The following is a 144179-nucleotide window of genomic DNA, read 5'->3' on the forward strand; positions in this document are numbered from 1 at the left end:
GGATGGAAGTCATTAAAGCAAAGACCTTTTTCGTCACGGCGAGATCTATTTTCGAAATTTCAGTCACCAAATTTCTCTTCCGGATGCGAAAATATTTTGTTGAGCCCAACCTACATAGGTAGGAATGATCATCAAAATAAAATAAGAGAAATCAGAGCTCGAACAGAAAGGTTTAGGTGTTCGTTTTTCCCGCGCGCTGTTCGGGAGTGGAATGGTAGAGAGATAGTATGATTGCAGTTCGATGAACCCTCTGCCAAGCACTTAAGTGTGAATTGCAGTGTAATCATGTAGATGTCGATGTAGAAGGAATGACAGAAAGAAATGAAATGTTCAAGAGTGGGTATAAAAGTAAGGGTGAAGGGATATCAGTGACAATGTTTGTTGGTAACATTACTACCTTCAGTGAAAGTGAAGAATTACAGGATCTGCTAAATGTCTAATGTGCATAGAATATGGATTGACAGAAAATGAAGAAAGTGGAACGTAATGAGAGGTAGCAGAAATGAGAACATGAAGTAGATGAAGTAAAGGAATTCTTCCATCTTGGAACCAAAATGTCACATGATGGACGAAGGAAGGAGGACACAAAAAGCAGACATTCCTGCGGGGATCAAACATTGGCCCTAATTTGAGGAAGAAATTTCTGAGGATGTACGTTTGGAGCACAGCATTGTATGGTAGTTAAATACGGTCAGTGCAAAAACTGGAGCAGGAGAGAATCGAAGCCTTTGATATAAGGCGCTTTAGAAGAATATTGAAAACTAGGTGGACCGATTCGATAAGGAATGAGGTGGTTCTCCGACGAATCGGAGAACAGGGGACAGGATGTTAGGACCGGTTAAGACATCAGGGAATAACTTCCATGGTAATAGGGGGAACCACAGAGGGTAAAAAAGGTAGGGGAAGGCAGATTTTGGGATAAATCCAACAAATAACTCATGGCGTAGGATGAAAGTGCTACCTGAGATGAGGAGGTTGGGAGCAGGCACTATCGGTGCGAATGCCCTGAATGCTGGCCCAGTTACACGTGCTGGAAGGTCGAAGGTCGGCACGTGTACACAGCTCGTTCCGCTCCACTCGACACCGCAACGAGCGTGTGCAACGGGATGCCTCTGTAAACAAGGGCAGATATACAGAGAGCGTTGCCTCCTTGATTACGGTGGCTAACACGGCTTGACTTTCGTCCTGGGTAGACTGTTACTTCTTCGAATAAAAATCTATTCAGTGAGGTGTTGTATCTAATTTTACTCTTCCAAAGAAACAAAACCCGTAAATCGTTGCAACTGACGAAAATGGTATACGTGAATGCGAGCTGACGCTTTGAAACTGAGGAGCCACTCGTCTCTGCAATTCCGCAATTAGAATCATGCCTGGATTATTAGACTGCTGATCCTCAGACAATCGCCTCGAAATACACGTGATTAGAAATCGGCAAGACTGCAGATGCGAGAACTAAGTAGTCTGTCTTCCAAGGATTCCCATTCCAATTCCCTGAGCATGGGCAATACCTGCCTGTTTCGATCCCAGCTGCGTTTCTCTGAATCCGTTCGCTGTTAGTTATCACTTCTAGTTTATAAGGACATCAAACAATGGAACAATATAACTGAACGGGCTACCGCTTTGTATGTAATTTACTTTACAGATGCACTCCATTTTTCCATAACCTTTCCAACAAATCTAAGTCATACATTTGCCTTCCCAAATAAAGGCTTCACGTGATCGTCCCACTTTATATCGCTTCTTCGTGTTACTCCCAGACACTTTAAGATTTGGCGTTTCAACATGTTCACTACTAATCCTGTTATCAGAGACCGTCGGGTTCTTTCTCTTTCTTGTGGGGTTCATGTTACGGTCATCATCATTTAAAAAGCGTTGTCATTCATTACTGCGTCCAAGTCTTTTTGAAATTCCTTACCATTGTCCATCGACGATACTTAAACTGCATCATCAGCTAACAAAAGTATAGTCCTTCCGATCCTGTCTGATAAATTGTTCATGTACGACGTGGTTGTAACTAAACTTCCGCTACTTCAGCCATTGTAGAGGATAACTATTTACCGTATTGGTGCGCGACCTTGTAGGAATGATATTCAGACTGTGCGCTGCAGGATTTGCGGTTTTAGCAGTGTTACTGTCATGACTTGCCGGTACTGGTACGGCGACGTAGGGTTGAAACACAAGCATCAGCAAGCACTACAGTTGCAGACAGTCAATATGGGTCTGGACAAGGTGAGCAGTGCATTACTCGTAAAGTTGTTGCACCAAAACAACAGCAATACAGCTGATCCTATTCTCGAGTTATGACGGGTTAAAGGGGTACGGAGACATCCTACTTTCGCACAGGGGCGGACATTCGAATTAACTGGCGATTTGGGAAGTGGCTCCTGGGAGAGGTCGACAGCCAGTTGCGCTACATATTATCGCAGAAGTTAATGTTGCCATAGCTGAGAATGCTGGACGTAGTGTGCAATCTTCAAGCAGTGCACGAGGCATCTCACGACACCTGAATATTCCACGATCCACAGTTCGAAAAGTGATGCGAATAGTTGTGGAATGGTATCTCAGGTCTCAAGTGCGGTTCCAACTTGTCGTGGATGCAGATGGTCGTCGCATCGAGCGACGTTTGTAACCTTAAAGTAAACATGGTGCGCAATTAGTAAAAGTCATTTAAAATGTATATCTTTCTGTGTTTTATTCGCTATTTCTCTTTCCCCTGACCTTGCAAGTGATTCCGCGAATTTTCACCGTCTTACGATCATTCATTTTTCGAGAGGGTCTGCTCAAGTAGCGATTGTTTAATCGTAGCCACTCTGTATACTGAAAATATTAGATGTCCTATTACGCTTCCCTATGGCGCACCCGTTGTTAATTACGTTTCTGTGCAACAGTCACCATCAAGTATAATTTACTGGGTTCTATTAGTAAAATATTCCTCGTATCAGTAATATTTATGTTACTCAAACGATTTCCCGGAACACGCAAGGCCGGCCGGTGTGGCCGAGTGGTTCTAGGCGCTTCAGTCTGGAACCGCGCGACCAGTACGGTCGCAGGTTCGAATCCTGCCTCGGGCATGGATGTGTGTGATGTCCTTGGGTTAGGTAGGTTTAAGTAGTTTCAAGTTCTAGGGGACTGATGGCCTCAGATGTTAAGTCCCATAGTGCTCAGGGCCATGTGAACCATTTGGAACACGCAACAACGTTGCAGCGTAGGGTCAGCAAAAATGCGATTTTCTATATCTTGCGTAGTTATTAACCAAAATTAAAAATTTAAAAATTTTTCATAATTTACTCATTTAGAGGTGTAATCTTACATTAAAAGTTTAGCACAATAAGATAAGCATCACAGTTAGTAGATGTATGAATTTTGGTCTTGAGGCAGCACTACTGTCGGTGCGCAAATACACTGACTTAACTCATCCAGTATTTCAGAATGAGAGCACCCTGTGACATCCAACAACTTTACACATAATTTAAAACCCTTATGAAACTAACACACGCTCCATAAAATGATGAAAGGAAAAATGTTTATCGCTTAGAACGTTTTCGCTGTTCATGGAGACAAACCTCAGCATCAGGCACGACGATTTAATTTATTACGGCTTTGCTACTGATTCAATTCGCAACACAGCTTGCAGACAGTTTTCACATACACTGCCGAATGTGTCGGCAAAATTTTATCATTGTACGACATATCGTGCAGGAGATATGATGTCATAAACACTGAGAAGCGTGAAAAACTAGCTTTTTCTTAAAGCAGAATTCCTGTTATACAGTTTATATTCATCCAGTATTTCATAAGCACTTAGTGACTTTCGGCAAGGTTTAAGTATAATTTAAAACACTTCTAAACATTTCCTCTCTTACATGCTTAAAGGCAAATACTTACCACATTAACTCATTGATAAAGTAAGAAAACTTTGAAGCTCTTTTATGCGTGAAACTTAGATCCTTTAAAGAATCGGGGTTTACTGGTATTTGCTAAGTAGCTCCAAATGTTCGTTAGTAGCCGACGATGTGGTATAACGGCGTACGCCTTTTGGAAATCTAAGAAAGTGGAAGTTTGAGATCAATCAGGAAGAACCATTGCACAAAGAAGTGGGATACAGAAATACATTAAGGTGACAAAATGTCATAAGATAGCGATATGCACTTATACAAATGGCGATAGTACCGCGTACACAAGGTATAAAAGGGCAGTGCATTGGCAGAGCTGTATATTGTACTCAGATGATTCACGTGGAAATGTTTACGACGTATTAGGCCATACGTCGGAAATTAACAAACTTTTCACGCCGAATGGTAGTTGGAGCACTGCGCATGGCACATTCCATTTCGGAAATCGTTAGGGAATTCAATATTTCGAAATCCACAGTGTAAAGTGTGTGCCGAGAACGCCAAATTTCAGGAATTCCCTCTCACCAGGGACAATACAGCGACCGACAGACTTCACATAACAACCGAGAGCAGCAACTTTTGCGGAGAGTTGTCAGTGTTAACAGACAATCAGTACTGCGTGAAATAAACGCAAAAATGAATTCTGCAAGTCTGTAAACGTAGGACAGAACGGAGAAATATGGTGTTAGTGGGATATTGCAGTAGACGACCTATGTGTTTTTGCTAACAGCACGACATCGCCTGCAGCGGATCTCCTGGGCTCGTGACAATATCGGTTGAACCCTGTTGTTGTTGTTGTTGTGGTCTTCAGTCCTGAGACTGGTTTGATGCAGCTCTCCATGCTACTCTATCCCGTGCAAGCCTCTTCATCTCCCAGTACCTACTGCAGCCTACATCCTTCTGAATCTGCTTAGTGTATTCATCCCTTGGTATCCCTCTACGATTTTTACCCTCCACGCTGCCCTCCAGTACTAAATTGGTAATCCCTTGATGCCTCAGAACATGTCCTACCAACCGATCCCTTCTTCTAGTCAAGTTGTGCCACAAACTCCTCCCCAATTCTATTCAATACCTCCTCATTAGTTATGTGATCTACCCATCTAATCTTCAGCATTCTTCTGTAGCACCACATTTCGAAAGCTTCTATTCTCTTCTTGTCTAAACTATTTATTGTCCATGTTTCACTTCCATACATGGCTACACTCCATACAAATAATTTCAAAAACGACTTCCTGACACTTAAATCAATATTCGATGTTAAACAATTTCTCTTCTTCAGAAACGCTTTCCTTGCCATTGCCAGTCTACATTTTATATCCTCTCTACTTTGACCACCATCAGTTATTTTGCTCCCTAAATAGCAAAACTCCTTTACTACTTTGAGTGTCTCATTTCCTAATCTAATTCCCTCAGCATCACCCTACTTAATTCGACTACATTCCATTATCTTCGTTTTGCTTTTGTTGATGTTCATCTTATATCCTCCTTTGAAGACACTGTCCATTCCGTTCAACTGCTCTTTTGCAAGTCCTTTGCTGTCTCAGACAGAATTACGATGTCATCGGCGAACCTCAAAGTTTCCTTTACTGCTTGCTCAATATACAGATTGAATAGCATCCGGGTGAGGCTACAACCCTGTCTCAATCCCTTCCCAACCACTGCTTCCCTTTCATGTCCCTCGACTCTTATAACTGCCATCTGCTTTCTGTACAAATTGTAAATAGCCTTTCGCTCCCTGTATTTTACCCCTGCCACCTTCAGAATTTGAAAGAGAGTATTCCAATCAACATTGTCAAAAGCTTTCTCTAAGTCTACAAATGCTTGAAACGTCGGTTTGCCTTTCCTTAATCTTTCTTCTAAGATAAGTCGTAGGGTCAGTATTGCGTCACGTGTTCCAACATTTCTACGAAATCCAATCTGATCTTCCCCGAGGTCGGCCTCTACCAGTTTTTCCATTCGTCTGTAAAGTATTCACGTTAGTATTTTGCAGCTGTGACTCATTAAACTGATAGTTCGGTAATTTTCACATCTGTCAACACCTGCTTTCTTTGGGATTGGAATTATTATATTCTTCTTGAAGTCTGAGGAAATTTCGTCTGTCTCATACAGATGGTGGAGTTTTGTCAGGACTGGCTCTCCCAAGGCTGTCAGTAGATCTAATGGAATGTTGTCTACTCCCGGGGCCTTCATTCGACTTAGATCTTTCAGTGCTCTGTCAAACTCATATCTCCCATTTCATCTTCATCTACCTCCTCTTCCATTTCCCTAATATTGTCCTCAAGAACGTCGCCCCTGTGTAGACCCTCTATATACTCCTTCCACCTTTCTGCTTTCCCTTCTTTGCTTAGGGTTTCCATCTGAGCTCTTGATATTCATGCAAGAGGTTCTCTTTTCTCCAAAGGTCTCCTTAATTTTCCTGTAGGCAGTATCTATCTTACCCCTCATGAGATAAGCCTCTACATCCTTACATTTGTCCTCTAGCCTTCCCTGCTTAGCCATTTTGCACTTCCTGTCAATCTCATTTTTGAGACGTTTGTATTCCTTTTTGCCTGCTTCACTTGCTGCATTTTTGTATTTTCTCCTTTCATCAATTAAATTCAATATTTCTTCTGTTACCCAAGGATTTCTACTAGCCCTCGTCTTTTTACCTACTTAATTCTCTGCAGCCCACACTGTTTCATTCCTCAAAGCTACCCATTCTTCTTCTACTGTATTTCTTTCCCCAATTCCTGTCAATTCTTTCCTTATGCTCTCCCTGAAACTCTGTACAACCTCCGGTTTAGTCAGCTTATCCAGGTCCCATATCCTTAAATTCCCACCTTTTTGCAGTTTCTTCAGTTTTAATCTACACTTCATAACAAATAGATTGTGGTCAGAGTTCACATCTGCCCCTGGAAATGTCTTACAATTTAAAATCTGGTTCCTAAATCTCTGTCGTACCATTATATAATCTATCTGATACCTTTTAGTATCTCCGGGATTCTTCCATGTACACAACCTTCTTTTATGATTCTTGAACCAAATGTTAGCTATGATTAAGTTATGCTCTGTGCAAAATTCTACCACGCGCCTTCCTCTTTCATTTCTTACCCCCAATCCATATTCACCTACTACGTTTCCTTCTCTTCCTTTTCCTACTGTCGAATTCCAGTCACCCATGACTATTAAATTTTCATCTCCCTTCACTACCTGAATAATTTCTTTTATCTCATCATAGATTTCATCAATTTCTTCATCATCTGCAGAGCTAGTTGGCATATAAGCTTGTACTACTGTGGTAGGCGTGGGCTTCGTGTCTATCTTGGCCACAATAATGCGTTCACTATTCTGTTTGTAGTAGCTTACCCGCACTCCTATTTTTTATTCATTATTAAACCTACTCCTGCATTGCCCCTATTTTTGTATTTATAACCCTGTATTAACCTGATGAAAAGTCTTGTTCCTCTTGCCACCGAACTTCACTAATTTCCACTATATCTAACTTTAACCTATCCATTTCCCTTTTTAAATTTTCTAACCTACCTGCCCGATTAAGGGATCTGACATTCCACGCTCCGATCCGCAGAACGCCAGTTTTCTTTCTCCTGATAACGATGTCCTCTTGAGTAGTCCCCGTCCGGAGATCCGAATGGGGGACTATTTTACCTCCGGAATATTTTACCCAAGAGGACGCCATCATCATTTAATCATACAGTAAAGCTGCATGCCGTCGGGAAAAATTACGGCTGTAGTTTCCCCTTGCTTTCAGCCGTTCGCAGTACCAAAACAGCAAGGCCGTCTTGGTTAGTGTTACAGGGCCAGATCAGCCAATCATCCAGACTGTTGCCCCTGCAACTACTGAAAAGGCTGTTGCCCCTCTTCAGGAACCACACGTTTGTCTGGCCTCTCAACAGATACCCCTCCGTTGTGGTTGCACCTACGGTATGGCTATCTGTATCGTTGAGGCACGCAAGCCTCCTCACCAACGGCAAGGTCCATGGTTCATGGGGGGGGGAGGGGGGGGGGACCCTACACAACTAGAAAAGCGTGGCCTGGTCAGATAGGTCCCGATTTCATTTGGCAAGAGCTGATGGTGACTGTTTGCAGCCATTCATGGACTTCATGTTCCCAAACGACGATGGAATTTTTGTGGATGACAATGAGCCATGTCACTGGGACACCATTATTCGCGATTGGTCTGAAGAACATTCTGGAAAGTTCGAGAGAATGATTTGTACACTCATCGAAGATTTATCGGATATAATTTAGAGGTAAGTTCCTGCACAAAATCCTGACCCGGCAACACTTTCGCAGTTATGGCCGGCTATAGCGGCAGCATGGCTCAGTATTGCTGCAGCGGACTTCCAACGACTTGTTGAGTCCATGACAAGTGGAGTAGCTACACTATGTCGGGCAAAACGAGGTCCGACACGATATGAGGAAGTTTCCCATGAGGTTTGTCATATCAGTGTACTAAGGAATGAAGAGATATGCTTGAAGTTCCCTGAGGCTGTAGAAACTACGATAATGAATAGCTTAACAGGCAGTTCAGTAGAAGAGAAATGGAAATATCTAAAAAGCACAGTCACAGGAGTTGTAAGCAGAAACGTAATTACAAGTAAGTAACAGAAAAAAATATTTCAGTTCCACGACGAAAGAAGGGGGTCCTAAAATGTTCATGGGAATTCAGGAATACAGAAATACTCTATGCGATCAAAAATATCCGGACACCTGGCTGAAAATGTGGCGTCCTCCATCGGTAATGCTGGAATTCAATATGGTGTTGGTCCATCCTTAGTCTTGATGACAGCTTCCACTCTCGCAAGCACACATTCAATCAGGTGCTGGAAGGTTTCTTGGGAATGGCAGTCCATTCTTCACGGTGTGCTGCACTGAGGAGAGGTATCGATGTCGGTCGGTGAGCCCCAGCACGCAGTCGGCTTTCCAAAATATCCCAAAGGTGTTCTATACAATTTAGGTCAGGACTCTGTGCAGGCCAGTCCATTACAGGGATGTTACTGTCGTGTAACCACTCCGCCACAGGCCGTGCATTATGAACAGGTGCTCGATTGTGTTGAAAGGTGCAGTCGCCATCCCCTAATTGCTCTTCAACAGCGGGAAGCAAGAAGGTGCTTAAAACATCAATGTAGGCCTGTGCTGTGACAGTGCCACGCAAAACAACAAGGGGTGCAAGCCCCCTCCATGAAAAATACGACCACACCATAAAACCACCGCCTCCGAATTTTACTGTTGGCACTACACACGCTAGCAGATGACATTCACCGGACGTACGCCATACCCACAACCTGCCATCGGATCGTACATTGTATAGCGTGCTTCGTCACTCCACACAACTTTTTTCCACTGTCCAATCGTCCAATGTTAACGCTCCTGACACCAAACGAGGCGTCGTTTGGCATTTAGCGCCGTGAAGCGTGGCTTATGAGCAGCCGCTCGACCATGAACTCTAAGTTTTCTCACCTACCGTCTAACTGTCATTGTACTTGCAGTGGGTCCTGATGCAGTTTGGAATTCCTGTTCGATGGTCTGGATAGATGTTTGTCTATTACACATTACGACCCTCTTCAACAGTCGGCAGTCTCGTATATCAGTCAACAGACGAGGTTGGCCTTTACGCTTTTGTGATTTACGTGTTCCTTCACGTTTCCATTTCGCTATCACATCGGAAATAGTGGACCTAGTGACGTTTATGAGTGTGGAAGCCGGCCGCGGTGGTCTCGCGGTTCTAGGCGCGCAGTCCGGAACCGTGCGACTGCTACGGTCGCAGGTTCGAATCCTGCCTCGTGCATGGATGTGTGTGATGTCCTTAGGTTAGTTAGGTTTAAGTAGTTCTAAGTTCTAGGGGACTGATGACCACAGCAGTTGAGTCCCATAGTGCTCAGAGCCATTTGAGTGTGGAAATCTGGCTTACAGATTTATGACACAAGTGACACCCAAGCACCTGATAATTTTTGAAGACCGTGAGTTCCGTGGAGCCCCTGATTCTGGTCTCTCACAATGTCTAATGACTACTGAGTTTGCTGATATGGAGTACCTGGCAGTAGTTGCCAGCACAAAGCACGTAATATGAAAAACGTATGTTTTTGGGGGTGTTCGGATACTTTTGACCACATAGTGTACAAGTCACATTGACGTGAAATGAACGGGAAGTGCAGGGAAGATAAGACGAAACAGCAGATGAAAAATGTAAAGAAACGGTTGTCGGAAGGACTGCCTCTGCACGCAGAAAAGTCGAAACGACCTTCGGTGAAATTAAAAGAAAGGGTGGTAACATTAAGAGTGGAATTTGAATTCCCACTGTTAAATGCAGAGAGAGAGAGTACTCTCTGTGGGAGATGACTTGTCTTACGAAGTGACAGCAGAAGAAACAGGAATTGATTAGGAAGAGACGGGGGATGCAGCATTAGATTCAGTATTTGAAACGGCTTTGGAAGTCTTCAGATCAGGTAAGGCAGAAGGGATACGTGATATTCCATTGGAATATCTGAAACCATTGGGGGAGTGACAACAAAACGACTGTTCACGTTGGTGTGCAGAATGTATGAGACTGGCGATATACCTCAGACTTTCGGAAAAACATCGTTCACACAAGTCCGAAGATTGCAATGGCCGTCAACTGCTAGAATTATCGCACAATCAGCTTAACAGCTCATACATCCAAGTCGCTAAAAACAATTGAAAAATGGAAAAGAAAATTGATAGTATGATAGATTACGATCAGTTTGGCTTTAGGAAAGGTAAAGGCACCGGAGAGTCAATTCTGACGTTGCGGTTCATAATGGAAGCACGACTAAACAAAAGTCAAGAAACTTTCATAGCATTTGTCGACCTGGAAAAAGGGTTCGACAGTGTAAAAATGGTGCAAGATGTTCGAAATTGTACGAAAAATAGTGGTAAGGTACAAGGAAAGACGGGTAATATACAATATTTACACGAACCAAGAGGGAACAATAAGACTGGACGACCAAGAGCGGCGTTCAATCTGTACATAGAAGAAGAAATGACGGAAATAAAAGCCGGCCGCGGTGGTCTCGCGGTTCCAGGCGCTCAGTCCGGAGCCGCGCGACTGCTACGGTCGCAGGTTCGAATCCTGCCTCGGGCATGGATGTGTGTGATGTCCTTAGGTTAGTTAGGTTTAAGTAGTTCTAAGTTCTAGGGGACTGATGACCACAGATGTTAAGTCCCATAGTGCTCAGAGCTATTTGAATCATTTTGAACGGAAATAAAATAAATGTTCAAGAATGGGGATTGAAATTCAGGATGAAAGGATATCCATGATAAGATTTGCTGGCGTCATTGCTATCCTCAGTGAAAGTGAAGAATAATTACAGGATGTGTTGAATGGAAAAATTAGTTTAACGAGTACAGAATATGGCTTGAGAATAAATCGAAGAAAACAGAAAGTAAGGAGAAGTAGCAGAAATGAGAACTGTCATAAATGATGATCACGAAGTAAATGAAGTGATGTTAAGGAATTCTGCAACCTAGGCAGCAAAATAACCCAAGATGGACGGAGCAAGGACAACGTAAAAAGGAGACCAGCAGTGGCACCGAAGGACATTCCTGGCCAAGAGCTGTTTACTAGTATCGGCCATAGGCTTTAATTTGAGCTATTTATGATAATGTATTTCTTTAGCGCAACACTGCATGGTAGTGAAACATGGACTGTGGGAAGACCGGAACAAAAGAGAGACGAAGAATTTGAGATGTTATGTTACAGAAGAATGTTGAAAATTGGATTGACTGATAAGGTAAGGAATGAGGAGGTTCTGCGCAGAATTGAAGAGGAAAGGAATACACTCCTGGAAATGGAAAAAAGAACACATTGACACCGGTGTGTCAGACCCACCATACTTGCTCCGGACACTGCGAGAGGGCTGTACAAGCAATGATCACACGCACGGCACAGCGGACACACCAGGAACCGCGGTGTTGGCCGTCGAATGGCGCTAGCTGCGCAGCATTTGTGCACCGCCGCCGTCAGTGTCAGCCAGTTTGCCGTGGCATACGGAGCTCCATCGCAGTCTTTAACACTGGTAGCATGCCGCGACAGCGTGGACGTGAACCGTATGTGCAGTTGACGGACTTTGAGCGAGGGCGTATAGTGGGCATGCGGGAGGCCGGGTGGACGTACCGCCGAATTGCTCAACACGTGGGGCGTGAGGTCTCCACAGTACATCGATGTTGTCGCCAATGGTCGGCGGAAGGTGCACGTGCCCGTCGACCTGGGACCGGACCGCAGCGACGCACGGATGCACGCCAAGACCGTAGGATCCTACGCAGTGCCGTAGGGGACCGCACCGCCACTTCCCAGCAAATTAGGGACACTGTTGCCCCTGGGGTATCGGCGAGGACCATTCGCAACCGTCTCCATGAAGCTGGGCTACGGTCCCGCACACCGTTAGGCCGTCTTCCGCTCACGCCCCAACATCGTGCAGCCCGCCTCCAGTGGTGTCGCGACAGGCGTGAATGGAGGGACGAATGGAGACGTGTCGTCTTCAACGATGAGAGTCGCTTCTGCCTTGGTGCCAATGATGGTCGTATGCGTGTTTGGCGCCGTGCAGGTGAGCGCCACAATCAGGACTGCATACGACCGAGGCACACAGGGCCAACACCCGGCATCATGGTGTGGGGAGCGATCTCCTACACTGGCCGTACACCACTGGTGATCGTCGAGGGGACACTGAATAGTGCACGGTACATCCAAACCGTCATCGAACCCATCGTTCTACCATTCCTAGACCGGCAAGGGAAGTTGCTGTTCCAACAGGACAATGCACGTCCGCATGTATCCCGTGCCACCCAACGTGCTCTAGAAGGTGTAAGTCAACTACCCTGGCCAGCAAGATCTCCGGATCTGTCCCCCATTGAGCATGTTTGGGACTGGATGAAGCGTCGTCTCACGCGGTCTGCACGTCCAGCACGAACGCTGGTCCAACTGAGGCGCCAGGTGGAAATGGCATGGCAAGCCGTTCCACAGGACTACATCCAGCATCTCTACGATCGTCTCCATGGGAGAATAGCAGCCTGCATTGCTGCGAAAGGTGGATATACACTGTACTAGTGCCGACATTGTGCATGCTCTGTTGCCTGTGTCTATGCGCCTGTGGTTCTGTCAGTGTGATCATGTGATGTATCTGACCCCAGGAATGTGTCAATAAAGTTTCCCCTTCCTGGGACAATGAATTCACGGTGTTCTTATTTCAATTTCCAGGAGTGTATATAGAAAACATTGACAAGAAGAGGGGATAGTATAAAAGGACCTGTGTTAAGACGTGAGGGAATAACTTCCATGGAGCTAGAAGAAACTGAAGAGGGAACAAGCTGTAGAGGAAGACAGAGATTGGAATACATCAGCAAATAATTGAAGTCACAGGTAGCAATTTCTAGTCCTTGATGATAAGGTTGGGTCAGGAACGGATTTCGTAGTGGATCGCATTATACCAGTCAGAGACTGAAGACTAAGAAAGAAGGGAAGGCGGAAATCTATCTCGAGGTCGTGTACAAATTAAACAAGCTGTGTCTCGCACGACTGATTTCTCCTTAATCCGTTCTTATTCTTTGAGACAGGATTATTTGCCTTCACGAACGTCATAATATTTGAGCTGAGAACGCGCTCTAGGATCCTGCAACAGACCGACTGCGCCTGCCGATCTTGTACCCCTTTTTGTAAGGAGGCGTAACGCGTGCTCTTTTGTAGTCAAACGGAACTGTCCGATGCGCAAGAGATTTTCGGTTAATGTGAGTTTAGAAAGCAGATGATTCTGCTGCTAATTTAACGTAAAACATAACGAGGATTCCTTCTCGGCTTGCAGTAGTCTTAATTGATCTCAATACCGATTTAACTAATATCGATGTCCCTTATTTGAAAATCTGTGCACCGTCAATAATTGGGTACGATCGTGAATTTTAACGTAATGCATTTTTAAATGTGTAATTTAAAATTACTACTTCGTGTCAGCTATCCTGAGTTTCACCGCCAGACGCATCCACGAGATATTGATGGGGAGGTCGGACCCGTTCATAAACTTTACCTATGACTAGGATTTTCTAGGGTGTTCTGACAGTTGATTAGCCAGTATTTGTGGAAAATGCTCTTGGCTTCAAACAAGGCGTTTGAGGCGTCATGTCGCGGATTGCACGGTCCCTCCCGCTGGAGGTTCGAGTTCTCCCTCGGGCATGGGAATGTGTGTTGTTCTTAAGATAGGTTAGTTTAAGTTAGTTTAAGTAGTGTGTAAGTCCAGGGACTGATGACCTAAGCAGTTTGGTCCCTTAAGAGCTCACACACATTTGAACATTTTTCAAACAAGGCCGTTCTTACTGGCGCACATTTTCTTATTGACTTTTCGCTATCACTTTACCTGTAATCTCTTTATGCTGTTCTGACCACCCTTTGTATCGTCTTTCAATGTTATTCACAACTGTTCTGTATTTGCCAGATCTGAAATAAATGTTCTCATTTTGTCTGCTATTTTTGTCAGTTTGACCAAATACAAATACTCCCCTATCTTTCTTGATGAATATTTTGCCTTTGGTAACATTGTTCCAGTAATAGCATCGTAATTCCTAATCCCTCTCTCAACGATGGCATTCTCGGAATGACTGGGTTTGTTTGTAAAAAAATGGTTCAAATGGCTCTGAGCACTATGGGACTGAACATCTATGGTCATCAGTCCCCTAGAACTTAGAACGACTTAAACCTAGCTAACCTAAGGACAACACACAACACCCAGCCATCACGATGCAGAGAAAATCCGTGACCCCGCCGGGAATCGAACCCGGGAACCCGGGCGTGGGAAGCGAGAACGCTACCGCACAACCACGAGATGCGGGCGGTTGTTTGTAACTTGGAGGTCTAAAATATCTATTCTGCATGTTGACTGTCTGACTGGTTGTTCGAGGAAGTTCAAAGCTTTTAGTATTACTTCTCAAGACCATTTGTCCTTACCGCCGATAACATAGTATACTTAATTTTCCCAGTCGTTACTCGGTAAATTACAGCCATTATCTACTGCTACAGTACGTACAGGGCATTTATGTGCTATAAAATTCGTATTCGTTTTGGACATAATGGCCTTGCTTTTTACGTAAAGAGTCTACCTTTCCAATGCATGTACCACGTGTTGTTGAAAACTTCCCTACTCTCTTCCTCGGGTTCCAACCAGTTCTCAGTTTCTAGTATGATGTGGCGACGACTGCTTTCATGGAGGGACATGAACTCTGCGATCTTACAAAGGCAGTTAACAACAAATTATATGGCAGCCCCATCTCCCGAACTTGCTATCTTGTCTGTAGAACATTTCCTTTACCTGATACTAGGGATCTATCTGGTGTCTCGGAATTCCTTAAAGAAAAGTGCGTTCCACACATATCATGCCACACAACTCGGCTAGTCTTTCTTGACTTATTCAGGACGACGTTTCAAGTATCCACCGCGTAACTTAACCGATTTCGCCACAGAACGACCGTCTACTCGGCTCCAGACCATGGGCTCCTCTCACTTCTCGGAACGATGCTGCAAACCGGCAGCTGCATAGAGACCTCACGACTGAGGCTCGCTGCCTTCACCACTTCCACCTGTCTCCGGTAAGAGGTGAGAATGATAGATGTCATTGGTGTCGACGTTTATCATCTTAGACGTCTTTGAGTGGATCTGCAATCATGTTGACACTGATTATCATACATTTCTCATGCTCGCAAAATTTTGTTTTCCTTTATTTTCAACCTCGCATGACGCGTGTCAGGCTATCCTGTCACCAGATCTTGAACTTCGATACACAGTATCTTGTCACTTAAAATCTGTCCATTACAACATCAGTACCCACCCACTGTTACTCTATTGAAACGATTGTAAGTGACAATATAATGTGTATCGATCCATTATTCCAGAATTATTATAAGTGACAAGATACTGTGTATCAGCCCATCAATACATGAGTTATTGAAGTGAAACAGCCAGGTACGTGGTTGGGGAGTGGAGTGGTGGGTTGTTTGGGACTGTGCGTGGTTTGGCTAACGTACATCTTTTCCATAGGTTATTTAATTTTTCCAACTTAAATTTCACTAAGATCAATATCTTCAGATTCGACGCCAAGTTGCAACACCTGATCTTTGGAGAGAGGTAGACGCCAGGTGTGAGAACCCGCCCATCTCGATCAGCGCAGCGCCGGTAGCAATGGCGGCACGCACCCCTCAGCTGCTGAGAGTACAGCGTGAACGGGAAACGGAAGCACTCTTTCACCGATATCAATAAGCAACTTTATATCATCTCAAGTAGCAACACCTTAAATGTCCAAACCTGAGACAGTTTCAGCAGATTCTAAGGGATAACACATAGGGGCCCCATTTCATATCACCCCATGCAAATGCAATGAGCCGTGGTCGGCTCGCGATAATGCCGTTTTTCTTTTTTCGCATTTCGTCACTATCGACTGGCGTCTTATTCTTCCCTCAGTTACTACCTGAACGAGTTGTTCCCTTGCAGCAGCAGCGTTTATCGATATTAGCCATGGAGGTAAGAATAAGGGGAGATGGCGCTACGTATCCCAGTCGTACTACGTTTTGAAGCCATGGGGGCGTGGCTCGCTGCCGTGACACTCTGACCAAAACATTGCCAGTGTGCTATAGCGCTGCGTGTATTACAGTCGCTAATTGCACCATATACGCATGTAACGTCATCAGATTGGTTGTTTCAAAGTTTTTGTTTAAAATAAAATCTCGCAAAGGCGAAATTCCGCGTTTCTTCTGATTAAAAATAGTTTTTAATATAATATTACGAATAGCTAGCCTTCAATGTAAACGATACAATTTTGTTAATTCAGTAATAAACGTGTATCACAAACTAAATAATAGAAACTGAAAACTAAGTTAGCTATACCCTCCCTCCAAAGCCCCATAAATACATCTTGTTTGGAATACGTACTGGGACATTTCAGTTACGTTACACTACTGGGAAACACTGTTCATTACCACCAATATTTACTGAAATACGGTACACAGAATGGCAAATCTACACAGTGTCCTGTTTAGGCCTATACTTTACGCCAGTTAATGTAGTGTTAGCTTTTAATTTGGTACATGATGAAGACAAAGTGAGTTACTCAACACTTCGATTATCGGCGATACGTACGTATTATACTGAAACGTGAACTTGAAAACTAAGAATCTAATTCTTTGAATCAACATACCTTTTTCAAATATTTTGGGTGTGTAGGGAAAACTGATGCTACAGCATTTTCTCGGAGCCTTACTGTTGAAAGGGAAGTTCGGTCTATGTCCTCTTCTCGGAAGTGCTGAGAACATACAGAGCTCCATTTAGACGCACGCCAATTCTTCCTCCTCACGGTATTCTCCCACAGAGCTTTCCGACTTTCATTTTTAGGAAATTTAAAATCATACAGGAGAAAAACACGCTATAGTACAAGTACCGCTGTAGCACACGTTCATTCACAATGAAGTTGTAAAATCACACTTAACGAGACAACTTACACATGAAATGTTACTCCCTTCGATTTCGCATCACAATCAGAACGATTCGTACATCCGAACACCACACAAGTCACCGTAATAGCGCAAGATCCTTCCAAAAACGAGCGACAAGCCTATGCACACAAGCTTACAGCAGCAATGTTTTGGTCGGATTGAGGTGGCTACCCTCGGCTTCACATAGCTTCACAGCTGTGACGTCACGGCGTCTCCTTCTATTCTTACCTCAATGATACTAGCACTGCTGTACCTTCTTTGGTGTGGTCCGCTATATTTCCGTGTCGTGGTGTGTGTGAGGCAGTTGGTCGGCTGCGACAGAGTACCGAGGAAGTCTCCCTGGCACGAGGTCAGGCCGGGACCGCTGGCGACGTGCGCTCACGATCGGAGTTGTGTGGCACTAGCTGCGAGAGCTGCAATGTTTGTCGCCCACCGAACCTGCACACTCTAGTTGAGTGAAGCTGTTAAGAAATCTCAACTGCTGTTACATCTCTTCGTTGATTGCTGGTTGTTGCTTCCTGGGCTGTTCCCGCAAGCAGCAATGTGATGGTGTGTTGGGGTTGGCAAAATTTTGCAGCCATCTTCCTGTATTGTCTTTAACTTTTGAAATGGTTGTAATTTATTTGTCAAATGCACCAGCCGTATCTTCTGCCTTGTGGCCGTTAACGTTCCGATTACCTGCCCTGGTCGGTAGTGTAGTTTTCGGGCAGCGTGTTTTTCTTGCCATGTTGCTGTCAGGCACGGCGCGTAGTTCGACAGCTTGATGTTGCTCTCCCTTTTTCTTTGAGTGGTTATTGTGCCTTGATTGTGTTCATACACCAATTATTAAGACATAGTCCTGCAGCGATCCTCGTCCTCACTGATATTTTTGGTTGTCATCTCATTGGTCAGGTGGAAGGGAATTGATTAGGTTGTTGGATGGCTCAAAATATTTAAAATATTTAGGAAACCAACTACAACTGATGTGTTGATACAAAATAATTCCTGCCGTCCTAATAGCCAGAAACTTTTTGCTTTTAGATCTTTGATAGATAGTGCCTTTAGAGTCCCCATGAATGAAGAAGACAGAATGACTGAGTTGAACATCGTGAAACAACTAGCCAGAGCTAACGGATATCACCAAAACGTTGTCAATAAATTAAAACGACAGAAACAGCGCGCGAATGCAAGGAAAAATACCGCAAATAATATTACGAGAGTCACAATACCATACTTCGGTAATATTTCGCAAAAAGTGGCTAACATTTTCAAACCTTTTAAAGTTGATACCGCTTTTCAGACCAATAATACGCTGCGATTTAAACTAGGAAATAACTTACAGCAGGAAAGCGATAAATATGAGAGAGCTGGGGTCTATAAAATTCAGTGTAGCACGTGCAAGGCAAGCTATGTAGGCCAAATTGGTAGGTCCTTTAAAGTACGTTACAAAGAACATAGCGATGCTTTCCGGCTTAATAATTTCGAAAAGTCAGCTGTAGCCACGCATATTTGGGAAACGGTACACCCCATGTTGGGAATAGATCAGGATCTCGTTATTTTACATAGACAGGACAAAGGCAAAAAGCTGGATCTACTAGAACAGCTGGAAATTTCGATAGATAGCGTGGATAATCAGAACATCCTGAATGAACAGCTAACTGGTGATACAAATAGCTTTTTCGAACATTTCACCTGTTTCTTTTAGTAACTACGTTATTAGCAATTGGCAGGATACCATCATTTCATGAGGTCCTTGGAACATGTATACGTTATCTGTATGTATGTACATCTCTGCGACTTCTGTGTTTACTTGCGCGTGAGCTCACTCGAATTTCAGTGTCGTGTTTGGCTACGTGGTGTGTGGTATCAACGAAGACGCACGGGCGGTCTACGACGACAGAGGAGAGAGCCATGTGGTTAGATGTTGAACACCACAGGCGACACCATTTTAGAGTTTTTTATATTTTGACGACTGTGTGGAGATGCACCTTGGAAGACACGGCTGCAACAAGGGAAGTAGCCACGTTTTTTTTAATTTTATTATCAATTTTATTGTGCCTGGTGCATGTACCAATTTGGCGACTTTTAACAGGTTCTTTTACTTTTTATTATTCTGATGATGGAAGCTTGACTTTCGAAACGCGTCAATCTTAGTGTTTTACACTATAAACAAGTGGTTGAGCCGATATATTTTTTAACATTGGCATTCACAACCACGACCTCTGATCCAGTATGGATAAAATCAAAGCTGAGACTTTTAGTCCGTTTATGTTAAAAACATTTCAGTTTCTTGGATTCACGCGCAATATGTAATTTAGGAGTATTATCTGGGATGACTTTGGGAGGCAGAGTTCAATTCATTGCTGTTAATTGATGTCATCTGTGCTTATATTTTATCGTTGCCCATTCATTTTGTAGTGTCATTTAATAGTAAGTCATTGCCTGCTCTAAGATGACAACTAAATGTTTAAATGTCCATTTGTGCTAGTTTATTTCAATGCAACATTTCCTAAAGGAAATATTTTTCTTTCTGGTTTTGCTCATACTGTGCTTCTTAAACTACGCTGAAACAGAACCACCGGAGAGAGATGGATAAGTTTGTTATCTTCAATTAAATTGTTCAGTCACTAATCCTAAAATTGTATTGCTCACTTGTATGCTTGTGATGAATCTCAATAGTATGCTATCTTTAATTAAATTGTACAATGCTTACTTCTAAAACTGTGCTGTTCGTTGGTTCGTATTTACTGAAGTTTCTCAGATTTACTAAAAATGCTGTAAAGTATTACAAAAATATTTGCAATATCATTTTTATAAATAAATTGTCTTTTCTGGTCCGCCCGTTACGTTTTAGAACCTGGTACCTAATCACTCCGAGCACCTCGGTAGCTACAATGCTTCAACGATGTTCAAATGTATGTGAATTCCTACAGGACCAAACTGCTGAAGTCATCGCTCCCTAGACTTACAAACTACTAGTACTGACATATGATAAGAACAGCACACACACACACACACACACACACACACACACACACACACACACACGCACACACCCACACACACACCCACACACACACTCACAGACACACACACACACACATGCCCGAGGGAGGACGGGAACCTCCGACGGGAAGAACCACGCAATCTGTGACACGGCGCCTCTAACCGCGCGGCCATTCCGCGTGGCATTTCAACTATGCTGTTAGCCGTTGCCGCTGAACTGGTTCTTAGTTTGTCAGAGTTTTCCTGCCCAATGATAGGCTGAGCAATTAACTTGAGCGTTTCTTGATGCAACAGTTTTCCTATCCATGGGGTGGATGTTGCCGATATTATACTCTGTTTCTTCTAATTAGACAGTGTATGCTACGCTATACGTCATCTTGTAGAAGTTAGTCTGGCACGTAATGTTATCGAATAATAAATATGTGTGCCATCATCTGTTGTACAGCTAACTTTTGGTCCTTGTTCCGCTATTGTCGAATCCTTATGCATTTTTTGTTTAGTTACTTCCATTTCCACTGCCAAGCTTTTGACTGTACCTTCACCTACTTCTTCCTCACTGAGTGTTTTCTTAGTCGTGGTGGTCTCAGCACTCTGGAAATGGTAGGTAATCTCGGCAGGTTCTGCGCCTCCACGGATCGTGCTGACAGCTTCAGTTACTGCCTCTGCAACAGCTGACCGCCATGCTACCCAGGTTTGTCGCTCTACTTAGCTCAGCAGTAAGTTGCTTCCTTTGCTGAACTGGCCATGTTTGCTCTCGGTGGCTGTTGAGATATGGTTCAAATGCCTCTAAGCAGTATGGGACTTAACATCTGAGGTCATCAGCCCCCTAGACTTAAAGCTACGAGGGTAATCCCAAAAGTAAAGTCTCCTATTTTTTTTATAAGTACATAGACCTATTTTTTTCTACAATGGTTTACATCAGTTTACAGCTTGAACATTTAGCTATTTTTCGACATAATCACCATTTCAGCCGATGCATTTTTGTAGACGCTGTGGCAGTTTTTATGTTCCCGTGTCAACCAGCTCACCGCCATGCTGTTCAGAAAGTTATGAAGCTCCTCTTTCACCTCGTCGTCGGAGCTGAATCGCTGGGACCACAATTAACGCCTACAGGTACTGTGAAACTCTGACAAAACTCAAACGGTTAATTCAGAACCGGAGAAGAGGAATGTTGAGCAAAGGCGTACACACTCTCCATGACAACGCTCGGCCACACATCGCTCGGCAAACCGTTGCTCTCCTGTAACAGTTTCAGTGGAACATAGTCACCCACCCATACTATAGTCCTGACTTGGCGCCAAGTAATTATCACCTGTTCCCTAGGTTAAAAGAACATTTGGTCAGAAAGCGATTCAGCTCCGACGACGAGATGAAAGAAGAGGTTCATAACTTTCTGAACATCATGGCGGCGAGCTGGTATGGCATGGGCATACAAAAACTGCTACAGCGTCTACAAAAATACATCGACAGAAATGGTAATTATGTCGAAAAATAGCTTACTTTTGGGATTACCCCTGTACTTAAACCTAACTAACCTAAGGACATCAAACACATGCATGCCTGAGGCAGGATTCAAACCTGCGACCGTAGTAGCGGCGCGATTCCAGACTGAAGCGTCTAGAACCGCTCGGCCAAGGGTTGAGATGTTTTAACTCAAGTACTACTTTAGGTGCTATGCATCACAACTACCCACTAATACTAAAAATAACCAACGGAGAAACGCCAAGCGAATGTTCGCTTCTGGAAAGCATTTCGTAGCACGTTCGCTCTGTCGAAGAGCCGGAAGCTGCAGAGTTGGAAAAAAGTTTAAGCTGCATCAAAATATTTTACGTTACACTGAACAGTCTCTTGTCTGCACGTCCACTATACAGAGTCAAACTGAAACAAGTGATAGTGGGTCCACAACCTAATATATTGAGACAGAAAACCAATGATCGGAAGTGAGTATTTATTGTGTTACTTACATACACAGCGCACGGCGCATAGCAACAACGTGGGTCATAGTAACTGTTCAGAGCGTCGACAGCCAGTCTCAATGCAAGTATTGCAACGGCGCAGGCAGTTCTGCTGTACCCTCGTGAAGATCCTGGCTGTCTGCCGTACACTGGAACAGGTAGCAGGTGATAAACAGAGTACAGCCCTGACCACCAAACATACCAACTATACACATACATGAATGCGTCATGTCTGTTCTTCCGGACATGTCCGAAAGAATAGACACCACACCGAATCCGCAGCTGCAATACATATTATGTAAATTGAAGGTGGGGGAGAAAGAAGGGAAAAAAAGGGAAGGAACCGATGATATCAACTGCATCGTGACTTCGCTTACTAGGCAGTTGTGTTAACTACCGCGCCACACGGGCATGTCCGAAAAAACAGACACCACGCATTCATAAAACTGGTTCCCCTCAATTGGTAATAAATCAGTCACCTTCAGTGTGGATGCACATTTACGTCCGACCCCCTGCGGGAATCTGGGAAGTAGCTAACATGGAGGGCAAGGACTGCGGACAGGTGGCGCTGGGTATGAGTGTGGTTTGGCTGAGAGGCGTGGCAAGATAATCCTCGCAGTGGCAATAACTACTGAGACCACGTGGCGAGGTGGTTAGCACATCTGCCTCGTATGTGAGAGATTCTGCTTTCGAGTCCCAGTCCCACAAATATTTTTACTAGCCGCCGACTTCACATGAAGTCCTTTCTCCCCCCTCCACTTTCAATTTACATAATACTGTACATAACATAACTCATAGCACCTGTGTTACGTGAATAGAACGTTCTCGGTTTTAAAGCCTCGTCAATTCGAATAAAATCCTCGATCTTTCGATGACCATCTCCGCCTCGTCGTCAGGAGTTCACTGACTGCTGGGGCTGCCACAGAACAAGAAAAAAGGGAAACGCAACTCCCGTGTTAAAAGTGAGAAACACAGACCGACAGCAGCGCCTCAAGTGGTATGGAGATGAACTAAAATATGAAAACATTGCGGGTTGCATCCCCCCCTAATTTACTTATGTTGTAGGTTTTTATTTTTATTTTAATTCTATTACCTTATTTTTCTGGAAGTTCAATGTAATTATTTTGGCTGGAATCATAATAAAATAATTGAAACACAGTTATAGCACACTGTACTACAGCAGAGAGAAACCTATTCAGTAATATTTTCAGTCTATTTTTGACGTTTGCGTCTGACAGAGAAGAAAACGCGATAGGAGCAGCGACTGTCAGGCGCAAATGTCAAAAATAGACTTCCAATTGACATGCTTATATTGTTGTCTATCAACATGTAAAAGCTCCAGCATGTTTTATGGCTCATAAGAACTAGATGCAACACTTGAAACTGAGAGTAAGACGAAACAAGCTTGTTGTGTAAATAATCGAAGCAAAAGAAAAATAACATTTTAGAAGCTAAACTGGACTACAAATATTCCTGAATAATGTAATAATTTTTATGTCATACAAGCTGCTGGATCATTGGAGAAAAAAAGCCTATTATTAAGAGAATAAGCAGCAGTTAAAGAGATTCAATTAAGAAATATTTATCACAATATTAATTAATGAAGAATTCTAAAACTTGTTACAACTATGTTTCAGGACTATAAGTTCTGAGTAACTGCCCAGAAAACTTGCACTACTGACCATTAATTTCTGAAAAAGGTTCCTACATCTTGCTACGGTAAATGCTTCAACACAAAAAAGAAAACATCAATACCAAGTACCAAAAGCAGGAAAGGTGGATAAAAACAGTGAAATAAGACAAAACTTACTTTTTATTTCTTAAGCACACAAGAAAAATTTTGTTTTAACTGTTATAAAGCTTTAAACCGTTTACTGAATTTGTCTTTAACAATATCAAGTTTTTTATTACTGATGGTGTGTTTCCAATCTTTCACATACCTGTAAATCAATAGAGGTACACATTGTCTTAAAATATACTGTTAAGAAAAATGGGCCTTGCAAAATGTTATTTCCTCTGGAAACTTAAACAGTGAATAGAATGTATTCTCCAATTGTTCCTGGTGTCCACATTTATCTAAGAATGCATACAACTGACTATAACATTTGCTACAAAGGACATTAAGCTGTCACTAGCATACAATAATTTTAGGTTTAAAGCATCATATTCTTTGAAACTTGTAAATAAATGATGCTCTGTGGGCGTTGGTGAGAATAGAATTGTTTTACAGTCACTACAGTTGGTTTCAGGTGTTACACCCATCTTTCGTAGAATGTAACCAGCCACATATGCTAGAGCTTGTCTGTCATTTGTTACATCAGCCCCACCACTACCAGCAACAGGTTCATTATCAGCAAGGGCACAATATAAAGCACTTTGATCCATATTGCAATGGTCTGTTGTGGAGTCAAGAAAGTTGTCATCACTAGCTCCCAAAAATTGCCTTAAATTGCTTAATGGCATGCATCTATCATCCTCACAATTACCTAGTGATTTTGTAGGTAAGGATATATTACTGACTACAACTGTTTTCAATGCTGCTTTGAACTGAAAGCAAGTTGGGTTGGTGTTTGCAACACCATGCCACCTCACACAACAAAATACATTCTCCACTAGGTCTTGATTGAAAGCCCTTGTGCTTAAAAAATTAAAGCCATTTTTTAAAATCTGTTCCAAATGAACATCAGTGATCTTATTGTAGTTTGCCACCCACTTATGAAACTGAACATATTTGTCTTATCTCTCCCTGTGCCTAGCTCCAACACTTTCCAATTTTCCATTTTCTTTAACAGGCTGTACCATTTTTTAATATGTGGGGACTCTGCAGAGAGGGCACACTTATAAGACTTGCCATCTTGTGGATAACAATAGGAACTGTTCAGTGAATAAAATAAACAATCCATCTTTTCATTAAATTCTGCAGTGTATATTGCCTCAGCAGGTAAGATATTAAATGCAAAATAAGTTTCACTAACTGCTGCAACTGTGTGACTAAGTTGGGCTGCAGCTACGTTGACTTTCATTTTAGTGAAAGAATCTTTAAATTCAAAATGATTCCTATGTAGCTTTGGCAATGTCTTAAACATATTTTGCTGATCCAGAAGAAAAGCCCTGTGAATATATTCAAAACTGGCCTCTTTTTTAAACCGAAACTGTATTTTATTTCCTAGCAGAGCATTTCTAGTATTTTTAATAGATATGGGACATCATAAATGACTGCAATAGGTTCATCTCTGACTACAAAATGAAATGGACTGGACTCAGCAGATTTCTCACAGCAGAGTTCCTTCAGTGCTCTCTGGTCGGTTGCACCCCGGTCACAAACTGTACAAACTACCTTTAGCCATATTTCTTGCAATTTCCTTATGACATAGGTAATAAGACTTTTTAAAGTGATACTTGAAACTGAGTTGTGAGTGAAATAATAAGCAACAACCTGCTTCCAGCTTTTATGTATGCCTCTAACCATGAAAACTAATTCACGATTTGCATGAACATTTGCTCTCCCTAAATGCCCTAAATCTTGAAACCCTGAAATTTCTTGTTTGCTTGCATTATAATACAACCCTCTTTCTAAAGACATTTCATCAGACAACAAACAACAATATTTGTCACTGTTGTCATTACTTCAACTTCTGCTTTCATTACATTCATGACCGAAGAATTCAATCCTGGTTCAAAAGGTACAGAAGACAACTGACATTTCAGATACCTCACAGAAGGAAGATAAAAATGAACTGACAAATATTTTCTAACATTTTGCGTGGTGTCTGTTCTATATCGTGTCTCCCTACCACTTTCGCGCAACGACGCTCTGAGCGTGTTTTTTAGGGAATTGACTAGTTTGAACTTGGGACCTGTTGCTGGTAAGGCGACGCCAGACCACACATGCCATGTAGAATTCAGAAGAGTTCAGTGAGACTAGCGATGATATAACCAAATGCTTAATGATTTCAGCGTCAGCTCCACTCCACTCCCTGTAAAAGAATCTTAATACTAACTAAATTTAGTGGAAGGGGTTAAAGGCTTTCCTATTTTTAGTTAGCTGGTAAAATAACGTCGAAGAAGCAGTTAAGTTTACCATTGGAAATTTTATTCTACTCACAAAACATCGTTTATAAATTGCACTATTGATAAAAGGAAATGTTTTAATACAGGATGGTAAAAACCAACTGCGTTCAACAAAAATGTGAACGAATATTCCCTGAATGGGTTTGCAAGTTCTACAATGAGTCGAATGATGACCTATGCCATATCACATCTATAATCTAGGTTTAAATTAAGTTTCACAAAAGAGAAAACTATCAAAATGGTCTACAGTGACCCTCAATTATCCTTAATTACTTATCTAACTTGTCATAAATTACAGTGGCTGATGTGGCTTCTCAATAACTATATAACAGAAAAATCATCGCGTTTCAGATTTTTACTTCAAGTGGCAAATGTGAACACCATGAGCTGTAATTGACGATCGACACTAGTATTACGCAACAAGGGGGTGTAACAGATGAGACTTCTGCAGGTCTGAGTGAAGCTTTATGCGCTGTTATGCGGCATCGCGTGCGTTCATTACCTTGTCGTTATTCTTCAGGCGGGCAGCACAGCTCCGCTCACCTCGCCGTCTCCGAAGCAACCTTTTCTAACTTCTCCTTACTACAATTTACCGAAGTTGGTTAAAAAAAAAACTATCTGGCTGTGTTTTCATGTGACCAATCAGGGTCTCAATGTTAACCTTAAGCTCCGCCTACAAAAATTCTGTCTATCCAATGAGAAACGTTATACTTTTCATGGTGGGGCAATGTTTTTAAAGTTTGCAACGTAACAGACACGCGAAAAAGTCTCACGCTAAAACTTGCAGCTGGTGTGGTCCTTTAGTGTTATCGTAAGATCTATACTGTTCTTCTGTAGGGCTCTATCTTTTAACACGGGCTGGGGGGTGGTCCTAATGTAACAGAGACGCGAAAAAGTCTCACACTAAAACTTGCGGGTGGTGTGGCCCTTTTTTGTGTTATCGTAAGATCTATACTGTTCTTCTGGAGGGCTCTAGCTTTTAACATGGGCTGGGGGGTGGTCCTAACGGTTAGCTGGCAATGTGGGTGTTCGTCCCTTATCGTAGGGTCTTCTAACTTAACACGGTTCTGCTCTCGGCTTCTGTTCTCGTTTCTCCCTTCGGAACTGCGTCTGTCTCTCGGTGGGAAGGTATGACATGCATTTAGGCATTCTTGTGTTAGTCTGTGGCGTTCCATTTGCTCACTCGTTACTCATATTACTTTAGTTAATTTAAGATCACGATTTATTCGGAGCTATGTGACATACTACTGGATTTGCTTATCATGGAAGGGTTTTCATGGAAGGTGTTGGATTTGCCTGACACCTTACAATTTGAATTGGCGGTGACTTCGTTTGTATAAGGATAAAGCAAATACTTTGTCCTCGGTTGTCCATCGCCTTGCATTTGCTGATCGATGAGCATTTCGTAATTGGCTGATTATGAAATCTTTGGCAACAGAGTTTAGATTAGATTCTATGACAGAAAATATTGCTGTCATATAAATCTTTAAGTGCTTTCAGTTCTGATTTTTCATGATGTAGCTTTGTTTTCAGTTTTAATAGTCTTGTTAGAATATTCCTATGAATCTTGTAAATTTTTGATTTTGTTGGAGTTAAGTCTGCTTTTGAAACCCCTGTACCTAAGACCCCACTTACCTAATAAAATGTTTCAGATAAGAATGTGTACTCACTATCTGCAGATTCATTTTGAGAGGAGATAAAAAATTTAAGAGGTACATCACTCAATGAATTACTCTGCTCAGCACAACTAGTGCTAGGTAATTCTCTAACATCAGTTTAACCTCTGGTATTGGCACCTGTATAATAAAGATATTCCATGGTACCACTAGTGCTTGGTAAGTCTAATTCACTATGAACAACAGTTTCACGTGATCCACTTCTGGTACAAACACCTACATGAGAACTACTTGCCACACCACAAATAAGGCTTTGTAGTTCATTAACACCAATTTCACTGCTGGTATTAGCAGCTGTATAATGAACAGTTGCCATAGCACCACTAGTGCTTGGTAGGCCCAGTTCACTATTAACAACAGTGTCACCTGATTCACTACCGATTTTGGGAATTTCACAAGGAACACCTGTCACATGTTTTGGAAACGCACCCCTGTTTAGCCTATGCCTACTTTCATTCATAAAATCTTCTTCGGAAAAATGATCGTCACAAACAAAATAAGAAACACAGCTCACATCTGGTGACAGTTTAGAAACACTCTTCCACTCTAGAAGCAACTCTTGAGGTTGTTTTGGTAACCTGTAGAAATGCTTGTTGCAAATTTTCTTCGTTGAACCCACGTAATAGCCAGATGAACAGCCGGGGAACTTGCAGGAATATTTCAACGTCAATCTTTTGTGTTGAATATTCTGAAAAAAACATAAACGTCTTCATTAAATAAAACTACTACAGACATATCAGAGTTATTTAAATAAACAAACGGAAACCACACTGCTTAATTCACGATAGAAGAGAATACATTGCATTTTTAAGCTACGAGATTATTTAATGAAAAATTAAATGTCTTACCTTACAACTAATTGTAGAAATTTTTCAGCAGGAAATTTCTTCAATTCCACGGTGAGCTTTGTGAATTTAAAGTAAAAAATCTGTTTATTATGAAAATGAGTAGTATGTAAATATGAAACAAATACAAAGACGACTGTAACCGAGGACCACAGACTTAAGTGCAGAGCAAGACGATAGAATATTTCAAAACAACCACCATTGGAGTTTAGACAGCTCTCATTGGTCAATTCCAGCTGCGTTTGAACCCTAGTGCCTCTAGTGGTCTGGAATGGAACTACGTGGCTTTTTGCCTCTTCGCCCATATAGCTCTCACCCCCGTGGGGGCTACTACGGTTTCTCACTTATATAGGAACTATGACATCATCAGCAGCCAATCAGATAGACCCAACGCGGCTCGCGCGCGTAAGTTGACCCGGGCAGCTAGCGGAGCTATTGCCCGTCGCAGCGCCGGTGACGTCAGGTGGCGCCAGGGGCAGGCGCCACGTTTGAAACTGCCAGTCCTGCGTCGCGCATCAGTCTTTGCTTCATTTCGATATCCAACGCCCGCCCCTCATGCCCTACTGAGTGTGTACCCCTGGTCTCTGTTGAAATTGTTGTTGTTCAAACGAATCTCGGCCGCTTCCTTTATAACGGAGTCCCAATATGTAGACGCATGAGCCAACACTTTTGTATTTTAGAACTGTATTTTATGTCCGTTTTCTAGACAATGCTCGGCTATGGCCGACTTGTCAAGCTCCCTTTGTTTTATATGGTGCTTGTGCTCAGTACGACGCTCCACAACCGTGCGAATTGTTTGTCCGATATACATGCTGCCACATTCACAGGGTACACCATACACGCCGGACATACGAAGAGCAATGTCGTCTTTAACAGGGCGCAACATATCTCGTATCTTGGGGGCGGGACGGATCACTGGTCTTAGCCCATGTTTCTGCAGCAGACGTCCTAACATGCTGCTAGTCGCTCCACAGTATGGCAGGAATGCAGTCCGTTTGGCCTCTTCTAATGATTCACCAAGTGTCTTTCGTCGGCGGCCCTTGAAAGCGTTTGCGATGTCTCTTCTGCTGTATCCATTTTTCCCGAAAACACGTTTGAAGTTCTGCAATTCAGACTGTAGGTGCTCGTCGTCAGAGATAATCTTGGCTCTATGAACCAACGTGTTCAAGACCGCTTTCTTGTGTACAGGGTGGTGGAAACTATTGGCGTTCAAGTACCGATCAGTGTGTGTTGGTTTCCGGTACACTGAATGACCAAGCTGGCCTCCTGCCGTCCGCTCAACCAAAGCAGTTCGTCGATCACATGAATGGTGTCCATCTCAACATTAAATTTACTGTCGAGATGAAGAAGCACGGCAGGCTACCGTTCTTGGATGTTTTGCTGATGATGTCATCATTCCTATACAAGCGAGAAACCGTAGCAGCCCCGGCAGTCACTGAACTCCTAACGATGCTGGCGGAGATGGTCATCGAAAGCTCGAGGATTTTATTCGAATTGAAGCGGCTTGAAAACCGAGAACGTTTTTTTCATGTATGCCGTCGCGAAAGACTCCGAGGGCACGTGTGGTATGTGACAACTGCACTGCTTATACCGTATACACATCACTATCCCTGGTGTTAGTTGCCCATTGCATCAAACAGTGTGAGATGTGTCCACGGTGAGATATGTTTCTGTGTACAGTGCATGATGAGAAGATGGAATGTTACTGATGAAGAGAGATAGAGACACGCATTTGAAGTAGCGTACTCCAAGATGTAGTGGTCTGTCAAGCAGCGCAACTGTGCAGTGAACGCTATCAAAGCAGGTGTCTTCCTAAATGTAAGAATTTTATCTCAATGGCTACTAGCTTACGAGAGACAAGGTCACCCGCCACAGAGAGCTGGCCAAGGTTCCCCCCAAAAACATGTCAGAACTCCATACCTTTAGGACATGGGCTTCCTACCACCAAGCAATAAGAACCTTTCAACTTGCCTGTGAAACGTACACTTTGAAGGATACAATGTGGAGAGTACTGGTGGTACAGGTTGCGAGGTGCCGGGTTGGAGAAGAGTTTGTACCTCTTTAATTCAGACGAATTTTGCATGAGAACGAGACATGCAGTCGACCCCCTCCTTATCTACCAGCTAATTAATTATGAGCAGAACGGTAACGGAAGGAAATGATGGTGGACCCTGCTAGTTGGCAAAATAAGGAGCGCCCACTCACAATAATTTAATAAAAATTGTAATCTACTCAAAAAAAGAGAACTTTATCATAATAAACAACAGGAAATGGGATTCTGCCTGTATCTAGGAAATGATATGCGGGTTACATACTACAAAGAGATTTATTATACATCAGGACATAAATGTACATGATTGCCGACACACACAATAAGTTAAAGGATAGGGTATAGTGAAATATTATGAGAATAAGAGTTGGCTAGAGAACAAGGGGCTCCTACTCTTTGTACTGTGTCCAGAATAAGCGCCTTCAACTCTCGCTTCCCGCGAAGCAGACCGGTACAGCGGGTCCCGGACCTAGTAGGGGTCAGCCTGGCCGGTCGTTCCGGAAACACAGATGCTTCCCAGAGACCATCAGGAGCCGTCCACGGCGCCGCAAGAGGTCGCTACAGCCGCGAACCTCTTTCCTTCCGCTCGACACGGACTGCAAATAGAGCCAGCCATATCCATGAGCGAAGGAGCCTGGAGAGATCCCCCCTTATGAGTCCTCTCCCTCCTTTGCCCCCCCCCTTTTCGTTTTTTCCTCTCCTCCCTCCTTGTTTTCCCCCTCATCTGTCCAGGTCCCCCCCCCCCCCCCCCCCATCTGCCCTTGGCTAGGGAGTGTCATCTCTGTGCCGACATTTTCGTGCATTGTTTTACAGTGAGTGTTCGGTGTTGTGTGTCTTTTGGGAAGTGTTGCGAACGGACATCATACTATCGCTGGGTGTGATTTTTTTATTTCTTACGAACAGAAACCAGACTGTCGCCATGATTTTTTAGCTTGTGTGTCTACTATGTTACTTGCTCTGATTCCTGTGTATTTTATTAGCCTTGTCAACCCCTTTGCTTTATGTTTTAACTTTCCACAATTTCCGCCGTTTTACAATTTAAGTCGCCGTTTTATTGCCTGCTTTTATTGTTCCTTTTCTTTTTGCGTTTTTACAAAGTCTGTAGGCTGTAGAGCAGCGTACTAAGCTGCTGCCAGCCCACGACCTTCGGGGGGAATCGAAATACAATAAAGAAAAAAAAACCTGGAGAGGCAGTTCACGCCGAGCAAGCCCACTGGTGTCATCGTAACCGCCGCGTCGTCGTCCACCGCCGCCAGCGTACCGGAGCCATCCTCGCAGGGCCTCTACTCGTCCCCGGACTCAGGTGACGGCAACGTGGACTCCGCGCCGCTCTTCACGAGATTCACCCGGGGCTTGGTTTTGTGAAGTTGTATGGTTACTACAGACAGTTTATGTTTGGAAGAATCTCTGATTTAGTTGTTGATAGGCTTCGAGGATCAGTCCTACCTCACGAATATTGTTTTGTAAATTTTGAAGAAAGACTTTAGTTTAAATAAAAACGCTATAACTCACACTCTGAGATTTTCCTATCCGCGGACGGCGGATATATTACTTTCCAATGCAATAGATTGACGACAATGACTGGAGGTCCTAATGAATTAAATATTAATCTCCCAACTATATAGCAGTATCGCAATTACTATTGAAAGCTCATATGGGATCACATGGAGAAACAAGCAAGTTGGACTTGTAGCAAAGCGAGCGCGCGTGCTACTGAGGGTTTGGGTTGTTTGGGGGAAGAGTCCAAACAGCGAGGTCATCTGTCTCATCGGATTAGGGAAGGACGGGGAAGGAAGTCGGCCGTGCCCTTTCAGAGGAACCATCCCGGCATTTGCCTGGAGCGGTTTAGGGAAATCACGGAAAACCTAAATCAGGGGCCGGACGCGGGGTTGAACCGTCGTCCTCCCGAATGCGAGTCCAGTGTGCTAGGCCGGCCGCTGTGGCCGAGCGGTTCTAGGCGCTTCAGTCTGGAACCGCGCGACCGCTACGGTCGCAGGTTCGAATCCTGCCTCGGGTATAGATCAAAATTTACAAAACAATATTTGTGAGGTAGGACTGATCCTCGAAGCCTATCAATAACTAAATCAGAGATTCTTCCAAACATAAACTGTCTGTAGTGATGTCCTTAGGTTAGTTAGGTTTAAGTAGTTCTAAGTTCTAGGGGAGTTAAGTCCCATAGTGCTCAGAGCCATTTTGAACCAGTGTGCTAACCACTGCGCCACCTCGCTCGGTGCTATTGAGGGATTCAGTATAAAATTGATAAGGTACTACAATGCCGGAGCCGCAAAATACTGTACCAGTACTGAAATCTGCAGCACGTCGTCGGTAGGCAGCGTCCTTATGACGTAGGCGCCGACTTCTCCCGTGCAGTAACTCTGTGTTAACCCCTGGCGGCGAAGACTGTCCGAGAATTCTAAGTTCTTCCGAAAACGAGCGACCGAGTCACAAGACCTTTCGACTCCGAGGAATTCCCTGCCCGCGCAACGCAAGAGCGAAGCCAACATTGCTCTACTCCCCACTCTCCTCGAAAAACAGCGAATCAGCATTCAGTTATGATTCCAAAATTCCCCCACACTGTCTCAGAACATCATTCACGCCAATAGCGACCCTTCTCTCCAATTTCGAACAGGGCTTTATGACGTCAACTAGCCTCAGTTTAAGTTGACCAGTCATGCCTCTGCTGTTCAGCTGAGGGCACTGAACTTGTCACTTGACCGGATACGAAAACAACCTGCCTAGACCACCGGCCATACGGTGCCAGACAGTTGCACTCAGCAGGGCACAGTCCACAAGTTTTCTCCGAATCAAGAGAACAATGCAGTCAGTCGGTGCCACGACTCTTCGTTCCGGACGCGCCGGAACGGTAAACACATAAACTGCGGCGACACTCAGACGTCTCACGGGTCATTTCGCCCTGCATAGAATAGGCTAAACTCGACCGACGGCAGTTGTTCCGCCAGGCGCTTAAACCTATTGTACGAACCCGTCAGAAATCAGGGAATTGCAGTCCCCAACCGGAAACGCAGTGTGCCACGCCGTCCGATGCTCGCCTCGCACAAGCCACCCAGGGAAGTAAAACAGCATGTTTAGGAATAGAGTGAAAAGCAGTTTTTGAGCTCTCAGTACAAATATTCTCATTACAATAACCTTATTCGGTCTGTTACTACGGTGCAATGAGATAGAACATTAATAAAATTGAGGAAAATGGGAGGCGACATGCAAAAGAGGGCACGGAACCTCTCAAGGTATTACCGCCATATCACAAAGAATGTGTGCAAACACTGGGACGAACGGATTTTGAGCCCCGATTTCATTTCTGTCAATGGGTTATCCACTGCAGTGTTGTAGTGCTGGACTTCGTACAGTTTGTATTTTTCACGGATGAGACTTCACGGATGAGATTTCATGGATGAGGCTTCATTCGGCCACAGCAGCCGTGTCTGGAGTGAGGTCAGTCCCCACGCCACCCATATCGGTGCTCACCAGCAGCGATTCTTTGTCAATGTATTGGCGGGCATGGTCAAGGGTCATCTTTTCGGAGCTTATTTACTGCCTCCACGTTTGACTGGTCCACGATACCTAGTGTTCTGCGAGATTTGCTACCACAGTTTTTGGAGACCGTACCACTTGTTGTCCGCGAAAGGATGTCGTTTCAACATGACGGTGCACCAGAAAACCTCGATGATAATGTGCGCGAGCACCTGAACAAACGGACACTCAGCTTCTACTGGTATGAAATAAAATTTTGGTCATACCGGTCTACTTAAACTTTATTTTCATCGTCAGACTTCCTCCTTTATAGCTAACTCAGTCATGACTATACTACAAGTTTTCAATATAAGAATTTCTTTGGGATAATGAAACAGTCGCAGGAAGAGTACCAGTAAAGTATTAGGATTTAATTATAGGCGATCGGTTTAGGCAACACTTTAATCATTACAAGCACTATTTCGAAAGAATCAGTTAGGAATAATCTGACCATTCTCAAAGTCAGTGTTGTACCTTCCTTGTAAAAATAGGGTTTTGAGGTGCTTTTATGAGTATTTATATGATGATAACTTCTTAAACGATGATGTTGCTATAATTATAAGCTGCATCTGTCCAGACTTTTAATCGTTTGCGTTACTACTGTGCTATACTGTTACGACCGTTGCGCATTTTCTGGTTTTATGATCAAAGGATTGCCTGACCGATGGAGTTCGTTTTTGGAAACTAAGATGTCTGCAGAAGCTGTTCTGTTGTGGGATCTGCTCCTGCAATCAAACCTTCCCGGCCGCTGGGAAAAATCCGCTTCTCCCGATCTATACACGCCCACGCGGCAGAGCTTGAAAGAGCTTCATCTCTGGCGTCTTCCACTTCCGTCCATGCTCACACACAAAAGACATTCTATTCTATGATACCAAATTTGAATACGCTACTAGTTTGTGAATAGCCATTATAACGTCTGCTACACAAAGAGCCCTCCAGTATTATAAAAAGCTAAAGTGAATATCATTCTCGAATAAATTCAACGTCAATATATAAAAATTTTTATGTTCGGTGAGTTCGTAATTTGCCAATATCTTCGTCCTCCGTTCTATCTACGTTATCATGTATGTGAGGGTGGATTAATAAATATGGTAAATTTGAGAACTTTTAGCATTGCAGCGCGTCAGAAATCGTGAATAATTTAATGATTATAAAGAATCCACCTCGACTGCAAATAGAAACCTGGTGTTGACCTAGGTTTCGGCGCGGATATTCACGCCTTCTTTGGAACACACGAAAACTACAAACTGCCTAAAGAGGCATGGTCCAACATTAATACAAAACGCCCAAAATGTAAAATAAACGGTACGTGGGTACCATGCCAATAGCTGTACTTAGCTCAAACGTCAGAAGAGTGCTTCCTCACCCCAGCCAACGTTCGGTGTGCCGCGGGCTGTCAGGTAAATTGAGGTGACGCCGGCAGCTGGGCTGTGAGAATGTCGGAAAGGAACGCTCATGCGCAAATTGAGGATTCGTCTTCTTCCATGTGATTGGCATAAAATGTGTTACGAAAGTGATCAGATGACCGGGTCAAAGGCGCAGGAACTTAATGCGTGTGTATGTTGGGTTGGGTTGTTTTGGGAGAGGAGACCAGCGAGGTCGTCGTTCTCATCGGATTAAGGAAGGACGGGGAGGGAAGTCGGCCGTGCCCTTTCGTAGGAACCACCCCGTGTGTATGCATAATGTCCTAGCTAGAACCGAGCGAGGTGGCGCAGTGGTTAGCACACTGGACTCGCATTCGGGAGGACGACGGTTCAATCCCGTCTCCGGCCATCCTGATTTAGGTTTTCCGTGATTTCCCTAAATCGTTTCGGGCAAATGCCGGGATGGTTCCTTTGAAAGGGCACGGCCGATTTCCTTCCCAATCCTTCCCTAACCCGAGCTTGCGCTCCGTCTCTAATGACCTCGTTGTCGACGGGACGTTAAACACTAACCATCACCACCACCTAGCTAGAGGTCGATTTTATAGAATTATAAGACGTGGCTGGGTTGAAACTATTTATGTGGGATCGCAAATAGCGCTTAGAACACTATTTTGGTACATATCCGATAGCACTATTCAAAATGACCTCTGTCGGTCATTAGATATTAAGGCCGATGAGGGCGACGTTGTACGTCCTTTCACGCAATTACATTAAGCCTGTCATACTAATTTGACCTTTTTTGGTCAATAGCGCTTACAATTTAAATATAGTAACTTTACACCCTTATCCAAGCGTAGTCATCAAATACTATCACCGACCCCAAGTAACTGAAAAATGAGTTATTCATCCCCCATATTTTTAGCATGCTTCTAGCTGATGGTATTTAGTCTGTCCTGGGTGCATGCATTTTGACCATCCGTGGAATTTGTGATCCCACGTATATACAGTAGTTTCAGCCTACCTGCGTTCTATAATTCTATAAAATCGTCGTTGAGCTAGGACATTATACATACACACGCATTAAGTTCCTGTGCCTTTGCCCCGGTCATCTGATCACTTTCGTAACACATTTTATGCCAATCACATGGAAGAAGACGATTTCTCAATTTGCGCATGTGCGTTCCTTTCCGACATTCTCACAGCCTAGCTGCCGGCGCCACCTCAGTTTACCTGAGAGCCCGCGGCACACCGAACGTTGGCTGGGGTGAGGAAGCACGCTTCTGACGTTTGAGCTAAGTACACGTGACATGGTACACACGTACCGTTTATTTTGCATTTTATGCGAGTCTTTTGCACTTCTGGGCGTTCCGTATTAATGTTGGACTATGCCTCTTTAGGCAGTTTGTTGTTTTAGTGTTCTCCGAAGAAAGCGTGGTTATCCGCACCGAAACATAGGTCAACATCCGGTTTCTATTTGCAATCGAGGGGGATTCTTTGTAATCATTATGGTAGATATCTATGAAGTAACACGAAATGTTCTTTTCTTGAATATTGGCAAGTGAGGTTATTGCAGCACACGATTGTTCGACTGCGGATTAGTTTTAAGAGATCGGTGTCAACGCATTTCACACGAACATACAAATTTGAGTGTCGTACAGCGTCAATTTTTGTAATTTAAATATCTACGACCCAGATCAAAAATGAATTGGAGGAACATATGCACAACTCGCAAGGCTTCTTATTGCTAGATAAATGAATTTGCACCAGACCACTCAAGCTCTTCAAATTTGATACACTGCACCCAAACAAGTCATCTTCCTGGTCAAGAACTGGAGGTATCATAATGGAAATTTGAGACTGTGGAGATTTAAGATCTTGTGACGTACAGGTACGTAATATCCTTAATAAAGTTCTCTACTTGAGAGAGCTGCACACCACACCTGTTTTCACACCACTCCAATTTTCTTCAGTCTTTACGAACGTTGTCTCTACTACAAATGTTGACATACGTTACCGAATCAGAAGTGTCCCGACAGACTATTTAATGCGGAATTGACCATCATACGTCACGTAAGGCGGGTCCGTCGGTATAAAGAGCAGGCGGGGAGTTGAAACAGCAACAGCAGAATGAGTCAGTCAGCAGAGCTCAGTGACTTGGAATGTGGACTGGTTTTTGAATGTCAGCAGAGTAACAAGACCATCAGGGGTATTTTAACACTTCTAAAGCGGCCAATGCCGACTGCTGGTGGTTTTCTTCTGAAGCGCAAACGCGAAGGGACAGCCACAACTAGACCAATATCAGACAGGCCTCGCACAACGATGGACAGAGTCCGTTCGAAACATTGCACAGGACGGTTAAAAAATCACATGCAGCCAGCGGAAGGAATCACTAGTGAATTTCGAAGTGTTATCAGCAATCAAATTACCAAAATCATTATGAATAGGGAGGTAAAAAAATGGTGTAAAATGGTCGAGCAGCTCCTCGTAAGCCACACATTTCTGAGCACAGTGCCGAGCAGTGCTTGAGGTGGAGTAAAGAGCGATGCCAGTGGACAGAGGACGATTGAAAATTAGTTGACTGAAGTGGTCAATCACGTTATACCCTGTGGAAATACGGCGGTAGGTTTTGGGTTAGGCCAGTGCCTGGGGAAAGTTTGCCTGCCATCATGTGGAGTGCCAAATATAAAGAACGGAGATGGTCGTGCTACGGTATGGGAATGGTTCAAATGGCTCTGAGCACTATGGGACTTAACATCTGAGCTCATCAGTTCCCTAGAACTTATAATTACTTAAACCTAACTAACCTAAGGACATCACACACATCCATGCCCGAGGCAGGATTCGAACCTGCGACCGTAGTGGTCGCGCGGTTCCAGACTGAAGCGCCTAGAACCACTCGGCGACTACGGCCGGCGGTATGGGGATGATTTACGTCGTTAGCGTATTGTGTCACTTACGCCAAATCTCGACCCACATTGTATTATATGTCATCACACAGTGTAGAGAGGCTTACGTTGCTGTACGTCAACAAGCAGTTAAGATCGACAGCAATCCCCATCATATAAAACGACAAATAGCCACGGAACATGAGAACCGAGAGGTATCTATATTAGGAAAAATGGTTGTAAAAATGTAAATATCACGAGAAACCACAGCTCGTCTGGTATGTTTGCCACTTGACGTATCTTTTAATGTAACTATAAAGAGAAATATTATTTTGTTCGGAATGTTTGCTACTACGAGCGTCTTTGGGTGCCTGAACACATTAGGACATATGCTTTGACTACGAGAGGTCCCAGAATTATTGAATAGAGCAGTCGAAAGCAGTTGGCCAGAGTGCGAGAGAGACTGTTGTGTCTCGGAAAGTGAGAACTATGGATGGCGGATGTGCCGCATAAAGAGTGAATTTGTTATTTGAGACGATATAATTGAGACCTGTGGATTCAGGATGAATTGATATGGTTGTGTAGATAGATGTCTCATTTAAAAAAGATAATTTGCATTGAATTTATTTTGCTGCAAGCGGTAGTTCAGTAATAACTGAAGTGTAAAGATTTCGTTGTGTTTAACAGTATCTACGTGTGGTATCCACGGGGAATTATCAATTATGTGATCTAATTAGTTTCATCTCCAAGATAAGGAAACTGAAAGAGCAAATATTCCGCGTTTTAAAAACGTGTATGTTAAAAGTATTCAGTATGGTGTGTGACAATTCTGAGGAAGATAACGTTGGGATAGAGTAATAGAGATCAGTTCGAGTTTTCTCTTTGTTTTCAATCTAATTGCAAAGATTCAGTCAAATTGCAAGTTATCATCTTACTAAGTTACGAAACAATTCACTGAAGTTTATCGCCATTGTTTAAATGAAAAACGCGTTTGGCAAGTATTGCACTGTCACGCCTTGCACTACTGCGTGAACAGTTGTTAGCATTTATGAATGAAGACCAAGAAAGGTCGTTTACGAAAACAGCATAAAATAAAATAAGAAGCCAAACTGCCGCACAGCGATTTCTTTCGGCTCATCGTGTTTGCAATGCAGACAGAGCAGAACCGACTTATCCGTTGAAGAAGAAGAATCTGTCGCAGAGTCTAAATGAACGTTTTGAGAGAGTGTTAGGAACATTTTAATTTAGAAAATCTCATATATATTCAGTGGATTCATTTTATAACAGGGAGTACTTTATGTTTCATAACAGTTAGCCACTGTTTGTGTTTGTTCACGATAAAGTCATTCTGAATATTATTGACAACTGTTTTATACTTTAATTCAGAAACAGTCAGATGCTGATTAATTTAATTAGTATCACACACATCAAAAATAATATGTACAGTTATGATGGTATTTAAAACTTGGACGATTCTAAATCTGACACTGTAATCAGAATTTTAAAAGTACCTACTTTCACAGGGCTAGTGAGAGGTTTTAGCACCACACAATTTCCAATCACTAAGTCAAAAGCAAAGTTAGTTTCAGAGTGTGCAGAGCCTTGGGAAATTCACACTGCACGGCTTGGCGCTAAACGAATAACTTTGTTTATCAAAATCAACTGTTGCAACGTTTACAAACGCCTTCAACTAGACTGTAGACATCATCCACACTGACAGCTGCCTAAACATGATTTCAGTAACTTCAAAATCATGCGCACATTGAAATTAGAATTTGATGTGGTATTAACAATTATTGGCTGAACACACCGACCATTCAGAAACGCGCCATGTTGAAGCAGATACTGGAGTTGGCTCAGTATGCAGTCTTTGGCTAGTATTCAGGCCGACAACATGTACTTATTGCATATGGATATTTTATGTTCTTCTACAACTTAATTGAAAGCGTTATTCAGCATCGGTAAACGCTTACACGCGATCTCGCATGTGAGAGATCTCGTGTGGTCATTAGTCATATGTACATTTTTGTGAGCATGCAATTGTGCTCGATAAGTCAAGGTTAGACACTGTGAACTTAAATTCAACTATTACCTTTACAGTGTCTCTAAGGACTGTAATTTTTTCGTATTTTTTATTAAAAACAAGATGGTATCTTGTCATTTCTAAACTTTCACTGACTTATTTTATGGTTGTCTATTACCGATGTGTGGTAACGGTTGTTATGTTTATACAGTAATAACTGATAGCATTCACCTATAATATTTGACCTATTCACAACTCAAAAACGCATTTCGAGATACAAGGCAAGCCAACATCTTAACAGTGAATTAGGGGGACTTTCAACAGAGCTAGACCTTCTTTTTACGAGTTGACCAAGTCAGCCTTCCCACAATTCTCGAGGAATAACTTTCACTGTTAGCATGTCCGATGCAGTAATGTATCACAGCAGAATATGCCACATTTCGTCCCAATTAAGTAATTTGTTAGGCAGCGGGCTGTAAATTTAAATGGAGCCGCTACATCCGGCACCCCTTGTGTGGTGAAAATGCCCTTAAGCAGAGGTGAATATTAAAAAGAATGTGCCACAGTGTTGTCCCCAAATTGCGTTTAAGGAAAGGCTACGTAGAGAAGCACGTGAAGAAGTTTTTCAGCTTTGCTTACTGCATACAGTGGAGGACCGGTTTGGAGACGATTATTTTTTGTATGAACATGACAGTACATCCTGTCATAAAGCAGCATCTGTGAGGCAATGGACTGTGGACAATAACAGTCCAGGAATAGACTGGCCTCTCTAGAGTCCTGACCTGAGCCTCGTGGAATAGCTTTCGATGAGTTACAACATCGACTTCGCTCCAGATGCCTGTGTCCAGTGTCACTACCGGAACGACTGCCTCGTTTTTCAGCGCCCCTCCTAACTCGTCACGTCGCTTAAAACCGATAGGTTCGTACCAAAAACAGAGGAACGGGCCAAGGAATGTGGAGCGGTTGGAACCAGCCCCCACCCCCAGTACTGGTTCCCTCACAACGCTTCATAGACTGCTCGCATACTGTGCGAAACACCCTGCTGACCCCCACCTCATCTGTTTCCTAAATTTGAATTTTCATGTTTTTATGTTACATTTATCCAAGAAAATTACACTACTGGCCATTAAAATTGCTACACCACGAAGATGACGTGCTGCAGACGCAAAATTTAACCGACAGGAAGAAGAAGCTGTGATATGCAAATGATTAGGTTTTCAGAGCATTCACACATGGTTGGCGCCGGTGGCGACACCTACAACGTGCTGACATGAGGAAAGTTTCCAAACGATTTCTCGTACACAAACAGCAGTTGACCAGCGTTGCCTGGTGAAACGTTGTTGTGATGCCTCGTGGAAGGAGGAGAAATGCGTACCATTACGTTTCCGACTTTGATAAAGGTCGCATTGTAGCCTATCGCGATTGCGGTTTATCGTATCGCGACATTGCTGATCGCGTTGGTCGAGATCCAATGACTGTTAGCAGAATTTGGAATCGGTGGGTTCAGGAGGGTAATACGGATCGCCAGGCTGGATCCCAACGGCCACGTATCACTAGCAGTCGAAATGACAGGCATCTTATCCGAATGGCTGTAACGGATCGTGCAGCCACGTCTCGATCCCTGAGTCAACAGATGGGGACTTTTGCAAGACAACAACCATCAGCACGAACGGTTCGACGACGTTTGCAGCAGCATGGACTATCAGCCGGAGACCATGGCTGCGGTTACCTTGACGCTGAATCACAGACAGGAGTGCCTGCGATGGTGTACTCAGCGACGAACCTGGGTGCACGAATGGCAAAATGTCTTTTTTTCGGATGAATTCAGGTTCTGTCTACAGCATCATGATGGTCGCATCCGTGTTTGGCGACATCGCGGAGAACGCACATTGGAAGCGTGTGTTCGTCATCGCCATACTGGCGTATCACCCGGCGTGATGGTATGGGGTGCCATTGGTTACACGTCACGGTCACCTCTTGTTCGCATTGACGGCACTTTGAACAGTGGACGTTACATTTCAGATGTGTTACGACACGTGGCTCTACCCTTCATTCGATCCCTGCGAAACTCTACATTTCAGCAGCATAATGCATGACCTCATGTTGCAGGTCCCGTACGGGCCATTCTGAATAAAGAAAATGTTCGACTGCTGCCCTGGCCAGCACATTCTCCAGATCTCGAGCAACTGTCTCGTCACAATACGCCAGTCACTACTCTTGATGAACTGTGGTATCGTGTTGAAGCTGTATGGGCAGCTGTACCTGTACACGCCATCCAAGCTCTGTTTGACTCAATGCCCAGGCGTATCAAGGCCGTTATTACGGCCAGAGGTGGTTGTTCTGGGAACTGATTTCTCAGGATCTATGCACCCAAATTGCGTGAAAATATAATCACATGTCAGTTCTAGTATGACATATAGTATAATATATTTGTCCAATGAATACCTGTTTATCGTCTGCATTTCTTCTTGGGATAGCAATTTTAATGGCCAGTAGTGTACGTTGAAAGGCCTCTCATTTGGTGCGAACGCAGTTCTTCAGACTATTTGCACGATAGTCTCAAAGATATACAGTTAGTCGTGGTGAAGGGGTAGCATTTTTTTTACCAAACTCCCTGGGTCCCGTGTTCGAATCCCCGCCAGTGGTTAAGTTTTGGATAAATTACATCAGCAATGGCATAAGAAGTCATAGTCGTGTTACTCTAGCCAAGTTATAGCGGACAGTATCGTTTATAGTCGCCGGATTATGACACAGTGTTTGTTTTTTTCTAATGGAACTGTATACTTATCTCTGCGGCAACGAAGGAACCGTTTAAGAGAATTTGAACGACATAACATGCACAGGACTTGATCAAACAATATAGTGATAACAGAGCCGCAAACCACTGTCCCGCCGTCGGGGGAAGAGGTTTCACAAACACCTGTCCTTTCATACCAAATGTAAACAAACAAGTAACTTGTTTTAACAATCAGTGACTTGCTTGTAAAGCTATTGAGACATCCACAAAGTATATGACAATCGAAAAAGTGACTTCGTTTATGGCGTACATCGCCAAACTATTTACATCAGCCGTGCGGTTGTATGCTGAAGGATATCCAGATCGAACTAAGCATTCACGATTTGTCTTCGCAAACATAAAGATTCTCCGAACTGGAAATGTAGAGAATAAAATATGCCAAGAAAAAAGAAGAGCAATTTACGAAAGAAAAACTAACATTTTAGCAGCAGTAACACACAGTGCAGATGTCACTAAGAGGCATCTCGGAAGTACTGGCATATAAAATTAATTTCCTTCGTCTCTTAGAGTTTCATATCACAGCTTGATGTGAAGTGTCTATTTTTTCGTTGTGGGTCATAGTTACTGTGCTGCTTAATTTTCAAGTGCTCTGTAGCACAAGATTTGAAGGGTTTTAGTGAAAAATGTGGTCGCTAGCTACTCTACTTTTGATTCATTTTACGTGCACGTTGCTGTATACTAAAAGTAGCTAACATATTGCAGCTGTTTTTGAAGTTGGAAGCAAAGCCAATCTCACTCAGTATGGAGACAACAGAAGCTAAAGTGTTTTATTCGAGTGCATTGCCTGAGTGCGCCACGCACAAATAGCCTGTAGCTCGAAAGATGGCTGCGCTTTATTCGTCATCACCGATTTCGTCCAAATTTATGGCGTATGCAGTGCTTGGACAGGAATTAAATGGACAGAACTGGGAGCTCCAGGGGCCCAGGTGTTTAAAATAAAATAGAATTTTTGGTGCGGCTCGGGTGGCGAATGTGCCATTTATGGTTTTACATCTTGTGAGCAGTGCATGGTATAGCAGAATGTGGAACGGCAAGCCATCGATCGTGGGTCCGAGCTCGTAAGTTTTACGAAACTTACACAGCAAAATAAACAGAAATAATTTTTAATATGTTGTATTTATTAATGCATTCATAAAAAGGCATGAAAAGGAAAGGCAAACAAAAATTTGGAGTGAAGTTTACTTATTGGTACATAGTCCCAGAAAAGAAAAAAATCAAAGAGTAAAATAAAATTACTGCAGGAATGCACCAATATTTACAAAACAGAGTAGCTTCATTGTCATCTGAAGCTAGAAGCGGTTGGAGTTCACAGCTTGTACATGTGAACAGTAATAAATGTAAAAGGTCATATGGTAAGTTTTTAACTAAAGAATTATCACACCATGTATCACTAGCGTTTCCTTCCGTAAAAGTTTGCATTTAGTCGGTTAGTAAGAATGCCCACTTCGAGCCGTAGTTGCAAGCAGTTATCGCTTCGCGTTAGTCGGTTTCAATATTGCGTCGAGCGCAACGCTTGGCTTCATACGAATCAAGGGAGCCTCCCTCAACTTTCCTTTCTGTATACTCTATTCTGTGTCCCCAGACTACACAGTATCGCCTGCCTCCGTTGAAGGACTTTTTCTACCGGTTCACATACCAGCGGGGAGGCAATCGGTCAGTGACTATCGGCCACTTACAATGCTGGACGCCGACTGCAAGATCTTCGCCAGGCATTTGGCAGGTTGCATAAAGAAGACTTTGCCAGTGATTCTCAGACCAGAACGGACGTCGCAAGGGGGAGATGCCAACATACAAATGACCACCGGCGACTGCAGGGACTTCATACCAATTGCCTCGGTGTGTCGACGACCTGCTACTGCTGGTTCGTTCCGCCCATGAAGTCCGCAGCTTACTAAACTGGATCGAACGATACTGACAAGCTTCGGGCAGTCTTCTGGATATCGGGCGTGGTCTCAGGTCGGGCACTGTCGCCCCCCTCCCCCCAGCAACTGAGCTGTGGTATTTCGTTGCCACGTTGACTATGGATGTACGCGGAACGGCCGCGGAAAACTATAGAGATTATAAGCGTGAAGGTGCGTCAGAACCTACTGCGGAGCTTGAAGCAGCTGCAATGTGTGGAAAGCCTGAACCTCTAGGTGGCGTTAAAACTCAGTCACTTATCACAGGTCTTTCCGCTACGTCGCAGACTTAAGGCGGCCTTCAATTATCTCCTCTCCAGAGTCTTAGGTGGAGATTTCAATTTACCAGATATAGACTGGGACACTCAGATGTTTAGGACGGGTGGTAGGGACAGAGCATCGAGTGACATTATACTGAGTGCACTATCCGAAAATTACCTCGAGCAATTAAACAGAGAACCGACTCGTGGAGATAACATATTGGACCTACTGATAACAAACAGACCCGAACTTTTCGAATCTGTATGTACAGAACAGGGAATCAGTGATCATAAGGCCGTTGCAGCATCCCTGAATATGGAAGTTAATAGGAATATAAAAAAAGGGAGGAAGGTTTATCTGTTTAGCAAGAGTAATAGAAGGCAGATTTCAGACTACCTAACAGATCAAAACGAAAATTTCTGTTCCGACACTGACAATGTTGAGTGTTTATGGAAAAAGTTCAAGGCAATCGTAAAATGCGTTTTAGACAGGTACGTGCCGAGTAAAACTGTGAGGGACGGGAAAAACCCACCGTGGTACAACAACAAAGTTAGGAAACTACTGCGAAAGCAAAGAGAGCTCCACTCCAAGTTTAAACGCAGCCAAAACCTCTCAGACAAACAGAAGCTAAACGATGTCAAAGTTAGCGTAAGGAGGGCTATGCGTGAAGCGTTCATTGAATTTGAAAGTAAAATTCTATGTACCGACTTGACAGAAAATCCTAGGAAGTTCTGGTCTTACGTTAAATCAGTAAGTGGCTCGAAACAGCATATCCAGACACTACGGGATGATGATGGCATTGAGACAGAGGATGACATGCGTAAAGCTGAAATACTAAACACCTTTTTCCAAAGCTGTTTCACAGAGGAAGACCGCACTGCAGTTCCTTCTCTAAATCCTCGCACAAACGAAAAAATGGCTGACATCGAAATAAGTGTCCAAGGAATAGAAAAGCAACTGGAATCACTCAATAGAGGAAAGTCCACTGGACCTGACGGGATACCAATTCGATTCTACACAGAGTACGCGAAAGAACTTGCCCCCCTTCTAACAGCCGTGTACCGCAAGTCTCTAGAGGAACGGAGGGTTCCAAATGATTGGAAAAGAGCACAGATAGTCCCAGTCTTCAAGAAGGGTCGTCGAGCAGATGCGCAAAACTATAGACCTATATCTCTTACGTCGATCTCTTGTAGAATTTTAGAACATGTTTTTTGCTCGCATATCATGTCATTTCTGGAAACCCAGAATCTACTATGTAGGAATCAACATGGATTCCGGAAACAGCGATCGTGTGAGACCCAACTCGCCTTATTTGTTCATGAGACCCAGAAAATATTAGATACAGGCTCCCAGGTAGATGCTATTTTTCTTGACTTCCGGAAGGCGTTCGATACAGTTCCGCACTGTCGCCTGATAAACAAAGTAAGAGCCTACGGAATATCAGACCAGCTGTGTGGCTGGATTGAAGAGTTTTTAGCAAACAGAACACAGCACGTTGTTATCAATGGAGAGACGTCTACAGACGTTAAAGTAACCTCTGGCGTGCCACAGGGGAGTGTTATGGGACCATTGCTTTTCACAATATATATAAATGACTTAGTAGATAGTGTCGGAAGTTCCATGCGGCTTTTCGCAGATGATGCTGTAGTATACAGAGAAGTTGCAGCGTTAGAAAATTGTAGCGAAATACAGGAAGATCTGCAGCGGATAGGCACTTGGTGCAGGGAGTGGCAATTGACCCTTAACATAGACAAATGTAATGTATTGCGAATACATAGAAAGAAGGATCCTTTATTGTATGATTATATGATAGCGGAACAAACACTGGTAGCAGTTACTTCTGTAAAATATCTGGGAGTATGCGTACGGAACGATTTGAAGTGGAATGATCATATAAAATTAATTGTTGGTAAGGCGGGTACCAGGTTGAGATTCATTGGGAGAGTGCTTAGAAAATGTAGTCCATCAACAAAGGAGGTGGCTTACAAAACACTCGTTCGACCTATACTTGAGTATTGCTCATCAGTGTGGGATCCGTACCAGGTCGGGTTGACGGAGGAGATAGAGAAGATCCAAAGAAGAGCGGCGCGTTTTGTCACTGGGTTATTTGGTAACCGTGATAGCGTTACGGAGATGTTTAATAAACTCAAGTGGCAGACTCTGCAAGAGAGGCGCTCTGCATCGCGGTGTAGCTTGCTCGCCAGGTTTCGAGAGGGTGCGTTTCTGGATGAGGTATCGAATATATTGCTTCCCCCTACTTATACTTCCCGAGGAGATCACGAATGTAAAATTAGAGAGATTAGAGCGCGCACGGAGGGTTTCAGACAGTCGTTCTTCCCGCGAACCATACGCGACTGGAACAGGAAAGGGAGGTAATGACAGTGGCACGTAAAGTGCCCTCCGCCACACACCGTTGGGTGGCTTGCGGAGTATCAATGTAGATGTAGATGTAGACGTTATGGCACCCTAGCTCTCCTCTTACACTATGGGGGGCTGAGACTGTTTAACATCTGAGCACGGCCAGCTGCCATTTATATGAGCAATATGACGAAACGATGGATCAGTCAACACGCCTTCCGCCCCTCCCCCCCCCCCCCTCCCCCTGGGTCTTCTCTTGGAGGTCCTGAAGCCTGTCTCTCAAGTTCCCCGGTATCGGTAGCCCACGTCGCAACACATCTATCCCACGTATCGACATTCATTCTGGAATACAACTTTGTGACCTCGGATCTCCCCCAGCGCGCCGACCGCAGGTGAAAGATTTTTACGCCACCATTCTCCGAGCAGTTCCCCGTAACGTACCCAATCGTCAGCTGTCCACGAGTGTGGAAAACAAGTCTCTTACTGCCAACCACCGTGCGCACGACGTGGTATCGAGTCACCGGCTCTACAATATCGTATTAAAGTACTCCCCACTTTTCCCCAACTGACGCCTCCTGGACACTAATAAACATTGCTTCAGGTGCGTGTCGTCGTCAGGTGTTTTGCGACTGACGCAAAAGGTCACATAATGCGACGGAACCTCCGATGCTTCTGTACCCGGACGACTATTGCTTTCCCCTGACAAAATATCATGCTCTTACATGGTTCAAGTGAATGATCATCGACTGTATCTTCGGCGAAGGGAAGAAACTGGAACTTGACGACTGGTCGTACCTGCAAAACACTCACAACGCTCTTGAACACACACCGAGGCACACACCGAGGTACTGTACGCTCTTTGAAAATTAAGAATGTACGCAATGTCTTCGTGGATTCCCCCTCTTGTCGGGGAGTGCTGGGATCAGTGTGACGTTGAGCGCGTCATCACATCGAACGCAGAATGACCTGATTTGTAAACAGTGAAGAAGGAAAGAGACTGGCTGGTTCACGGAAAGTCAAAAGCCGCATTCATTGAGGCATTAGCAGTGCAGCATGAGTCTGTTGTTGATATTTTAGACGGTATTGTTGGCGACAGAAAACGCCAGTGGCAGTGGACAAGAAAACTATAGCTGCACCATTTCTTGCAGAAAGGTTCTTTTAGCTGAAGTAGTGCAAGTAGTAAACAAAGTTATTATAGTTCGTGCTTCGAATCACGTTATTTGTAACATTCTGTTTTATAGAATTTGGATTTGTTAACTTTCTCACTGAAGGACGGGATGGAAAGATCTTGCTTAGACAGTGTTTTTCCAGTCTGCCAAATTATTGGAAAACACATAGAATATGATTAGCCCACATACATAACCTTTATTATGAAAGAGCTTTTGACAAAGTTAACACTTACATTATGTGAAATTTTAGAAAAGAGTGATATACCCCAGCATCCAATAAGTGTAATTCAAATTAAAAAGTACAAAAGGGAGTCCGTTTGCGAGAAACATCTGTCAAGGAGCGAGATAAGGGTGACTTTTATCACCAACATTATTTAATACATACATGGACGACGTCATAAAGACATGGCAGAATATAGTAGTGCACCGTTACAAGCTTAGTAATAAAACTATAAATGCACTACTGTTCCCAGATGATCAAATAATCTCAGCTGTCGCAGAAGATAAATTACAGAGATCAATTTGGTTCTTACACAAAGTGGAAAAGATTATAATCTGGCAATATCTAAAGGTGAAACTAATATAATGGCATTCCACTGTAAGGAGCATTTAAGAGCAAAAATAATAATCGATGATAAACAGCTAGGACAAATAAATACTTTTAAATAATTGGGATGTGAGGTCTCATATATCACACACAATGATCAAGAATAGAAGCTGCAAAATTCCAGTTGCTAGTGGGTACTGCAAATAGCTCTCTCCTCAAAAAAAGTTATAAAAGAGACAGTACTAAAATTTTAAAATATGATGGCAGAGCCAATTCTAATGTATGGGTGAGACTTGGACGCTAATCGCCAGTCAAAGGAGGAGGATTGAGGCAGCAAAGATGAGACGCCTAACACCTCTAGCTGGTTACAAACTCATAGATCGGATAAAAAAGGTTGTGAAATAAGGAATCATATTTTTATACAATCATTTGGTTCAAATGTAATTTTTTTGTTCTTAGCAATGTGCCGCGCCATTTGCATCATCGTATTGGCTCCTTTATTTGCTCTTGTTTTCCTTCATACCATTCTTTTTTCATGTGGAATCTGCTTGTGAAAAAAAAAGAAAATAGAGAGAGAGAGAGAGAGAGAGAGAAGAAAAGCAGTGAAATTTGTGGTTGGAAACCAAAAGCATGTAGGATAGAATCCCAGCTGAGTCTTTTTTCATTCACTCTGCGTTTTAACCTATCTTTCACCTTTCAATGATGATGTGCAGATAGGTATTTCGAAATATGACGACAACTTCAGACTGACACTTTCCGCCTCCCTTAGATTAACAAACGCAGTTCTCACTCTTAATTAACTGCAAGCAGTGAGTTATTCAACCTTGAAATATCGTGATAAGTATGATCAATAACGAAACGGTAACCACCGCATGTGTGTGATGCGAAACTTATCAAATATTTTAACTAATATTTCCAAATTGTGTAGTTTTTTATTTTTTATGCTACAAGTAAAACTGTTTTCGATAAATTATTTCAGTACGTTTAGCAGCTTTTCATCGTTTACACACAGTACATTCTTGCAGCAGCTCAGCAGGTGAGACAACTTTCAACTTTCTGCCTTTCTTGAATCGAACCTAGATGGCGACACAATTCTTGGGTGGTACGGCGAAAAGTCCTCCACAAAGAACCCGCGGCAAAAAATTGCAGCCCTCAGTCTCAACAATGTATCACAGTGTGCACTAAGCTTCACAAGAGTAGTGCTGTAACACAAGCTGAACATGTACATCATGCGTGCTTTTTCTTGTTTTTTCTCTGTTTGTGCTGTTTGTGCTTCCCATGCTTATTGAATCACTTACACATACGTAAATCAATGATGTGCGTACGATATTTAAACTATTTGTAAACAACTTACATCACACTGTGCTCCCTTCAGTGCCATGAGATGTCACACCAAATCCCAATTGATTATGTTGTACATAACTTCCATGCCTCCAGACAACTTTCCTGCAGTGCGCTGCTTACGTCACTCGAGTTATATGAAAGTGACGATATTCAGTAAATTAACTTCGTTTTCTGAAGTTCATTCGTATCTCTTCATAGTGGCTCGCCATCAAAATACGGACCGCCACACAAGTAGACTGTCCGTAGATACCTAATGGTACCCGTGCGAAACGGTGACAGGTCCCTAGTATATAGGAAAGAAATGAAATGAAAACTGAGCATGCTTTATATGACGATCGGTTTAACTTCAGGGAAGGTGATGACACCATAGAAAAGCTTCCGGCGTTGCGCTTGATAACAGAAGCCAGACGAGAAAATTGAAGAATCTTTCATAGCATCCGCCTTCGTACAGTAAGTGTTCGGTAACGTAAAAAAGGGCAAAAGGAAGAAAGGCCCTATGCATTTACAAACATTTGAAATGCAGTTTTTCAGATCGCTAAAAGGTTGCAATATAGTGCTTTTCATTCCAATAATGTTATAAAACCTACAATAACTAAAACACAAATGACTGAAATAAGGAAATTTAATATGAATCAAAGTAAAGCATAAAATATTAATACTATTAGTAGAAAAATCTACATAAAAGAAATCACAAACGACACTATGTGTGCTGTCAACTAAAAAAAGTGCTGAACAAAATCACATGCAAAGAGGGTCTTACGCACATGCACGAGACAAGGACTTGGAAGCAAATTCTGCATTGTAAATCTCAAGAGAATATATTTAACATATGAAGCAGTGATTTATTTCAGGTTGTAGGGAACGGCCTTGCCTCGTTGAATACACCAGTTCTCTTCGGATTAACAAAGTAAGCAACGTTGTCTGTGGCCAGTGCTTGATAGTCACTATTTCATGTTCGTTATTGTTTGCTTTATTACATTACCCCTGATGTCATTCCGTTTAGAATTTAAAGCAGGACTGTGCTGCCCATGTAACGGTCTTTTCTCTTGTCGAAGTCAAATTGCTGAGCTCTTTTAAAAGCACAGTTTCTTTAAACCATTTGCTTAATAAAGCTCAACACTTACAAATTTATTTTTGACAGTAAGATCATTTTCATGCAGGCTGTTTGTAAATTACATTTTTCTGTTGATACCTGAAGATGATCAGACGATCGAACCAGTTGTTAACAAAAGTCTAAAAATCAGTTGTAAGAAAATAATTTTATCAAATGTCTACGAGCTATGGGATATTACTTCCACAAAATGCAATAACAAAGTAACGTAATCGGCGTCAATAAGGGCACACTATATAGGAAACCCTTGTTCGACCAAATATTGAAAACTGTTCACCACAGAAAAGAATGGAGAGCCGCTGTAAGTGGTCATGGCTGGAGGATGCTTGCAATATTAATTAGAAATATTGAAGTGGTCCTGTTTATCTGACATATCAAATTGTTGCCCTCTAAAATAATTATCAAAAAATTCGTTATCTACGAAACTGAACAACAATTATCATTAACTCAGTTTACTGCATTAAAATGCATGATAAGTAGTTTGACAAATGTCAACAACAATAGTCTTATGACTTAGCAAGCCTGGACAAGGTACAGTGTGTGATCAAAAGTATCTTGAGACCCCTAAAAACATTTGTTTTTCATATTAGGTGGATTTTGCTGCCACCTCCTGCCAGGTACTCCATATCGGAGACCTCAGTAGCCATTAGACATCGTGTGAAAGCAGAATGGGGCGCTCAACAGAACTCACGGACTTCGAACGTGGTCAGGCGATTGGATGTCATTGTGTCATACGTCTGTAAGCGAGATTTCCACACTCCTAAACATCCCTAGGTCCACTGTTTCGGATGTGATAGTGAAGTGGACACGTGAAGGAACACATACAGCACAAAAGCGTACAAGCCGACCTTGTCTGTTGACTGACCGAGACCGCCGACAGTTGAAGTGGTTAGTAACGTGTAATAGGCAGTCATCTATCCAGACCTTCACAAAGGAATTATAAACTTTATCAGGAAGCACTGAAAGTACTAAGAAAGTTAGGCTGGAGGTGAGAAAACTTGGATTTCATGGTCGAGCGGCTGCTCATAAGCCACACATCACGCCAGTGAATACCAAACGACGCCTCGCTTGATGTAAGGAACGTAAACATTGTACGATTGGACAGTGGAAAAACGTAGTGTGGAGTGACGAATCAGGGTTCATGATTTGGTGATCCGATGGCAGAGTGTGCGTATGGCGAACGCCAAGAGAACGTCATCTGCCAGCGTGTGTAGTGCTAACAGTAGAATTGGGCGATGGTGTTATGGTGTGGTCGTGGTTCTCATGGAGGGGGCTTGCACCCCTTATTGTTTTGCGTGGCACTATCACAGGATAAGTTTCATCACATAGTGTATCTGGAATATGATTCAAACGAACGGAAGTCAGAATAAAACACTAGAACTACAGAAAGAGTACGAGTTCGCACTTATGAGCAGAGCCGAAAACATATTGAACCTTATTTGCTAGAAAGCCTTCGGAATGAAGACTGAAATTACTGAATCTCGGTGAAAATGACTCGGTTTCCCCTACAGTTCGTATCGCTGCAGGGTCTGGTTCTCATCACATTAATCTGCACATGGTGGCCCAAGTGGCTTTCCAAATAAGTCATTGCTTTCATACCAACAACATGCATCTGAGTCTAACAAGTTCAAATCAGCCAAAAAAGTGCCTAAGTCACGTGTTCATCAAGTCTGCTCAAAAGGGCATCTGATCGGGGATACGTTCGTCCGAAGAGATCGTCGCATGATGTCTCCTCGCTACAGAGACGCTTGGCTGCAGAGTAATTTTGAGCCGTCTGCTCCATACAAAGAGGACTCTGTGCTTTTCTGTCGTCACATAACTTTGACTGCCTGAACGATAAATATTCCGAGCTCCTACCAGTCAAAAGTTGTCTTAAAAGACGCTGGCCTCCTTTCCTTACTATTTCAGGCACTTAACCAGTAACGAGCTTCGTAACACTTGGTGGTGAAAAACTGTGTCGTACTCCTTCTTTCTCTGTCTGCGTCCAATGAAGATGGACAACTGCAGGCACTGCAGCGTCTCTCTCTCTCTCTCTCTCTCCAACTTCCACATAATAGCGATGTTGCATTGCGTATTGTCTTGCAGGGCATCGAGCGAGGTGGCGCAATGGTTAGCACACTGGATTCGCATTCTGGACGACGCCGGTCCAGTCCAGCATCCGGCCATTCTTAGGTTTTCCGTGTTTTCCCTAAATCGCTTCAGATATACGCCAGGATGGTTCCTTTGATAGGGAGCGGCCGACTTCCTTCCCCATCCTTCCCTAATTCGACGAGACAAATGACTTGGCTGTTTGGTCTCTTCCCCCAAACCAACCCATCCTCGTTGCAGGGCCTGAGCTCACTGGCAATGTCGCAAAATCTTCAAAGGCGTCAAACCGTGTTGTTATCCATTCCACTCTCAGACGTTATCTATAGCGGTCTGTGCATTTCGAAGAATTTGTTGCTATCTAACGTTCTGTCCACAATGGCGTTCTTCCAGATTTCTGCCAAAAGTGAGACTTATGACCCTTCTATATACACCACATTAAAAACAGGCTCCACTGATCCGGCAGAACCTGTGCAATTTGTATTGTGACTTTTATTGTCCGGCTGCCAGGACGACTGCTCAAAGCGCGGCTAGTCTGACCACACAGGGAAGAGCCTCACCGGTGAGCTTGTGGGCTTTGTGATCGTACCGCCCATATGGGGACGTTCGGTCGCGCTATAACAAGGTGTGTACCAGTATGTGTATCAATACATTTAAATTGGGATGGCTAAAAGGTTTGTATTCTAGAAGCCAATAAAAGAAAAGAAAAAAAAGGGATACGTGCCGACTGAGACGGACAGGTTAACATGCCAGCGGAACACAGTGACATGGCTGTTGGTGAGTTGGGAAATTTCGGCCATTACAACTCGGTAATGGAGGTAACTCGTGGACCCAGTGCACGTCCGCTGCAGTGTAGAATAACACCAGAATGATTAATAAAAACAGAACAGAGGCGCCAGTAGACTCATTTTAAAATGAAAATTGTGGCGATGGTGAATGTCGAGAGGAGCCACCATTATCATACTTTTAAATAACAGAATAATTATTATACTGTACAGACTTGAGACAATTGTGTCTCAGCAACACATTATGCGAGTGCAACAAATAGTATTTCAGTAGAAATGTCTCATCGAGCTCAGGTTACCATAACAAAACTATGATTATAACGCCCAATTTTTTAATTACAGAAAAAACCGTGTTTTTGGAGCTAAAAGCTTTATTATTTTTAAATAAACGTGAACGTGGTTCACAGTAGGCTGTAACGTGATTTTTACATAATAGGGTGATCAGCTAATTTCGACTGCTTGTCGTTGTCAAGCACTTGGAAAACCAACAAAACAAACAAGTGCTTGAAAATGACAAATAGTCGAAACTGGCTAATCGCATGATTATGCAACGGGCCATTTTTACCTGGAAGCATTCCCACAAATACAATATTTCCAAACATTTATCTTTTACTAAGATAAGTAAGGAGCATTGGAAGGTTGAAACGTATTTATTTATATTCATTTAAAATGAGAAAGCTAGAAAAATGAGTAATCGTCTACGTAAAAAATATGAACTATAAGTAAAACATTGAAGATAGAAAAAAATGATATTCATAAATGGAAAGTTAAGAAAACATCTGAATAATATGTGGACATTATGTTTTTGTATTTAACGGCAGGACTTAAAATATGATTCGCGTCGACTAGCACTCGCGAACTTGGAATTATTTGGAGCCACACCGCCAGTACGGTGAACTCTTAGAACTTTGCTTCGTTTACTTCAAGATTTAGGTTATTTTAGAGATCGTTTCGACTTGGAACATTTTTCGTGTCGTCCTACTCTCATGGACTTGACTGTTTCTGTCGATGTACTCAGACAGTGAGATGAACTTGTAAAAATTTTGCCGATATCCGTCAGGTAAACTTTGAATATTATCGTGGTGAGAAGAAGTTGAATTAGTCACGTGTTGAACCACACTCGTGGACTTTGATTTTATATCGTGGTGCTGGAGATAGTGAGGCGGCTGGACATGTAATTTATTGATAAGTAAAGCAATGGGGATTTGTGTTTCGTTCGTCTCACTAGTTTCATGGTATTGTCCTTCCTATTCCGATCTTTTCGGAACATTAACTGTACATCCACAATTGCTAGCACAAATGTTAAGCCCTTCGTGTCGAAGTCTTAGTTTGTTGGTACAATACCATTTCGTGTGAAAGATAAAAAGAAATTTATTTATTCGCGGAAACATTTCTTATGAGTGTCTTCTTTAGTCAGCAAACCCTGCGTGCACTCCATGAAACTAGCGAGTTCCAATACAACACTCGTGGCTGCCGCATCGATGTCGCGAAGTGGGGCCGAGGCAGTTTAGATACGTTTTTACAGTCTGACGATAATTTATGGATTTGTAGTTTTAGCTTGACGATGTCCACTACGGACAAACGGTAGTTAATGATATTCTGAAGAAGCTTGGGTTCTCCCGACTGAAACCTAGGTAAATTCTCCGTAAACGGTGCAACTGAGGCTTTTGGTCATTAAAATTAAAATTAATATATATACAGTTGCTGACAGGGCCGCGAAATGTTGAAAATGTTTATATTAGAAGAATGTTTGTGCTGGCTCCCGTAAGCGATATTGAAGCCAGATTTGCTGACGTCCAGCCATAGACTGGGGAAGCCATCTGTTTAGTGTGACGAGTGTAACAGTTGCTTCATATCTTTCTTTACTGTTTTGTGATCTGGACATTATTCGTGCGGAGTGCACGTGAGGGATCACGGACAAATTACATACTACACAGACTGAGTAAACAGTGCACAAAAGACAATTTGCGATCTCTAATTCTTTCTGCTGCGTTATCATAACCCGTCTTTAAGACTGTAATTTAGGACTATTTTACGCCGCCCAGTCGCAGCTTTCTGCAAATACCGTCGGGGGTCTTATACCCAGCCATGCGAACCCGTTCCTAACTAAGGACAGTTTGCTAGCACAGAAGCTTCTTATTAGGTGAACATGCAATTCAGTATGAAAATGTAACCTACGTTAGTTAAGTACAGGCAGTCGCCGGCACTCATACACGTTTCATTTATCATGGGAATTAATTATTCCGATTTGATGTATCTTTTTAGTGATGGTTTTACTTAAGCTTCGGGACAGTTTGGAAAAAACAATCACGTAACGACACACCCTTAATCACGAATTTATTAGTCAGCGAGAGCCTCACTACAAGCCAGTAGGAATAATTACACGAATAGGTACGACGCACTGTGAGTCCCCTATATAACATATAATTGACCATTATATCGCACAAAAGGTGGATCCATTGGTGTAAGAGTTGGTGGGAAGTATTGTCTTATCAGAAGAGAAGCAACCAAAGTTGACTGATTTGAACGTAGACTAGTCATGGGGTGTCATATGTGTGCCATGTACATCAACAACATTTGAACCATTCTAAAGCAGCCCAAATCGACTGCTGGGTGGCGTCACTGTGACGGGGAAACGCGAAGGAACAGCAATAGCTAAACCAATGGTTCAAATGGCTCTGAGCACTATGGGACTTAACATCTATGGTGATCAGTCCCCTAGAACTTAGAACTACTTAAACCTAACTAACCTAAGGACAGCACACAACACCCAGCCATCACGAGGTAGAGAAAATCCCTGACCCGGAGGTAAACCAAGACCAGACAGATCACAAGTCACTGACGGACAGGAACTGTCGAACTGTGGAGGATGGAAGTAAAAAATCTCAAGAAATCAGTGGAAAGAATCAATCGTGATTTCCGAAGTGCTACCAGCAGTCCAGTTAGCACAGTGGTTGTGAACAGAGAGTTAAAAGGAATGGGGTATAATGGTCGAACAGCTCGTCCTATGCCACACATTTGTGTGGTCAGTGCTAAGCGACGCTTGCCGTTGTGTCAACAGCTGACGCCACTGGACAGTGGACGACTGGAAACGAGTGATTTGGAGTGATGAATCACGCTTTACCTTGTTTCAATTCGATGGAAAAATCTGACTTTGGCGAGTGCCTGGAGGTCGTACGTACAGTCATGTGCACTGTTTTATAAAGTAGCATCTGCGAAGGAATGGTTTGTGGACAATAACACACAATAAATAGAATGGCCTGCACAGAGTCCCGACCTGAACGCAGAGGAACACATTTGGGGTGAATTAGAACGTTGACTTTCCTCCAGATCGCAACGTCTGCCGCGTGGGGTAGCCGCGCAGTCTAGGGCGTCTTGTCTCGGCCCGCGCCACTCCCCCCGTCCGAGGTTCGAGTCCTCCCTCGGGCGTGGGTGTGTGTGTGTTTCCCTTAGCATAAGTTGGTTTAAGTTAGATTACGTAGTGCCTAAGCTTAGGGATCGATGACCTCATAAGTGTGGTCCCATAAGACCTTACCACAAATTTCCAATTCGCACCGTCCAACATCACTACCACTGCCTGTTGAGAATGAATGGGCTGCCATTTCTCTACAGACATCCAGACACCTCACTGAAATCGTCCCCAGCAGAGTTCAAACCGGTGCAAAGGTAACAGTGGGCACACGCCATATCAATGCCCTCTAATAGCTGTCGGGATACTTTTGATAAGATAGTGTATTAGCATGAAAACATTCTATGCATGGAGTTACGCCATGATGTACAAAGTACTGTTACTAGGTGAATATAAGCGACGTTTGAAGATATTTTGTTAACTCCTTCCTCTCGGTCTGCAAATTTACATCAGGAAACGTATTACTTCCTACTGTTGTAACTGCGACCGGGACGGTCGCGGGGTTGACATGACGGGAAGCGCGGCGGGACCCACGGAGAGGCCCGCGAACAACAACACAACGGGAGTGGACGGACACGACCAACGAAGGACAGAACGAACAACAACAAGATCGAACAATGGATTCACAAGGAAACCTAACAAACACGTCCACTCGTGCACAGAACAAGAAAGTAAGTAAGCTGTCTAACGCGAGGCGATGTATCCACAGACGTACGCAAGATTGGACTGGCTGGCTGAGCTTTTTTTTTTTTTTCTTTATTGTGATTTCATTCCCCTGCCCCGCCGCTCTTCAGCCGAGTGACATGACAACTAAAACAAGAAAAAAATGATACATACATAAGGCGATAAAAAAGGGGAACATAAAACAGAGGAAGGGGAGAAAATGGAGGTAAAAATACACCGATATGGAAACGTTCGTGGGGGACAGTTAAAAAAAAGTCACTAGAAGGTTAAAAAACACAAGTGGCGAGATGGGGAGTCCAGGTGAGGTGGCGTTCGAGTGTGAGACCAAGGTATTTGAGGATAGGAGTGAGGTGGGTGGGACGGCCATAAATGGTGAGGTAGAAATCATGGAGGCGGAAGGAGTGGGTGGTGCGGCCTATGATGATCGCCTGGGTCTTGGAGGGATTGATATGGAGGAACCACTGGTTGCATCAAGCGCTGAATTGGTCAAGGTGGTTTTGGAGGGTACGTTGGGACCGTCGAAGGGTAGGATAAAGGGCTAGGAAGGCGGTGTCATCAGCAACTGGCTGAGCGAGAGGCAGGCGCTTAGTGCTCGTCTAACATGATCTAGTAGTAAATAACCAGCTACATAGAGGAGGAACATCATGTCTGTTGAGTCTTACCGTACATGATCTGATGTTAGGGCCTACCGTTCGCTACTATATGGCAGCATAGGAAGGCTATTACTTTGTAAAGTTTAATTATACTTTTGTTATCTTTAAGTTAAGATATAATGCAAGTTGTATGGTTCCACAGAAAAATCTGAATATGGCCAATTTTAGCTCTACATAATCTGACATGAGAAATACAAAATCGTGCCCTAGACATTTAAAGTCTCTTACTTGTTCAATTATTTGTTCATCTATAACAATTTTGGTCCTTATGGGTTCCAGTCCCCGAAACGCCATCACTTTTCTTTTATCTGACGCTATAATATTCTGTTTTTAGAGCAATTTGATTCAAATTATGTACTGCAATTAGAACATTTACTTCATATTTTCCTGTTATAAGCTTATCACCGCAGCATCATGAAATTAAAATTATAACATCTTCCTGTTTCGTTTGATGCGATCAGCGTACACTGAGGTCACAAAAGCCGTGGGATACATCCTAACATCGTGTCCGACTGCCTTCTTCCCGGCGCAGTACAGCAACTCGACGTGGTCTGGACTCAACAAGACATTGGAAGATCCCTGCAGAAATACTGAGCAATGCTGCCTCTATAGCCGTCCATAGTTGCGAAAGTGTTGCCGGTGCAGGATTTTGCCCACAAAATGACCTCTCGATTATGCCCCATAAATTTTCGTTGGGATTCATCTCGAGTGATCCCGGTGGCCAGACCATTCACAAGAATTGTCCAGAATGTTCTTCAAACCAAGCGTGAACAATTGTGGGCTGGTAACACGGGGTATTGTCATCCTAATAATTCCATCGTTGTTTGGGAACATGAAGTCCATAAACGGCGGCAAATAGTCTCCTAGGTGCCCAACATAACCATTTGCAGTCAACGATTAATTCAGCTGGACCAGAGGACCCATCCATTCCATGCAAACACAGCCCTCTCCGTTATGGACCCACCACAAGCTTGTACAGCGCCTTGTTGACAACTTGTATCCATGGCCACACTCGAACTCTACCTTAAATTCTGACCGACTGAAATCGGGACTCATTTGACCAAGCCACGGTTTCCCAGTCGTCTAGGGTCCAACCGATGTGGCTACGGGCCCAGCGGAGATGCCGCGGGCGATGTAGTGCTGTTGGCAAAGGCACTTGCGTCGGTCGTCTGCTCCCATAGACAATTATCGCCAAATTTCGGGCACTTTCCTAACGGATACGTTCGTCATCCGCCCCACATTGATTCCTGCAGTTATATCACGCAGTGTTGATTGTCTGTTAGCACTGACAACTCCACGCAAACGCCACTGCTCTCGGTTGTTAAGTGGAGGCCGTCGGCCACTGCGTTGTCCATGGTGAGAGGTAAGGAACGAAATTTGATGTTCTTGGCGCACTCTTGACGCTATGGATCTCGGAATATTGAATTCCTGAACGATTTCCGAAACTGAATGTCCCAGGCGTATAGCTCCAACTACCATTCAGCGTTCAAAGTTTGTTAATTCCCGTCGTGGAGCCATAATCACGTCGGAAACCTTTTCATATAAATCACCTGAGTACAAATGTCAGCTACGCCAATGCACTGCCATTTTACGCCTTCTGTATGTCATACTACCGCCATATGTATACGTGCAGATCGCTAACCGATGACTGTTGTCACCTCAGTGCACAACCAAGTATGAATTATAACGTCATCAGAAACTCTGAGAAGTGTGAACATTCGCTGTTATATTTCCTTCCTTTCCGTCTTTGTTCAACTGTACTCAGCTAGTACTAAAGAAATTTAACTGAAGTTGGACAAGAGGACATTAGTACAGCAAGACCAGTGAACGTCAGTGTCTGTAGTGAGATCTCAGCATATCCGTTGCGATTAGCACTGGGCACTGTTGCATCATTCTGTTGCCTTGGAGCTGAACGGTCCGTAATTTACTGCACTGTATACAAAATTACGATCGCCCTCAAACCAATGCAAGGTGGTACTAGCGCCTCACATGGACAGAATGCTCAGCCAACGCTCTGTTCTCTTCCCTAGTCAAAAAGTGCTGTTGCAGCAGCGTTCCGAGGAAAACCGTAGTGAAGAAGTATGTCGTGAACTGAGTGTTACAGAAAAATATAAAGTGTAGTAAAGACAAATTTAGCAAACAGAGGTATCCTAAGTATATTATTAGTTAAGGTGTGAAACCAAAAATGCAATGAAAAATGTAACAAAACCAGAAAACTTATCCAAAACAAAACAAAAAATCGAAAGAGAAAATGAATACCCACCTGCAACATACACTCTGAACTCACGACCGAATTAAGGTCAGCAACTATCGTTTCGTCATGCGTATTTCATTGCAGGTCTACATTTGAGCTAACAGTGCAACTACCATCAGTGCGTTATACACTATGTGATCAAAAGCATCCGGACACCTGGCTGAGAATAACTTACAAGTTCGTGGCGCCCCCCCCCCCATCCCCCCAACGGTAATGCTGAAATTCAATATGGTGTTGGCCCACCCTTAGCCTTGATGACAGCTTACATTCCCGCAGGCATACGTTCAATCTGGTGCTGAATGTTTCTTGGGGAATGGCAGCCCATTCGACACAGAGTGCTGCACTGAGTAGAGGTATCGATGTCGGTCGATGAGGCCTGGCACGAAGTCGGCGTTCCAAAATATCCCGAAGGTGTTCTATACGATTTAGATAGGACTCTGTCCAAAACATCCCAAAGGTGTCCTATAGGATTCAGGTTATGACTCTGTGCAGGCCAAGCCATTACAGGGATGTTACTGTCGCGTAACCACTCCTCCACAGGCCGTGCATTATGAACAGGTCCTCGATCGTATTGAATCGTACAATCGCCATCTCCGAACTGCTCTCCAACCGTGGGTAGCAAGAAGGTGCTTACAGCATCAATGTAAGCCTGTGATGTGGTAGCGCCGCGCAAAACAATAAGGGGATCAAACCCCCTCCATGAAAACACGACCTCACCACAACACCATAGCCTCGGATTTTGACTGTTGGCACTACACACGCTGGTAGGTGACGTTCACCGGCCATTCGCTATACCCACACCGTGCCACTGGATCGCCAAATTGTGTACCGTGATTTCCACTGTTCACTGTTGACGAAAATTTTGGAAATTTGTGGTAAGGTCTTATGGAAACACACTACTTAGGTCATCGGTTCCTAAGGCTACACACTTCTTAATCTAGCTTAAAATAACTTACGCTGTGGACAATACACACACACCCATACCCGAGGGAGGACTCGAGCCTCAGACGCTCCTTACACCAAGCGAGGTGTCGTTTGGCATTTAATGGCGTGATGGTTGGCTTATGAGCAGCCGCTCGACCGTGAAATCCTTCTCACCTCCCGCCTAACTGCCACAATACTTCCAATGGATCCTGATGCAATTTGGAATTCCTGTGTGATGTTCTGGATAGATGTCTGTCTATTACATATTACAACCCTTTTTCAACTGTCGGCGGTCCCTGTCAGTTCAAAAATGGTTCAAATGGCTCTGAGCACTATGGGACTCAACTGCTGAGGTCATTAGTCCCCTAGAACTTAGAACTACTTAAACCTAACTAACCTAAGGACATCACAAACATCCATGCCCGAGGCAGGATTCGAACCTGCGACCGTAGCGGTCTTGCGGTTCCAGACTGCAGCGCCTTTAACCGCACGGCCACTTCGGCCGGCGGTCCCTGTCAGTCAACAGACGAAGTCAGCCTGTACGCTTTTGTACTGTACGTTTCCCTTCACGTTTCCACTTCACTATCACATCGCAAACAATGGACCTAGGAATGTTTAGGAGTGTGGAAATGTCGCGTACAGACGTATGACCCAAGTGACACCCAAAAACATGACGATGTTCGAAGCCCGTGAGTTCCTCGGAGTACCCCATTCTGCTCTCTCACGATGTCTAATGACTACTGAGGTCGCTGATATGGAGTACCTGGCAGTAGGTGGCAGCACAATGCATCTAATACGAAAAACGTATGTTCTTGGGGTCTCCGGATACTTTTGATCACATGGTGTAGGTAGTCATTTAGGCTGAGCATAGTTATAACGACACTTATTCCAATATAATTTTGGTGTGTACGAGCAACCGATACTGGTAGATGCCAAAGTTATGGTGTAATATGTGTCACTGTAACTATACACATTGTGGGTGTAAGTAGCTAACTATTACGCGCTGATGATAGCTGCGCTGTTAGTTCAAATCTAGATTTGGAATAAAACACAAATGACATTACGACCGATGCTGACCTTCTTTCCGTTCCGGATTACATCACGGTCTTGGGGCACAATTACTCATATGGAATCAAATATGATGATATGCTGGAAAGCAACATTACGTACCCTGTATTAATGTCGATCCTATTTCCGAGATAGATTCAGACTGGGTGATCTCGTTGGGCAATTTACGTATTAGGTGTGAGAAATTCGTGAATCAGAGCAGCTGAAGGCTACTGGCAGTATGGTCTACGAAGTTTGCGCCAACTGATCTCCGAAATGTTTCACATGTGGCTGATGTGCCTTACTTGTGTAACTCACAGAGGAAACACTAGTATTCAAACTACCAAAGAAAATTTGGAGCCCTATATTCCCATCCATATGACATCTCTCCACAAACTACGATAATTCTAATCGCGAAACCACTGAGTAGAACATGCTTCACTACAAAGTCAACCAGAGAAAACTAAATTTGCTGTGTGTGAGATGTAATGTGGGGCAAAGATTAGTCTTATCAGTCAATCCTTCCATAGAGCTTTCACATGGCCAGTGAGACTAGAACACCCTGGATAAATGATACAACAAAGCGTCTGACATGAAAAAACTTCAGAGATACAGTATGGGGTACCGCATGGGAGGTTTGAAGAGAATGGTGCACTTTGTGCTTTGTGCACTTGACTTATACTCGGCTAATGACTTTCGTTCTGCCGCAACGCCAGGAGACTGTTTTCAGACAGATCTAAAGAGAAGGAATGCTGTCTCGAAATTGTCGATGTAAAACAAAAAAATAAAAAATATATAAAAAAATAAATAAAAAGAAGTAGAAGGAAAAAGATGATACGGTGGTGTTTAAGCAGTCAGTTATGCCAGAAGCAGTTGCAGAGGGTGGCCAGATGCCCTTCCTGACACCACCCCAAACGCTCTGGGACGGAATTAGTTTACTCCAGCTGTCTGCGTCTAGTGCATGCCATGGAATAGTGCGAACTTGTGTCAAATGTCTGCGAGTCGTGTAACTGAGGCGGAACGCGGGGACCAGCCCAGTATTCGCCTAGCAGAATGTGGAAAACAACCTGAAAACATATCCAGGCTGGCCAGCATACTGGCCCTCGGCGTTAAGAAAATGTTCTTTAGCCGTCAGGGGGACATCAATCAGCATGATTGCCTTCGTTGTAGCTTTGTGTTTTACAAAGATATGAACAGTAGTATAACATTTTTAAATAGCACACTGTATTTTTTATACGGTAATTCATTTCCTCTCCTAAAGACCTATTCAAAAATGTATCACAGTGTACGAATCACGGAAACACAACGTAATTATTTACATCATTTACTTTGAGGCTGGGATCACTAACTCGTCCACTTGCTGGAGTTGATAGAAAACAAATGAAAACGAAGTAAAGACATAACACAAAATTGACTTTGACTCTCCTGTACTAATGCCAAGGAGTAGAGCATTAAAAGGTGCTCAAAGTGATGACCCTCGACACCGTTACACTGGTGCACTATTTGAATGAAAGAATTATTTACTGCTTCTAGTGTTGCCGGCTGAAGAGAATTACAAGCAAGGACCGTACGTTCCTGCATGTTCTCTGGAGTTGTTGGAATATCGAGATAGACGTCTTTAACGCATCCCCAAAGAAAAAAGCAGACGATTTAAACAGGAGACCTTTCGGGCCAAGTATCTGTCCCTCCTCGACCAATCCATCTGGCAAGACACCTTCGGTTCAGAACACGACGTGCACGCAATGCAATATGTGCTGGACATCCATCGTGTTGATACCACATAAGCATTCTGGTTCTTAGCAGTGCTACAACGTGTTATTCCAGTGCCTGTGTTGTTCTGAAGACGATGCACTGCCGCAGCGCATCGTCTTCGTAATAACACTGGCACTGCAATATCGTGTTTGGCTGCCCGTACCAGGCATCCGACTTTGAGGCACAACGTTTGATCTTAACGGGAATACACATAATGGATGTGCTAGTACAGATCGTAGGCCTGCCCGGCTAGCCACGCGGTCCAAAGCGCTACTTCCCGAGTGGGAACGCGTGCCAGTCCCAGGCACGAATCTGCCCGGCGGATTAGTGTCGAGGTCAGCCTGTGCATGGTTTTTACGGCGGTTTTCCATCTACCTCGGCGAATGCGGGCTGGTTCCCCTTATTCCGCCTCAGTTACACTATATCGACTACTCACCGGAGGATGGCTGGACGTCTCCGCGCCGAAATATCGTGGCAGAATGTTGATGGGATCCGACTGCAAACCCGAAAATTACTGGAAGAAGAAATTCCCCAGGAAAATTTCAGAAGTCACGTTCGTGTGAGTCTTTCTTTCTTCTGGAATTATAATCATGAATGTAACTGTTGTTTTTAAACTGGTCCATGTCGGTGAGAACAAATTTCATTACTTGACCACTTGGGATGACCCCTGTGTCTGGATGGCTCAGAAATCGAAGCATCTGCCTGGTAAGCATTGTACGTGTTTTCGAATCCCAGTCGGAGACAAATTTTCAAATTTCCTCATTGATGTAAATCACTGCCCATTAGAGGCTACGTGTCGTAATTCCATTGTCTCTTGAAAAAAATTTTAACAAATTTTACCACTAGATGGCGCTGTAATCGGCTGCGGTAGTTTATGCAAAATAAAAGCCGCTTGGTATAAAGCTCTTTCTGTGTTTTCCTCTGAGACTCTCTGCGTGACCTTCTCAATACAGTTTCCCGTGCTACTGTCAAAGTTATTTTAAAAGAAAGGTGACTTTGTGCCAGTAGCTATGCAAACGTTCCGGACAGTCATCGGTATGAAAAAAGGCATGGGTGCGATGTCTGCCAAGAGTCTGGAGAAGTGAAAGGTGGCAGAGGGAGGAAACCAGTTGATCTGACGTTTGTCGAAGATGTGGCCACAGCAATGGAGGTGGAGTCGAGCAGTCGTGTGCAAACATGCAATGCACTAAGTAATGCCCGAACTTTGCACACGGCTGTGGGTACGGTGTATAAAATTCTACGAAAAATCCTACATTGCTATCTATAGAAAATTACCCACGTTCAGCAGTCGGTTTATAGTGACCTGCCAGCAAGACAAACGTTTGCTCATCCTGCTCACATGGATGTGGACAATGAATGGCCGCGGAACATTCTGTGGACTGATGCAGCTCATTTACACCTTCAAGGATATGTCAATACACATAATTGCAGAACACGGGAAATAGAAATCCAATCGCGCATTAATCGCTACCGCGTCATTCTGCGAAGGTAACTGTGTGGTGCAGTTTGAAGGCATCGTTTATCGTATGGCCTTGGGGTTCTGTGAGTCTTGTTGAATGGACCTTCACTGGTAAACGTTACGAGAATATTGTGCGCACCAACGTGGGTGTGTGAGTAGGATCATTTTTATTCAAGATGGCGCTTCTCCTCACTTTGCACAGCTGCTGCAGAGGCGCTACGAAAATGCTAATCAGCCGTCGTTTCGTTACAGTATCGCCGTATACCTGATCTTTATCATCGTGGCTTCTGGCTGAGGGGTTATCTGAAAGGTGCTTTTTTCAGTGCACCGTTTGTATATGTAGCTTTTCGTTAAATTTTTTGTTTCCGTAACGTTTCCCCTTTTTCGATAATATTCCGTTCAAATTTGACCTCATTCTGAGAATTGGTTCTTTTTTTTACAGCGTTTTGATGCTGGAACTTTAATTATAATAACCCTGTACACTAGAACATTCACAGAAGTTTGCCTGAGTTACGTGACCATCAGCACTCCAGTGTGTCACGCTTAGCAGTGTAATCAAACTGCGGATGTCGCAGCGGCTGAGTTAGACGGCGCAGCAGGTACAAGACGGCGCGACCGCTTATTGGCTGGAAGGTGACAGGCTGCCACACCTGGCGACCCCGCATATCCATCTCCCTCCCTGCTACGTCAGAGGGCTCTGCATAGCGGCCGGGATTCCCTGCCGGTGGGGTAGATGATTTTTATCGGGCCGGGCGAACCGTGGCGCCTCTTTTGACTTGCCGATGAGCGCGAATCTGGCAGCCGAGGCTCATAGCGGCTGCGTGCGAGCGCAACGGGCAGGGCAGGGCCCATCCTGCCACGGGCTAGAACAACCTCGGCGTCGGTCTGACGGACAGCAGCTTGCCTAACTGCCTGGTGGTATGCAGGTTTGCATACCACGGAGTACACGTTTCATCAAGGATGATATAATGTAATTTGCTTGTCTCGAGACAAACTCAGGAAAAGAAGTTCGCTTTTGAACATTAAAGTTGCAAAAACTGGAGGAATAGCTGATAACGGAATTTTGCTTTTTGAGCCTATAAAATATAAGGCTTTCCGTCTGAGGGCATTAGTGCAGCGTATATGCAACGTAGTACGACTCGGATGCGGGCATACAAGCATAGACGCGTAGGCAAGGGATTAGCGTGGCATTCGCGTTTTTCAACATTCGTGCGGTAAACATGGAAACGTGAACTATGGAGATGTTATTAGCAAATGCCTCCAAACAGCACCAACATGTTGTTATTCTTTTCTTGGCTACCGAAGGACAAACGCCATTAGACATCCATCGGAAAATGAAAAACATGTCTGTCGAAAACTGCACATTGTGGAATGGTGCGCCGGCCACTGTGACCGAGCGGTTCTAGGCGCTTCAGTCCAGAATCGCGCTGCTGCTACGGTCGCAGGTTCGAATCCTGCCTTGGGCGTGTATATGTGTGATGTCCTTAGGTTAGTTAGGTTTAAGTAGTTCTAAGTCTAGGGGACTGATGACCTCAATGTTAAGAACCATAGTGCTTAGAGCCATTTGATTTTGGAATGGTGCACCAAATTCTGTGTGGTTCGACAGCCGACCTGGGAGGTCGGCTGTCCATTATGGATAAGTGGGAGACACTCGAAAAAAAAAAAAGTTCAAATGTGTGTGAAATCTTATGGGACTTAACTGCTAAGGTCATCGGTCCCTAAGCTTACACACTACTTAACCTAAATTATCCTAAGGACAAACACACACACCCATCCCCGAGGGAGGAGTCGAACCTCCGCTGGGACCAGGTGCACAGGAGACACTCGAGCAGCCGCCCTGTAGTACTGATCTCTCCCCATGCGGTTGACACACCTTTGGTCCCATCGAAAAGGCCAGGATGGGTCGCCTGCTCCTCTCGGTCAAGGTGGAATAGCAGGCATTTACGGGCTCCTTCACGCCACAGGACAGGGTGTTTTGGTTAGTTTGTTGATATGGGGGAGGGACCAAATAGCATGGTCATCGGTCCCATCAGATTAGGGAAAGATAGGGAAGGAAGTCGGCCATACCCTTTCAAAGGAACCATCCAGGCATTTGCCTGAAACGATTTGGGGAAATCTCGGGAAACCGAAATTGTTTTAACTGTCGCCTTCCCGAACGCGAGTCCAGTGCGCTAACCACTGCACCACCTCGCTCGATGACAGGATGTTTCACCAAACGGATATATCCAACCTGGTGCGTCGGTGGGATGACTGCGTCAATGCTCAGGACGATTTTGCGTGTCTAGCATACCTGTTCCTGTCTGTAAGCCTTTGAAAGGAAACGTTTTTATCGTACATTTTACGTTAGGTACAAAAAATAATTTAATTTGTAGGTGATTTAACTACGTGCAGGGTGTGAAATACAGTTGCCACCTTTGACGGCAACAACGGCGCTAACCCTGCTGGGCATTGTGTCGAGGGTACCTTGGATGACCCATGAAGATACATCATTCCATACTCCTTCAATCCTATGCCTGATTTCATCGATCGTAGTGGCTGGCAAATGCTGGCGTGCCAGTCTCACGGAAAACCAGGCCGGATTTTTTCAGTGAGCGAGAGATTTGGAGAACCAGTTGAACAGCTCAGCGGTCGGACACATGAGAGGGGCAGGGAAGAAGAGCACGTGCAACGTACAGTCTAGTGTTATCGTGCTGGAAGGTAACTTCTAAATCTACATATACTCTCCGCAAGCCACCGTGCTGTGCGTGGTGGAGGCCACCCTGTACCACTACTAGTCATTTCCTTTCCTCTTCGACTCTCAAATAGAGCGAAGGAAGAGCGACTGCCTATATGCCTCCGTACGTGTCCTAATGTCCTTTATCTTGTTTTTGAGGTTCTTACGCAAAACTTACGTTGTCGGCAGTAGAATCATGTCGGAGTCAGATTCAAGTGCCTGTTCTTTAATTTTCCTCAGTTGCGTTTCTCGAAATGAGAAACTTCGCTTCAGCGATTCCCATTTGTGTTCCCAAAGTATCTCCGTAATGCTTGTGTGTTATTCGAACCTTCCGGTAACAAATCTAGCAGCCCGCCTCTGAATTGCTTCGATGTCTTCCTTCAGTCTGACGTGGTGGAGATCCCAAAAACTGGAGCAGCTCCCAAGAATGGGTCGCAGTAGCGTTGCATATGAGGTCTCCTTTACAGATGAATCACAATTTCCCACTAAATCTAAGCCGACCATTCGTCTTCACTACTACCATCCTCACGTGCGCAATAGTATCTCCTTGCAACGTTAGATCTAGATATTTAATCGACCTGACAGTGTCAAGCTTCACCCTACAAATGCTGTATTCGAACATTAAGGGTTCGTTTTTCCTACTCATCCGCTTAATTTACATTTTTGTACATTTAGATCCACCGGTAATCATTCACAAAAATTAGAAATCCTGTCTAAGTCACCTCGTATGCTCTTACATTTAACGACGATGCCTTCCCGTGCATCACAGTATCATCAGCAAACAGCCGGAGATTGCTGCTCTCCCTGCCCGTCACATCATGTATGTATATACACAATCCAGCGGTCCTGTCACACTTCCATGGGGCGCACCTGACGATACCCTTGTCTTCGATGAACATTCGCCATCGAGGACAACGTACTGGCTTTATTACTTAAGAACTCTTCGAGCCTTTCACCTATCTGAGAATCTAAACCGTATGCTCGGACCTTCGTTAGCAGTCTGCCATGGGCACCGTATCAAATTCTTTACGGAAACCTGCGACTATTGAATCCGCCTGTTGCTCATCATCCGTTGTTCGCAGGATATTATGTAAGAAAAGAGTAAGTTGAGTTTCGCACGAGTGACGTGTTCGAAAGCCGTGCTGATTCATGCAAGGAAGCATCACGGATTTGTTGAAGACAGCGCACAGCTACCGCCATTAACATATCACAAAGCTAACAGTTGCTGTTGAAATTTGTGGAAATGCGAAACAGTGGTTGTGTACCAAATGGCATCTCATTCCAGCTGATGGACCCATATGACGATGACAGCATAGGTACTTCGTACGAAATCGGTGGCGACGAGTGAATATGTGTGTCGGTTCGGGATTCGAAAACGGGATCTCTTGCTTACAAGGCAGTTACGTTAACTACTGTGCAACCCGAAAATTAAAAAAAAAAAACTACATAAAAAGAAAATGGCCGTGTTTTTAATAGTAGAGGATGTAGATATTTTTAGAGTTAAAAAGAAACTGCAGTGTACACTTGATTAAGCAATCAGAATTAAAGCAACATGGCATTCTGGCTAACTTCGATTGATTATACGATTAAGCATAAGTACGTAATAAAATTCAGTACTAAACTGGCTTGTAAAGGGAGTGACACAGCGCTCATAATAATGACGTCACACTGTCCACGAGATACTTTCCTTTCCGCCAACTTGTTAGTACGTCTTAGTCGCTCGTGCAGGCCGTTTCTGTTCTTAGCACCGGGTTGCCCTACAGTCACACCGGTAAGAAAATGTTACTTTATACCACCCCATACAGTAATTTGCTGTGCGCCCCGACAAATCATCTTCATAGTGACTATTTTACAGCCAATCCGGCTTTTAAAAAGAAATTTGCTTAGTGTCCTCTCAATATAAAATATTTTGTCTTTTTTTAATTTAGAAATATCTTGAAACAAGTGCCTGTCTACATGATCCAGCCACCAGCAGTTTGAAGGAAATTGGTGGGTCACGTCTTGGTCACCCTTCAGTCACCAATGTGAAGTAGATAAAATTTACTGAATAGGAGCGATGGGTACTCCTATGAAATTTTAACATTGTGAGTATATTTAAAATATTACCATCTTTTTTGGTCATCAGTCTACTGACTGGTTTGATGCGGCCCGCCACGAATTCCTTTCCTGTGCTAACCTCTTCATCTCAGAGTAGCACTTGCAACCTACGTCCTCAATTATTTGGTTGACGTATTCCAATCTCTGTCTTCCTCTACAGTTTTTGCCCTCTACAGCTCCCTCTAGTACCATGAAAGTCATTCCCTCATGTCTTAGCAGATGTCCTATCATCCTGTCCCTCCTCCTTATCAGTGTTTTCCACATATTCCTTTCCTCTCCGATTCTGCGTAGAACCTCCTCATTCCTTACCTTATCAGTCCACCTAATTTTCAACATTCGTCTATAGCATCACATCTCAGTTCCTTCGATTCTCTTCTGTTCCGGTTTTCCCACAGTCCATGTTTCACTACCATACAATGCTGTACTCCAGACGTACATCTTCAGAAATTTCTTCCTCAAATTAAGGCCGATATTTGATATTAGTAGACTTCTCTTGGCCAGAAATGCCTTTTTTGCCATAGCGAGTCTGCTTTTGATGTCCTCCTTGCTCCGTGCGTCATTGGTTATTTTACTGCCTAGGTAGCAGAATTCCTTAACTTCATTGACTTCATGACCATCAATCCTGATGTTAAGTTCCCCGCTGTTCTCATTTCTACTACTTCTCATTACCTTCGTCTATCTCCGATTTACTCTCAAACCATACTGTGTACTCATTAGACTGTTCATTCCGTTCAGCAGATCATTTAATTCTTTTTCACTTTCACTCGGGACAGCAATGTCATCAGCGAATCGTATCATTGATATCCTATTTTAGTCGGCCGGAGTGGCCGAGCGGTTCTTGGCGCTACAGTCTGGAACCGCGCGACCGCTACGGTCGCAGGTTCGAATCCTGCCTCGGGCATGGATGTGTGTGATGTCCTTAGGTTAGTTAGGTTTAAGTAGTTCTAAGTTCCAGGGGACTGATGACCGCAAAAGTTAAGTCCCATAGTGCTCAGAGCCATTTGAACCTTTTTTGTATTTTAATTGCACTCATGAACCTTTCTTTTATTTCCATCATTGCTTCCTCGATGTACAGATTGAAGAGTAGGGGCGAAAGGCTACAGCCCTTCTTAATACGAGCACTTCGTTCTTGATCATCCACTCTTATTATTCCCTCTTGGTTGTTGTACATATTGTATATCACCCGTCTCTCCCTATAGCTTACTCCTACTTTTTTCAGAATCTCGAACAGCTTGCACCATTTAATATTGCCGAACGCTTTTTCCAGGTCGACAAATCCTATGAAAGTGTCTTGATTTTTCTTTAGCCTTGCTTCCATTATTAGCTGTAACGTCAGAATTGCCTCTCTCGTCCCTTTACTTTTCCTAAAGCCAAACTGATCGTCACCTAGCGCATTCTCAATTTTCTTTTTCATTCTTCTGTATATTATTCTTGTAAGCAGCTTCGATGCATGAGCTGTTAAGCTGATTGTGGGTTAATTCCCGCACTTGTCAGCTCTTGCCGTCTTCGGAATTGTGTGGATGATGCTTTTCCGAAAGTCAGATGGTATATCGCCAGACATATTTTCTACACACCAACGTGAATAGTCGTTTTGTTGCCACTTCCCCCCATGATTTTAGAAATTCTCATGGAATGTTATCTATCCCTTCTGCCTTATTTGACCGTAAGTCCTCCAAAGCTCTTTTAAATTCCGATTCTAATACTGGATCCCCTAACTCTTCTAAATCGACTCCTTTTTCTTCTTCTATCACATCAGACAAATCTTCACCCTCATAGAGGCTTTAAATGTATTCTTTCCACCTATCTGCTCTCTCCTCTGCATTTAACAGTGGAATTCCCGTTGCACTCTTAATGTTACCACCGTTGCTTTTAATGTCACCAAAGGCTGTTTTGACTTTCCTGTATGCTGAGTCTGTCCTTCCGACAATCATATCTTTTTCGATGTCTTCACTTTTTTACTGCAGCCATTTCGTCTTAGCTTACCTGCACTTCCTATTTATTTCATTTCTCAGCGACTTGTATTTCTGTATTCCTGATTTTCCCGGAACATGTTTGTACTTCCTCCTTTCATCAATCAATTGAAGTATTTCTTCTATTACCCATGGTTTCTTCGCAGCTACCTTCTTTGTACCTATGTTTTCCTTCCCAACTTCTTTGATGGCCCTTTTGAGAGATGTACATTCATCTTCAACTGTACTGCCTACTGCGCTATTCCTTATTGCTGTATCTATAGCGTTAGAGAACTTCAAACATATCTCGTCATTCGTTAGTACTTCCGTATCCCACTTCTTTGCGTATTGATTCTTCCTGACTAATGTCTTGAACTTCAGCCTACTCTTCATCACTACTATATTGCGATCTGAGTCTATATCTGCTCCTGGCTACGGCTTACAATCCAGTATCTGATTTCGGAATCTCTGTCTGACCATGATGTAATCTAATTGAAATCTTCCCGTATCTCCCGGCCTTTTCCAAGTATACCTCCTCCTCTTGTGATTCTTGAACAGGGTATTCGCTATTACTAGCTGAAACTTGTTACAGAAATTAGTCTTTCTCCTCTTTCATTCCTTGTCTCAAGCCCATATTCTCCTGTAACCTTTTCTTCTACTCCTTCCCCTATAATTGCATTCCAGTCGCCCATGACTATCAAATTTTCGTCCCCCTTTACATACTGCACTACCCTTTCAATATCCTCACACACTTTCTCTCTCTGTTCATCTTCAGCTTGCGACGTCGGCATGTATACCTGAACTATCGTTGTCGGTGTTGGTCTGCTGTCGATTCTGATTAGAACAACCCGGTTACTGAACTGTTCACAGTAACACACCCTCTGCCCTACCTTCCCATACATAACGAATCCTACACCTGTTATACCATTTTCTGCTGCTGTTGATATTAGCCGATACTCATCTGACCAGAAATCCTTGTCTTCCTTCCACTTCACTTCACTGACCCCTACTATATCTAGATTGAGCTTTTGCATTTCCCTTTTCAGATTTTCTAGTTTCCCTACCACGTTCAAGCTTCTGACATTCCACGCCCCGACTCGTAGAACGTTATCCTTTCGTTGTTTATTCAATCTTTTTCTCATGGTAACCTCCCCCTTGGCGGTCCCCTCCCGGAGATCCGAATGGGGGACTATTCTGGAATCTTTTGTCAATGGAGAGATCATCATGACACTTCTTCAAATACAGGCCACATGTCCTGTGGATACACGTTACGTGTCTTTAATGCAGTGGTTTCCATTGCCTTCTGCATCCTCGTGTCGTTGATCATTGCTGATTCTTCCGCCTTTAGGGGCAATTTCCCACCCCTAGGACAAGAGAGTGCCCTAAACCTCTATCCGCTCCTCCGGCCTCTTTGACAAGGCCGTTGGCAGAATGAGGCTGACTTCTTATGCCGGAAGTCTTCGGCCGCCAATGCTGATTATTTATCAAAATTTAGGCAGTGGAGGGGATCGAACTCGGGACCGAAGACGTTTTGATTATAAATCAAAGACGCTACCACTAGACCACGGCTACAAAGTATATTAACTTTATTAATTTTAATAATCCACAAAATTCAGACATTGTATATTCCTCTTTACCATGTGTGTTACACCTGATGATGTGTCTTTAGGCCACGAAACGGGTTGTGCATCAATAAAACAACATTTTGGCAGGTGTCAGCAGAATCCTCCTTAACATTACAATACCGTATTTAAAAATCTTTTAACTGTTAACAACTACGTGTTCACCATCACTTATTTATATTTCTTAGTTTCTGGGTTTATGTTATTCAGTAAGAATAGGGACGAGAACGTTTAAAGATAGCTTGTTGGAAATTTTGTATTAAAGTTGTTGATTACCATACTGCTTAGACAACCAGCAGTTATCTATAGTAGAGTGCTAACCTAAATAAACTGGATCTCTGGATTGTGCGCTGCCATTCGGAGATAACAATAACATATTCCACTTTTTGTCTTCGTAGTAAGTGAAAATGAAGTATTTTACTTTCACCTTCCGTTAGTAAATTAACTGTTCTTGAAAACACATATTTCTCAGTCAAAATAGCTATTGTCGATCTCTTACCAAACCGTTGATAACGTTATTTTGGTCACTCCTCCTGATATAAATATTCAGTGGGTCAAACTTCAATGAGAAACATCTCGAAGTAACTTTCATCATGTAAGGAGAAATTTAGAGATTGCTTCTTATCTTATCTTATCTCAGGTGAACTTGATTTATTAAACAGCAACGATTACATCACAAGGTCACGCTTTAAAAAAATTAAGTAAATATCCAACGTATATGAGAATTGTATCGTGGTCATAATGATTACAACACCGATATTAATACACATCATGTAATGATATTATGGCACCCATACATATTAATTTATTTGTAATGATATTATGGCACTCATACATATCAATTTATTCAATATTTATTCCCAGCAGGACAATTTGCTTAGCCACGAACGTCTTCTTGTCGAAGACGGAGGGTGACCCGGTGAAGCTTTAATCCCATGACGTGAAATTCCCGCATCACGCGAATAGCAGTCCTCAGCTTTCGCCCGATCTCTGCGTCGCTCATGCAACAAATTAAACACAAAACAAACACTTCGTAGATAAATTCGTTTTTGTCGTTGTTGTGGTCTTCAGTCCAGAGACTGGTTTGATGCAGCTCTCCATGCTACCCTATCCTGTGCAAGCTTCTTCATCTCCCAGTAACTACTGCAACGTGCACCCTCCTGAATCTGCTTAGTGTATTCATCTCTTGGTCTCCCTCTATAGTTTTTACTCTCCACTCTTCCTTCCAACACTAAATTGGTGATCCCTTGATGCCTCAGAACATGTCCTACCAACCGATCCCTTCTTCTAGTCAAGTTGTGCCACAAATTCCTCTTTTTCCCAATTCTATTCAGTACCTCCACATTAGTTATGTGATCTACCCATCTAATCTTTAGCATTCTTCTGTAGCACCATATTTCGAAAGCTTCTGTCCTCTTATTGTTTAAACTAGTTATCGCCCATGTTTCACTTCCATACATGGCTATACTCCATACAAACACCTTCAGAAAAGGACTTCTGCCACTTAAATCTATACTCGATGTTAACAAATTTCTCTTCTTCAGAAACGATTTCCTTCCCATTGACATTCTACATCTTATATCCTCTCTACTTCGACTATCATCAGTTATTTTGTTCCCAAAATAGAAAAACGCATCTGCTACTTTAAGTGTCTCATTTACTAATCGAAGTCCCTCAGCCTCAGCTGAATTAATTCGACTACATTCCATTATGCTCGTCTTGCTTTTGTTGATGTTCAACCCATATCCTCCTTTCAAGACACTGTCCATTCCGATCAACTGCTCTTCCAGGTCCTTTAAATCTGACAGAATTACAATGTCATCGGCAAAGCTCAAAGTTTTTATTTCTTCTCCATGTATTTTAATTCCTATTCCAAATTTATCTTTTGTTTCCTTAACTGCTTGCTCAATGTACGGACTGAATAACGTCAGGGATAGGCTGCAACCCTGTCTCACTCCCCCGACTCTTATAACTGCCATCTGGTTTCTGTACCAATTGTAAATAGCCTTTCGCTCCCTGTATTTGACTCCTGCCACCTTCACAATTTGAAAGAAAGTATTCCAGTCAACATTGTCAAAAGTCTTCTCTTTGTCTACAAATGCTAGAAACGTATGTTTGCCTTTCCTTAATCTATCTTCTAAGATAAGTCGTAGGGTCAGTATTGTCTCACATGTTCCAACATTTCTACGGAATCTAGATAGGCTTCTACCAGTTTTTCCATTCGTCTGTAAACAGTTCGGTTATTTTCAAACCTGTCTACACCTGCTTTCTTTGGGATTGGAATTATTATATTCTTCGTGAAGTCTGAGGGTAATTCGCCTGTCGCATGCATTTTGCTCACCAGATGGTAGAGATACGTCAGGACTGCTCCTCCCAAGGCTGTTAGTAGTTCTAATGGAATGTTGTCTACTCCCGGGGCCTTGTTTCGACTTAGGTCTTTCAGTGCTCTATCAAATTCTTCTCGGAGTATCATATCTTCCATTTCATCTTCATCTACATCCTCTTCCATTTCCATAATATCACCCTCAAGTACATCGCATTTGTATAGATATACCCTCTATATACTCCTTCCATCTTTCTGCTTTCTCTTCTTTGCTTAGAACTGGTTTTCCATATGAGCTCTTGATATTCATACAAGTGGTTCTCTTTTCTCCAAAGGTCTCTTTAATTTTCCTGTAGTCAGTACCTATCTTACCCCTAGTGATATATGCCTCTATATCCTTACATTTGTCCTCTAGCCATCCCTGCCTACCCATTTTGCACTTCCTGTCGATCTCATTTTTGAGACGTTTGTATTCCTTTTAGCCTGCTTCGTTTACTACATTTTTATATTTTCTCCTTTCATCAATTAAATTAAGTACAGGGTTATTACAAATGATTGAAGCGATTTCACAGCTCTACAATAACTGTATTATTTGAGATATTTTCACAATGCTTTGCACACACATACAAAAACTCAAAAAGTTTTTTTAGGCATTCACAAATGTTCGATATGTGCCCCTTTAGCGGTTCGGCAGACATCAAGCCGATAATCAAGTTCCTCCCACACTCGCGCAGCATGTCCCCATCAATGAGTTCGAAAGCATCGTTGATGCGAGCTCGCAGTTCTGGCACGTTCCTTGGTAGAGGAGGTTTAAACACTGAATCTTTCACATAACTCCACAGAAAGAAATCGCATGGGGTTAAGTCAGGAGAGCGTGGAGGCCATGACATGAATTGCTGATCATTATCTCCACCACGACCGATCCGTCGGTTTTCCAATCTGCTGTTTAAGAAATGCCGAACATCATGATGGGAGTGCGGTGGAGCACCATCCTTTGAAACATGAAGTCGGCGCTGTCGGTCTCCAGTTGTGGCATGAGCCAATTTTCCAGCATGTCCAGATGCACATGTCCTGTAACGTTTTTTTTGCAGAAGAAAAAGGGGCCGTAAACTTTAAACCGTGAGATTGCACAAAACACGTTAACTTTTGGTGAATTGCGAATTTTCTGCACGAATGCGTGAGGATTCTCTACCGCCCAGATTCGCACATTGCGTCTGTTCACTTCACCATTAAGAAAAAATTTTGCTTCATCACTGAAAACAAGTTTCACACTGAACGCATCCTCTTCCATGAGCTGTTGCAACCGCGCCGAAAATTCAAAGCGTTTGACTTTGTCATCGGGTGTCAGGGCTTGTAGCAATTGTAAACGGTAACCGTCGGCTGTGGTACGTTTAGCTCCCTGCTTGCTTTATTCGTCGACTTCCGGGGGCTACGCGTGAAACTTGCCCGCACGCGTTCAACCGTTTCTTGGCTCACTGCAGGCCCACCCGTTGATTTCCCCTTACAGAGGCATCCAGAAGCTTTAAACTGCGCATACCATCGCCGAATGGAGTTAGCAGTTGGTGGATCTTTGTTGAACTTCGTCCTGAAGTGTCGTTGCACTGTTATGACTGACTGATATGAGTGCATTTCAAGCACGACATACGCTTTCTCGGCTCCTGTCGCCATTTTGTCTCACTGCGCTCTCGAGCGCTCTGGCGGCAGAAACCTGAAGTGCGGCTTCAGCCGAACAAAACTTTATGAGTTTTTCTACGTATCTGTAGTGTGTCGTGACCATATGTCAATGAATGGAGCTACAGTGAATTTATGAAATCGCTTCAGTCATTTGTAATAGCCCTGTATATCTTCTGTTACCCAAGGATTTCTACTAGCCCTCGTCTTTTTACTTACTTGATCCTCTGCTGCCTTCACTATTTCGTCTCTCAATGCTGCCCATTCTTCTTTTACTGTATTTCTTTCCCTCTTCTTGTCAAACGTTTCATAATGCTCTCTCTGAAACTCTCTTTCATTTTATCCAGATCCCATCTTCTTCAGTCCCCACCTTTTCGCAGTTCGCTCAGTTTTAATCTACAGTTCACAACCAATAGATTGTGGTCAGAGCCCACATTTGCCCCTGGAAATGTCTTACAATTTAAAACCTGGTTGCTAAATCTCTGTCTTACCACTATATAATCTATCTGAAACCTTCCAGTGTCTTCAGGCCTCTTCCAAGTGTACAACCTTCTTTCATGATTCTTAAACCAAGTGTTAGCTATTATTAAGTTATGCTCTGTGCAAAATTCTGCCAGGCGGCTTCCTCTTTCACTCATTACCCGCATTTCATATTCACCTATAACTTTCCCTTCTCTTCCTTTTACTACTATCGAATTCCAGGCCCACATGACTATTAAATGCCGCGCGGTGTGACCGCGTGGTTTGAGGCGCCCAGTCACGTATTGCGCGGTCCGTCCCGCCAGAGGTTCGAGTCCTCCATCGAGCATGGGTGTGTATGTTGCTCCTAGCATAAGTTAGTTTAAGTAGTGTGTAAGTCTGGTGACCGTTGACCTCAGCAGTTTGGTGCCTTACGAGGTCCCACACGTCTGAACATTTTTCACTATTACATTGTTGTCTCCCTTCACTGTCTGAATAATTTCTTTTATCTCATTATACATTTCGTCAATCTCTTCGTCGTCCGCAAAACTAGTTGTCATAAAAAACTTGTACTACTGTGGTAGGCGTAGGCTTCGTGTCTATCTCAGCTACAATAATGCGTTCACTATGCTGTTCGTAGTAGTTTACCCGCGCTCCTATTTTTTATTCATTATTAAACCTATTCCTGCATTACCCCTATTTGATTTTGTATTTATAACACTGTATTCACCTGACCAGAAGTCGTGTTCCTCCTACCACCGAACTAACTAATTCCCACCTCATCTACCTTTAACCTATCCATTTCTCTTTTCAAATTTTCTAACCTACCTACTCGATTAAGGGATTTGACATTCCACGCTTCGGTCCGTAGAACGCCAGTTTTCTGTCTCCTGATAACGACGTTCTCTTGGGTTGTCCCCGCCCGGAGATCAGAATAGGGGACTATTTTACCTCCGGAATATTTCACCCAAGAGGACGCCATCATCATTTATCCATATAGTTAAGCTGCATGCCCTCGGGAAAAATTACGGCTGTAGTTTCCCCTTGCTTTCAGCCGTTCGCAGTGGCAGCACAGCAAGGCTGTTTTGGTTAGTGTTACAAGGCCAGATCAGTCAATCATCCAGATTGTTGACCCTGCTACTACTGAAAAGGCTGTTGCCCATCTCCTGGAGCCACATGTTTGTCTGGCCTCTCAACAGATACCTCTCCGTTGCGGTTGCACCTACGGTACGGCTATGTGTATTGCTGCGGCACGCAAGCCTACCCACCAGCGGTAAGGTCATTGGTTCATGGGAAGGGGCGGGGGGATAAAGTCATTAACATTCGTATATGACACATTATATGTCTTATTTTACTGATGAGGAGGCCAAATCCGCAGTAGCAGAGCCCAACTTCTGTATCACTACACATACGAGACTTTCTCCCTACCGGTACCTGTAACTAACTCCCTACATTTACTCGTCCACCCTGAAAGCCGCATTTTAATAAACAGTTCATAGTGAAAAGGCCCTATGAAGTAGTGCAAAAGGTTGTCCTCAAGACGTTCGTGCGGCAAGTATTTACGTTTGACAATATTGCTTCTTATGAATTCCAGACTTATTTTTTATTTTAACACTACGACTTTTAAAGATGATCTTGCCCCTTACTATGTACGGCATGCTTCACAATGTTTTGAGGATTTCAGGTCTGAGTAACGCAGACTATAAACAAGACACAGTGACGCTGCCGCCGTCTATCAGTAGTGGGGAGTGTCAAGTTTCATCGCATATACAGGTCGCTAATCTTGTCGTCTTGGTCGCAGCAACATCGTGCGTTCACGGAGGAGTGCTGTTTTCACTACGGTGAACCTCTCGTACCCCTGCAACATGTCTTTCGTAAACATTTAAAGATTCAATCCGACATCCAGTTGTTGCTCGTGGAACAATACTGAGTCGGGTTATAAACTTCCGTGCAACTAGCAGCGCGTCGAATCGAAAGTCAACTGTTCCTCGGAAAATTGTTCGAACACCCGAGAACATCGAACATGTGCTTGGCAGTTTACAGCAAAGTCCTCGACGTCCGTTATCAAAACGTTCCAAAAAGCCAGCGCGACATGCCAGACATCCAAGAAGACCTTACAAATTCCCGTGAAGCGTCTGGTAACCACTTCGTTTCCAAACGCGCTTGTGTCGAATGGCCGCCTCGCTCGCTTGATTTAACCATACCATACCTCTACTCCGTACTTGTGGGGCTATTTGAAGGCGAGAGTGTATTCCGACCGGCCGAGAAGCTTGCAATAATTAAAAGATCGAATTGACGCTGAAATTTCCAGAACTACTCCAGCAGTTACAAAAGATGTGTACTGAACGAAACACGTCTAGTATTGTTTACCCGTGAAAGGTCGTCATTTGTCCTATGTAGTGTTCCATCAGTAAACGTGAATAAATATTGGACGTTATATAAAATGCTCATCTTCAAATGGTTCAAATGGCTCTGAGCACTACGGGACTTACCATCTGAGGTCATCGGTCCCCTAGAACTTAGAACTACTTAAACCTAACTAACCTAAGGACATCACACACATCCATCCCCAAGGCAGGATTCGAACCTGCGACCGTAGCGGTTGCAGGTTCGTTCTAGTTCCTTGGCCAGCTCCAAACTTGTAAATAAATTATCTGTTACGATATTTCTACCACTCCCGGATAAATGTTCTGCAAATTCTAACACTATTCCTTTTCCCTGATTTATTTCTCTAGGTCGGCCTTCCCGCTTTCCTGTGTACACCTGCAGGTGTGTGTCATAGTAATTGGTGCTGCCACATGCAGCTCATATCTTTATACCATACTTTCCAGGTTTCGAGCTGATGTACAGGCGAAATGGACACCTACCCCAAAGAGTACATCGTGATATTTCTGTAGAGCGGCTCCTAGCCATAGAACTACTGAAAATAGGTCACACAAGCTCGTCATTCCATAAATTCATTGTACCCTTATTGTGACCTTTGTATACTCCCGCTAGAGTAAGCAGGCCAAGGTAGTATTCCAATTCTTCTCTATCAAGATCTGTCCATATGTTACCGTAAGTAATGTTACCTTCTTAGTTGGTCCACTTCAAAATAATCTGGAGAATGCTGGGCTTCATAAGTAGTTCAAATGCTGACTGTACTGTATTTATGTTCCTTACAGTATGCCCCGTGGGACCTGGAGACGACTTCAATATATTTCTTTCTGGCTGTCTCCCTTGTAAGCTAACAGGATTTTTTCCCCATATTTCATTTCCGTTTCTTGACCTGAAAGAAATGGGACTACTATTTTACATATGTACTTACAACTTATTATTACTAATACTATCATTAAAATTTCTGTAAACATATCGTAGATTATATATACTTACTTGAAAACATTCTTTCCAAATATCCAACATCTTCATCAGAATCTTTAGTTGATTCACTACCTCCAGAAATAATAGCATCAGTCTCTTCATCGTCATCAGACGGTATACCTCCTAATTCCTCTTCTTCATTCAAAGTTGCATGTATTTAAGCACTATTCAAACGTTTTTCAGCACTATTCAAACGTTTTCTAATCATAATGCAGTTCTTGCACACGCTGAGGCAAAACACCAGCAGCAACTGAGGCAGTACACAACAACGGCTGAGGCAAGAATCGGCAACAATGGGTATGAATAATATGTGGGAAATGTTAGTTTAATTGTTGCAGGTGTTTCTTATAGTATCTGTTCAACGTAACATTCGTTATTCTGTTATCATAATGTTACATTCCAGAAACCAAACTAAAATTAAGATTGGGGTCATGCTGATGCCTGTGGTACTGAGTATATAGACTATGAATACATTTTAATATATTGAAAATGTAAAACTGAACAATATGTCATTGCATACAAGTAACTTAGAGAGACAAAGTCGAAAATTTTGAAAATAATCATTTTGAAAACAAGGGAGGTATATATTTCACATGTGCTTATGGGGTCATATTGACCCCAGCGCTGCTAGGAGGGTAGTATCACCTTTTTTAAGGATGGAGAAATGAAACGGTTTAATGTTGTATGTGTGTGTTTATTTTTGTTTGTAACGTAAGTGGTGTAAGGGGAGTATTTTATGTTTTAAACTACATACGTCTCATCAGACTTCAAGACAACCACTAAGGACCGCGTTGTGTGCCGAAACTATTGTCATCATCGTCCATACAGAGTACGTGCATTATACACTCGTCTTTCGAAAATTTCTCTGAAAACACTTATTCTCTAGTCGCCATGGTGCCTTACACCATATTGCTTAACCATAAAACATGGTATTTTGAAGTATAAAATATCCAAGCAAACATATTCTAAAACGTTTTGTCATTACGAAATCCACAAAGCCTAATTCCAATCATCTCATTCGCTATCCTCACATACTGACCACGTAGCTGGAGATTTCCCACGAACATATTTCCAAGCCACGATGTTTAGTTACATCCTAAATTGTACTATCACACTCAATTCATAGCGACCATGTTCAGTTCTTTAACCGTAATCATTTGCGCATGGTCGTAGATCACATCAGTAAATAAATGTCTTTCCAGTGACGTGCGCTCTTCCTGGTGTCGCAAATTTCACAAACGTTTCTGCTGTTAATGTAATTTGTGGAGTATACGGTCTATATTATCTACATCGCTGCTCTGCAGTTCACCTCAGTGTGCTTGGCAGAGGGTTCACAGAACTACATTCAGACTATTTCTTTATCGTTCCAATCTCGAATAGCACGTTGAAAAAACGAACACCTAAATCTTTCCGTACGAGCTCTTATACCAACTGAATTTGTTTCGGTTATGTTTAGTTACGTTGCCCACAATAAACGTATTCTAAAAGAACACTAAAGCAACACGAAGTAAACCACAATCTGTCCACCAACACATAGAAACCACTACCAGCGTCTAGTGCATTTGCTATGCACGTACCACTAATCTCAGCAAATCCACTGCGACTGATATTGAACACTGTTCAGTTAATCTGTCGAGGCCGAGAGCATCACTCCCGTGATCAATAGTACTGCATGCTATATTAAGGGCATTATCAATGCGCACATGCCAGTACCGATGCTTCGCCGGTGTCTGTAGCAGTCAGATGTTCAGTACCATACAAAACATGGGAAAATCACCTGTAGTGAATGTATTTACTGAGTATTATACGGCGTGCTTGCTGCATGTTGTCTATCATTTCTTTCGCGCTCAGTACAATCTACCTGGTCTCTGTCTTTTGTACACATGATGGATGTCACGCTTGATGTAGACCGCGATCTCATTACTGTCGTATACCAAAGCCTTCAGTGGGCCTTAAAACTAAAAGACAAGTCAGCTGAGGTGTGGGTACCTTTGAGACCATAACAATTATCTTTGTCGTCTACAAAGTAGTTGTGAAACAGACTGTTCTCTCAGTCATGTTTCTTAATGTGGAAGTTTATATCGGAAGTGTCATCTGATGATTATAGCGAAAGTGTAATTGTACCATACTGAATCTCCACGAAAGACTTATCTGTTCATGTATTAAAATGAAACCAGTGAAATTTTTTCCACATTGAGTATGAATACTCATTTTCCCACGTTTTAAAACCTTCGTACGTGACAAACTGTCCATGATCCGACTGCTTTACGAATACTGAATCGATGAGTTTAGGAGGATAATACACGACTCTATGCAGGGTCTCAATGGCTCCACACGACTAGCGCCACATATGACAAACATATTGCTAGTTCGGCCGTACAAGATCGTAGGGCCATTCACGGCTATCATGAACACGGAATGAGCTTGTCTGAGGCAAGACAAACACACGGCCAAGGCATCGGTACGATCACGACGGACTGTCAGCACTGCGGCAGCCACAGCACGAGACCGCGGTCGTTCAACTTCCCCATTTCGCAATCTTCCTACATGACAAATTGTCTATGATCGGACACATCAAGTTGTGAGAGGTTTGTCATCTCTTTCGTGAAACACTGATATTAACGCCGATCATAATCATCATCTTACAATTACTGCATCCCCAAAAGCATAGTTGCCCACCAAAATGCTCTTCACATAGGCGTGGACCCAAGATTCCATCTAAGGAGGGGGGCGGGCGGGGGGGGGGGGGGGGTTGAAGTTAGGGTCATTGGTTGTTACTGTCCGTTCCTTTTCTTCCCCCTCCCCAAATACAACCACACCTTTAATGTGTGACAGATGTTTTCGATTCTGATAACAATAAATAAGCATACCAATAAAAATATAAGAATAAAACGTAACAATAATACCTACATTGTCTCTATATGGAACCGTTGCGCACAGCAATTGTTTATTATTATAAGAAAGGTTCAGTCGCTATCAAATGTTGTAATGTCTGTGAATTCCTAAGGAACCAAACTGCTGAGGTCATCGATCCCTAGACTTACACACTACTTAAACTAACTGATGCTAAGAACAACACACACACCCATGCCCGAGGGAGGACTCGAACCTCCAGCGGGAGGGTCCGCACAGTCCGTGGAATGGCGCCTCAAACCACGCGGCAGTCGCTATCCTACTGGTTTTTTATTACTTTCACATCCAGATTTCAGCTATATATAGGCAACTTCAGTGCTAAAATACAAGGAAATTACAGAATCAGAACTGATTTACACAAAATAAGAAGTAAAATACCATTTCATCCAATAGAAATGATCAGCTTTAGTCAACATACCATTTAATTGAGTTATAATCCAAGAAACTTCCAGCGTACACGGCACCATACGATTCTATTGGTGTGCAGGCAGAAAGAAACTGAAGTTGTTGTTTTACAAGCACAGCAGCCTCAATTTGCGTCACGTAGTGTAACTAACGCCTTCTATATTCCGAAAATTAACTAGTACCTCAGTTCTTTTCCGATATAGTAGCTTAAAACCCAATTTTACTACATACAACCAGAAAGTATTTTTGTACATCACCTTTAAAATACACAAGAATCTGGATATGAAAGCGTAATAAAAAACCAGCGGGACAACGACTGCCACGCAGCAGTTTGAGGCGCCATTTCACGGATTCCGCGAACCCACCCGCCGGAGGTTCGAGTCCCCCCTCGGACATGGGCGTGTGTGTTGTTCTTAGCAATCTGTTTGTTCATATGGTAGTGAGGAAGCGATCCAACAAATGTTATGCAAGAGATCAGTAATTGGTTCATACAACTGTCCCCTAAAGAATTGTTACACCACATTCGAAATAAAACTTAAAAAAACTTTTGAGGATCGCCTTGATAAAATATAGTTGCATATCAACTAGATGAAATGGACGTACTGGAAAATTCGCACATCATCGCTGCCTCATAGATGCTGTGTTCCATTGCTCGTGCGCTGACTATAACACCACGTTCAAACTCACTTAAATCTTGATAGCCTGCCATTTTAGCAGCAGTAACCGATTTAACAATTCTGTCAGACTTTTGTTGTCTTATATAGGTGTTGCCGACTGCAGCACCGTATTCTGTCTGATTGCATATCTCTGCATTTGAACATGCATGCCCATACCAGTTTCTTTGACGCTACACTATAGTTTTTTTGAAAATCTGTTAACATCACAGTAAAATACTGAAGCTCATCATAACAAAGCTATTTTACGTAGGCACAATTAATAAAAACATACTAACGCCCTCTACTGATGTAAACTTCTTATGTAACGTATCGTACAGCTCTAACTGTGAGGCGCTACTTGCAAAGAACAGTACGACATGTTCCTATATACTTAGGCCCTAAGGCTACTAGCTGCATACTTTGTACTTGTTTGGTGGTGAAACTGATGTAGCCGGGGTAGTACCAACAAAATTGAACACACACACTACGAGAGGAAGAGTGACTACACGCGCGTTCGTATTGCACATTGCTCTGCAGTTGCTATAGAATCCAAAGTTGTGTATAGTGAGCGGTTATTTCTAGGCTCTAGACAGCTCTATGCACTTCGCATACAGCGCTGCGGTAGCAATTATGAACGCCTGCCGTTATGGTGAACAGTTGTATGTCTGTTGATGGCGGCCAAACAGTTCAGTTTCAGCGTTGTCTGACAACGTGGAAACGACAGCAGATTGTTTTCGTGTAGTGAACAAGAATGTTTATTCACCTACAAGTTTAATATCAGGCAGCTACAGTTAGCGGGAACTAAACGCTGACAGTGTGAGACATAATATACACTGATGAGCCAAAACATAATGACTACCTGTTTAACAGCTTGTTTGTCTGTCTCTGGATCGAAATAAATCACTGATTTTGTGTATTAGGAATCGGACAGTTTGTTGGTAGGTGTGTGGAGGTATGTGGCATTAGAAATCTACGCACAGGTCATGTAATTCGCGTAAATAACGAGTCGTTGATTTGCGTACGTGGTGACGGCGCCCGATAGTGATCCAGATGGGTTCCATAGAATTTATATCAGGAGAATTTGGTCGCCGGAACATCAACGTGAGTTCACTATAATGCTCCTCAAACGACTATAGCAGTTCTGGCTTCGAGTTACAAACTGCTGGAAGATGACTCGCCGTCGCGGACGACTTGAAGCATGAAGAGATGCAGGTTATCCGTAGCAGTCAGCGTGTCTTCGATTACTACCACAGGTCCCATTCAAGCGTAGAAAAAAGTGTCCCACAGCGGAACTATGCTCCCACCAGCCTGCGTCCGTTGCGCGCTGCGCTTTTCGAGCCACCGTTCTGGAGACGACCATCCTAGTGTAGCATAAATGTCATCAAGCCGAAGATCCGACACGTTTCCATTGATCGATGGTCGATACCCAGTGGTCCCGTGGCCACTGCAGTCGTAATTGAAGGAGTCGTTGGGTCAACATATGAACCCGTGAGGGTGGTTGCTCCGGGGCTCCATGTTCAACAATGTACGATGAACGGTGTGCTCCGATGTTGAGAAATACTTGTGCGTGCACCAGAATTGTGCTCTTTTGACAGAGATGCCACAGATCACCGTCCATTCTATCTTACAGAGCAGAAAAGCCTCTGAACACCACGTTCTGTGAAGCGCCGTGGACGTCCAACCATTTAGCGCCTGGTGTTAGTTTCATTACCTTTCTACCTCTTTCAGTAGATGCTCACGACAGTAGCACGTGAAAATTCGACCACCTTCACAGTTTTCGAGACACTCGTTCGCAGCATTTGCGTAAAACTGATCTGCCCTTTTTGAGAGTCGCTTATCTCAGTGGATTTCCCCATTTTGCTGGAGTGATATCCCTCCGTTTCTGCTCCGCTTACATGCTTTTGTTACCATGTCACGTTGCCGCAACGCCACCAGGCGGCATCCAACGTCGCGATGAACAATGGTCATAATGTTTTGGCTGATCAGTGTAGAACTATTGGTAATGTCTAGTCGTGTGCATACACCGATGCCGAATTAGAAGCGTCGAAGTAGACTTCTGGCCCTTAAAATTGATGAAAGTGAAGGGGGCTTTCAACTGAAGTTAACTTGACAAAGTACGTAGGATTAACACTCCTTACATTCTGTATGTAAGAAAAGATTACACGATGTATTTACCAATGACATATCACATGTTTCTGGAGAGATCATGTTACACCTCCCGTATAAATGAGAAATGTCTACCATCACGTTGTGGTAGTTCTTATTAAATATTGTATTGCTGGTATTTTATATGGTATGAAAAGTTGGAGTTATTATTATTCTGCCTGCTTCACAACTGGAAAATTATTTAGGCCATTGACTTTGTTATGGTACTTCACGCAGTTAGTTTGCCCGACAGGCTGATTTCATAGTAAAACACACCACCAATACACAATCTTCCAGATATACAGCTAAATAATTTGAAACTTCCTGGCAGATTAAAACTGTGTGCCAGACCGAGACTCGAACTCGGGACCTTTGCCTTTCGCAGGCAAGTGCTATACCAACTTTTTTTTTTTTTAATCTCATTTTGTTCGTGTTTGTTCGTTGTATCTGCTCGGGGCAGACGTCGCAAGACACCCGTTTAAGTTCGTTGTTGATCGATTAACTCAGTTTTTTTTATTACAGAGGGCTCTAACCCTCTGACCGAACACGCTGAGGTACCATGCCGGCTAAACTGAGCTACCCAAGCACGACTCACGCCCCGTCCTCACAGCTTTACTTCTGCCAGTACCTCGTCTCCTACCTTCCAAACTTAACAGAAGCTCTCCTGCGAACCTTGCAGAACTAGCACTCCTGAAAGAAAGGACACTGCGGAGACATGGCTTAGCCACAGCCTGGGGGATGTTTCCAGAATGAGATTTTCGCTCTTCAGCGGAGTGTGTGCTGATATGAAACAACTGTGTGCTGGACCGAGACTCGAACTCGGGACCTCGCAGGAGAGCTTCTGTTAAGTTTGGACGGTAGGAGACGAGGTACTGGCAGAAGTGAAGCTGTGAGAAGAGGGCATGAGTCGTAATTGGGTAGCTCAGTTGGTAGAGCACTTACCTGCGAAAGGCAAAGATCCCGAGTTCGAGTCTCGGTCCGGCACACAGTTTTAATCTGCAAGGAGGTTTCATATCAGCGCACACTCCGCTGCAGAGTGAAAATCTCATTCTAGCTAAATAATTTGTTTTATTTTTGTAAATTTGCGTGCTGAGGAGATCCTCGCGATTTCCGGTAAAACGATCAAACAAAAGTTATTGAAATAACGTTGTATGAATATGGTTCAATATTAGAAAAACTGACTACTATTACTGCTTCAAACGAACAACCGCTAATCAAGAGAAATCTCCCACATTTACATTTATTTTTATTATTTGTCCAAATCAGCAAATATTAAAATATTTATTACGGCTACGCGGCGTTATCATTTAGAACAATGGCGCTGACCTCTGCACCAATGTTGCCCTATAAAATTTCCATAAATTATTTAAGTCACTCAATTCATGAGTATAGGATCAGTTACAGTAAAACATTAGCGACGCCTTTAAGTAATATTTGATTATATTTAGACTAAATATTACATTAAACTTACACGGTTTCGTGCCTCGTCACAAAATGGCTTCTTACACAACCAAAAAACAAATGGGAAGTGTGTTGGTTCCTTTATCAAAAGGAACGGAGATTACAATAACAATCACAGATCATATTCGTTGATTCCATAGTCTTTTCGATTTTTCTGCGATAATATTTATTTCGTTACGACGTCAGTTTTGCGAAAGTTATGCAAAATTATTTTTTCCACGTTATGTGGCGTACCGCCACGTGTTGGAATTCAGGTGTTGTAGGATCATGAGTTATAAAGATTACGGTTTATCCTCCCGCAATGTTGCTGTTCGCGTTGGTTGAAATACCACAACTGTTTTGCTGTTATGTAATCCACTGCTTCCCAACCTTACTTAGATCACTACCCCTGAGGCAATCACACATTAGACAGTACCTCCCCTCCACCCCCTCCCTATTCTGCCGTATGTACCCAACCTCCTCCCCGCCCCGCTCCACTATCACCAAATTTAGCATCTAACTAAAACTGTAGACTGAAAGGCTTTCATGGAATATTTTTATTTTTGAAATGATGAATGATGTTTAGTGCGTGCGCGGGCACGTGTGTGTGTGTGTGTGTGTGTGTGTGTGTGTGTGTGTGTGTGTGTGTGTGTGTTAGAATGAAAGATGAAGCAGTTCGTGGTGCTACTCACAAATGCTTCTCAGATAAGAAAGCTAACTATCTACAGTGAGTGTAGGCACGTGTTACAGAACCTACTTCCCCTGCGTTCCTCCTCACCAACACGGCACTTGCTTAAAGTGCACGCTGCAACCCCACTTAAAATCAAACAAGTTCTTATGTGTGCACTACGCTTACTGTTTGTAAGTCACTTGATTGCTGGCCTCCTAACTTATGAACTGGCAGAAGTTGGATCACTTTGGATTGCTAATGCTTTGTGTCTGACCACTCAAATAATAATAATACGTACGGTGATATAGTATCCCTGCTGTAGTTCCTGCTTTCGCGTGTTGTCAATTAATTCGTTTGTTTCGAAGCAATTACTAAAGCAATATCTGGACTACTGTAGATATTATCTACAACTTGGAGAAACATTTTCTTGATGTTTTAGCATTTGTTACGTAGAGAAGACATTTTCTTGAGGTATTTAGCAATTTTTACGTGTTTGTCTCATCTTTATCGTCAGCGATGTACGGAACAAATGGTTCAAATGGCTCTGTGCACTACGGGACTTAACAGCCATGGTCATCGGTCCCCTAGAACTTAGAACTACTTAAACCTAACGAACCTAAGGACAGCATACAATACCCAGTCATCACGAGGCAGAGAAAATCCCTGACCCCGCCGGAAATCGAACCCGGGAATGTACGGAACAAAGCATATGTGTGTAATGGGTGGACTATGTGATGAACCTGTAACCTCCACCGTACTAACTGAGAAAAAGTAATAATACTGTTGATAACTTAGATAATCACTATTACTGTCTTACAAAATTGTGATAATAGTAACGATCTTCTGGAAATAATTTAGCTTCGTGAGTGAAACAGAATCTAATCGTTTAGTATTCACCCCCCAGAAAATTTCTTGTTACCCCTCAGGAGGTAATTACCCCCAAGTTCGCAACCACTGATGTAATACCGGTGGTGCAGTGGTTAGCACATTGGACTCGCATTCGGTTCAAACCCGTCTCCGGCCATCCTGATTTAGGTTTTAGAGATTTCCCTAAATCGTTTCAGGCGTCGATGGGACGTTAAATACTAATTTCCTCCTTCAACACTGATGTAATCTATGGGTACAGGAGAACAGTACACTACTCCATGCAGACTCTCAGTGGCTCTACACGGCTAGCGCCAGAGAAGACAGGTACATCGTACATTCGACAGTGCAAGATAGTAAAGCCATGCTCGTTTACCATGAATCATGGAATCAGCTTGCTTGCGGCGAGACAAACACACAGGCAATGCGTCGATATGCGCACCGCAGACTGTCGGCACTGCTACTGCTCGTCGCGGTAGCGGAGAGAGAGGAGCGACCGCAGTGTTCGCCCTCTTAGGAACTCTGGACATAGCAGTAGCCCCAGGTCGTCTTTGCAGTTCTGCGTGCAATATCACGGCGGACGTATCCGTGTGGTGAGGTTTCAAGGATAACAGATGTTACCAGATTATGTTCGTCGTCAATACATAAGCTCAGCGACTGGCACGGTTGTATGAGATACATAACAGCATCACTTCTGTTTCGCATAGTCGGTAATTTTGACCGCAGACGTGAAATTTCTAACTACTGCATAGTCTCAAATTAACTACAAATTAATCATGATGGAGCAGTTAGACCCCCGAGTTCAGGATTTTAGTGGGCATGGAGGCAGAGCGGGTGGGTTAGTGGCACTACAGGCCTCGGTTCGGTGAGGCAATGCGTTGGGAGCCAAGCGCCACTCCTTCTGAAATACTGGCACTCTTTGCGTGCTCTAGTTTCTTATTGTGACAAGCAGACTTGATTCTCTGCCGTCTGCGCTAAGTAATAATTTCGAAGCTTTACATGTGCACCCGGGAATTGGAGCAGCTGTTTATTCTTCCCGCAATACGGTACATGCACAGCAAGTAAAATTTCGTTGTTTCCCATCTTTCCTAGTGTTGCAGTTTCTGTGGCCAGCAGTTCAAATGGCTGCTGCTGCTGCAGAAGCCGCCTTCTAAACTTTCGTGAAAACACATCAGAATTCATTATCTAGATCAGGGGTTCCGAACAAAATTTTCTCGAGGACCCCCTCATCGAGCATGATTGGTACCTTGTCATATCACAATATGAAGTACCTAATTAAGCCCAATTAAGAGTCTTTTTATACGTTTTCTATTTTCGGTACTTAGAAAAACCACTGACATATTGCCGGCCGGTGTGGCCGAGCGGTTGTAGGCGCTACAGTCTGGAAACGCTCGACCGCTACGTTCGCAGGTTCGAATCCTGCCTTGGGCATGGGTGTGTGTGATGTCCTTAGGTTAGTTGGGTTTAAGTAATTCTAAGTTGTAGGGGACTGATGACCTCGGAAGTTAAGTCCCATAGTGCTCAGAGCCATTTGAACCATTGATGCATTCGTTATTGAAAAATTATTGAGCGGCCAAAACAAAAAAAATCTGTTATCATAAGAAATATATTTAATATATTTTTTATTTTAATAGCATCTTTCGGACCCCTCTGGCATAGCTCGCGGACCTCTGGAGGTCCGCGGACCACCTGTTGGGAACCACTGATCTAGATATTTCATGATGAACTGAATGTAACCGAAAAGAGACCTATCAAGGTATTGTATTCACGCGCAATAGCCTGCCGTTTACGGGATTCAAGGAGGTGCGCCGGCCCTGAACCGAATCCACACGACGAATTAGCGACGAGGGCAGCCGTGCCAGGCAGCCTGCATGTGGATTTTAGGCGGTGTCCCACATACGACTAGGTGAATGCCAACCTGGTACGATTCGCAAACATTTAGAAAAATGTACGCACACTCTCACATACATAGTTTAACACATCAATTCCGCCCATAGGGGGGAAGGGGGGGGGGGGGGCGACGGGAAGGGGCATCCGGTCGCCTTCTACCATTAATTTCGGTAAATCTGCAAATTGAGAAGCCGACCCTGTGAAGATATGGGATAAAAGGACAGGGTAAAGACTCTGTAAAGGAGACTTTTGCGTAAGTTTGGTTGGCAGTTGGGGTAATGGACGGTTGTCTCGTCGATTGCTGGGGTTTATCAGAGGGAGTTTTCTAGACCTAATTAAATATCAGAAAGGCACGGAAATTATCAGATACGGCAGGGACTAAGAGAAACCATACAAAATGGTTTTAAATTAAAAAGAATTACGATGTGAGAATTCTGTAATCTACAGATAAATGATTATAAATATGTACTTGGAAGTATTTCACAATTTAGATTTCTTTGTATCACTTGTAGAGAAAAATGACACTAGGTATGATATTTCCATTCAGCATGTTTTCTAAGGCAACTGACACAACTTCTTGTTCTTTGGCTGTTTCTTCTTTTTTCCGTCTTTTTAAGGTTCCGTACCTCAATCGGTAGAGAAGGAACCCTTATAGAATCACTTCTGGTCCGTCTGTCTGTCTGTGTGTCTGTCCGATTGCTAAAAACCCATTTTCTCCGGAACCGATCGACGTATCACGTTGAAATTTATTTCACATACTATACTCTACTGTCCCTTGGCGGTATTAAAGCTTAAGCTTGTAAGTCAGTGCAGTCAAAGGATACGGCGATTTATGTCACATATTTTGACACTCGCAAACTCGCTCAACAGAACCTACAGGGTAATTCCCGTTGATCTAGAACCATGAAATTTTACAGAAAGCGAGGTTTCACAGAAAACTAAAGGAAAAATCCGAAAATTGTTAATTTGCAATTATATCACTTGAAAATATACCTCCTTTGTCATTTGTTATCAGACTTTAAACTTAAAATGAAAACATTATCGAAAGTCTTGTAATTCGCGGGACTGATATCCATTATCAGTATCATTAATAAGCAAAAGACGTCGCGATCATCGACTCCCGGGACGAATGTACTGTCTACATACATAGTCAAGTTTATGTGGAACCCTGCTTCCATACGGCCAATTTCTTTAATTTTTTTTTTCGTTTTTAGGGGTTTGTATAATGTAATAATAAATAATGCGTTTGTTAAACGCCTATATCGTTCCATGATTACATATCAGAACTTAACAACCCATAAAATGGAACACCTGCAGCCGTCCCTTCGATGCTATGTATTTCATACCTACCAGTGTCAGTGATGCGTCAACTGATGCTGAGGGGGTTAAGACGAATCGTGTACAGGATCCCGTCAGTGGTCAAAGTCTATGAACTGGTTTCCGTAGACTGTAAGAACGATGCTGTGTCTACAACCAACAACTACCAACTGTCGGTGATAGAACATCGTCGTTACAGTCTATGGAAACCAGTTCATAGATGTTGGCCGCTGATGCTATCGTGTATACGATTCGAGTTAACCAATTCAGCGTCAGTTAAGGCCTGAAGATGGTTTACTGAATCACTGAAACTGGTAGCTATGAAATAAATAACATCGAAGGGACGGCTACCCCTATTTTATTACGTGAGTGATCGGCTGAACTCCCTCAAACCTTCAGTCAGAAGGGTGGACATACGAAAACCATTCTGCCTCATACCTCAATTCTATCACTGTCGGTCCCCTTCTTTCGAATCTCGAGCAATGAGCAAAAAGGACCCCTGTCCCCAAAATTGACAACAACAGCAGTGAGTAGAGGTAAATTTTTTCATTAATTTAGTCATGGAACAGAGTAGCTAGTAGTATCGAATGTTGATAACATCTCAATTAATTTTATATTTATTAAATCCCACTCGAAGACTTAATTTAAATGAAGCGCAGAAAAGTAACAATTACTGCATAATCGCTTGTCTGTTATAATACTGGTCAGAATGCAGCAATAGTATTTTTAATAAAACATTTTCTGAGAGAAAATAGTACCGCCACTCAGACGATATGCGTCATGTGGTATTCTGTAAGTAACCGTAACCTAGTATAACCGATAGGATTACCCATTCCCTGTTTCATTTTACAAATATCAACATACAAATTTTAACCATTGAGGGCGTAACATGCAGCCACAAAAACCATTAAAGGTGCTGCACAGCTAACTTCATGTGGGTCATAGGTAATTAATTATTACGTTTGTGTATTTAAAATAAGAGAGTCTAAAGCTGTGAAATACATGTGAATTCCCAATGCAGTGAGAATTTATTTATATTTCTAGTGGGAAACAGAAGTTGTTTAAAACTGCCAATTGGAAGTACGTGACCTTTGTAAATGTTTGCGTAATAATTACTTATGGGACGATCGCTTGGATACATAAAAAAATTACATTACCGGCTTTGGCAGGCGGCTGCCAGCTCAGCGTGCTTAGCGCACTATAAAAGCTTTCTAGAGATGAATAAATAATTATAGTAAGGTACCTTGGATACCGTCAAGTCATTTAACATTTCAATTAATGTACATCATATCGCCCATTAATAAAAAACCGAAACAAGAAAATCATTCTACATTATTATGTAGGGATATGAAAGAGGGGGTAAAGGGAAATGGTAGGCTCGTGCGGTAGGCTCGGCGTAAATGCATCGTCTCACCTAGCTGCTCGAAGTCGGCCCTTGTACGTTTCACGCTATTAAAGAACCAGAGTAAAACTTCTTTAGTTTGTGCATCGGACAAATTTTACTTTAAGAGGTGGAGGGGGAGAAAGCGTAGGTGAAGCGAGAGACTAATAGTGTAGTCTGCATCTGCTTATGTGTTCCGTGCTATAAAGTCAAGTAAAACCGATATGTTAGAAAACATTGCCAGGAGCGCAAATTTTTGAAATTACAAAACTTTAAAAAAATAAAAATTTTGTGAAAGAATACAAATTTTAGAAAGTAGTGCGAAAAATGAGAAACGTATACACAAGCCAGCGGCTAAATTATCTTAAAATCAAAAATTTTGTGAAAGAATACAAATTTTAGAAAGTAGCGTGAAAAATAAGAAACATACACACATGCCAGCGGCTAACTTATCTTAAAATCATACAAAGAGTATGAGTATTTTTACGCCTAATATAAATATTTAAAAGTAAATTTTGGAAAAATGTAATGTGCTTAAGAAAGCGCACATATTAAACCATTTACATGTGTAGAGCTATCGACAGAACCATTATTAGTAAATTTGATAAAATCATGTGTCATTAATACAAGAAATAAACACGTAAAGACATTACTAACAAAATTGCAACCCTTATCTCTATGATAATAATATTGCAAACAACTGCCAATAAAAACGGTTAAAATGAAATTTCAATAAAATAAAATTACATAAGGGTAGCATCGTCCTGTATTTGGCCTTCCGGAAGTGTCGTATTGCTGGTGGTGGCGCTGTAGCTGTGTTGACTTGTGTGTTCTCAGTAGCGTGCGGTAGGCTCGGCGTAAATGCTTCGTCTCACCTAGCTGCTCGAAGTCGGCCCTTGTACGTTTCACGCTATTAAAGAACCAGAGTAAAACTTCTTTAGTTTGTGCATCGGACAAATTTTACTTTTTTCTCTAAGTTAATTACAAGTGGAGTGATACGACATTGCAGTTGTAGAGTACGTCTTGGCACTCTGTGTATGGTTTTTCACAATTTGTACACTTGTTTCGGTATTAATTCGAACTTGTAAATAGCTTTTTATTATTATCATTATTGTGGTGTGGTTGTATTACAAGCGGTTTTCCTCTCTGGAAACATTTATTAACTTGTCTTTTACAAAAATATTTTGCAATCTGGACATCTGACCATAATGAGTAACTGGCACACGTGTACTTTTTTCAACTTCAGTATAGCGTTTCCCCTGCTGTTGAGAACCCCCGTAGTGCTCTCGTGCTGACTGAACGACTCCGCAACGAAACAGTCTTGGTTGGATTCTTTTATCTTTTCTGTTAATTATAGCTGGTAAGAGTTCTCGACAGACGCAGTCCTCAGTTCGTGGTCTAGTGGCTAGCGTTGCTGCCTCTGGATCATGGGGTCCCAGGTTCGAATCACGGCCAGGTTGGGGATTTTCTCTGCCCGGGGACTGGGTGTTTGTGTTGTCCTTATCATTTCATCATCATCATCAGCTTCAGCTTCATCATTTGTGACAGCGTCTAGATTGAATTGTGAAAAAATGGATTGTGCAAGAACTGGGACTTTGTACGGGCGCTGATGACCGCGCATTTGAGCGCCCCACAAACCAAACATCTTCATCATCAATCGTCAGCCAATAGTACGCTGACCGACGTCTCTCTAGGTCGACACCGAGACAGCAGCGGCATCTACACGAAGAGCCTGGCGGCTGCCCAATGGAAGATTAGCCGTCCTACGAACGCTATAGCAGTGACTTATGAACTGTATTGTTTCACTTCTGTTAGGAGCTGTATATACCGAAGAGACTGCTTATGTTTCACGTCGCCCATTGCTTGCAAAATCCAATTGTAAATTTCTCGAAGTTAAGTATTGTCATTTATCTTACGGTAATAAAAAGTCATTCATACAATTTGCTTGAATTGTTGTCTAGCAATCCGAGAAGGCAGGTTTCCTAGGCACCCCATATTTGACGAGTAGGCAGGACACAACACTTTGTAAGTCACTTATTACCTGAATAAGTTACACTTCTTCAAGGTTATCCCAATGAATTTATCCTTTAATCTGACTTACTGCTTCCAGCTCTATCTGGTCTCTCTAGTTTACTTCGCTCCTCGTGTTTCATGGTTTTATCGTCAATAGCGTAATAAAAATTTAATGGATTTCATCCCCTCGTTATGCACAGCACATTACAATTATTTGGGCTTAGGGTCAACTGCAAGTCCTTGCAACTGTTGTTACTCTCTGTAGGTCTTCATGCATTTTGCAACAGACGTTGCGACCTTTATATAGGCGACAGCATCATTCGCGAATAACCTCACCGAGCTTCCAGCATTTCACAAAGGATTATTTATGTATATGGTAAACAGCAACGATACTATAATAGTGCTTTGGGGTACATCGGAAGTTACTTCTACATTTTTCGATTTTCGTTCAGTTGTGTTCTAACTGCAAAGAATCCAGACCCCAATCTTGTTCACTAGACGACAGCACAAAGATGTAGCGAATCCCTTCCTGGGTGGCATACATCTTTTACAGCGTTGTGTTGAATTTTGTTTCCCTAGTTGTCATTCTTTGCGAGAGCTGATATCAATTCAGCAAATATCAATAAATGTCGAAACACGATTTCTGATTGCAGTTATAATGACTGTTAATATAAGACTGGTACATCTAACAACTACAATTTCATATCGTTTTATTGCTTACTAGCTGTCAGAGGTGTACAAATTCCGCTTTTTACCTGTCAATACTTGCCTTTTAGCCAGGCAAGCAAGCTACAGAACGGGCAGGCCGCTTCACTCCAACCGAAGTCAAGCTTTGCCGAACCCAAACACGTTAAAGAAATCTTGCTTGCGTACTCGTCCTCCCGCGGCGATACGCTACGTAGCGGTTTCGTCTGTAGCCTTCTAACAATACAATTAAATTAATCTGGAAGGAGCAACCTATTCCTATTATATCAAATTATTTTCTTTATTATTTTTCTCCTTATTTCAGTTTGCTAATTCTTTGGCTGTCTTATCGATTTTTCCTTATATAACTTCTATGTGTTCTTTTCCTTATGTTTTTTAAACTTTTTTATGTTGAACAGACTGTACGTTTTCACTGTAGGGTTATGAGGACGGCTCGGATTTTTTTTGTCCGATTGTCACAAAATAAGGCCCAGTATAATATATACATTCATTTTGAGTCATTGTAGCACAGAAAATTGTGGATTTTAGTTGTCCTGGTTTTCCTTTTTCTGGCGTATTTCGTGTTTAATTATTTATTACGATATGCATGGTTTTCTCTGCAACTTCACACTCTTTCCAGCAGTTCTGGGTTTTCTCAATTCGAACCATCATCAGGTCACCCTAATACAAGTTTCGTATAATAAAAACAACGGTTTCCGGAAGTCGACATATTTTGAACTTGCGAACCTGATTATGTCTATTATAGCGCAAAGCCAATAAAGTAATGTTTCGAGGTCTGGTTTCTATAACATTTCAGCCAAATATGAAACTAGTTATAACAATTTTAATTACTTTTCCAGGTTGTGTATTGCGGGTTCACTGAATTCATTCTTAGTGACAAAACAACTCATTCTAAATTTCCCCAATCCGTTTTAGCAAACACGAAGATCGTTTTTCATGCAATGTTAATCATAATTGAAAGATGAAGCTTTTCTTTTATACTAAGCTTTCTTCGCACTACATTGCATACCACCAGAATGTGGTTTTTAATATCCGCTGAGCCGTATATTTTTCCTATTTCCAACAATGTTTGCCCTAAATTTAGAAAGCCTATATACAGCTAAATGACCTCAAGTGCTTAGTACACATTTCCACACACCTGACAACCACTAAGTGTTTGTCTTGTTTAAACAAAAATTATGGAGTGAAGAAACTGCTGGTCAAATTTACAAACGTGTCGTAACAATTGTTTAGTAACTTTCTACACAATTTGTATTGCGAGACACCCACCAATTTATTTGTAGCTGCCTCATAAGTCCATGCTGGACTTGGGCTATGTTTTCTTGACTGGTATAAGGCCCCTTATTCTTAGTTTTTCCTCAATCTTCTTTAAGTCTGGTTTGTTCATTATACTGCTCTCACCTTTTAGGCAGTTGATCTGCAGTGAAACTACCTACACAAACACATGGCTGACTATTCTCTAGTCACGTTGGATTAATAGCGCTGAACGGGTCCCGTGAAACTTAACACGCCTGCGTAAACCCAGGCTGGCCTGCTCAAACACCACTGTGCTTCAGTACGCACGCATTCTTCTGTCTCAACTGGGGCAGAGATAGGGCTGAAAGGAGGTTTGTACACCTCTGCTAGCTGTTACCCGCGGCTGCGCTCGCATATCAGTTTTGGTATGATGAGTGATCGTGAGTTAATACGCTGTTGTACGTGCAATAATGTCTGCTGCCATCTCGTGTCTGCCTGTTCGGGTAAGCATAGCTCATGATATGCGCCGTCCTCCAACTTCCCCCAACGTACGATGACGTAGCGCGCTCAGAGTTGATGCCGAGGGTACGGTGGAACGTGGGCGTCCATACACTATACAACGTATACGTTATGCACCGAATTTGATTATTATTTATGGTTTGTGTTCACTGATGTAAAAAACGGTATTCCATTCCTTACTTCACCCTCCTAGGCATCGTTTTTTTGTGTAAAGTAACCTACGTTCTTCTTGAGGATTCAAGCTATCTCCATACTAAATTTCATCGAAATCGGTTCAGCGGTTTAGTTGTGAAAACATAGCCTTCACATTTAGTAATATTTGTACGGATTAAACACGCTGAGGATTGTTACCCGCGACTGCGCTCTCATATCAGTAGAATGAAAGGTCCGAATGGGTTCATTGGCCGGGAGATCGTATTCGGTATGTTCAACCGCTTGGTGGAATTCTTTTTACTTGACGTTACTTCGCCGACTTGCGCTTCGATGATGATCAAATGATGATGATCATAACACACACACACACACACACAAACAAAGAAACAAACAAACAAACACACCGTCTGGAGCGCAGAAAATCCGACCAGGCCGGGAATCGAATCCGCGACCTCGTCATCGAGGGTCAGCAATGCTAACAACAAGAACATGAGCTATCGACGCAAATTTGTAGTTTTGTTATAAGTGATGGTGACAGTAGTAAAATAAAATGTGGACTTTCTAAAATCATTAAATAGCATTAAACTAACGAAGAAAGAAAGTAGTTAATTTGTTGTTCGGTGCAGCACAAATGCTATAATGCAGGGTGTAGCAAAAAGCATCATCCAGTTTAAAAACATCGTAACTATTATGTTATTTGAGATGTGTGTGTACAACATACTGTTGAAAAGAGCAAACTCTCGAGTTTTACATGGTTCCCTATAGGTAGCAGCAATGTGCGCCCACTTCGGTCCTAGTAAAAATGGTGTCGGAACAACAGGAAGCGTTTCGTGTTCTACGTTTTGCGCAGTGCAGGTCAGTAATAACTGTTCAGCGTGAGTATCGTACTAGATATGGTGTGGATCCTCGTACAGCACAGAGCATTAGACGATGGCACGAACAATATCGAGAAACAGGTTGTTTGTCTAAAGGCAAATTGTCGGGCCATACCCGAGTGTCTGACACAGACGTCGAATGCACCCGCCGTAGTTTCAAAAGGCGTCCGCAGAAATTCGACAGGTTAACATACCCCCGATGTCCGTCTCGCGTGTGTTGCGTCGACGTCTACACATGAAAGGATACAAAATTCAGCTACTGCGGGAGGAGCCGCGCAATCCATGACATGGCGCCTCAAACTGCGCGGCCACTTCGCGCGGCGAGTTTTTTTGAAATGTTTCCGAGCTAAGTCGTCGTTACGTAAGTCGTTTTCTTCTTCTTCGTTTTTTGTATGTTTAATGTTAATTCTTTCTGTACATTGTGGTTTTCTGATTGCGTTTTACTGTAGTACAATTGTGTTACAATTTTGAGATCATAATCGTTTTCCTGGGCTATGTATTCTAAGATTTATTTCTTTATGAATTGCATCGTCTTCTAGTGGAAAATGTATTAACTTGTTAAGAATTGTGTGGAAGAATGCGAATTTGTGGGCGTTTGGATGAAATGAGTGTGAACTGATAATACAGTCTGTCGTGGCAGGCTTTTTGTAAATTTCGAAGCAATGTTTGTTGTTAGCGTTCGTAATAGTTAGGTCGAGAAAGTTGATTGGTATGTTAGTTTCACGTTCTGTCATAAATTTCATCCTGGGCTGTAACTGCTTCAGTACTTTATGTATTTCGTCTGTATCATTAAGATTACCTTCTGTAGGCTTACTTATGTATTTACAGAACACCTGATGATGTCATTATGCCAAAATGGGCTCAATGTGAATAATTTATAAAATAGAAACCATTTAAAGAACAGTGTAGGTGGCTGATATTCTAAATAATCCCCTTAAGCTGTCATGATCTTGATACTCCTCACCACTTGCAGAGAGTAGATCACTCTAGAAATTTGTTCCACCCTCAGAAATAGTAAAGAAACACTTGGGCCTTATTACATCCTCCTTCTTTTCGGCACTCATGTGGTTTATCTTGGGAATAATCGCAGCACGTTTCATTGCTTTGAACAAGGGAATGTTTTTCTCGGAGCATCACAACGTACTTCTGATCCAGAGCATTATAGAAGTCTAGTTCTCGTTGTTGCACGAGTCCGGAAAAAAACCTGAAGTTTAAATCCTCTCTTACTAATACGTCTAAATCTCTCTTCCAAACAATGTAGGAAAAATACTGTAGTGGAGATGTGATTTCATTTGCGCCTCTTACAGATTCTCTTTCACAATAAGTATATTGAGAAATGTTATTAGTATCTTCTTTTGGTTCATGTATCGCCACAGCCAGATTACAGAACCATACCTGTCGTTCGTAAGAGACCTCTCCAATAGAGAGCGTTGGCAGAGATTGATTTGTTATAGTATGTCAAAGACAAATTTTATGGTGTCTTCAGAATATATATTCACGAGTACCTCTAACTTCTTGGGAAGCTAAGTAGCATAAAGTGAAATGTGAAATTACTCGTATATAGCATGACGCAAATTTTGCAAAAACTAGCTGTATTCTCCATTTTGTAAGTATGGACTAAAGCAAGTTTTGCTAAAGCCGGCATTAGGGTTGTAGAAGAAGCTGAAGCGTATTTGGTAACAAGAGAACTATTTTTAAAAATCCAAAAAAGCGAGTTTTGTAAAGACGGTTGTCTATTACTGTTCCATATTTCGCGTTATTTTCTTCAGATCAATAAATATTTTGCACTACGCACGCTCTAAAGTAGCCTATGTACTTTGTAAGGTGTCAGGCAAATCCAACACCTTCCATGAAAACCCTGACATGATAAGCAAATCCAGTGGTATGTCACATAGCTCCGAATAAATCGTGACATTAAATTAACCAAAGTAATACGAGTAACAAGTGAGCAAATGGAATACCACAGACTAACACAAGAATGCCTAAATCCATGTCATACCTTCCCACCGTGGGACAGACGCAGTTCCGAGGGGAGAAACGAGAACAGAAGCCGAGAGCAGAACCGTGTTAAGCGAGAATGCCCTACGATAAGGGGCGGACACCCACGTCGCCAGCTAACCGCTACGACTACACCACCCGCAAGTTTTAGCGTGAGACTTTTTCGCGTCTCTGTTACGTTAGGACCACCCCCCCCCCCCACCCCTTGTTAAAAGCTAGAGCCCTCCAGAAGAACAATATAGATCTTACAATAACACAAAAAGGGCTACACCACCCGCAAGTTTTAGCGTGAGTCTTTTTCGCGTCTCTGTTACGTTAGGACCACCCCCCCCAGCCAATGTTAAAGGATAGAGCCCTCCAGAAGAACAGTATAGATCTTACCGATAACGCTAAAAGGACCACACCAGCTGCAAGTTTTAGCGTGAGACTTTTTCGCATCTCCGTTACATAGCAAACTTTAAAAACATTGCCCCACCACGAAAAGTATAACGTTTCTCATTGGATAGACAGAATTTTTGTAGGCAGAGCTTAAGGTTAACACTGGCACCCTGATTGGTCAGATGAAAACACTGCCAGATAGTTTTTTTAAACCAACTTCGGTAAATTGTAGTAAGGAGAAGTTAGGAGAGAGTTGCTTCCGAGAGGGCGAGCTGGACGGAGCTGCGCTGTCCGCCGCCCCCTGACGAACACCGACAAGGTAATGAATGCACGCAATGCCGCATTTTTGAGCACATAAGGCTTCACTCAGAACTGCAGAAGTCTCATCTGTTACAACCCCTTTTTGCGTAATACTAGTGTCGATCGTCAATTAAAGCTCGTGGTGTTCACATTTGCCACTTGAAGTAAAAATCTGAAACGCGATGATTTTTCTGTTATATAGTTATTGAGAAGCCACATCAGCCACTGTAATTTACGACAAGTTAGATAAGTAGTCAAAGATAATTAAAGGTCACTGTAGACCATTTTGATAGTTTTCTCTTTTGTGAAACTTAATTTAAACCTAGATTATAGATGTGATATGGCATAGGTCATCCTTCGATCCATTGTAGAACTTGGAAACCCATTCAGGGAATATTCGTTCACATTTTTGTTGAACGCAGTTGGTTTTTACCATCCTGTATTAAAACATTTCCTTTTTTGAATAGTGCAATTTATAAACAATGTTTTGTGAGTAGAATAAAATTTCCAATGGTAAACTTAACTGCCTTTTCGACGTTATTTTACCAGCTAACGAAAAATAGGAAAGCCTTGAACCCCTTCCACTATATTTAGTTAGTATTAAGATTCTTTTACAGGGAGTGGAGTGAAGCTGACACTGAAATCATTAAGTATTTGGTTATATCATTGCTAGTCTCACTGAACTCTTCTGAATTCTACATGTCATGTGTGGTCTGACGTCTCCTTACCAGCAATAGGTCCCAGGTTCAAACTAGTCAGTTCCCTAAAAAACATGCTCAGAGGGTCGTTGCGCAAAAGTGGTAGGGAGACATGATATAGAACAAACAGACACCATGCAGAATGTTTAGAAAATGGCGACCCTGCCAGGATGGTAAAATACCATGTTTGAAGGCTGACAACATGCCTAACTAGGTCAGAAAAATATCCTGTTGAAAAATTTTCATAGTAAAAAAAATTTTTTTTCCTTAAGTTTTAGCTGCAGCGATAGATAGTAAGAAAGTGTCAGAGACAATAACTTAATTAAGTTGTGAATTTTAATATTGTTAGGATTAAGTTTTCTCCTCAATGAAAGCGCACAGGTGACGGATACATCGTTGACAAGTTGGTTCTGACCCAACAAGTAAGTGAATGGTTTGTCATGTCGTGTGAATAAAAAGTTTAAGAAACGCGTGAGATCGTATGAGCGCATGTTGACTCGAAGTAGGGCTCGTGAATTGCTTTTAAAACAGAAAATAAGGGATTCGGAAAGATTAGTAATGGCAGATCGAGACCTTGACCGAATTGAGGTAGACACCCTGCATGAAAATGGACAGAGAATAGAGGACAGTACAACAGACGATGCAGTATCGCGAGAAATAGGATATATAACGCACCATAACGAGGATAATGTACGTCAAGGCACAGAAAACCTAGGTCAGCATACGACAGAGGAGCAGGAAAGTAGAGAGACAGTCGATGAGGATTCTAACTTGCGTCTTGAATACGTAGAACCCATAGTACAAGTAATCAGAGCTCCCTCACCACAGAGTACAAGGAATGCGAGCAGAAACGTGTCACAGCACAGTTCAATGCAATCGGTTGCGAACCAGCACTTGGGCGAAAACGCAGAGTGTAGGACGTCGGAAGAAAACGCAATAGGACCCACCGATCTGGCAGAATTATTACAATTAATGACGGAAACCATGACAAGACAAAATAAAGAAATTGCGAACCAAATTAAAATTCAGAATGCAGAAATGACGAAACAAAATGCAGAAACCACGAGACAAATGCGTGCGATTAAAGAACAAAACAAAAAAATTCAGTTACACCTAAGTCATATTGAAGACGAGGCAAAAGAATCTCGAGAAGTGATAGGAAACTTAATAACAGGTTACAATCAGTTGAGAACAGACATTGACAAGGTACAAGTGGACGTACAAACATTGCGTAATGACACTCAGGACGAGATAAAAACATTACGTAACAACACCCAGGGAGAAGTCAAGAAACTAGAGAAACAGATAAACGAAATTACTAGACAAGCAGCAGGTACAGCGCGTGAAATTGTTGAAAACAGTGTGTTACACAAACGTATCACGAAAGCAGCGCTGAAAAGATATGATAACCGCGTAGTCAAAATAGAAGCGCAAACGAAGCGACAATTTCAGAAATTGCGAACAGAGTTATTGCAAACCACTGAAGAGCGTAGTGAACAGGACCGAACAAGCACAGAGTCTGCAACCACATCCGTATCTGTAACAACACCGGAAAAACAAGCAATTAACGAAGATATCATGCATTTGCGATTCCAATCACAGGCGGAAAGTAACATACGTGACAATGGAAAGCCAGGTCGCGAAGAGTACAGTGCAATGCATTCAGCTACACGTTCACAACCGATGGAAGAAAATTATTGCGTACCACTCCAACGATACTACGCAAGGGTAGGCGAAAGTTACAGTGGACAATATCCAATGGATCTGCCACAACCGGAAAGAACGACGGGAGAAATGATGAGAAACAAAAGTGGCGAAGGATCGCGAATTGCATATGGAACTACGACGAAGTACGACAACGATCATTTCCTCACAGTCAGAAAGTTTCAACACTTTCGAGAAGGAAACTCATTACATCCACGAACTTTTATTGATCAATTCCGAGTAGGATTACCAGAACACTCGACGGTAGCACACAAATTAGACTTTATACACTCCTGGAAATTGAAATAAGAACACCGTGAATTCATTGTCCCAGGAAGGGGAAACTTTATTGACACATTCCTGGGGTCAGATACATCACATGATCACACTGACAGAACCACAGGCACATAGACACAGGCAACAGAGCATGCACAATGTCGGCACTAGTACAGTGTATATCCACCTTTCACAGCAATGCAGGCTGCTATTCTCCCATGGAGACGATCGTAGAGATGCTGGATGTAGTCCTGTGGAACGGCTTGCCATGCCATTTCCACCTGGCGCCTCAGTTGGACCAGCATTCGTGCTGGACGTGCAGACCGCATGAGACGACGCTTCATCCAGTCCCAAACATGCTCAATGGGGGACAGATCCGGAGATCTTGCTGGCCAGGGTAGTTGACTTACACCTTCTAGAGCACGTTGGGTGGCACGGGATACATGCGGACGTGCATTGTCCTGTTGGAACAGCAAGTTCCCTTGCCGGTCTAGGAATGGTAGAACGATGGGTTCGATGACGGTTTGGATGTACCGTGCACTATTCAGTGTCCCCTCGACGATCACCAGTGGTGTACGGCCAGTGTAGGAGATCGCTCCCCACACCATGATGCCGGGTGTTGGCCCTGTGTGCCTCGGTCGTATGCAGTCCTGATTGTGGCGCTCACCTGCACGGCGCCAAACACGCATACGACCATCATTGGCACCAAGGCAGAAGCGACTCTCATCGCTGAAGACGACACGTCTCCATTCGTCCCTCCATTCACACCTGTCGCGACACCACTGGAGGCGGGCTGCACGATGTTGGGGCGTGAGCGGAAGACGGCCTAACGGTGTGTGGGACTGTAGCCCAGCTTCATGGAGACGGTTGCGAATGGTCCTCGCCGATACCCCAGGAGCAACAGTGTCCCTAATTTGCTGGGAAGTGGCGGTGCGGTCCCCTACGGCACTGCGTAGGATCCTACGGTCTTGGCGTGCATCCGTGCGTCGCTGCGGTCCGGTCCCAGGTCGACGGGCACGTGCACCTTCCGCCGACCACTGGCGACAACATCGATGTACTGTGGAGACCTCACGCCCCACGTGTTGAGCAATTCGGCGGTACGTCCACCCGGCCTCCCGCATGCCCACTATACGCCCTCGCTCAAAGTCCGTCAACTGCACATACGGTTCACGTCCACGCTGTCGCGGCATGCTACCAGTGTTAAAGACTGCGATGGAGCTCCGTACGCCACGGCAAACTGGCTGACACTGACGGCGGCGGTGCACAAATGCTGCGCAGCTAGCGCCATTCGACGGCCAACACCGCGGTTCCTGGTGTGTCCGCTGTGCCGTGCGTCTGATCATTGCTTGTACAGCCCTCTCGCAGTGTCCGGAGCAAGTATGGTGGGTCTGACACACCGGTGTCAATGTGTTCTTTTTTCCATTTCCAGGAGTGTTCAAAAATGGCTCTGAGTACTATGGGACTCAACTGCTGAGGTCATTAGTCCCCTAGAACTTAGAACTAGTTAAACCTAACTAACCTAAGGACATCACAAACATCCATGCCCGAGGCAGGATTCGAACCTGCGACCGTTGCGGTCTTGCGGTTCCAGACTGCAGCGCCTTAACCGCACGGCCACTTTGGCCGGCTCCAGGAGTGTATGTGCACACATGTCAGGAACAGTCGCAGAAACCATGCAGAATGTTGCAGCGACATGCCGATCGTACGAAGATTTCAGAGAGAAGTTTCTCTCACGATATTGGTCCAGCGAAGCACAGAACAGAGTGAAGTACGAATTATTACAGGACCCATATTTTGAAAATTCAGGAGAGAAGAGTCCCGTGAAATTTTTCGAATTAATGGCAAAGAAAAATCAATGCTTAGATGTACCATATAGTGACGGAGAGTTGATTAAATTATGCGCGATGAAGCTACCATTGAAATACCAGCAATCATTAGTAGGTCGCGGAGGCAATGACGTCGAAGCATTTAAAGGTATTCTAAGGGAACTAGAGTTCATATTTTCGGAAGCTGACGCAAGAAAAAGACGAAGCGCACGTGAAAACGAAAGCAAAAACAGTGGAATCCACAAGACACAGTACGAAGAAACTATAATTACGAACCATGTGATAACTTCGCACCAAGAAACGACAATAGATTTCAACAAAGAACCGGTTATGGATTTAGAAGAGAATATGGCAATAACTATAATTCACCCAGGAACAGCAACAACTATTACAGAGGGAATAACGACAACCGGAACGAGTACTGGAGAACCAATAGACCGACAAATTATCAACAAAGAAACCACTATCAACAAGCTGAACAAGAAAAGAGAATAAAGATAGAAGAGGTGGAGGTAAGACCACCAAACCCCGATAAACGTTCGAATTGACAGCTAAGCGCCCATGCCAAAGAGAATGACGCATCGACCCAGGACAATTGCAGCACCTTGAACAGAGAAGTAATAATCTTATCACGAGAAGAGAAGAAGGAAGAAACAAATCCGCAGGGAACAGATGAAAACGAAGACAAGAAAATAACAATATCGTGTTGGGACGAAATTAATTGGGAGAATACTGACGAGGAAGATGAATTACCAGAGGCATGCACAACGAATGTAAGAGGAAAGGACGAAGTAGTGAGTATTGCAGAGCTATTTGAGATGGAAACCAGGGAAAGCGAATTCAATGAGGATAATGCGCAGTCGACAGAAGTTGAAATAAGTTACGAGTGGGCACACAACCCAATGTATATAATGAAGGAAGTTATGAAGCGATAATTAGAGCATTTAGATGCGATTATGTGGAAGTAGCGACGAAGAAGGAGAAGATAGACGAGGATGAGGAAAAAGTAGAGGATGTTGAAGAAAGCGTAAATGAAGGAAGAAATAGAGAAAAGGAAATAAAAGCGAGAGAAGTAGCAGTTGAAGCTTATCCTACAGGAGGAAAAAGTAGAGGATGTTGAAGAAAGCGTAAATGAAGGAAGAAATAGAGAAGAGGAAATAAAAGAGAGAGAAGTAGCAGTCGAAGCTTATCCTACAGAAAGTTCGAATTCACAAGGGAAATTCCTAAAAAGACTCATGTATGATTCAGTGGAGGATTCGTTGATGCAAGAAGAAGAAGAACAGGACCAACCCTTTCAAAAATGGTTCTGAGCACTATGCGACTTAACTTTCGAGGTCATCAGTCGCCTAGAACTTAGAACTAATTAAACCTAACTAACCTAAGGACATCACACACATCCATGCCCGAGGCAGGATTCGAACCTGCGACCGTAGCGGTCACGCGGTTCCAGGCTGAAGCCATGGTAAAGCATATCCCAGTCAATATTGTAATTGATAGCGGAAATGAACTGACTGCAATCTCAGAAAATTTATTCATGCAGTGTAATGCCAATGAGGAATTGCCAGTTCTGAAAACACGTAAGATTAAAGTAAGAGGTCCTATAAGAAACAATGCTGTGGAAGTTACGAGACAAACAACGTTAACTCTTTCGTGCCAAGGTCAAAAGATCGAAGCCCACTTCGTGATTATACCTAAACTAACTGTAGATTTGATTATAGGTGCAGATTTTTTAAATGAAAGACGAGCGATAATAGATATGGGGAAAGGTAGCGTAACATTCGGGAATGTCACACTTCTCTTTGAGCAAAAGCTAAAATTAGAAGAAATACCAGTTATAAACAAACAATTAAGAATGATGCGAGATAAAGAGGATGAAGAATTAGAATGGTATGCACAAAAGGGGGAATCGCCTCAACTCATGTTAGAAATCCATAAAGAAATCGACAAAAAATTGCAAGAAGTTCAAGGTATTTCGGAACACAGTAAAAGAGAATTAGAGGGTATTTTACGAGATAAAGCAGAGGTATTTTTACCTAAGACTGGCATTATTAAGCACTTTCAGTACAAGTTTGAAGATTAATTTTATTACTGGTAAATAATCAGAACAATATTTCAAGATTATGTTGCAGATAAGATCGTCAGGAGAAAGAAGAATGAAGAGAGACGAAGGTGGGAAAAAGAAAGTAGTTTCAAAAAAACACCAATAGTACCATAGATTAAGGTGAAGGGATAAAGCATAGATAGTCTAGCAGCATGAAATACTAAAATGCTGTACACCACGACACTACACAAAAATTAAAAACGAATTTGAGGTTTCTTGTATAAGTTAAGACTCAAGATATCTTAGAATTGTAACATGGAAAGGGCGCCAAAATTTGTAAAGCTTTTTAAGAAGGCGTAAAATAATGTAGGTACTAGACATATGTTAGATGACTATAAGTAAAACTTTTTGTACGAACCATTGTAAAAACTCCAGCAAAGTCCAGATGCAACGACCCACAAGTTGCTACGTGTAAAGTATCAAGAAAGAAAAGGACGTAATTAACAAGACACGATTCCTACAAGGCAGAAGTGTCGAGAGAAGGGAAAAGACAGCGAGACCAACAGAAGGCCCTTGTAACTGAAGTGGGCAATAAATTTAACCGCTAGGCGGAACCCTGCTGGGACGGAACACCCTGCAGTGACACGACGGAATGCCGAACGCCGGGTCTCCGAGCGCCCCGAATGAACGGAGCGAGCAAAAAACGGCCCGATGAGAGGACCGCTTGGGCAAGCCACCACTGGCAAAAAATATGTGTCAAAGTCACACTACCACTATTAAACAGCACGCTGATGCACGAAACTGAAGAAAACATCCACAAAAGTAGAAATGACATGTCCAAACCATTTATCAAACTGTTACTAAGAGGAGAACTTCAAAGCGACTAGTTATCAATAAATATTTCCATATCCTGCCCAAAGAAGAATCTTGAAGCAAGTAAGAAGCAGAGAAAAAGCAGGAAGAACAGAAGTTGAAGATTCGCAAGATTGAGACCAAGAAAGAAGATGGGTAAAGAATAGACGACATACCTTCCCAAATCCCTATCCTATTGTAAACTAGTCGCCTGCGAAGTATTACAACGAAAAACGATCGCTTTCAGCGACACATAACGATTACTTTCACGCATACAAAGCCAGTAAACCACGAGATTCTGCACTCACAGCTCCATTCCATTATGGGACCTCCACAACAGCAACACACACTTGCAAAGCCAACAAGGAACGACGAACGAAGCAGTACATCAAATTCTTGCCCACATCCATCTCGCTCAAGTCCATCACCTTCGTGCAAAAACATTCCCAACCTCATTCTTAAACATTCATAGGATTGTGTGAATGTGATGTAGGAATTGTGCAAAAGAAACGTGTGAAAAACTAAATAAGTTAAGCACACCAGACAGCTAATAAACTACAAAATAACAGTCATTGACTATCGACTTAAATAAAAAATAGACTATCGATAAAAATAAGTCATTAGTTCTGAAATGGACAGTATATAAAGAACAAAAGTAAGGTATAATAAACACTAAAACTATATGCCACTTATTTTCTCCTCATAAAAATAAAAGAATAACTATATTTTACTTATTTTCTCCTTATAAAAACAAAGAATAAAAAATTATCTTCTTTGATGTTTTCCCTTTTTTTAACATTTGTACCATTTGTTACGATAATATCTCAATACTTGTGTATGTATATTTCTTTGTCAAAGCAATTCTTGGAAATAATTCTTATTTGTTAGTGTTACAATGTTGAAATGAGTGTCTAGAAACAGCACATTTTACTTGTACATGATATTTAGAAAAGTGTTAAAAATAGATTTTACTTAATCCAGCCCATGTTAAAAGATAGAGCCCTCCAAAAGAACAGTATGGATCTTACAATAACACATTTATGAAAAATATATTTCTAAGAAAATCGATGTGAAAGACTCCTCGACTTTCGATAACAAACTTCTTAAAAAACACACTACACACTTAAATAAAGAAAGAAAATAATTAACAGTTAATAATAGCATAAAAATATTCTTCTCTTATCATTTTTGAGAATATTTTGGAAGAATATAAAAATATAAATTAGTAATACAAACTAGCACAGGACCAGAATAACGTGGCTGAACAGTAGGCAACAAAATTTAGATAAAGAAATAATTTTTGACTGACTTAGACAATGATTCAGTCATTGCCTAACTTCAGTGCAAAAATTAAGTTCGAAGGGTGGTGATATGTAAGGTGTCAGGCAAATCCAACACCTTCCATGAAAACCCTGACATGATAAGCAAATCCAGTAGTATGTCACATAGCTCCGATTATATCGTGACATTAAATTAACCAAAGTAATACGAGTAACAAGTGAGCAAATGGAATACCACAGACTAACACAAGAATGCCTAAGTGCATTTCATACCTTCCCACTGTGGCACAGACGCAGTTCCAAGGGGAGAAACGAGAACAGAAGCCGAGAGCAGAACCATGTTAAGCGAGAAGGCCCTACGATAAGGGACAGACACCCACGTCGCCAGCTAACCGCTACGACTACACCACCCGCAAGTTTTAGCGTGAGACTTTTTCATGTCTCTGTTACGTTAGGACCACCCCGAAGCCCATGTTAAAAGCTAGAGCCCTCCAGAAGAACAGTATAGATCTTACAATAACACAAAAAGGGCTACACCACCCGCAAGTTTTAGCGGGAGACTTTTTCGCGTCTCTGTTACGTTAGGACCAACCCCCAGCCCATGTTAAAGGATAGAACCCTCCAGAAGAACAGTATAGATCTTATGATAACGCTAAAAGGACCACACCAGCTGCAAGTTTTAGCGTGAGACTTTTTCGCGTCTCTGTTACATTGCAAACTTTAAAAACATTGCCCCACCACGAAAAGTATAACGTTTCTCATTGGATAGACAGAATTTTTGTAGGTGGAGCTTAAGGTTAAAATTGGCACCGTGATTGGTCAGATGAAAACACTGCCAGATAGTTTTTTTAAACCAACTTCGGTAAATTGTAGTAAGGAGAAGTTAGGAGGGAGTTGCTTCCGAGAGGGCGAGCTGGACGGAGCTGCGCTGGCCGCTGCCCCCTGACGAACACCGACAAGGTAATGAACGCATGCAATGCCGCATTTTTGAGCACATAAGGCTTCACTCAGAACTGCAGAAGTCTCATCTGTTACAACCCCTTTTTGCGTAATACTAGTGTCGATCGTCAATTAAAGCTCATGGTGTTCACATTTGCCACTCTAAGTAAAAATCTGAAACGCGATGATTTTTCTGTTATATAGTTATTGAGAAACCACATCAGCCACTGTAATTTACGACGAGTTAGATAAGTAATTAAAGATAATTGAGGGTCACTGTAGACCATTTTGATAGTTTTCTCTTTTGTGAAACTTAATTTAAACCTAGATTATAGATGTGATATGGCATAGGTCATCCTTCGATCCATTGTAGAACTTGGAAACCCATTCAGGGAATATTCGTTCACATTTTTGTTGAACGCAGTTGGTTTTTACCATCCTGTATTAAAACATTTCCTTTTTTGAATAGTGCAATTTATAAACAATGTTTTGTGAGTAGAATAAAATTTCCAATGGTGAACTCAACTGCTTTTTCGACGTTATTTTACCAGCTAACGAAAAATAGGAAAGCCTTGAACCCCTTCCACTATATTTAGTTAGTATTAAGATTCTTTTACAGGGAATGCAGTGGAGCTGACGCTGAAATCATTAAGTATTTGGTTATATCATCGCTAGTCTCACTGAACTCTTCTGAATTCTACATGTCATGTGTGGTCTGACGTCTCCTTACCAGCAATAGGTCCCAGGTTCAAACTAGTCAAGTCCCTGAAAAACACGCTCAGAGCGTCGTTGCACGAAAGTGGTAGGGAGGCACGATATAGAACAAACCGACACCACGCAGAATGTTTAAAACTTCCTCAACATTGAGATTTCATAAGAATCGGTTCCGCTGCTTAGTCGTGAAAGCTTAACAGACAGAGTTACTTTCGCATGTATAATACGCGCATTAGTATGGATTTCTTCTTTCATCACTTGCGTATAGTTCGGCAATACTCTATAGTTTGAGATTTTTAAATTCATATCTGTAGATGGCAGGTTAAGAGCTAAAACAGGTTGTGACAATCACGGAGTTCAACATGATCAGTGAGCTTGTCATGTACAATTAAGAAATTAATTATTGTTTGTTACAAATATACGCTATGCTGCCCATCGTCGAAAATGGTCTAAAATTGTTTTTTACCTTGTTTATCCTTTCAGAAATAACATGGAGAAATTTTTTTCAGGACTCGATGGCTCACAGAACTGTAAATTCATTTTTTTTTTCTTTTTAAAACTCACCCGCCCCACTCCCACTCTACCTCTCCATCCGCCCCGAAAAATTCAGTCAATAAAGCTCTAATAAATTAGAAACAAATAATACTTTAGCACCCACACTGGAAACACCAAGCCTCTTTTATTTCATACAATTTAGCGATCCTAACTTTCGAAACCTGTCATACAGTATTTGATAATTGCAGGTTAAAACCTATACACATACGGCGGAGAGCCTTTTCACGAAACTTTTCATCCCTATACTGGTTAAGTGGCTTCCAAATTGGCCTGAAAAAGTAGCAGCAGCTAACTTCCGTAACTTGTACCCTCACAAGTACAGAAAGTTGTGCAATTAGCTTATAGGATAGCAGAGAAGCGGGGAGACATAGTAGTGCCTGGTAACGTGTTACTTAAATTGTAAGTTCTAAAACGAAGAAATAAAAGTTTGTTCAAAGTCACGGCGTTGTGACAAAGGATTTTGAGGATCTAGCTTGGCACTGGGTATAAAAATTAGTGAAATAATGATAGTACAAAACGTAGAACATGTTGTAATTTAGTAAAACGATAATACACATGCATGCTATAATTAAACATTAAAACTCAGCTCTGATATTATTACTATTATTATTAGTATTAGTATTACAGGATTAGTTAATAAAAAGATCAGTTAATGAGAAGAGACTTACAGTGGAGAGAGCTATGTTCTAGTGACTCACATGGAAAGATGGAGACCATGACAGCCCGTTATTTGGTTCTTCACTGGTGAGATCTAGCCATCACTTGTGTGTGAAATGCATAGCTGCAGTTAATATTTTATGTAGCTTTGACTGGTTACTTTATATCCGTGGATCTGAGCGAGTTACATAATATTTCATGCTGAGTGCAATTTTATGTGGAGTAGAGACTTACAGATTCCCTGAATGTTTTTGCACGACGCTGCGATCCGATATTTACACATCTGCACCTGTACCTGGTCTGTCTAGTGCGTTTCAAATGGAAACAAGAACAAATTGTTCTTTGTAGATTTTCGTGGGTGACTTGTAGACCTTTACGCCACATTGCTTTGTGATATTCTTTTGTTTGGTGTGGTCGGTGTGGTGTGGTAAATCTGGACGTCAGTAATGCTGCGTCATGGCCCTGAAAAATCATTCTGAATAAATTAAAAATTCCTACCTCAATGAAGCCGCCGGATAGCTGGTATATATCTACTCTCATAAGAAATTTTTCTGGCACAGCCCAGTGCAATGCTGGTTGCTAGATTTGTCATGTACAAAAAGAAACAATTAATTTTTTTCTTTACGACAATTGGGATGACCATGGATATGAGAAATTTATAAAATTATTAAATTCAGATGAATGATTGTGAAAAGTTAATTTTATAAGAAAGATTATTATTAAAAGATTTTTTTAAAACCATTTACTTGGGACTTGATATAACAATAGTACAAAATCAGTTGTTACAAATTACATATGCGCGTGGCTATAAATAGTAATTTTTGGTTTTACCTTATACTACATCGCTCAGGCAACGCCTCGCTTTCCACGACCGACCCGACCGCAACTCCATACGGGAAACAAGTGCTCTCTGTGAGCTATACAATTTGACACCTATTCTCTAAGAGCGACCTGACCCAACCGCCCGACTGAGAGCTACTACTACTACTACTGCCGAGACTGCTTTCTGGTCTGAGATTCTATTGTAGTTCACATATCGCAGGCAGCGCATGAGAAATCGATCGAAACTACATCTGCTCTAGTGCGCTAGCAATGAATTCCTTAGTCACGGACGACGGTTCAATCCCACGTCCGGCCATCCCGATTTAGGTTTTCTGTGATTTCCCTAAATCACTCCAGACAAATGCCGGGATGGTTCCTTTGAAAGGGCACGGCCGACTTCCTTCCCTAATCCAATGAGACCGATGGCCTAGCTGCTTCGTCTCTTCCCCCAATCCACGTAGGCATTGAGCTACGTCTCACCTTCGTTCTCTTCTGCTATTTGATAAAATTAATGGTTTAGTTAGTTAAATTTAGAGAAGATGTGGATCAGAAATAGAGATATAAGATTTGCACTTTAAATTTTACAATAATCTTACCCAGTTCAACGGATTAATGTACAAATTCCTGCTGTTCTCAGTGCAGTCGTATAAATATCGGTTCCTTAACCCTCGCCATATTGACCGGGGAGGAGGAGTTGAAACTTTATGCTCAGGTTTTGAAAATATTGTGATATAAGCAAGTGCTATATACTTTAAAATTTTGAAAAAAATGTTAGTTGATTTTAATGATTTTTCTCTGCCACATTAAGTGTTTCATGAAAGCACAACAAAAATTCAAGTCTTAATAGTGGGTGTGACCTTCCACAACATATTGTCAGGTTCAGGACATTCATTAAACATCAATGGATCATTAAAAAGTGTTTTGTAAGGTCACGAAACCTGTATGTTTGTAAATTCTTTGTGGAACGTCCCCTTTGGTAATATACATTATGGAAAATGCGTTTATGTCTAAGATCAAGCTAAAAGATATTTTCAAATTGGTGACCTATTTAAAAAAGTGTGTTGTCAATAAAATGAGAGTAGCGGGTAGAAATGGAGTGGAAACCGGTAGAGATAAATTTATTTGCCAGGAATATCGCACAATATTTTACTGATGACAGCGTAATACAGAGTGACAAAAAAATTTTAATCCCAAGATCAGAGATAACCTTTTTCTAAAACCACTGAAGAAAATTTTAAAATCGTTATAGGAGACACTGAAGGCGTTTTATCATAGTCCCAAAATTATTTTAATCCAATGATCGTCAGATAATTTCTTTTAAAATTACTGAGGAAAATTGATAAACAGGAAAACAGGACTCGCAGAAGGCGATCAGGCACCAGATAGCAGCGCAGTTTCTGTACCGCCCTTACTTGCCAGGACTGCGCAGAAGGCGACTTATTGCATTTAGAGAATAATCCACTTACAGAATTTTCAGTCAACGTGCATCCATAATAACGAATACGCAAGAAGATTAAAAGAAAACACAAGGACTGATCAGCTGAAAGTTGTTAATTAAATAGAAGGTTCTGCTATTAAATTACAACTATGCAAGGAATCCTGTTTTGAGAGAAATTTACAGGCACACAATTTCGTTGAAATTCGAGATTACTCGAATTGCGCAGAAGCCAACTTAACAGCACAGAATTCAGAAACTGTGTTGTATTCATAAGGAGTAAAACAGTGATATCAACGTTGGTGAAATGCCAAGTTGCAGCGAACTGAATATTAAATGCCTTACGTAGAATTAATTTTATCTCAGTTGCAAAGCCGTTCAAAATGCAGTCACTGTAAATTGCTTCCGCGTATTCCTGACAGTTATAATTTACACAGTTAACATTGGTTTGCATTTGTTCGGAATAGCCGACTATAATTACAGACCAGATAACAACGACCAGAACTACAACAGACAAGACACAGAGTTAAACACCGGCTGAAAATACAGACTATTAAACGCTATGTAATGAAGACTGCAAATCTGGGTTAAGTATACATATCCCGTTGATACACACAAGTCTTATTAACAAGAGCCAAAAGTAAATAGTATTATCAGGTTAACCGAGTTGCACTATTACTTTTTTGCTTTAGCAACTTACCCACTCGATACTGAAGGCGAGTTAAGTGTTATTCCGGCGACGGCAACTGTATATGTCTGGCACGCCAAACATTACACATCAGCTTCGTTAACCACCTGCAGCACACAGCAGGTTTAAAGTTGACAACAAGCAGCTCCTCTAGACGACAACCGGTCCACATTCGTTACAGAAGTTGACCATTCAGCTAGAAAAACAAATAACTTTCAAGTTTGTTTAGAGATCGTCGGAAAACGTATCAGTTCAGGAAAATTAAGGAGTGGGGTTCGAACGGAGCATCACTGTAGGTACTGATAAAAAAATCGCTGGAGCGCAGCCTGGTCATTTCATAGGTGAGATTTTGCTGAGGCAAACCTAGCATAATGGGAGTAGACCCAGTGGATCATGGGATTAAAAATGGGAAAGATAGAGAATAACCTATCGCATATAGGCCGATCACGCTGTTACCAGTAATACGTAAACTCTTCCTACGTACCATCAATATACGATTTTAAGGATAGATACAGCGCGAAGAGCTAATCTAACAAAATCCAAGCAGGAGTCAGGAAAAAACACATCGTCTTGTCTCTACTGTTCGCATCAATAGCTTCATCTCAAGAACCGTGAATGCTATTGATCGTGCTCAGCTCTGTCCTTACACGCTAAGCTTTCGACCAGGTATGGCACTTGGATCTGTATTACAAACGCCGGCCGGGGCGGCCGAGCGGTTCTAGGCGCTACAGTCTGGAACCGCGCGACCGCTACTGTCGCAGGTTCGAATCCTGCCTCGGGCATAGATGTGTGTGATGTCTTTAGGTTAGTTAGGCTTAAGTAGTTCTAAGTACTAGGAGTTTACTCCTTAGAAGTTAAGTCCCATGGTGCTCAGAGCCATTGTAATTGTAAATTGTATTACAAACTGGTAATTTCAGCCTAGATCACCCAGCTTGTCAAAACCGCAGTCGAATACAAATGTACGAGCATGGCTCTTAACGAAGAACCGGAGTTCCGTATGGACCTGCCTTATTATGTCTACCTGCACAAGCTAAAAGCAAATTCAGAAAAACCTGCCTCAGCAGTGAGGAAGGATGCAGCAACACATACATGTGGGGGTGTTTACTTTTATCTATAGCGCTTCCTGAAGATAAGATGACTGTCGCTCCATTTCATGTTCCTATTCCGCTGTCAATATATGAATAAATTTGATATACACTTCCAGTTTGATATGCTAGTCAAAAGAAATGCATGGAATAAGAAAGGTATGGTTGTGTTTTACTACCAAAATTACGTTGACACTTACTGAACATTAATCTTGGCGCTAGACTAAGAACGCTGCTACACTCAACAACGAGAACAGAGTGGTACCTCCTTTCAGATATGCTCGTACACTGTGTCACTGCAGCTACGGAACCTATCTGAGTTTAGAGTCATTAAACTGAATGACTTTAGATAAAATAAGCCCTATTTTGTGCTGCTGCTGAGACGCAGGACATGCAGAGATGTATCACGTAACTGCTGTTCTACATGAAAATGTTTCAATCATAACTCTCAATCATTGTGTTACTACTAGTCACAGCTAGTTCACCTCCATGATCTTTTTTAGCTGACGTGACTTGCTAGACACAAATACAGAGTAGCTGTGGCTTACCTCCATGCACAACAGAGGCGTCGTCGAAACAAGGAAGATCTACAGAGCTATAAAGAGACGCTGACTGCCTCTGTGAAGGTGGCGCACTGCCTCTGCAAACTGACGATGGAGAAGCGATTTCTCGGCGAAACGCAATTCACGGGCACTGCCCCACCAGAAAAGGATATCACACACATCCATGCCCGAGGTAGGATTCGAACCTGCGACCGTAGCGGTCGCGTGATTCCAGACTGTAGCGGAGGCTCATCTTGTCCATATTTAGCAACGTACTCTTCACTTCCCTACCTGTGATCTACATATATTGATGAAGAAAGCGACGGAATACCAGTAGCTATACTTCTTATGGAAGTATGTCCTAAAATGCAGTTTGAAGCCAGGGAATGCCTCTCTTGGTCACGCCTGTTCTCCCAGCAAGGGTGTTCTTCTGTTCAGTGCCTTCGTCTCTCCGTGAGAGCGTTCTAGAAGCCCCACGTGATCATTCCTCCTCTTCTAAACCACCTTCCTTTGTATACTGTGCTATGAAATGTCACTTTACTTTTATTCAGTACCAAATGACTTCTGAAATCAACCGTACTCATTCATATGTCGTGACAACTAAAATTAAAGGTGGTAAAATTTATAAACATCGTAGTTCCCTGTTTACGTAACATTCATAAAATGGACCTCAAGATTAAACTGAAACGTACATCACTGCATACATAACAGTCTTCAGGAACCTGGGTAGTTCTTACGTACCCTCGTTAAACATTGTATAGTTCCAAGTAATAGATGATGGCTTAGCCATGAACATAGACGAAACTGTATATTGATGCCATGCTGCCACAGCAGTTGACATGTGGAAACGAGATCCTCTCGAAACTATAGGTGGTTTAATCTATAGAAAATACGGTCAAATGCAATTAAAAGCCGACAAGTAGTTTTTAACATAGATATATAACCTGGAAAAATTCATATAAACCGGAACATGTTTGGGTAAACCTGCTGGAGTAAAATTATATGGCTACCAACAGGCCACATTACCCTGACATTACGATGGAAGCCATTCCATGGCTGGTAACACACATAGGTAATACAACCAGGAAAGTGAGGAAGGTGAAATGCCTGGGCTAGCACGGCAGAGCACGTTATATTGTGGAAAGTCGCCAAAATGTGCTTGCTGTCAGTTGCATTCAACATACAATCCTTATTTGTCCACACACAATATTACACAAGAATGCAAAACACTCGAAGTTGTAATGGATCTCCTTTGATTAACTTTAGATCGGCTGAAGGCCACACTCAAAATCCAAGACGCAAGGCCTAAGTAAGAAATTGACACAGAAGGTTCTTCTGGAGGTGTCACCCAAAAATATTTTCTAAATCTTCAATCTAAACAGGCTGAAGGCCTCAGCACTTCAAAACGACTGAAGCAAATTCGTCTGAAAGCCCCATACACATCACAACCGTATGCCTTAAGGGCACGACAAGAACATTAATTCAGGATATATAAAACTCGTCTGAAGGCCACACATCAACCAAATAACTAAAACTCAAACAGGGAAGTTGCTATGTATTGTATTGTATGTTAACTGGGCACCTTGAAACGACGGAGAAGCTCCGTCCCCACTGCAGCCGCAGTGGTCCACAACCCCACAACGACTACCTCAGTCCACTTCACCCCTCCGCCGCCCCACACCGATCCCAGGGTAATTGTGCGGCCCCCGGTGGACACCCCAGCGAACGTCTCACACTAGACGAGTGTAACCCCTATGTTTGCATGGTAGAGTAACGGTGGTGTACGTGTACGTGGAGAACTTGTTTGCGCAGCAATCGCCGACATAGTGAAATTGAGGCGGAATAAGAGGAACCAGCCCGCATTTGCCGAGACAGATGGAAAACCGCCTAAAAGCCATCCACAGACTGGCTGGTTCACCGGACCTCGACACATATCCTCCGGCAGGATTCGTGCCGGGGACCAGGCGCTTCTTCTCACCCGGAAAGCCGTGCGGCCAACCGGGCGGGCAGTTGCTATGTAAATGACACGGAACGGCGTTCAGAAGTTCCAAGGTTCGGCCTGAAATTGTAACACTAATGCCCATTTAGGCGAGACAGGCAGCCTGACCAATATCTCTTAATCGGAAGTTAACCCGACCGACAGACAGCCGACGCAACCAGCAAAACGACTACAAGATTTAAATACAACGATACACAGAATAAGACACTGGCTCCGGCCCAACCATGCAGAGGTAACACAACCGACGTCTTTGCACAGGAAGGAAGTGACCCAAATTCACGTCGCCGATGAGACGACCGACCGAACGACCAACCAACGGTCGTTCCCGCTGGTATTAGCTGAGTGGATCTCACTGGGGCTCCGTCGCCGACTGCATTTCTCCCGCGTTCCAACTCCAACTACTGCACGTCCGATCTATCTACGCACACGACGACCGGGAATTAATAGCCGTCCTCCAAAGATAATACGGCAGGGCTAATATCGATACGCGCTGCTGCTGCCACTCACGGGCAGGCAAGACAGGAATTCAGTGTCACCAGCGATTGAAATTAAAATGATGAAACCAGTAATTGAAATTAAAATGATGAGGCGGCCGTACGGTAAAAACAAAATGTTAACTGGTGGCACGAACATGAGCCACGTACAGCTCAGAAGGGATTTAGATTAATATGGTCGCGTTCACAGCGCAAAAGCCAAATTCTAGTAATAATAAAGTTAGTTAATGGCAGAGTCTGGGCGTAGCAGCAGAAACGCATGCAGGCCAAGGTTCGAGCCAAGGTTCGAGAATGCAGAGAATCCTGTGAAATAAGTTAGGACACGCAGTTAATGAAGTAAGGACTACACAATAACGCAAGAACTCTTGTGGCAAAATGAATGGAATCCTTAGATGACAACAAATATGAAAACGGTATTAAAGAAGGCTGTCATTATTCGATACGAGATTAGAAATGTAACAGAGGCCAGGGCCTTAGAAGCTACGAGAGAGAGAGAGAGAGAGAGAGAGAGAGAGAGAGAGAGAGAGAGACAGAGAGAGAGAGAGAGACAGACAGACAGACACTACGTAATAAGCGCCCAACGAAAATTTCATACGGAACAGCTTCCTAACCCCTCCGCTCAACCTCTGAAAGATAACTCGCGAAATTCACCACGTAGCCAACAAGGCGATGGAAAGCCTTTGAGGTTACGTCAAGTCAAGGAATCATGTGCGCGAAGGGGATGTCAGCTAGAGTAGTTGTTGCAGAGAATACAGATTTTTTTTTCGCTTTCGCTTACGAAGTCCTCTAGTGTGCCAACCTCTTCATCTCAGAGTAGTACTTGCAGCCTAAGCACTCAACTATTTGCTGGAAGTATTCCAATCTTTGTCTTCCTCTACAGTGTTTGCCCTCTACAGCTTCCTCTAGTACCATGGAAGTCCCTTATGACTTAACAAATGTCCCATCATCCTGTCCCTTCTCCTTGTCAGTGTTTTCCACGTATTCCATTCCTCTCCGATTCTATGCAGAACCTTCTCATTCCTTACCCTAACCGTTCACCTAATTTTCAATATTCGTCACTAGCACCAGATCTCAAATGCTTCGAATCTCTTCTGTTCCATGTTTCATTACCACACAATGCTGTGCTGCAAACACAAATTCTCAGAAATTTCTTTTTCAAAGTAAGGCCTATGTTTGATACTACTAGACTTTTTTTGGCCAGGAATGTCCTTTTTGCCAGTGCTAGCCTGCTTTTGATGTCCTCATTGCTCCGTCCTTCATTGGTTATTTTGCCGCCTAGGTAGTAGAATACCTTAACTTCATCTTCTTCGTGACCATAAACCCTGATGTTAAGTTTCTCGCTGTACTCGTTTCTGCAACTGCTCATTACTTTCGTCTTTCTTCGATTTATACTTAATCCATACTTTGTACACATTAAACTGTTCATTCCATTCAGTAGATCATGTAACTGTTCTTCACCTTCACTCAGGATAGCAACGTCATCAGCGAATTGTATCATTGATATCCTTGCACCTTGTATTTTAATTCCACTCCTGAACCTTTCTTTTATTTCCATCATCGCTTCTTCGATGTACAGATTGAACAGTAGGGGCGAAAAAGTGTCTTACACCCCTTTTAAACCGAGCACTTCTTTGTTGGGCGTCCACTCTTATTATTCCCTCTTGGCTCTTGTACATATTTTATACTACCCGTCGTTCCCTACAGCGTACCGCTATTTTTCTCAGAATTTCGAACATCTTGCACCATTTATATTGTCGAACGCTTTTTCCAAGTCGACAGATCCTGTGAACGTGTCTTGATTTTTCTTTAGTCTTGCTTGCATTATCAACCGTAACGTCAGATTTCCGTCTGTGGTGCCTTTGGCTTTCCTACAGCCAAACATCGTAATCTAACACATCCTGGGTTTTCTTTTCCATTTGTCTGTATATTACTCTTGTCAGCAACTTGGATGCATAAATTGTTAAGCTGATTGTGCGGTAATTCTCGCACCTGTCACCTCTTGCAGTCTCGGAATTTTGTGGATGATATTTTTGCGGAAGTCAGATGGTATGTCGTCAGACCCATACATTCTACTCACAAACTTCCCCAAAATGGCTTTAGAAATTCTGGTGGTATATTATCTATCACTATTACCTCATTTGTTTGTAGGTCCTCCAAAGCTCTCTTAAATTCTGATTCTAATACTAGAACCCCTGTCTCCTCTAAACCGTCTCCTGCATCTTCTTCTATCACGTCAGACAAATATTCCTCCTCATAGAGGCCTTCTCTGTACTTTTTCAGGTATCCGCTCTCTCCTCTGCATTTAACAGTGGAATTCCCATTGCAATCTTAACGTCACCACCCTTGCCTTTAATTTCACCGAAGGTTGTTTTGACTTATACTGAGTCAGTCCTTCCGACAACCATTTTCTTTTTCTTTTTTTTGTTCACATTTTTAGTGCAAGCATTTCGTCTTACCCTCTCTGCACTTCCCATTTATTTAATTCTTTAGCCACTTGTATTTCTGTGTTCCTTAATTCCCTGCACATTTTTGTACTTTCTTCTTTCATCAAATGTTACTTCTGTTACCCATGGTTTCTTCGCAGTTACCTTCTTTGTACCTATGTTTTCTTTACTAACCTCTGTTATTGCCCTTTTTAGAGATTTCCATTCCTCTTCAACTGTTCTGCCTACTGTGCTATTCCATACTGCAGTATCTATAGCCTTAGAGAACTTCAAACGTACGTCGTCATTCCCCTTAGTACTTCCGTAACCCACTTCTTTGCATATTAATACTTCTTGACTAATCTCTTAAACTTCACCCTATTCTTCATCCCAACTACATTATGATCAGTGTCTACATCTGCTCCTAGGTACGGTTTACAATCCAGTATCTGATTTCGGAATCTCTGTCTGACTATGATGTAATCTAACTGAATTCTTCCCGTATCACCGGGCTTCTGCCAAGTATAACTCCTCCTCTTGTGATTCTGGACCAGGGTATTCGCTATTACTAACCGAAATTTATTACAATCTTAAATTGTCTTCCTCCTCTCTCAGTCCTTGTTCCAAGCCCATATTCTTCTGTAACCTTTCCTTCTACTCCTGTCCCTACAACTGTCTTCCAGTCCCCTGAGCTGCGTTACTGCTAACCACAGCTACTCAAAGCTCCTAGGAAGCAAGGGATCTTTGCTGATGGACAAACTCGTGGTTGGTACATAATTTTAATTTCAACTAAAGAACAAATTTCATTATTACAGAATTACGAAATCAAAATAGCAATATAAAATTTTAATTCGGAACTTTGTCCTCTTAAGAAAATATACAACTGACTTTAACCGTCTGCCCTTTTTTTTATTTTAAACCGTTGCAGCTGAGTGAACCAGTGAGAAGACTTATTGGCAGCAAATCTTACTACAGTTGTTTGGATTCTTTATCACAAATGGTAGAAGCTTCTACTTAAAATTCTAAATTGTTTACACTCATTAAGTTAATGAATTTAACAAACGTAAAAGCACACAACATTCAGAATCTTAAAAACTTTGATTTAAATCAGTTGATAGCTGCATCAACAAATGATAAGGTCAGCTCTTTAAAAAAACGACTGGATGCAGTTCCCTTGCAAACATATTGATGAGAAAAGTTAACAACACCAACTGGAATACAGCAATAATAGAATGCTTAAGCGAATTGCTTAGTTGGCCAAGGCTCCGTATGGACCCACAGTGAGGTTGCTGTCAAGTAGTGCGCCAACACCACTGCCGGGGAAGCAACGGCCGGGTCCGTGCAGCAAGGCAAACTGACAACCGGCCAGACCAGGAAGAGCGCTTCCGAAATCTACAAAAAACTATAACTAAAGTTATAATACACAGTGACAGATCAAGTAACACACAAAGGAATACTACATTAGTACAGGACCCAAAGAGGGGCGTGAGAGTAAGACGGACAGGCTCAAGTGACAGTGTCTAATCCTACAAAAGGCCTTTTAAAGCTTATCAGTAGTCGCAATGAAACTGGCTTCACAAAAGCTCTGCCCTTCATAGCAAAAGAAAGTCTAAACGAAAACCGAGGGAAGATCACACTAATTAACACACTACATCAAATTAACACTGCAAGGAACCTTTGAAACGAGCAGTAAAACTCTAATTACACTTCAAAGCCTTAGGCTTCGCATGTTCCTCTTATTCAGGCCATAAGTTTCACAAATCTTCGCCGGGTAACATACGTAATTTAATGCTTCCAGTTACGCGATGAGAAGATGTGCAGCATGAGATGACGGAACCCGCCACTGTTTCACACGCAGACGCGTCGACTAATCAGCGCCGAACAGCCGGCGCGCGGCAAAACGTCAAGGACGGCGAGGCGCAGGCGCTTCGGATAGAGACGAGGGCCTGCCTTCAAAACATGTTGCCTCGTTGAACGCCGACCGAAGAGAGACCCCAGCCACACGCCAACCCGGAAAACCAAAGCGATACAAGACCAGACGAGTGTCAATATCAACGACGCAAGTGGGGCATAACTAGCACCAGTCACCACGGCTCACCCCCATGACTATTAGATTTTCATCTCCCTTTACGTACTGTATTATCGTGTCAGTATCCTCATATACTTCCTCTGTCTGTTCACCTTGCAACGTCGGCATGTGTAACTGAACTAGATTCTGATAAGAACGACCTATCACTGATCTGTTCACAGTAACACACCCTCTGCCCTACCTTCCTATTCATAACGAATCCTATCCTCGTTATATCATTTTCAGCTGCTGCTGATATTACTCTATACCCAACCGACCTGAAATACTTGTTTTCTTCCCATTTCACTTCACTGACACCTACTATATGGAGAATGAGCTTTTGCGTTTCTCTTTTCAGATTTTCTAGCTTCTCCATTACTTTCAAGCTTCCGACATTCCACCCCTTCCCCCCCCTCCCCCCACAATTCATAAAACGTTATCCTTTCCTTGGTTATTCCATCTTTTTCTCATGGTCACCTTAACTTTGGCAGTCCTCCCTCCCGCCGGTGTTCCGAATACGGGACTACTCCGGAATCTTTTATCAATGGAGAGATCATCATGACACTTTCTCAGTTACAGGCCACATGTCTTGTGGATACACGTTACATGTTTTTAATGCAGTGGTTTCCACTGCCTTCTGCATCCTCATTTCGTTGATCATTGCTGATTCTTCCGCCTTTAGGGGCAGTTTCCCAAACCAAAGACAAAACAGTGCCCTGAAACTCTGGCTGTTCGACCACCATCTTAGACAAGGTCGTTGGCCGAACGAGGGTGAGTTCGTTTGCCTGAAGTCTTCAGCCGCCGATGCTGATTTTTAACCGAAATTTAAGCGGTGGTGGACTTCGAACCCGGGACCGAGGACTTTTTAATTACTATTCAAAGAGGCGACCGATAGACCACGGGTCAGAAATGAAAATCAGTTGTGGACGGAGGCAGCCACGGTGTGCGGCTGAAGTCACTTGGGAAGAAGTGAGATAGCTACAAAGGCGCCGATGATCTTAGAATTATCAAGGGTAACAGCAAGAACGCCGATATACAGTCGTTGTCTCTTTGTAAGGACTTGGCTTTACTGTGGAGACACCTCGGCTAGGAAAGGCACTTCATAATTCCAGATTCGTAATAGGCTTAGAAGTTAATAATGTCTTCTGAGTTGCATACTATCCTCATCATCTGCCTTTAGGAGTTTATGTGTTCCACAGTGGGTTTCCTATCTTTAACGAAAATTCATGGAGTTTGAAATATTCTCCTCCAAAACTAATGAAAGCAACTGGAAAATTACAACTACCTACCCGCGTTCATCCCACTGTAGGGAAGCAGCATACTCACGCCTTATAAAATTCACATCAGTCTTTCCATTGTGTGCCTGACGTCATAAATACTGCGCAATACTTTAAAATGAAGTAAATAACCTGAAACGTTTCTAGTATGTCAGGAGGAATACAAAATCAATATGTGTTGGATATCAATTCAATAATTTCAACCATTTTCGAAATTTGGATGTTTTTCTGTAAAAATCATTCGTGCAACAGAAAAGAGCTAGAAACTTAAAAACTTATATTTAGATTCCTTTTGCATAATAATTTAGTAGAAACAGTATTCTGGATCTCACAAATTAAAATTTTAGTTGACATTCATGATTTTCTGGTTTTTGTCTTAGAAATTAAGGACGCAAGATAGATCAAGTAGACGAATAAATAAAGCTAGGATGATTAAATTTAAGTAGAAGGGAGATCCGCTATAATCATAAAAATGTGAGAAGTGTCAACAGAATAACTATAAAACTATAGCTATAGCGTATCTCCAAAGAGCAAGTTCAGAGCTCGTCTACTGCGTGTAGTGTAATTAAATTAATTCTCTCGCCCAAAATATTTGACTTAGCCACATCAGACTTTTATTATGATTACTTTCTTGTGTGCTGATTGCACAATTAAATTGAAAGCTTCATCGGCCATCAGCAAAGGAAGCAATGATTTATTCGATAACTTAAAGTGGTGCTTTACTAGCCCAGCGGCTAGTCGGGAGAGCAGGTTTGATCAGGCGTTCCCTTAGCCATCCGCACCGTGGCTTTATATGTAAGAACGCTGCGCGAGAGAAAGAAGGCCCCAGTTCTCTCCAGACGCTGATTAGCGCACCACCTGTGTGGGGAGTCGTGTCGCATCGGTATCGTTGATATAAACGTCCTCGGATGCAGTAATAAGTTACTCGGGATACGCGTAACCATGAAATCGTATTCGAGTGAAGTGTTAATTTTGGGATGACGTTAACGATCTATCTTTAGTTTGCGTATGTCGTACTTTCATGTGCCGCTGCAGGACAGACATTCTACAATTATTAGCGTGGTGTTTGATGAACATTATCATCAAATTATGGCGAGCATTCACTTAAACATTTAATTTGAACAGTTATAGTTGCTTCAGCACATTAGACTGTGAACTGCTCTGGTAGTTGGATTGTGTGGATTCTTTTTGGTCTGTGACTTTCAGAACATAGTGAACATTTTAGAGAGAATGGTTTTTGATTATGAATCACAGACAATCTCCGAATTCCTCAGAGCTATAAGCTATAAATGTATTTCTCAGATGAAGTGGGCACTAGGAATTCTAATTACAGGATTCACATTTTGCTAATCACTTTCTGATTGCCAATATTGTAGTTAGAGAGCCAGTGTTGAGAACGGCAAACAACAGCATTAAATAAATAATGGGAACATTTAACAATTATTCCACCCACCGCCCCACACCACGAAACTAAATAAACTGCATGCCAGCAGCACAAATTTCCCAATGTGGAAGTACTTAAGGTCTTTAATCTGCAACAGCCCTACTTCCATTAGGAGTCACGAAATATTTAAGATAAATGAAATAAAATTTTCGTTTGGTGTCAAACCCACAAGCAGATATCCGCTCTTAACACGCCCGGTGAAGACACGTAGAGAACCTGCAGGTATATCATGTCCAGTGGCAACGTTTATTGAACTTCAAACTCAGAAAGATAACTAGAGATTGTCACCTTGGTGTAATAAAAATGTTTCAAATGGTTCTGAGTACTAGCGGCCTTAACAAATGGTTCAAAAGGCTCTGAGCTTTATGGGGCTTAACTTCTGAGGTCATCAGTCCCCTAGAACTTAGAACTACTTAAACCTAACTAACCGAAGGATATCACACACATCCATGCCTGAGGCAGGATTCGAACCTGCGACCGTAGCAGTCACGTGGTTCCAGACCGAAGTGCCTAGAACCGCTCGACCACTGCGGCCGGCCCCTTGGTATAATACAGTACCACCAATAATGGCTTCATTAAAAATGAAAGTCATTTATCTCTGAAAACTGGTCTTAGCTAGACAAGAATCTAGTGAAGGAAATTAAGACAATGGATATTTTGCTGTGTCCAGAATCGGTATGCCAGTCGGGCAAAATCACCGTGAGCATTAAGGCAGTCAACCCACCGACTAAATATACCTAACTGCCTGATGCACATCCTCGTCCGGTATCGTCGACCCTTCAAGACCTTTTTAAGGGATTGAAGGGGTAATAACCGCTTGGGAAAGATCAAGACTATGGGGAGGACCGGAGCTCGAGTGACTCCCACTTGAGATGACGTAACTTGCGCGTTGTGACATTTGGGGCATGGGGGTGTCGAGTGTCAGGTCACGACCAGTATGGATCTTGGCGCACCATTCCACAACGGTAGTTTTCGATTCACATTCTGCCCCCTATTCATTCTTCATACTCGGATGGATATTTCTGATATTTGTCTTTCGACATACTCGGATTGATGCATCTGATATTTGTCCTTCGGCAGCCAAGGAAAGAATAACAGCAGGTTGGTCCTGTTCGGGCGCATTTGGTAATAACGTCGCCATGTTTCATGTTCCCGAATTTTCCACACAGACGTATGAAAGACACGAATGCTACACGAATCCTCCTGCCTACAGGTCGGCGCTTATATATCTGTATCACAGTCGCGCTGCGTTGGATGTACGTTGCAGCAATGCCCTCAAACAGAAACTTTTTCATCGCCCCTATTAGTTAGCGCGACCAGCTTTTTGTGATCGTGCTGCCATTTTCCAGAGTTTAACCACTACATCTTGAACCAGCGTCAGGACATAAATAATAATATAGTTTGCTGTCACCATATACTTGTACAGCCACAGTTCTACGAGGAAAGATATTTCGTCCACTTAAAGATATACTACTCAAACGTACGTCGCCTAGTCCGGAGGGCTAACTTTTAGTCGTGCTTGATGAATGGTAATGCATTCTGACTTCTCGCCACGTTCAAAAAGTCTGCTGTCACTCTGAAATGCAAACTGATCGAAGAGAATGTGTGTTATAGATCTATCGGGAAGTGTAAATCTACATGTACATCTACATCTATACTGCGCAACAACCAGAAAGTTCATGGCAGAGCATACATTCAATTGTATCAGTTATTAAGGTTTCTTCCAGTTCCATTCACGTATAGAATGCGGGAAGAATGATTGTTTGAATGCCTCTGTGCCTGCTGTAATTATTCTGATCTTACCCTTACCATCCCCCTTGTGAGCGATACTCGTAGGGAGTTGTAGTACATTCCTAGAGTCATCACTTAAAGCCGATTCTTGAAACTTTGTTAATAGACTTTCTCGGGAGAGTTTAAGTCTATCTTCAAGAGTCTGCCAGTCCAATTTCTTCAGTATCCCTTTTACACTTTCCCATGGATCAAACAAACTTTTGACCATTCGTGCTGCCCTTCTCTGTATACTTTCAATATCCTCTGTTAGTAAGATTTCGTCTGGATCCCATACACTTGAGCAATGTTCTTAAATAGGTTGCACGAGTGTTTTATAAGCAATCGCCTTTGTAGACTGATTGCCTACCTCTGTATTCTATCAATAAATCGAAGTCTACCACCTGCTTTACCCATGACTGACCCTACGTTATCATTCCAGTTCACATCTTTACAAAGTGTGTGTGTGAGTTTGCCGATTGGAAAAGTGACTTATTGATATTATAGTCATAAGATATTACATTTTTTCGTTTTATGAAGTGTTCAATTTTAAATTTTGAATATTTAAAGCAATTTGACGATCTTTCCACCACTTTGAAATCTTATCAAGATCTGACTGAGTATTTAGCCAGCTTCTTTCAGACAATACTTCATTACAAACAACTGCATCATCTGCAAAAAGATTAAGGTTACTATTAAGATTGTCTGCCCTGCGATTAATGTATATCTGTACATGCCACAGTTCTAGAATAATTCCTTTTTGTAGTGAGAAACCTTCGACGTTCTTCCTACATATTATAAAAGTGGATGTACATTATTGTGGTAAACTATAAAATGTAATTACAACAAGTCTGTATTTCACTTCTGCAGCTGGCGTGTCTCACTGTGTTTGCGCAATTGAAACCCCCGCACTTAACTACATGAATTTAATTGACTATTAATTAATTAACGTTTATTTAAAGAACCTACGGTAACCCAATGAACCGCAAATGCAAACTACGACGTAATTAGCTCACCAATTTGGAGGGCGATTTCATTAACGAACTGATCATTCCACACTGGACCTGAATATGGAAGGATGAAGTTAAAACACTTCATTAAGCTATCGCGATTTAATTTCCCCATTTGGGTACACCTGGCAGAGCAGAGTCCCATAGTAAGTGGACGTTCAGGATGTCCAGCTGGATGCTGTACACTATAGACTATGCTTTAGTTAACTGATAAGAGATCGGTGGAAATCTTTTTTAATATTTCTCTGCCTCGTGATGACTGGGTGTTGTGTGATGTCCTTAGGTTAGTTAGGTTTAAGTAGTTCTACGTTCTAGGGAACTGATGACCATAGCTGTTAAGTCCCATAGTGCTCAGAGCTATTTTTGAACTTTTTTAATAAAATATAACGAGCAGCGCAGTTTTCCAAATCATTGAGAGAGGCAATTTAAATCACCCTTCTCAAACCTGTCCCGTGTCCGTCACCTAGTTCAGATCCTTGAAATCATGAAGCTCCTGGCTCCTCTCACTGTGGATTCAGGAGGTTGCTATCTGCCACTGACAATTCGGCCATGTTGGAGGTAGCTATACAGCAGGCTTACCTACGGTCACAGCATCTGACAGGCATAGTTTCCGTACTATTTGGAGGCACAGAGTTCTTGATGAGCTCCTTCAAATTCTGTGGACACTTGCCTCTGCTCATATGGGCCTGCCTACCATATACAGGGTGTAAATTTTAAGTTGACAAACCAGACTTACTCGAAAAATAAGCTTCACACGAGAAAGTGTGGAATCCAAAGTTGATTATTTTCGAGGGGGACACCTGCTGGTGCCAAAATTAACCCACCACCCCTGCCCCTTCGGGGTGGGGCGGGACGAAATTTTAAAATTTCAAATGGGAATCCCCATTTTTTATTGCAGAATCAGATTCTACATAAAAAAACTACGTATATTTTGTCTTAAACATTCGTTTTGATTCTTTGTATTTGGCGCTGTAATTAAAGAAAATCCATGTTCTCATTTTTTCATGGAAAATGTTTACCGATAAATAAAAAAATACTTATTTACTTCGTAAATTTTGATTCGCTAAAACTAAAACTCCCCCCCCTCTCCCCACAGGGTGGGGTTTGAGAGAGAGGAATTAGAGTTTTACAAATGTTGACCAAAATATTAATTTTTTCCGCAGATTCGGATATTTGGGAGTGTGAAGCTTATTTTTCGTGTGAACCTTATTTTCCGAGTAATTCTGGCTTATCACCTTTAAATTTACACCCTGTATTTTTCGCACACGGAGTTTGCGAAAATGTGACACATTTGAGCAGGACAAAGATGTTCCTCGAGGCAGTATTTTACTCATTACCTTGTTTATCATTGATGTAAATAATACAATGGAAATTAGTCCAGTGCTCCTTATTTGTTTACGTGTTAATTTTAAGCTTTCTCGTCAGATTCTTAATTTATCTATCCTAGAAAAGAGGGACAATGTTTCAAGTTGTAAAAATTTTGTGAGATTTCTGGATTCAAAACTTTTCTACCTTTCATGAGTAAGGGATCTGAAACGAAGATCCATCAAGTCACAAAACATCTTGAAGTTGCTTAGTTACGTATCTCTGAATGACGACAAGACCTGTCTGCTCCTGTTGTATGAAACTTTTATACTAATCCAGCCTGATTAAGGATGCACCGTTTACGGATCAGTTAGAACTACGTATCCATGGACTATCGATGCTATTCACTATCAGGAGATCAAGTCGGCACAACTACCTACAGGAGTAGCTCCATACTCAGCCATTGTTCCAAGGCCGTGGAAGTACCGCTTCCCATCCAGCGCAGATCCTCGTGGTACGTCAGGTGCAAAGGTTCCTCAGTATTGCAGGACCACTGGCGCATCAGACCACTGCTCACATTCCGTTGGAAGTAACTTTTACAAATTACCTACAAGCAATGACACCGTTAGGATTTGCGGAGCATAAACTAGAGGCACTTGGTACGGGACATGTAGCAGTTGTCACCTAGGACAGGAAACGACTGACACCTTGGTTACGGTTGTCCAGATTAAGTGAGTTACAGGAGAGACATCAGTCCTTCGCATATTTCGATTCGATTTTTAATGAAAGCTGGACGGAACTGGAGCAGATGCTAAGAATTTCCTCATCTGCTCTGACTACTAAGTATCCTTAAATCCATCTCAGCAGGAAAAGGTGTCCGGAACATCCAAGACTCCTCTGTCCCTATACAAAAGCTGAGGCAGAAGGTTTGATCTCAGTACCAGGGCACAAGTGTGTTATCAGTAGCGCAGCCAAGGTAACATGTATTCTGAATCAGGTGGTTCAAAGTACTGTCGCGTTATAACACAATTTCTTGCTCTTGAGTAACGTGCCGATGGGAAGAAGAGTGTCTGTCATTAATAGGCTATAAATTACTGTGATATCATCTACTAGTCTTTTGTGACGTACAACAATCCAGCCACTGAGACGGGAAGAATTCGCTCTTATTCGACTTCACATAGGAAAAAAATCAGATGATGCGTGTTGCTTGTGGGATATACATTTCTGAAATCACATTTCAGTTGAATGTCTTTTATCTTCTGAAAAGACATGAGAGACTACATTACCAGCAGAACTCTCTCCTATTGCAGCATACAATAAGTCTCATCTGATACAACATTTAAGGTGGCTATTCTATTTGGTAATGGATCAGTAGTACAGGTAGAACGATTAAGCACTGATTTAGTTAAACTAGGGCTTTTTATAATCAGTTTCATGACCAACTAATCAACGTTCTAATGCTGTCATACAAACGATAATGAGAAAGGAAATTAAATGAGTTGCTCAAGCACGAACCACTCAACTTAATGAATGGCAGGTATAGCATGACCATTCATTAAGTTTCTCGTTTTATGTGAGTGTGAAGTGTTTATTTGATTTCATTTTTTATTATCAAAGTGAGGTAGTGTTATACCACTGATAAGTTGAGTCATGAATTCGATTATAAGGAGGCATAGTTCCACTAAATGAAGATTTAATAGCTGTACTTGTAGTTCAATTATTAAATAGATAGGCAATTTACGAACATTTAAGATTTTGTAAAACGTATGTTTTTCTCTATAACCTATTGGGGAGAAGTTTCTTATGTATTATGAAGTGACTGGTTCATTCTGGATTTCCTGTAAGCGATATTCCGGCCAAGCACGCCGGAGCTTTTATTCTGGCCTTTTGTTAGTAAACAATTATGGACTTTACCAACACGTCTTAATATTAAGTAATTTTACAACTATCAGGTTGGCTACGAAGAATTGTTCAGTAAGAATGGGAGAGAGTGATTGAGATTTTAAGTGAATCTAGATTTTAAGCACTTTTTAACCTCATTCATCTCTATTTTTGCAGGGATGGTAAGAACATCGTTGTCGAGCGGCTTAAACACCACAAACACAAACTCACACTCCACGATTGAGGAAATACAGAACATTAATTTAGTGAAGAGAAACGAGCGCCAGAATTTTATCTCATCTGCAGTGCCTCAAGACGCCCGACTGGCAAAGCGTCTGGCCTGGATAGGGAGCTCGAGTTATTACATACTACGTACCATAGCATCTGAAAGATTACTCTGCACGTTCCGTGAACCCATCACTTACAGTCCTCGCATCCATAGGAATTTGTGGCTTAGTGAATGTGTGGAGTAGTGTGCTGGCGTTCCCATGGAACACGTTGCAACCTTGAAAATATTGCGGGAAGGACGAGTGTTTATCGTCTGAGGTAGATACATGTTGAGAGCACATACCCAAGTGTTTCTGAGGAGGCCTGGGGGGGGGGGGGGGCGGTCTTAGCAATGATTTCCTCCAGTAGCATGTGTACCTTTTCCGTAGTACATATGGACTTCGATCTGATGGATCATAATTTTCAATCAAGCAGGAATGGCCAAATGGACCATTATCTGAGCATGACGACAACACGAATGTAGACTGACCAGCTGATTCCACGGGCCTAAACCGGTCTGATTTTCTATAACACACTGTTGGAGGCGTGTAATAAACCTTCAGTGACGTTAGTCCATGAAAGGAACTAGTTATCCCACTCCTGCTGGATGGCCTGTTCCACTAAGTGATAAAGAGTGACGCGCGGAGTGGCCGCGCGGTTTGAGGCGCCATGTCACGGATTGCGCGGCCCCTCCCGCCGGAGGTTCCAGTCCTCCTTCGGGCATGGGTATGTATTGCTTTTAGCATCAGTTAGCTTAAGACAGTTTAAGTATCGTGTAAGCGTAGGGACCGAAGACGTCAGCAGTTTGGTCCCTTAGAAATTTCGCACACGTTTGAACATTTTGGATAAAGAGCTGTGCCCGCTGTATTACCGTGTTATCACAACCAGTTTGTCGATATGTTTGCGATCGATTAAATTAGAACAATTAAAAAGGCCTTTAGAGAAAAGAGAAGCAGCCGCAGCAATAACAAGAGCTCAGATGCAAAACCTCTATTAAGGATAGAAGGGAAAGCTTCAATGTGAAAGGAGTATATAGAGGGCCTGTACAAGGGAGATGAAGGCAACATTATAGAAAGAGAAGAGGACGTAGAGAAAGATGGTATGGGAGATATGATACTGCAAGAAGAATTTGACAGGGCACTGAAAGTCCTAAGCCTAAACTAGACAAAATTCCGTCAGAACTACTGATAGCCCCGGGAGAGCCAACCATGACAGAAATATTCCATCTGGTGTGCAAAATTTATGGGTGAAGCCGATCTCGGGGAAGATCTGTCTGGAGTCCCATTTGTAGACTTACAGAAAGCTTTTGCCAGTGTTGACTGGAGCAGTGTCTCTGAAATTCGGAAGGTATCATGCATTAAATATAGGGAGCGAAAGGCAATTTACAATTTGTGCAGAAACCAGACGGCAGTTATGAGAGTCGAGAGGCATGAAAGGGTAGCAGAGGTTGAGAAGAGAGTCAGACAGGATTGTAGCCAGTCGCCGGAGTTTTTCAATCTGTACATTGAGCAAGCACTTAAGCAACCCAAGGAAAAATTTGGAGTAGAAATTAAAACTCAAGGAGAAGAAATAAAATCTTTGATGTTTGCTGATGACACTGTAATTCCCTTAGAACCACCAAAGAACTTGGAGGAACAGCTGGACGACATGGGCAGTGTCTTTGAAGGAGGGTATAAGGTGAGCTTCAACCAATGCAAAACAAGAATAGTGCATTGTAGTCGAATTAAATTAGATGATGCTGAGGGAATTAGATTAGGACACAAGACGCTGAAAGTTGTAGACGGTCTTTGCTATTTGGGCAGCAAAATAACTAATGAAAGCCGAAATAGAGCGGGTGTACGTAAAATGTAGACTGGCAATAGCAAAAAAAGCGTTTCTGAAGAATAGAAATTTGTTAAGATTTAAGGCTTAGGAAGCCTTTTCTGAGGGTATATGTCTGGAGCATACTCATGTGCGGAAGTGAATCATGGACGATAAATAGTTTAGACAAGATGAGAATAGAGGCGTTTGAAACGGCGTGCTACAGAAGAATGCTGAAGATTAGTTGGGTAGATCGCTTGACTAATGAGAAGATAACTGCTATTTGCATGAAAATGCTGTGAGACAACGCAGCCATCTAGATACACTTTTAATAACTTCTCTTATGTCTTGACCACACTTTTGTTTTTTACCAACCTTACGCGTTTAGACTTTATGTCATTTTCAGAGGCAGTGCTATGACAATCACAGTAAAACACTACATACATTATATCACGTCAACATTTTCGAGCATGAGACAAGTGTCGACAATGTTGACGTGATAGTTTGTACATGACTGACGTAGCACTGCCTTTGAAAATGACGGAAAGTCGAAACGCGTTAGGTTGATGAAAAATAAAAGTGTAATGAGAAGATACTAAATAGAATTGGGGAGAAAAGAAATTTGTGGCACAACTGGCAAATGAATGGATCAGTTGAGAAAACACGTTCTGAGACACCGAGGGATCAGAAATTTAGTATTCGAGGGAAGAAAGTGTGTGTGGGGGGGGGGGGGGGCAGGTGATAACCGTACAGATGAATACAGTACGCAGATTCAGAGGGATGTAGGTTGAAGTAGTTTTACGGAGATGGAGAGACTTGCACAGGATAGAGTAACATGGAGAGCTGCAGCATCGTTAGAGCAGCAACATCTACGTTAAACGCCAGCGACATCCATGACCATTTTTTCAGTATATTTTGCGTACATATCATTGTTATGGAGTTTCGCTGGAGCCGTTAAGATAAGAGAATAGTATAATCTGTGTATCTTTAGTGTCACTCAAAGTGAGTATAATTCAGTAGAGAAAGATGTTGGAAGAGAGTGATGAACTATGGTGTAACTTGGATGAACATCTCAACCGGGCATCCAAAATGGTTTCTGCTTATGCCCTCCAGAAGTTAAGGAATATATTTTCGCATGTTGTGAAATGTATACACGTGTACTTGTTCTGCCAAATCTTCACTATTGCAATACAATCCACCACAGCACGAGTGGACAAAAGTCCAGACTGTTAGAACTAACCACGAATGCTCGCGTGTGCTACATCATCAACATCGGTCCACTTGGATATGGCACTGCTTCATACAGAATGGTCGCTGCCAGACAAGTTATGTGACTACGATGTGCCATGTCCTCTTCATCAGTTGCTCAGCGAACACCCCAGCACCTCGCATCAGGCATTACCTACCTGTCGTCATAATCGTAATGCAAAGTCTTACCTCGTATCCTAACTGTGTCTTTTCATAAAACAAAAAAGTTCGCAAACACCTTCTCTGCCGCTACTGGTTGCTTCTCGAACAAGCTACCCTGCAATCCGCGCTCATTTCGACACTCTGCCGCATTTAAGGCAAAACTGAAGCGCTCTCTTTTGACAACCTTATAACTTTTCTCCTGAAAATATTAATGCATATGATCATTTTTCATCAGCCAAACAGTAAAGCAAAAGCTCCCATCACGTGCCAGTTGCACCTCTTTATCCTTTCATTTCTTTATAAGTCACGCCATTTTCCCTTTCCTTCATTAATTGTGCTGTATCACGTTCCACATTCTCTCCTTGCTCCGACATATCTCTCATGCCCGTTGCCGCCAGAGATCATAGTTTTTTTATACTGTTGCTACTACTCATTATCACGTTGTGCACATTGCTGAGTGTCGCGACCCCATGAACCAAGCGTCTTCATCCCAGACGATTACCAGCTTCTCTTAGAGCCTGCTGAAGAGGCAGCTCGAAGATCTTCTCGATTTGATCTTTCCACCTGGTCGCTGCTCTCCCCCCTCGGCTTCTTGCCCTCGATGGTCCTTTCCATGATTACTTTCTCCAGATTTTTTCCATCTGTTCCCACAATACGAACAAGGAAATGAAAAATATTTGATTTGGCAGGAAAAAAGGCTATTAAAGATACTGAGATTCTATAACGGACACATTTACTCTTCTTTCTTTCCATTTTATGCGTAACGTCCTGCTTCAGTACCAAAGCTCAGATGCATCAATATGCTGATTGTCTCTGACCTTTTAAGAGTCCCTGTTTTGCAACCATAAAAAGAAGATGGAAAACACGAGTGTTCCAACAAGCTCACCCTTTGTCTGTCCCGCCACTTACCGAAGCGTAATCCGCCTTCTTGTCTCTGCTTCAAAGCTTTTCGCGTCCCAGGTTATTGACCTAAGATTGCCACTACTAATTCCCTTTTCATTTCATAGTTATTTCTAAATGTTGTTTTAAACAAATTTGTTAGATGTGGGGTTGAAAAACTACCTCAAGCAAGCATAGAACCGGGAGTTTTCCTGGTAGCCTTGGTCAGTTTAAGTCATTCCCCCGTTACCTGCATGTTAGGTGTGTTGCATGCCTATCGGGCGTTATCTCATACTGATCCCTTTGCTTATGCCGTGTATTACTAGATACTTCTAGAAACCGGAAGCGGTAAATCATCTAGAAACTCAGTGAGGATATATAAACGGCTGTGTACCCTAGGAACATTTTTGTTCTACAGATTTATCGTCCTGCCTTGTTACTTAAAAAAAACAGTATTTATAGGAAAATTGAACTGTCAATGTTTAATTCAAGTTTTATTCCAAAAATTGTTGATTTGTAACGTCGAACAGAGGTATGTTGTAGCAAAGACAACAAAATACAATACAGATTTGTCGTACAGCGCTGTGACATGCAATTTCCTCAAAAAAAGGGTAAAAATATAATAAAAATGTACCAAGCATCGCTTTAATTCCTCGTTGAACGTACAGAAAACATGTTTCTGTCATCCTTAAACAACTTTCAAATTTGTCAATAATTACATGAACCGCTGGCTTTGATCGTGATGAAGACCATTCTGCTAAGTCAAAATAATAATAATTATATAGATTTATTTATTTTTGCGCTTGTAAACTGGCCTTGTATGAAATGTAATTGCTTTGGTCACATGAAATCGCAGACTTTATTTAATCAACTGATTTTGATTAATTATAAAATGCAATTTCTATTCTGTAAAGATATAAAATACTCAATGGACTAACACTGAATGATAGGTGGTTCTAATCATTGCAAACAAACAGCGAACCAAACAAAGAGTAGCCCTCAGCTCCCAGTTTCTCTCTTACACATTCATTTATGGTTCTTTCCCTACCAATGTCACCAGTACTACCGGTAATCATTTATGTAATGTACCAAAATTACCGAACGCTAGTTTTGGGAGAGCGCAACTCTAGTTAGATGTAAGAGCCATTATAACATCCTTGTCGTAATGAATGTAATGTTAACTGTGTAGAGTGCCTAGTTAGAAGTAAGATAGTCCCTGATGGCACTAATCTTGCCAGTATAAATAAATCAATAAAAAATTACATTATATGTGTCTATCCATTCTCCACAACAATGCTGACCAGTTCGCCCCCCCCCCCCCCCCGGCGCTCACTCTTTCTGCCCCCCCCCCCTCCTCTCTCTCTCTCTCTCTCTCTTTCTCTCTCTCGGCCTCTCTCCCTATCTTTCTTTCTATGGCGTAAACATGACGAAGCCGGCACCCACGGAGAATTTTCAGTTACCTTTGCCAGGTAACCGTTGCAAGTTGTTGAAAACGTCGAATGGATGTGGGTAACTATTATTTCAGATGTCAGTACTACCCGGGTACTTATTTTACATGACGTTAGCTAGATCTTTTTTCTAAATAACTGGATAAGAGTTTGGTTTCAGGAGAGAAAGGTGCGAAAACGAGAAACACAGATCTGTGACCGAAAAATCGCCTACAGCACTGGATAGCGCTTTTAGTGGAAACAAGCTGAGCCCTGCGAGGTGTCATGTCGGTGAGAGGACTTCAAAGCTGCTAATCTGAAGCAGCGTGCTTCGCACTCCAGCAGGAGGGTGGCTGCGAAATAGGATGCACGTCCGCTTTGTAGTCACAATCCCCGCAGAGCGCACAGCCGGACGCTCAGTTCAGAACGCTACGCTTGACCCTATGACGGGTCTGCGAGAACAGCGACAGACGTGGCGAAATACCGTAATGAGTGACGGTACGACTGACGGGTGAACGCAGCCTGAATTCGCTTCAAGCTATTACCGTTCACTGTTTTTAAACAGAGGTCTCTCCCCTGTATTGTGCTGATATGCAGTTCTCTGTATCTTTTCCTTTCTTTAACGTGTGATATCACCCTATTTTTCTGTGATTGCTGAACCGTGGCGCCATTAAGTTACTAGACTGTTCTGTCTAGCGCCACTATCCCTCTTGCGGCCCCGTTGCCAATATCTATGAGGAAGAGTTGGTATCTGTGGGTTGTGTCCTCACAAGCTCTTTGCTTGCCGGTATATATACAGGTTTTTCTGGCCAGAGAGAGAGAGAGGCACCAAGTTTGGGGATTAGCCATAGCGTCGCGACAAGAGGCGGTCACGATCTCGAGCGACCGAAGCCACGAGTTACAAGAAGGGCCTGCGCAGAGTACTTCCCAGGCGTCAGCGTCGACTACAAGCAGCAGGCCGACATCCCGTCGGTTGGTTGGCAGCATTCGTGTCGGACGACCGTTCGTGGCCTGGCTGCCCCCTTCTACCTGTCTGTCATCGGCACGGCTCAGCAACCGCCGCGACGCACCGTGGATCCATGGAGCTGCTTGCTGATAAAGGGGAGTAACATTCTGTAATCCTCATGGTAATTGGTGTCATTGTCTACCCGACCTCCTAATTATTTTCTGGTTTACACCCGACCCTCAGAGGTTTGCTCGGTCGGCTCTTTGGTCGTAAATATAGACCGTAGTATTGTACTAGACACTAGTTGTCGTTTGAAAATTTG

Source organism: Schistocerca americana, chromosome 2 (assembly GCF_021461395.2).
Source record: "Schistocerca americana isolate TAMUIC-IGC-003095 chromosome 2, iqSchAmer2.1, whole genome shotgun sequence".
In the NCBI taxonomy this organism is placed as follows: domain Eukaryota; kingdom Metazoa; phylum Arthropoda; class Insecta; order Orthoptera; family Acrididae; genus Schistocerca; species Schistocerca americana.